At 36.7% G+C, this 144,179-nt stretch overlaps 2 protein-coding genes across 2 annotated transcripts in view; both read right to left on the bottom strand.

Annotated features, from left to right (window-relative positions):
• The window catches only part of PANX1 (pannexin 1), a 62,762-nt gene extending 47,287 nt beyond the window's left edge, over nucleotides 1-15,475 (bottom strand). Inside the window, exon 1 of the mRNA XM_044666225.1 lies at nucleotides 15,295-15,475. Coding sequence (XP_044522160.1) covers nucleotides 15,295-15,475 — 181 coding nt within the window. The remainder of the gene's footprint in view (nucleotides 1-15,294) is intronic.
• A 20,632-nt stretch (nucleotides 15,476-36,107) lies between these two features.
• On the bottom strand, nucleotides 36,108-124,884 carry HEPHL1 (hephaestin like 1). Its single transcript, XM_044666224.1, has 20 exons — nucleotides 124,715-124,884; nucleotides 104,943-105,187; nucleotides 92,844-93,056; nucleotides 91,689-91,868; nucleotides 83,208-83,462; nucleotides 80,055-80,223; nucleotides 77,860-77,999; nucleotides 77,579-77,710; nucleotides 74,691-74,902; nucleotides 69,745-69,895; nucleotides 62,203-62,415; nucleotides 58,755-58,968; nucleotides 56,661-56,800; nucleotides 51,312-51,452; nucleotides 47,783-47,889; nucleotides 43,304-43,526; nucleotides 41,209-41,348; nucleotides 39,114-39,276; nucleotides 37,459-37,533; nucleotides 36,108-36,307 (listed from the first exon to the last, which is right to left on the bottom strand). The coding sequence occupies exons 1-20, from the start codon at nucleotides 124,882-124,884 to the stop codon at nucleotides 36,108-36,110; spliced, it is 3,483 nt and encodes a 1,160-aa protein (XP_044522159.1).
• Between the last annotated feature and the right edge of the window lie 19,295 nt (nucleotides 124,885-144,179).

The raw sequence follows: 144,179 nt of genomic DNA, 5'->3' as shown, positions 1-144,179 counted from the left end.
ATGTGGGTTTATGAGTCTCTAGGCAGCAGGGAGAGGTAGTCCAGCTTCCCAGTCACAAAGGACTTGGTTTAAAAAAAAAACAAACAACACAATGATTTTTTTTCCTCTAGTTTCTGCAACTGAATGAAGTTTTCTCACAATTGAACAAGATCCATAAATGAATAGAAACTAAGCTAACTCCAGTATTGAGTCATAAGATAGTCAGTATTGTTCACTCAGTTCCCAAAATTAAACACTTTCTGTTCTAAATCCCATCAATTCATTCACATTTAGCAAGATTCTTAGCCTCTTTGGGCCTGAGTTTTCTGTGTGTGGTATTTAAAGCCCTTTACAATCTGGTTCAAACCCAACTTTTTAGCCTTATTATAGAATTATGCCCCTTCCTGAACTCTACAGTACAAACTGGCTTTCTTACTATTGCTCAAACATGATACCCCATTTCCCATCTTTAAGCTTTTGCGCTAGCTAGTCCCTGAAAGGGAAATGCTTCCCCTTTACATCCCAGCCACTTGGAAATCCTTGGCCTTCTTCAAGATTCAATTCCAGGCCTTTCCTAATTCTCCCAGCCACTAGCAGCAGTTTGGTGGATAGAGAGCTAGATGTGGGCCTGGAGTAAGGAAAACATGAGTACAAACCTGGTTTCAAACATTTACTAGGTGTGTGATCCCTATACACTTAGCTTAACCTGTTTGCTTTAGTTTCTTCAAATGAGGATAATAATAGCGCCTGTCTCAAAAGAATGTTGTAAAGATAAAATGAGATATTTGTAAACTGCTTAATAAACGCTCTTTTTTATTCTTACTTTTTTCTAGTACTCACCCTCTCCCAATCACCATGCAACTATTTCATATAAACCTATATGTACATAAATGAATGAAAAAAAATTTATTAAGTCATTAAGTCAACAAGCATCCCTTGAGTGCTAAATATGACTATATATGACGCAATGTGCTAAGTACTAGGGTTACAAAGAAAGAAAAAAAAAAACAAACCAAAAACCACCACAGACCCTGTTAAGAAGCTTATATTTTAATGTAACTTGTTACAGTCTAATGTTACTTGTACTTGAGTGAATGAATGAATAGGCATTTATTAAGTCACAGATTAACAAGCATTTTATTAAGCAAGGCTACAAATACAAAAGCAAAACATCCCCTGCTCTCCTAAGCTAATATTCTAACAGTAGGAAATAACTGTGAATTGGAGGGGAGAGCCCAATAGTCCTTGCTGTGCAACAGCAAAGCAAATGGTCATCTTTAATGTTTTTCCACTAGGAGGAAAATCATATCCATCTCTCGTGTTGAACCATTTGACAGTGCCAAGGATTTTGATGTGACAGAAACTCTTTTCTGGGCTTTGAGCAACTGTTGACTTCATACACACACCTCAACATAATCTGAGCTTTTTGAAGGCAGGGGCTGTTTCACTTTTATGTAGGTATCACCAATACCTAGCATGGCGCTGCTCAAATAATAGATGTTTTGTTTTTTTGTTTGTTTGTTTGTTTGTTTTTTTAAACCCTTAACTTCTGTGTATTGGCTCCTTGGTGGAAGAGTGGTAAGGGTGGGCAATGGGAGTCAAGTGGCTTGCCCAGGGTCACATAGCTGGAAAGTGTCTGAGGCCAGATTTGAACCTGGGACCTCCCATCTCTAGGCCTGACTCTCAATACACTGAGCTACCCAGCTGGCCCAATAAATAGGTGTTTAATGAATGCATGTTGACTGATTGATTACAAAAATGTGGGGACTGGAGTTGGAATAGATTGTCTTAAGATGCCTTCCAGTTCTAAACCTTATTCTAGGATTCTAGCAGGACTCCCTGCATTCAATTCGAGCAGCCCAAATCATTCTCTGGTCAAATGTCTTCAGAGACTCTCTATGTAACTACATGATTCCTTCTCCTGGAATTTTAAGACCTCTCCAATCTTGATTCAAGCTATCTTGTCAACTTTAATTTACATTAGTCCCCTTTAGAAATTCTAGTCAAGCAATCTAGTGTAAGCTATTCCTAAAGTCCAACTCTCATCTCCCCAAGACACTCTTGTTCTCTGTTTCTCTTCTGTCTGTCTCTGTCTCTGCTTTCTTTGTCTCTGTATCTCCCCATACAGATAGCATAACATCTTACTTTTCATATACATAGTACATGCATGAAGGGAACTAATATACATATAGAATTTATATATGTGTATATATGTGTTATATGCACATACATACACACAGGTATGCAATATATTCTGATATATTTTACACAATATTTACACATATGTATGTGTGTGTGCGTGTGTATAATATCCAACCTTGAATGGACATACCTAACTATGGGATCCTAATTTTAGACTGGGAAGGAACTTTATGGATCACAGAATCCTAGTTTGAGAATTGGAAGGGACTTTAACAGCTACCTGTCCAACTCTCTCACATCATTACTTTTCCCAGTAAGGACAAGTCAATCAATTGACCTATGATTCTAATGATAATTTTTTTTAATTTTTTTTTTATTTTAAACCCTTAACTTCTGTGTATTGACTTATAGGTGGAAGAGTGGTAAGGGTAGGCAATGGGGGTCAAGTGACTTGCTCAGGGTCACACAGCTGGGAAATGTCTGAGGCCGGATTTGAACCTAGGACCTCCCATCTCTAGGTCTGGCTCTCAATCCACTGAGCTACCCAGTTGCCCCTCTAATTATAATTTACACTTACTTTCCTCTTAATAACTCTCCTCTCTGGCTACCACACCTCATTATCTATCTGCTGTCTTCTTTGAATATAAGCTCTTAGAGGACAAAGACTGTGGTATATGTTTGTATTTGCATCCCTACTACTTAGCAAAGTACATGTACACATACTAAGTGTTTTTCCCTTTACCCATTGACTCATTCAATACATCAATATATACAGGTAAAAAAAATATTGATGAAGAATGCAGCTGGGTGGGTGGTCCATTTAATTAACTGTCCTGTATTGTTAAGAGAGTTTTCTTAATTTCTCCCTTTTTCTCTTTAGGAGGCAAGGGAGCAAAAAGATTTCTGAGTAAGAGAACCCCCTACTATGCAGCCTGTCACTTGGTGACAGTTAGGAGGGTATGGCTGAGAGTTGGTAGGTGAGTTGCTGGCAGTTTGAAAGGGGCTTTTGTCTCTGGGTCCCTTGAAGAGGAGAGGTGTCTGTCTGTGTCTCTGAGAAAAAAAACTGGCAGTTGGAAAAATAATTGACAGTGGGTAAAGAGAAATGGATTCAAGGAGGTGGAAGGTGATTAATGCTTATTGATTAACTTAGATAGTATAAGTGTTAAAATTAATGGTTTGGCTACATATATGAAAATTATAAATCTTTTATTTATAAAAAAAGGTGAAAGTAGAGAAATGCAAAAGGATAGAAAAAGACATTAACCTATCTAACTAAATATTGTTCCAGTACTTGGCTCAGCCAGGGATTGTTAACCTTCAATCAGAACCAAACTCTCTCCAGAAGACAGGAAGGGAAAACCAGCTATCCACTCACTCAAGACAATGACTGGAGCTGAAGGGACTCCTGAGGCCTACTTTCTTCATTGTGCCTTCTTCTTGAAGCCAATTTCCTTCTTGGAGTTTACTTTCTCTTTCTTGGAGTGACTCTCTTCTTGGAGTTCACTCTCTACTAGCCTCCTTCACTAGATTCCTTAACCAGCCTGCCTTCATGGCTTTTATGGTGGTTTCCTGTCCCTGCCCCTTTTCACAAGGGCCAATCACAGCTTCCAAATTGTCTGAGTTCTCACCTTTGGAATCACACCTTTCTGAGTGTGTGAACTCAAGTTTCTGGCTTGTTTTCACTGAGCATCAAGTAAGGTATGAACTCTCTAAGTGGTTTGTGAGCTCTTCCACCTAGTTCAAGCTTGTGTTGATTCAATCAAAAGGTAGACAAAAGAGAGCTAATCTTGTCCTCACAATCTCGTGAGGTACTAAGTAGGGATACTTAAGTTATTGTCAAAGTTTTAACTTCAACTTAGGAAAATAAAACAAAGGATTCCCTTCTCACAAGTGTGAACTCAAAGAGAACCAAGAATTCCCTTTCATAATAGGTAGTTAGATAGTGGGTATATTATTAGATAGACAGAGTAGGTAGATAGGCCAGTCCTGGCCTGGCAAAAGACACTGCCCTTGAAGGCAGATAGATTTAGGGTTTTTTAAAGAAAATTTTAGTTAGGATTGGGATCTTAGGTATAGGTATAAAAGTTCTTTCACTTCCCTCCTTTCTATTTCCTATCTGAACTTTCCTCAAAATAAACTAATTGTTTTGTGTTTTACCAAACTGCTCTCCTGACTTTTGTTCAAACTCCTACCCCAAAATTTAATCCTTCATAGCCTGGTGAGCCAGCTAGGAGTTTGATTAATCTATTAATCTTCTATTCCATATCAATAATTGGAACAAGTAGAGGTATAAGCATGGTGCTAGATATTATGGTACAGTGTGTGTATATATAAAGTATAGTAAAGGAGGTGGTGCTAAGTTACCTCAGGCAACTTCCAATTCCTAGGACCTTCATGGAGATTTTAAATCTCACAATTTCTTATTATTTCCTGTTTGTACCTCTTATGGGAGTATTTGTGCTGTCCACATTGTTTCAAGGGTACCTACTGTATCAAGTATTTTGTTTAATCCTTACTAAGAAAAGGAAACAACTAAAAGAGAGATTAATGGAGACTAGAGTTGTATATCTTGAGGACTGCATCTCTCAATTGACTAAAACTATTGCTCACTAAAATGAAACTCTCTAAAATTGAAGATGTATCTCTTAATTGACTAAAACTATTGGCCAACAAAATAAAACTATCTCTAAAGTTACTCAACTTGAAGATAGCATCTCTCAAATGGCTAAAACTATAACACAACAAAATGAAACTATCTCTTGTATGACCCGACCTGCCTCTCCTACTGTTTCTAATTCTTCCACCAAGGCAGCTAAAACTAAAAACCAAAAGAAGATACTAACCCTAGCCTACTCCCTTTAAGAGAAGTACCAACTTTTAATGCAAAGAAGAAAGAGTTAGTAACTATTAGGCACCACAGACCACTTACCCCTCAGGATATGGAGGGATTTAAGCGCAGCATTCCTTCTTTTGAGGAGGATCCCAAAGCTGTGATAAAAAAGCTAGAAACTATATGCTATCGATTTGATCCAAACTGGATTGATTTTGAATATTTTCTAAATCAGTTACTTAACTAAAAAGTAAAAGGATAAAGTTACCCAGATTACTAATGAGGAGTGGGGTGCTATTCACTGGCATGAGAATAACCTTCATTGGGACTTCAACAATGAAAGGAACTATGCAAGATTGTGCTAAGCTAGGGAGGCAGTTTTTAATGTAATGAGAGCTTCTTCAGATAGACCTGGTACTTGGACAAAATTTGAAAAGCTAAAACAAGAAATAGGAGAAAATCCCTCACAATTCATGGACAAACTTATAGAACTGGGAGGAAGATACATAGACATAGATTTGACCAGAGAAAGAGACATTAGACAATTGAGAAGGCAGTGAATATGGACCTTAATGAATTAAGGAGAGTAGTAGTTTATGTTTATAATGGGAATTAAATGAAAGATGCTGATGATAGTGATTTGATGGATGCATTAAGAAAAGAGATAAAAGTTTTAAAGGGAAAAATTAAAAGGCTTGAAAAGAAGATGCTAATTTTGGGTTAGCTGTGGCTCTGGTCCAAGAATATACAACCCAAAGAGAATATACAAACCAGAGACCAACTTGTTACTTCTGTGGAAAAAGGAGACATGATGATAAATTACAGATGCTGGAATAAAATATTCAGCAATTTTAGGAATAATAGTGGGAACTTTAGGAATAACTATTCTAGGAACAACAACTATTTTAGAATTAATAATAATAGAAACAATTTCCAAAATAAAAATTTTGAAAACTATGGGAATGATAGAAACAGTAACCAAAATGAGGCAAATGACTTGTTACAATATATCTGTAATGGGGCACATCCATGTCCTAGCCAAAATGTAAATCTTCCTCAACAAGAGGAATCTCAGTGGGGTGCACATGGACCTTTATGAAGGTTTGCCAGGAGAGAAAGGACTCTGGAATCAAATAGTGAAAACATTTGATTTTCCAGACACAGATATAATTTCACCAGTCATCCGAGTCCATTCTCCCCTAGATAGCAACAAACCACATGTGACATTGAAAGTAGAGAATACATTATATGATTGTCTTCTAGATATTGGGGTATCAAGCTCTGTGCTAATGAGTACACCTGATCCTAATTTAATTTCACTGGCTCTGTTAGTGTTATCAGAGTGTCCAGAACACCTTTAGAAGTCCAAAAGCTTTCACCACAAATGCTGTCTGTGGGAACTTTATCTGTGGAGTATTTGTTCCTTTTAATGCCTAACTCCTCTATGAATTTATTAGGGAGACATCTGTTGTACAAATTAAGAGCCATGATAATATGTACTCAAAATGGCAATATTACATTAGAACTACCTGAAGAATCTCTAAATTTGTTTCCAGTACTCTTTTTAGATAATCAGAAGGTGGATAAAACTCCAACTTTCAAAATACAAACAGATATACCCAAATCCCTCTGGGCTACATCTTCTACTGATGTAGGCCTGCTTAAATCAGTGGTTCCGGTTCAAATTAGAATAAGAGGTGGTCCACCTCCAACTATTTCACAATATCCATTATCAAAAGAAGCAATCAAGGGAATTACCCCAGTGATAAATTCTTTAATCAAATAGAAAATAATAATCTCCTGCAGACCTGACTACAATACACCTATTTTGCCTATTAAAAATTGAAATTAGATAAAAATGGGAAACTAGTGTACAGATTTGTTCAAGATTTAAGGGCTATTAATAATCACGTTATCAAAAGACATCCTGTTGTTCCAATTCCATCAACTATTATTTCCTCTATTCCTAGCACCTCTAAATATTTCACAGTAATAGATCTGTGCTCTGCCCTTTTTTCAATACTCATCCAAGAAGATTCCTGAAACATATCTGCATTCACATGGAAAGGGTGTCATTATCATAGTGCTGCATGCCTCAAGGTTACAGAGAAAGTCCAACTTTATTTTCCAAAATTTTGACATAAGATTTGGCAAATATTGAGTTTAAGGAGAGCTGTTTAATACATTTTGTGGATGATTTGCTCTTAGCCTTTCCAAATGATAAAGCATGCCAAGAAGATAGCAAATATCTCCTGTTGGAGTTATATAAAAGAGGACACAAAATCTCAAAATCAAAGGTTCAGTGGTGTCTCCCAAAAGTGGAGTATTTACAATTTGTTTTATCTGAAGGTTTGCATTTCATTTCTCCTAAACATATTGAAGATATCCAAAAATTATGTGCTCCATCCATTAAAAGACAATTGAGAGCAATTTTGGGAACTATGAGTTTTTGCAGACAATGGAGTCCTTGCTATGGAGAAATCACCAAAGCTCTTATAGTATTTGCAAAGGATGTTGTCACTGAGCCACTTAAGTTGGATGCAGAACACCTAGCTACTTATTAAATTAAAGTAGGCAATTTTATCTGCCTCTGCTCTAGACATCCCAGATTACAAAAAAAAACATTCAATCTGCATGTACATGAATGCATGTAGCCTCAGGTGTGTTAACACAAGGTTTAGGACTTTTTCAGCATCCTATTGCATGTTATTCAGCTCAATCAGACCCAATAGCTTCTGGAGCACCACCATGTCTCAGAGATGTTGCTGCAACAGCTCTACTAGTAATAAAATCTGCTGACTTGGTGTTGGGATGTCCATTAACAATAATGTGCCCACATGAAGTAGAAACATTAATGCTAAGATATATAACACAGGCATTCTCAGACCAAAGGCTTACAAGACATGAAATAACTTTGTTAGGCAATGAAAACATCACTTTAAAATGGTGCACAACACTCAACCCTGCTACATTGCTTCCAGATTTACCAATCACAGGTGAACCATTGCATACTTGTGAATCATTAGTGTCTATGGCAGAAAAACCTCATGAAAATCTCCTAAACACTCTGTTAGAAAATGCAGATCTAATTTTGTTTAGAAATGGTTCTTCCTTTATGAAAGATGGTATACATTACACTTGAGCAGCTGTAGTCACAGAATTTGCAATTCTGTGGTCAGCTTCACTTCCATCAAATCTAAGTGTACAAAGTGTAGGATTAATACTGTTAAAACATTGCTGTGTAATTGCAAGAAACAAAAAGGCAACAATATAAACTGATTCAAAATATGCCTTTAGAATATGTTATGCTGTGGGTACTCTGGTTTCAAAGAGGTTTATTAACATCAGCTGGCAAAAACCATCGCAAGTGCAAAAATTATAAATGAAGTTCTTGCAGCTCTACAGCTTCCTGAAACCCTGGCTATTGTACATTGCTCTGCCTACACAGGTGGAACTAACTTTGTTTTGAAAGGAAACCACCAAGCAGATGTTGCTGCAAAATTCACTGTTATAGAAGGCCCTGAATTGATTTTAAATTCAACAATCATTAATCAATCAGATTTATACCTGGAATATAATGAAAAAGAGGTTAAAAATGGAAATAAAACTTTAAGGCTAAACAAATTAATGGTGTATGGGTGGTATCAAAAGGAAAACCAATACTTCCTAGAACTTTTTTTCCCCTATAACTTTTTATCAACAAATTTGCCAATCTGTCCATAAAAATGGTCATTTTGGAACACAAGGCATTGTAGATTCAGTAAAGAAAGTATGGATAGAAACATCACCTCAAAAGTACGTGTAGCTTGTGCAACTTACCAAGCCTATAACCAACACAGCTTTCGAGGAAAAGCGTTTGGAGGACATCGTTTAGCCCACACACCATTTGAACATCTCCAAATTGACTTTACAGCAATGCCAAAAGCTGGACTTTACAAATTTTGATTAGTTATAATAGACCAGCTAACAAGATGGCTGGAATCATTTCCAACTGCAAGAACCACATCAGCATTTGTAGCCAAAATATTATTAAAAGAAATAATACCTTGATTTGGGTTTCCAGCGAGAATTGATTCAGACAGGGGAATACATTTTACATATTCAGTTTTAGCATAAATAAATTCATGCCTAGGTATAACACCAAAATTTCATGTGCCATATCACCCACAGAGTTCAGGACAAGTAGAGAGAAAGAACTGGGAATTAAAGACAATGATAGGCAAACTATGCATTGAGACTCATTTGAAATGGCCTGATGCTCTACCATTAGCATTATTCTATTTGCAAAGTAGACCAAGGGGAAAACTACATATCTCACCATTTGAGATGCTGTTTGATCATCCACCTATTCATGCAAAATCATTTAACCCTGTATACATGTCTTTGTTAGGAGGAGATACAACTATTGCTACATATATAAGAGATCTGCAAAACAAGATAAAAGAACTTCATGAATCAGGAGCTTTAGTGTAAGCTAGACTTACAGACTTTTCTTTTCATGATTTGAATCCCGGAGATACAATTTATATAAAGAACTTTCATCAAACAGGAGCAACTCAACTGGCATGGGAAGGTCTATATCAAGTACTTTTAACAACCCCTACTGCAATCAAGATAGGAGAAAGGACATCATGAATCCATTGTTCCCAAGTGAAAAGAGTACCTGCCATCGAAAAAGATTAACTACATGCATCAAGAAGACTACAAAGACATTATTTTCAAAGACTTGAAAAAGATTAACTGCATGCATCAAGAAAACTACAAAGTCAACTGAACATTATTTTCAAAGACATTGAACTCCTGAACTTATATCTTGCTATTCAATAAAATGGTTGACTTTCTTATATATTTTTTAAATTTTAAAATAGAATAGTAATATTCAATACGTAAGTGTATAATTTGTTATATTTTATGTTGTTATAGGATTTAGAATTTCTATGTAGAAATAATTATTATTAATATACTTTTATAGGATCATAGAAAAAGTTATAGATATTATAATATACTTTTATAGGAAAAGTTAAAATGAACTAAATGATACATAAATGGTAAAATGTTATAAAATGTTATAAGTGTTGATCATCACCCACCTCAGGGAATATATTATAGGCATATAATATATATATAATGTGTATATAAGGTCCTTGTATTTTTTGTACATAATAACTATAAGGTGAATTTGGATTAATATCTTTAGGTTTTTATTTCTGTGGAGTATAATGAGAATAGGTTTTTATTTCTATAGAGTACAAGAAGAATTGTGTGATTCTGTAACTATAAATATTTGTAATTGTGTATTATTTGAAATTTTCATCTTGCAAGATTTGCTTTGCTTTCTTTCTTTCTCTCTTCACTTCTTCTTGTTTCTAATATAGAATATAGGAGAGTTTTGTTTGAAAGATCCATTAAGGAGACTGGTCTCCCAACGGATCTCAGGTGGGGATATGTTAAGAGTTTTCTCAATCTCTCCCTTTTTCTCTAGGCAAGGGAGCAAAAAGATTTCTGAGTAAGAGCCCCTGTGCTGTGCAGGCGGTCAGTTGATGACAGTTAGGAGGGTGTGGCTAAGAGTTGGTAGGTAAGTTGCTGGCAGTTTTGAAAGGGGCTTTTGTCTCTGGGTCCCCTGAAGAGGAGAGGTGTCTGTCTGTGTCTCTGAGAAAAAACTGGCAGCTGGAAAAATAATTGACAGTGGGTAAAAAGAAATGGATTTAAGAGGTGGAAGGTGATTAATGCTTATTGCTTATTGATTAACTTAGATAGGTAGTTAGATAGTGAGTATATTATTAGATAGCCAAAGTAGGTAGGTAGACCCGGCCTGGCCTGGCAGAAGACACTGTCCTTGAAGGCAGATAGAGTTAGGGTTTTTTTAGAAATTTTTTTTAGGATTGGTATCTTAGGTATAGGTATAAGAGTTCTCTCACTTCCCTCCTTTCTATTTCCTATCTGAACTTTCCTCAAAATAAACTAATTGTTTTGTGTTTTACCAAACTGCTCTCTTGACTTTTGTTCAAACTCCTACCCCAAAATTTAACCCTTCACAGTATCTTAGATAAGCATTGTGTGCAGACAATGAATTAGATCTATATTAATCAGGAATAAAAAAGCAAACTAGATTACAAGTTAGAAATTATTTAATGCTTTCAATGATCCCAAGTTATTTATTGAAACAAAAACCTATTTTTAACATCAATATTTCCCTGGAGATGCTATATGGCTGCAAATTACATAACACAACAAATCTCCAAATAATCAAAATTGAAGAGACCCAAAAGACAAGAGAGAAATGGTAGGCACGAGTTGCTGTTATACAATCATGTCCTACTCTTTGGAACCTCATTTGGGGATTTCTTGGCAAAGATACTGGAGTGGTTTGCCATTTCCTTCTCTGTTTCATTTTATAGAGGAAAAAACTGAAGCAGATAAGATAAAGTGACTTGTCCGAGGTCACACAGCTGGGAAGTATCTGAGGCTACATTTGAATTCAGGAAGATGGGTCTTTTGTGACACCAGACTCATTTCTTTTTTATTATGCCACCTATCCCTTAGCTATCTTAGACATAAGCAGCTATAGCATATTTATGTGACAAAAGGTAGCATAAAAGATATTCAAGAAATATACAAATGCAAAAGAAGATAGACAGCAAAACTAAGTTCTGTATTCCTGCTAAATATCCTTTCTATGCTATTATTAAACTTCCTTTTGAAAAAAAAAAGGAAGGAAGGAAGGAAGGAAGGAAGGAAGGAAGGAAGAAAGAAAAGAAAGGAAAAGTGATGGGTGTAGCTCAGTAGCACAGTGCATGGAGCACCAGGTCTGGAGTTGAGAGGACCTGGGTTCAAATCTGACTTCTATTTGCCTAGCCCTGACTCTGCCTTGGAATTGTTGCTAGGACAGAAAGTATTTTTAAAAAAAAAGAAAAGAAAAGAAAAGTGGACTATTCATGCATGGAGAGTGAGGGAATCACAAAGGGTCAATTATGATAAACAACAGTACCCATTAAGTATTAAAAGACCTTCAGGAAGGGCTTAAACAATAATAGGTAGATCCTTTATGGAGGCCATGGATAAGAATCCTACTGGATGGGCAGACATGGATTGGATGTATCTGCATTACTGGAGTGAGTAGTGGACCAAGGATATTTTGGTAAAACTTTACCTTTTAGCCCTCCAAAACATGCAGGACATACTTAAAAGATTAATTTGCATAATAACCTTTTCTCCACCACTTTCTAAATCTAGACAATCAACAAAACAATAAATTAAGCCCTTATCTGTACTTCTGAGATGTAAATGCTTACATTGAAAATTTAATAATCAGGTCTCCATGAGAGCAGGTTCCAAGAATCACTTCCAGGAATGCCCATATAAGAGATCACAGATCTACTGGAGACCTGAAATGTGGTACTTTTTTTTTTTTAAATCCTCACCTTCTGTCTTAAAATTGATTACTAAACATCAATTCTAAGGCAAAAGAATGGTTAAAAACTAAGTACCTGGGATTAAGTGACTTGCCTCGGGTCACAGAGGTAGGAAGTATCTGAGGTCACAGATGAACTCAGGTTCTCCTAACTCCAGGCCTGGCTCTCTATACACTGGGTCACCTAGCTGCTCCTGACATATACTTGTACAATCTACTTCATGGGCTTCTTGTGGGGAAAGCATTTTTGTAAAGTTTAGAGTGCTATATATAACCTTGAGTGTTCATTACTGCATTCCTAAAACAAATAGATGGTAATCACAAAATTTGGTGCTCAAATACTTAAATTTCATACCGATCCATAACTACTTCATCTCTGTGCACAGTACACAGAACATAGCAAACACTTAATAAATGCTCTCTCTAGTCACCTGCCTCTGCCTTCAAGGAACTTCCAATTTATTTGGGGGAGAAAAAAACCAACTTCTACATTCTTTGTCCCTGCAACCCTCAATAAGTGTCCCTTTGTCCCACATACCTAACCGACAAACTTATCAGAAGGGCAAAGTGTGAGTAATTTAATCCATCCAAAAAGATATTTTTTGTTGCTTCACACATTTCAAAAAATCAATCTGACTAAGCAAAAAAATAAAAATAAAAATCCTTCCAGCCCCAACTTGAAAGCTAAAATAACTGTCAGTTAGCAGGTAACCCAAGGACATTTCTGTTCCTGATGCTTATTATTAACAGGGCTGGCCCTGCATCAGGGCAAGACCAAGCAAATGTTCTAGGCCCTGCCCTGACTATGGAATACAGCACAACTTGGCAAACTTTCCTTCACTGTACTAATGTGCACCTTTTTCTCACAGATTTCAAGTTCTTTGGGAGTGGGAGGGGGAAAAAAACACAACTATTCAAAAAGCCCATTTCTATAGGAAGAGAAGTGGGGCAGGACTTGGCTAAAATTTCTGTCAAGAGGTAAACCCTTTGCCCAAGTTCTCAAGGCTCATTTATCTCTTTTTTCATCCTCTCTTCCCCCTCTTTGCCCCCACCTACCCACCAGCACAATCAGTTCCTTCTCGCTGTATTCCTACTTCTACCTCTCCAAGTCTAGGGAGTTTTAGAAAGTTGCCTAGGGTTCTACAAGGTTAAAGTGATTTGTCCCAGGGTTACACAGCCAGTAAATATCTGAGGTGGAATTTGAACCCAAATCTTACTGACTTCGAGTTCAGAGTTCAATCCACTACTCAATCCTGGATCTGAATGGATCAGTGATATGAGGTTCAATTCACAGTCTGTCATGATGGAAAAGGCTTTCTTTTATTTTTCATATTTACAGTGGGAGCCTTAACAGCTCCTCACTTAAACACGTGATTAATTTGATAATTTAAATTTTAAATGAATACCTTGGAATCACAGATTTAGAGCTAGAAGGAATATCTGGGTCCATTGTGTCCACCAAGTCCAAACCTCAGTTTTTATTGTGGAAGCTAGATCTCATTCAGGTAATAAGCACCAGAAATTAAGTTCTCTGACTTCCACACCAATGCCCTTTGCATTGTAGCTACCTTCCCACCTCATACAGTTGTTGTCAGGATCAAATGAGATAAAGATGATTATCTTTTATCCAGTCTAGATGGTGTATAGCATAGTAAGCATAAAAGATTTTTCATTCAGGTATTCCCATTGAACCACATAACAAGGTGCCAAGAACATAGCAGACACTTTATAAACGCTTGCTGATTGAGAGTCACCACTGCCTTTTAAATAGTCTTTCAAGGGGTAGCTAGGTGGCTCAGGATATAGAGAGCCAGGCCTGGAAAAGGGAAGTCCTGGGTTCAGTCACTTCCTAGCTGTGTGACCCTGGGCAAGTCACTCAACCCCAAATGCCCGGCTCTTACTGCTCTGAGACTTAGTACTGATTCTAAAACAGAAGGTAAAGGTTAAAAAAAAAAAAAAAGTCAATTCCAAATCCTCTAATCCTCTAGTGTTCATGAATGAGAGCCTATTATTTTAAAAAAAAAAAGGTATTAGTATTGATTAACATTGCCCTATCAAAAATTATTTTCAAGGAATTTTATCAAATTCATTTTACATTACTCTACTGAATTCTGGAAAAACACTTTGGCCAATGCTGCAACTTGAATCCAAAATATTACAATTGTCCTAGAGCCACTGTGTAACCCTAAGAGTACTGTAACTTAAAGATCTAAGTTCAAATCCTGGCTCTACCGCTGTTCTTTGCTACTGAAAAAGCTCCTTAATTTTAATTGCTTTAGCTCTAAAACCGAGACGACATTTACACTTCTTCCCCTCACAGATTTTTCATGAGCGATGTACTATATATATATATAAGTGTGTGTTGTTAGGAAATGAAGAAGTATATAGCCCGCCCCCAGGGTTAGAAATATCCTGCAGCTGACTTTGCAATACAGGCTTCAGTCTAAGTCAGTGCCTCTCCAACACTTTATTTTATATATCTTTTATGTGTGTGTGTGTGTGTGTGAACATTATATCCTCTTGGTAGAATGTAAGCTCCCTGAGAGTAAGACTTGACTGGCTTTTATTTTTGTTTCGCTAGAGCCTTAGCATTGTTTTTGACACCGCAAGGTTTGTTAACGGTTCCCTTGTAAATTATTGTAAATTGCACTTAAGAAGCAATTTGGCAAAGTGAAGTATTTTTACAAAACGTGCATTAAATCTTTAAACCAACCAAAACACTCTCAAACCGCAACTACAAAGAATTGCCAAGAGCACTCACATCGACCTTAGGGCGTGGTAAAATAACTCATAAGGCCAAGAAAGACTTTAGACCTTAAAACCAGCCCAGATAAAGCCGAAGGAGCACTTCGGGCTCCTCCCTTTCTCGGCTCAACCCTGCCCATCCCCACCCTCACCCCCAGGCCCCACCCCTCTCCCCGGGCATCTTTACCGATGGAGATCTCCTGAGCGAAGGCCAGCGAGATGAGGAGCAGGGGGAGCCCCACAGCGATGCAAGTGACCATCTTATCCACAGCCAGCTCCAAGCGCAAACCCTTGAATTTGGGCTCAGAGGGCTCCTTGAGCAGGAAATCCGAGAACACGTACTCCGTAGCCAGGTGGGCTATGGCCATGGCTGCGGAGCTGGCCCCCACGAGGACGGCGGCCCCGGAAAGCTAGACTTGGAGACCCGGCGCAGAATTCTGCACTCCCGGGCTCATGACGCTCAGCCGAGTCTGGGGAACTGTCGGTCGGGCGCTCCGTTTCTCACCCAGCCACAGCCTGGAGGCGCCTATCCGGGCTTTCACTTTCCTTTTGCTAACTCCCCAGTCTCATCCCAACTTCTTTTGTTCCCAGTCGGTGTCTGAGCACGCGCTTCGGGCGGGAAGCCTGGGCTACTCTCGGTACTGCCGTTGTTGTGTTTGCAGCTGCCACTGCCTAGAAGCTCTTGGCGAGGTTCAGACTCGACTATTGGCTGGCTGGCGCCCGTGAGCTCCCGGAGCCAGATTATGGGCTGAGGGCAGACTAGCGCTCCGCCTAGCACCCGGGGCAGCTCCCACTCCACGCTGCGCGTAGAAGTGTCTTCTCTAACCTCGCGCGCTATACTTCCCCATAGACCTCTCCGCTCCCCGCAAACCCCAGAACTGCGTGCGCGCCTCCGGCCCAGTGCTCCGCGCTCACACTAGGATACGGAGTGATTTCGCCACCTGGCGCCCTGCTCATTGGTTTAGCCGAAAGTTCAGAGAACAAAGCTCGCTGGAGCCCCTCCCTAGGCACCTCCCCAAACTGCTCTGTAGGTGCCGCTGGCTTCGAGAGACAAAGCTCCAGCTTGACAGGTGGTCCCCGGGTTCCTGCTCCAGGCTCTTGCAGTGTTCTATTAGTTTTACACCCCGCTTTTCTCTCGCTATAATCATCTCCCGGGAAGACCACAACAAAGGAGGGTGTGATTACAATGAATGAGTGGAAGGAGAGCAGTATAGTATGTGGGTATGGAGGAGCATTTTTCACACTTAGCATCAATAATCTGAGAAATGCTTTGCAAACTTAACACCTAGGAAACTACGTTGCTAATAATGCTCCTCGCTCAGACCTGCCACAAGTGGCTTGTTTAAATTCTGTGCCTTTTAGAAAGGGCTTGCGAAATAAATATGTCTAGGAAAGAGATATCAGATGATTCCAAGAAAGTGGAGCTTTCTTGTTGATTCTACTTTCACATCTCTCACATTTCTCCCTTTCTCTCCATTCACACAGCCACCATCCTGTCACCTCTCAGACTACTGATTTCTCTGCCTCAAATCTCTCCGTTCCAGTCTATTCCCCATAAGGTACCAAAAGGATATATCTTAAAGTACAGGTCTGATGATGTCATTCCCTGGCTAAATAAGATCCAATAGTGTACTGTTTCCCCAAGGGTTAAATAAAAATCTCTCCTTCATATACTTTTCCCCCCCTAAACCCTCACTTTCTGTCTCAGTGTCAGTTCTAAGACAGAAGATCCTCAAGAGCTAAGTAGGAGGGTGGGGGTGGTTTAGTGACTTGTCCAGAGTCACACAGCTAAGAAGTGTCTGAGGACAGATTTGAACCTAGGTTTTAGTGACTCCAGGCCTGGTGCTCTATTCACTGTGCTACCTAGCTGCCCCTCTTCATACACTTTATGTTCTCACCAAATTGGCTAGCTTACTGTGTTTTTTTTAAATTATTGACTCATGTTTTATTTTTCCCTAGATTACATGAGAAAACAATTTTTTACTTTCATTTTTTAACTTTGAGCCAAATTCTCACCCTCTCCCTTCTGTCCCCACTCCCCGAAACAGCAAGCAATCTGATATAGATTTTACATGTGTCACAGTATAAAACATCTTTCTATATTAGTCATTTTATGAAAGAGAACCCAAACAAATGAAATAAAGTGAAAAATAATATGTCAGTCTGTGTTTAGGCTCCAGCAATTCTTTCTTCATAGGCTGATAACATTTTTTCATCATGAGTCCTTAAGGATTTTCTTGGATCACTGTATTGTGCTACATATAGCTAAGTAATTCATAAATGTTCATCATAGGGGCAGCTGGGTAGCTCAGTGCATTGAGAGCCAGGCCTAGAGATGGGAGGTCCTAGGTTCAAATCAGGCCTCAGACACTTCCCAGCTGTGTGACCCTGAGCAAGTCACTTGACCCCCAATACCCACCCTTACCACTCTTCCATCTATGAGCCAATACACAGAAGTTAAGGGTTTAAAAATGTAAAATAAATAAATAAATAAATAAATGAATAAATGTTCGTCATATAATATTGCTGACATTGCATACAATGTTCTCCCGATTCTGCTCACTTCACTTTACATCAGTTTATGTAAATCTTTCCAGGCTTTTCTTAAATCATCCTTCACATCATTTCATAGAGCACAATAGTATTCCATTACAATCATATATCACAGCTTTTTTAGCTATTCCCCAATGGAAAGACACTCCCTCAATTTCCAATTCTTTGCCACCATGAGAAGAGCTACTATAAATATTTTCGTACAAAAAGGGCCTTTCCCTCTTTCTTAAAAATATCTTTGGGATTCAGTCCTAGTAGTGATATTGCTGAATCATAGGGTATGCACAATTTTAGAATTATTTGTGCATAGTTCTGAATTGCTCTCTCCAGAATGGTTGGATCAGTTCAGAACTCCACTAATAGTGCATTAGTTTCCCAATTTTGCCACATTACCAATTTTGCCCCCTCCAATATTTATTATTTTCCATTTCTGTGATATTATCCAATCTGATAGGTATGAGATGATGCTTCAGGGTTGCTTTAATTTACATTTCTCTAATCAAGAGTGCTTTAGAGCATTTTTTCATGTGCTTACATATAGTCTTGATTTCTTTATCTGAAAATTGCTTATTCATATCTTTTGATCATTTATCAATTGGGGAATGATTTGTATTCTTATAAATTTAGCTCATGTATATTGTATATATTTGAGAAATATATATTGTACATAGTTGAGATACATACTGATGTATATATTTATATTTAACTTTATATTTATATATAACTATATATATAACTTTATATATAAATAAAATATATTGAACTCATGTATATTGTATATATTTGAGAAATGAGGTCTTTATCAGAGATATTTGCTGTGAAAAATTTTCCCCTATCTTTCTCCTTTTCTTCTAATCTTGGTTGCATTGGTTTTGTTTGTGCAAAATTTTTTAGTTTAATATAATCAAAGTTATCCTTTTTACATCTTATAATGCTTTCTAAGTCTTGTTTGTTCATAAAGTCTTCCGTTATCCATAGATTTGACAGAGAGACTATACTATGCTCCTCTAATTTACTAATGCTAGTACCCTTTGTGTCTAAATCATGTATCCATTTTAACCTTATCTTGGTGAAGGGTGTGAGACATTGGTCTACACTCAGTCTCTGCCATACCTTTTTCCAGTTTCCCCACCAGTTTTTAAAAATCAAATAGTGAATTCTTATTCCAAAAGCTGGGATCTTTGAGTTTATCAAACACTAAATAACTATGGTCATTTACTACTATGTATTGAGTAGCTAAGCCACTCTACTGATCTACTGCTCTATTTCTTAGCCTTTACCAGATTGTTTTGATGATTAAAGCTTTGTAATACAATTTGAGGTCTGGTTCTCCTAAGCTACCTTCTTTCACATTTTTTTTCATTGAATTCCTTGACATTCTTGAATCTTCGTCCTTCCATTAGAATTTTATTGTTATTTTTTTGAGTTCTATAAAATAATTCTTGAGCAATTTGATTGTTTTAGCACTGAATAAGTAGATTAATTTTGTTAAGATTGGCATTCATTTTTTTTATATTGACTGTATCAACCTAAGCAATTAACATTTTTCCAGTTGTTTAGATCTTACTTTATTTTTGTGAAAAGTGTTTTATAATTATGTTAATATAATTCTTGGCAGGTAGACAACCATGGCTTGTTTACTGTTAACCTCATATAACATCCTTCTCTGCTTATGGGTGTCTCTTATCCGTCACTTGGAAAGCTCTTCCTCCTCACCTCTGCTTCTAGGTAGCTATAGTTTCTTTCAAAACTCAGCTCAAGCTCTACCTCCCACCTGAAGTCCTTCCTAACTTCCCCACTCCTAGTGCCTCTCACACCTAATATCCTTTATACTTACTTTGTATTGTTTTGATTGAGCCTGTAATTTCACTGATGTAGGGACGTTCAGTGAGGAAACTCCCCCTACCCATCTAGATCTCCAACTTAGAATCTTAGAGAGTTGTCTCAAGCACAGAGAATTTAATTGACTTGTCCAGGGTCAGGAAATAAGTAAATGTCAGAAAAGGACATGACCAGGCCTTCCTGTCTCAGGCTGGCTCTCTTCCACTAAGCAATACTGTTTCAATTAATTTGGATATATTTTATATTTGCTTATGTATTTTTATAAAATCCAAGATTTAATTTTTTGTTGGAGAAAAAATTCTCAGGGAAAGAAGCTTGCTGACTCCTTAATCCAGAGAATGAACTGTTTGCAGAAAGATGCCTGAAGAATTTACATTTCCTCAAGAGATCCAGAATGAACTTTGGGGTACAATTGATTGAACTGACGGGGTTTGAACAGTTACTTTGAATATAAATTTTATGCCAATAGGGGACTGCCCCCAATTGTTTTTTTTTTTGTCAATGCGCCTAGCAAAACATTGGTTTTTCGTTCTCTCTCTTCCATTCCCCTCTTATCTCTAACTATTGTAGTTAGAAGACCTTTGTGGGTACAAGATGATTATGTTAAGTGATTACTTGGGGTGACTAGGCTCCCAAGAATCATCAGGGAGGTTATGTAAATGTAATTAGCTCATTCTCATTCATCGTTTAGACTCTAGCCATCAAAAAAATAATGTCACCCCACCCAATTAAGTGGGGAGGAAGAGGTCTGTTACCCACAGGTGACAATAAGTAACAAATCAAGAACAAGGCAGTCCAAAACAGTTTTGAGGCTGCCATTTGTCCACCTGAAATTGGAGGTGGATGCAGGAAGTGATGAAAGATGCTATCTTTCAAATATGATGGTAACTTCCTGTGGAGGCAGTTGGCGCTTTGAACTTGGTGTAGAAGGATCTCTGGCCAGACCTCAGGCAGCTTCCCTCTGAATTGTCACGTGGGTAAGTTAGACTGACTTCCTTTCTCCTTCCTTGGTGTTTCTGGAGGCTCTACCCTCAGGGAGGCCTCTCTTGCCTCTCTAATTGTAAAAGGCCTTGTGGCCAGAAGCCTTGTTTAATTAACCTCTGTGCCCTCTGGGGGGCCTCTAAATTCTTACCTGGTCCAGGCCTCTAGTCCTGGCCAGAGTTTCTCTCTCTCAATTTCCCTACCTTCAACCTTCCTAATTGTAAATAAACTTCCATAAAAATCATCCTGACTTGGGTCTATTTTAACTTGAAATCGCATAAATCCTGTTTCTGGCAACCATATCTTAAATATCTAGTTTTAACCTTACACTTATTATATTTACATATATATCCTTTATTTGCCACAGTCAGACAAGAAGCTGCTTGAAGGCAGGGACTATTCTATTTCTTTCTCCCTACAGTGCCTATTACAAAGGCATGGAGTAAAGGGTCCATGATAAATGCTTCTTGGTTGATTGATCTTGCCAGTACCCTAAAACCCAGGACATTTGTCCAAGATTTCATTATTGGTAAATGACAAACTTGGGGCCTAGGGTCTCTGATTCCAAAGGAATCCTACTGCTCTGAATGGTTTTTCAATTTTAATATTGCAGTATTTTCACATAGTAGAAAAAAGAGTAAAATGAATATTTAGGTCAGCTATGGTAGGGGGAAAAATAAGGAAAGGTCAGTCTAAGTGTGGGGAAGAAGATGTATGAGGGAGTAGGAGCAAATCTCATCTCCTTGATGGGAAGAGGAGGAAAATAATTGCTCATCTTCCCAACCACCCCTTGTAGAATTCTGCCCCTAAACTAATTATCATAAATAAAAAAGTAATGGAATTAAAAGCACTATGTGACAACCTTCGGAATAACAATGATAACTTAATTCAACTTGAAAATTACAGTAAGTAGAGACTGACCCTCTCTCAAGGTCATTGTAGAAAACATTCCTACATGGGATGAGAGGCTGGACTAAACGAGACAATGTAGTACGATAGAAACCATCTTGACTTTGAAGCTGGAGGAACTCTGTGTCCATCTCGTGCCTCAGATGGGCATGACATTGGAAAGTCACTTACTGTTCCTGAGGTGCCTCAGTGTACTCAATTATACAGTGAGGGAGTAGGAATTGATGGTCTCTGAGGTCCCTTCTATTCTCTAAATCTACAATCTGTCTACAAGTCTAAGGAACCTACTATTATAATGGGTACCAGTGTAATTTCCCCTTTGTTTTTTGGGCAGCAAAGAAAAATAGCAAATCCTCAAGGGATATATGTGGTGCAAAGTGGAGACAGTAACTGGTAGAAACTAAAGAAAGCAAAGAGTAAGAAGAGCCTGGGGGAGACAGTGACAACAATTAAGGGGCTATATTAAAGGACTGTGAAATGGTTATCTTGCACTGAGGAAATAGCACTAAAATATTGAGAAAATTTACATAATCTTTTCTCAGCTCCTGAGAATAATGATCTGTTCTGTAATTACATGAACTATTGAACTTGAAAGTGTAGAGCTGTCTTCAGTATACTTTAGGGTGCCATGCACATATCCTCATAAATTTTCTGGATAGGAACCATGAGCAAAGAAAGGGACAAAATCCATCCAAAGTATGCAGAACACTAATACTGTTGGTGGAGCTATGAATTGATACAACTATTCTGGAGAGCAATTTGGAATCATACTCAAAGGGCCATAAAACTGTCCAAATCTTTTGATCCAGCAATACCAGTACTAGGTCTATATCCCAAAGAGATCAAAGATAGGGGGAAAGGTTCTACTTGTACAAAAATATCTATAACAACTCTTTTTGTACTGGCAAAGAATTGGACATTAAAGTGATGTTCATCTTGGGGAATGGCTAAACAAGCTGTTGTATATGAATGTAATGGAATACTATTGTGCCATAAGAAATTATGAATACAGTGGTCACAAACAACCTGGAAAGATATATGAAATAATGCAAAGTGAAGTGAGCAGAATCAGGAGTATTTTATATGCAATAAAGCAATAAAGAACAACGATCAACTGTGAATGGATTGTGTAAGAAATAGAAATCTCTGAGCCATAATTCTGAGATGAAAACTGACTTTATTTGTGAGTAAAGAGAATTAGTGATCCCATCATTCTCAGTCTGTGATGAAAGACATCTTATGGATGTTCACAGTTGTTCTTATAGGCTTTTGAAAGTTGATAGAAATCATTAACTAACAAAACCCACATACTCAAAGTATGTTAGCTAATAGTTGATAATTTCTAGTACAAAATCCAAGTAATTTATTGATCTTATAACTAATACCCTCAGACAATAATTCTTAAGAAGAAACATAAAGGTAAAGAGTCATCTCTCTGATGGACCTTGTTATTGACATAAATTCCTAGAAAAGCAAATAGTATTCCTACTTTTACAACTGACTCTATGATTGCTTCTGTCATTTTTATTTAGAATCAGGAGATTAAAAAAGCTGTGTACTTAACATAAAAAGGTTTATAACAGGAGCTCTTAAGCTAATTCTTTCCTTATCTCTCACTGCTTATACACAATTAACAACTAGGACTAGCCCTTCTAGCCTTCTAGTTAAATACACTATTTAAAGGATGATATAAGATGAATTAGTTTTATACTAAATGATATAAGAAGAAATTAAATGAAATAAATACAAGTTCTTCAGTTGAAATCTGCCTCCCTCCAAGATTCATCCATTGTTCCTAGTTCTGTCCCTGGAATCAAACAGGAGATGGTTAGTATGTCACTTTTAAAGAAGTGAGTCCTTGTTGAGGAATTGTCATAGTCTATTTGTATTTATCATGAGTCTTTCCAGTGCCCTGTGGATTATTTCTAATTTTTATTCTTTCAAGATTGTGTATTCCACACAGCAGCTCTTCAAATATTTGAAGATAGCGAACCTTCCTCTTCCTTCTTTAAATCTTCTAATTTTCTAATTAAATATTCCTTAATTTTTAAAATAAATCTTAGTAGAGTACGATTTCCAGAACTTTCACCATGCTGGATGCTCTCCTGTGCCCGTAATCATCCTTCTTAAGGTTTAACACCCAGGACTGGACCCAGTATTACAGATGTTGCCTGAAGGATTACAGAGGACAGTAGAAGAACTAACTTCCTTGCCTGGAGGTTATGTTTCTATGGACATAGCATAAAATTGCACAGCTTGACCACATGTAGCTTTAAACTTTAAACTTCTAAAGCTTACTATTCTCTCTCTCTCTCAAATTAACTGTCTCTCTTCATTACTATACTGTTCTAATTACATCACCATTCTTCCAGGTTCAAAGTCTGAGTCATCTCTGACTTCTCCCTCCCTCACCTCCTATACTCTATCAGTTGCCAAATTATCTCAATTTTTCCTTTAGAAGTTCATATAGTTTTTATTTCTCCTCCAGCCTCCTTTGTTTAGGCCTTTACAACCTCTTTCCTGGACTATTGAATTAGCCTTCAAACTACAGTCTTCCCTTGCCATATTGTGGTTAAATTATCACAGTTTCACTGCATCATGGTTTTTTTTTAATATATATCTAATTCTTGATTACAGAGTTTTTGCTATATTGTGGGATTTTGCAGATGAATACCATACTGTACACAATGGAAATGCAGTACACTATCACCACTTGTGCAAGTTTGCCAACATGAGATTATAGAAGTACACTATTGGCTGATAAAATGAAAAGAGACCAGTCACAGTTCTGTGTTCTGTATCCTGGGCACTGATTAGCTCAGTGACTATACCATCGGTCCATTTGCTCTCCTGCACTGTGCTTGTGCTTACACATTCAGCAACTCTCCTTGTCCAATTCACATTGATGTCTGATCGCTGAGCATAGTCTTGCTTTGACGTGTTGTGTTTTTGTGAAGTTTTCATAAAAGTTTGAATTTATTTCAAGCCCTATACCACCCAAACATTCTGTACCTTCCAAGGCTTTTGACAGTGAACCCAAGCACCAGAGGAAGATGCTTACCATCAAAGAAAAATAAAATAAATATAACACCACTACTTCATGAATTTTCACCTATCATGAGGGTCTCTGGAACGTAACTTCCGTGATAGGTGAGAGATCACTGTATCTCCAAATCCTACCACCAATCCCTCTTCTTTCTCATTTATCCTCCATAAGGCTGCCTGATTAGTTTTCTTAAAGCAAGTCCTTCAATTCTGTCTTTCTTTTGCTTAAAAACTACAAATAGCTCTCCAATATCAACTTTAAAATGTACATATCTTTCCAAATTGGCACTTGGGATCCTTTCCAATTTGACATGCAGATACTTTTCCACTCTTATCACGCACTATTCTCCTATGTGCCAGTCAACTTGAATTATTTACCATGACTTCTCTTTTCCACCTTCATCCATTTATTCATGCAGTGTTCTCCTGAAATTCCCTCCTCCCATCCTCACCTCTGACTATAAAAATCATACCAAGCATTCCAAGACTAACTCAAGTGCTACCTCTTTTGTAAAACCTTTTCTGATCTCCTCAGCCAGAAGATTGATTCAATTTAATTTGAGATTTGAGTTTTCTAGGTGTTCAAATGATCCCTTCTTCCTCTGGACAGCTATATCATTTTGTATGCCTCTTTCTTATTGCACTTACAACATAGGGACTTATATTTTGTACTTAATTTTGAATTTACCTTATCATCCCAGGTACATCAAAATACTTTTTGTGGTAGTGAAGGACTGGAAGCCAAGTATATACTCATCAATTAGGCAATATGTGATACTGGAAATTTGGGAGTCCTTGAACTAATTTTGATGTCCCTGATCTAAACTTCCTGTGGACATTTAGATCTCTTTCAAACTACATTTCCCAAGATTCAGCTGGCCTCCTGTCTTACATGGTGATGTTAGCCAATGTAAACAGAAGGTTTAGGGAGATTGGGATTGGCACTTCCTCTTTTTCCTGCTGAAGCAACCAGGGGGCAGAGGTATGGTGAAACTTTTGAAGTGAGTCTTAATAGGCATGTGGCTTCATTTTTCTAAATGGCTTTCAATAAACCTTTTGAAACCATGATATTTTTAATTCTGCCCCTCTATATTAATTTTATTTGTATAAAATGACTAAATAAATCTTGGGACATGAATATAATGGAATATAAGAAATGAAGAATGTAAAGAATACAGAGAAGTCTAGAAAGATATATCTGTACTGATGCAGAGTGCAGTGAGCAGAACCAGGAAACAATATATACAAAAACTACAATGATGTAAATGGAAATAAAAAATGAAATTGAATGCTATATAATATAAATGATTGGGCTTAGTTTTGGAGAAGGAAAGAAAGAAACAAACAAACAAACAAAGAAAAGAAAGAAAGAAAATTAATCTTTCACCTCTTACTTCTTTGCATAAGGGGAGAACTATTGGCATGGAACATCATATGATTATCAGGCTCATTAATGTTTCTCTTAGTTTTACTAAATTGCTTTTTTTCTCCCTTTTTAAAATTAATTCTTTGAGCAGAGAAAGATAAAACCAAATGTATCATTTAAAAAAAAATGAATTTATCTCTCTACTAAATAAGATCCTTAAAAAGAGGGAATCTGCCCCAAACACCTTGAAAAATGGTCCCATGGCTTGACTAAGAAGGCAACTTTCTCTTAAAAGGTTTGGATCTTCTCATTCATAAATGATCTATCCAATTCACAAAAATAAATGTAAGATCTGGCCTAGAATTTGAAAAGCATAAGTAACAATTTTTGCTTCTGTCCTTCTGGGAGAGTTGTGTAGCAGGTACTAGAGACATTGGCAAGAAAATGTATTGAAGAATCATAGACAGATTTAGAAAGGAACTCAGAGATCATGTCACCTCTTCTTAATACCTCTCCATTTTACACATGAGGAAATTGAGGCCACAGAAGTGATTTGCCCAGGCTTTGTGCTCTCCCTGCTACACTATGCCCTAAAAAGCTAGAATTAGTAGAAAGGTCATGAAGAAAACATAGTCATAGAATGTTTACTCAATTTTTTTTTCTTTTCTCAAAGTGGCAGAAAAAGACTCATAGGAAGCACTTTCCTTCTGTCTCTGGATCCATACCCAAAATCTGGTGGGTTTTTTCTTTTTTTCTTTTTTTTTTACTTTTCAGAATCCTGGGTTTTTTTCCCTGTAAAACAGAGTAGCAGCTAGCACCAAGAGATGATCTCATCTAGTCTTAATTTGCAAAAAGTGCTTGTGTACACATGTGTTATTAGAGCTAATATTAAGAATTATATTCTGTAATTTGTAGAAACTATTTTAGATGAATTTGCATACTTGTACTGTGCTAGAAAATTTCCCCAAAGCCTAAGTGCTTACAAGTCTTCATTAAATACTATCCTTCTGTAGAGGTCCAGCTCATGCTTACAATTCTCACATGAGTTTGAATCACCTGTGGAGGGAGGCTGGAAGCTAGAAAGTATGGGTTAAGTTTACAGGCTTGAGAAAACAAGCCATTGAAGGATCAGAGAAATAAGAAACATAGAGACAAGACATAAGCGTGTTGTCATCAGGTCATCCTGTCAGCTTCTCAGATGGTCAGAGAGAGAGAAAGTGACTGAACTGAACTACCTTTATTTTTTTATTTTTTTTACTTAAACATTTTTATTTAATTAATTAATTTTTCCATGGCTACATGATTCATGTTCTTTCCTCCCCTCCTCTCAACCTCCTCCCATAGCCAACAAGCAATTCCACTGGGTTTTACATGTGTCATTGATCAAGACCTATTTCCATATTTTAAATATTTGCATTAGGGTGATCGCTTAGAGTCTACATCCCCAATCATATCCTCACGGAACCCTGTGTTCAAGCAGTTGTTTTTCTTCTGTGTTTCTACTCCCACAATTCTTTCTCTGGATGTGGATGGCATTATTTCTCATAAGTCCCTCAGAATTGTCCTGGATCATTGCATTGCTGCTAGTAGAGAAGTCCATTACATTCAATTGTGCCACAGCCTGTTCGTCTCTGTGTATAAGGCTGAACTGCCTTTATTAAGGAAAGTAGCAATGGGGGTTGCAGGATGCCAACCAAACAGGTGTCATGATAGAAATATTAGCATAATATTGGCAATCAATTACAAGACAAAGAAATGGATACCAAGACATGGTATAGCCAGTGCCCAGACAAGAAGCTCATTTGAAAGTCCTTCTTCCTCCAGAACACTGGCACCATCTCATTCAGATGTTGAGTGTAGGTCTTTTACATTACAAAGAAGCTATTGAAATTGCTCGACAGCCTTCTGGACTGCAGATCACAATAAAGGCTTGATTTCTAAGTTACACAAAACTTGAGACTCAACCAATGTAAGAATTCAGAAATCAGTCATGTGAAATATTAGAAATATATCCATAAGTCTGGTCCATGAGCACTTTGCTCATTAGAGTCAGCTTTTGAATACATATTTAATACTTTCATGATTTGAAACTGTACACCTTCCACATACATGTTGGATAATCTTTTTTCTTCTGTTGAGTAAGACCCAGCATACTAGAGTGTTCTACATGTTACTTGCTAAAATATCCCAATAGTATATTACTAGAAATATGCAAAAATAATACCACTCCCATCCCAGAGATGCTACTCTCCCATTTCTCCATCTTCTTCCTTTTCTTCAATATCTATGACATAAAAAATTATTGTACCTTATTAAAACTTCACCAAGATGTCTAGACAATGCCCCATCTATATATCCTTAAATCTCTTTCTTGAGCAATTTTGGTAATGTTCTGGCATTGAATGTGGACATAGAATTTTTTAAAATTGATGCATTAACATCATTTCTATCATGTTAAAGCCCTAACTTGCCAGTTTCATTATCTCAAATGAAGAATTGACTCAAATCCAGAATTTGCTAGTTTGGTGACATATTTTTGAACTTGCTTTTGGAGGCTTCTGGGAAAAGGAAGCTGAAACCAGAGCCATCACGTGCCACTTGTGAGAAAGCATAGTAGACAGGTTTGAGAGGTGTGTCCATTTTGGAAACCTGCTGCTTCTCTGTCTCCTCATTTCAAGGTGATTGTGAACTATTACTATGGAAGAGTGCATTTAGAGATGTAGAATGTCAAAAAAATCACTAAAAGCTGGTAGTGTTGATGGGTAGGAGTATGTACACTAAGTCCTAACAGTTGCTTTTCCCACTATCTGTATTCCAAGTGTAGAAATTGCCCTCATCAAACACCCAATTCATCTGAGTGTTGTCTTTCCTCCCTTCCAGTGAGGGGAAATTTTTTTAACTCTTTTAATAACTAATCTTGCTGCCAAAGAACAGATGATGGGAATTCCTTTCCCTACTCTCAATAGAGAATTGGGGGAATATGGGAACAGAATGTCATTTACATTGACAAATGTGATATTACATCTGTCACTTTTGTTTAACATTTTCACTTTTACTCTTGGAATATTCAGTGATGGATGGGGAAAGATATCGGGAAATGGCTGGAGTAAAAGATAAAACTTATCAAAAAACTTTTAAAATAAACAAATAGCAAAGGAATGGAGATAGATATATAGGAGATAGATATATAAGAATAACAAGACTAGATAAAGTACATGAACAGCTGTGTGACCCTGGGCAAGTCACTTGACCCCTATCGCCCACCCTTACCACTCCTGGGCTAAGGACAGTCCCTAGCCCGGATGAAAAAGGAGGAGGGTTGGGCGTGGGGCTAGCAACCCCACCCTGTAAAAACCACATCTGCTAAAGAAACTGCAACCTAAAGTAGGGGCAGCTGGGCTAGCTCAGTGGATTGAGAGCCAGGCCTAGAGACGAAAGGTCCTAAGTTCAAATCCGGGTTCAGACACTTCCCAGCTGGGTGACCCTGAGCGACCCATTGCCTAGTGGTTGTGGCCCTATGCTCCTAGAATGGAGTCCCAGGATTAAAAAAAAAAATACACAGTCCCCCATCTATGCATTCCTCACCTATGAAAAATACAAAGTGATTTTTGAGGATCACTACTAACATGTGAGGGAATCAAGAAAGACCTTTTAAAGAAGGTGACACTTGGATTGAGCCTTGAAGTAGTTCCAAGAGACAGAAGTGAGGAAGGAATACATTCCAAGCATTTAGAATCCTCTACAAAGACACAGAGATGGGAGATGGAGTATCAAGTATAAAAAACAGCAAACAGGACAGTCTGACTAAAATATAAAATGCATGAATGAGAAGAAAAGTGTAATCAGAGGATACTAATACATTGTTAGTGGAACTGTGAATTGAGTCAACCTTTTGGAGAGCAATTTGAAATTAAATTCAGAGATCTACAAAATTGTGTATATTCTTAGACTCACCTATACCGTTGCTAGGTTAATTTCCTAAAGGGTTCAGGAAAAAGGAAAAGAACCTATAATAGAAATATTTACAGCAACTCTCTTTGTGGCTGCAAAGAACTGGAAATTGAGAGGAAGTCCATCAATTAGGGAATGACAAAACAAATTGTAGTATACAGTTATGATGAAATACCACTGTTTGGTAAGAAATGACAAGCAGATTCATTTTATGATGTTTATTATTAATATTACTCTTTTTTCTTTTCTTTATTTATTTTATTCCAAATGTTTACAAGTCCAAACAAAACAAACATTTCCATATGTAAAGAAAAAGAAAGTATTACACAAATGAAATCACAGATTTCCTATATGTTTAACTTTTCTTCATACCTACATGATAGATCCCATCCACAAGGGTCTTAAACCCTCCCCATGCTCCCCACATCACATAGGATATCATTTTGGAGAGTAACATATTCATATAAATTACATTTTTCTTATTTTATCCTCTGTTCACTTTCTGGAGGTAACTTTTCATTTTATTCTTCTAGTATTAGTTCTGTGGCTATATATAATGTTCTCCTGGTTCTACTCATTTCACTGTTCACTATTTCATATAGTTCTTTTCAGGTTTTTAAAAAAATCAGTTTGTTCATTATTTCTTATGGCACAGTAGTATTCGATCACAATTATATACCACAGTTTGTTTAGTCATTTCCTAATTGATGGGCATCCTTTCCGTTTGCCACCACAAAGAGAACTGCTATAAATATTTTGGAACATATGAATTCTTTTCCTCTTTCCCTATCTCCTTGGGAAACAGACCCAGCAATAATATTGTTGAGTCTAAGGATATACACAGTTTTATAACTCTCTGGGTATAATTTCAAATTGCTGTCCAATCCAAAATGATTGGATCAGCTCACAGTTATCAACAGTACACTAATGTCTCCATTTTTCCACATCCCCTCCAATATTTGTCACTTTGCTTCTGTAATTTTAACCAGTCTGAAGGATGTGATATGATATCTCAGAATTATTTTGGTTTGCATTTCTCTCATCAGTAGTGATTTGGTGCATTTTTTCATATGCCTATATATGGCTTTGATTTCTTCATCTGAAAATTTTCTGTTCATATCTTTTGCCCATTTGCAAATTAGGAGATGGCTTTTATTATTATACTTTGCCAAAATTCACTATATATTTTAGATATAAGACCTCTGTCTGAGGGGCTTGTCTATAATTTTTTCCTCAATGTTTTACTTTCCTTCTAATTTTGGAAGTGTTTATTTTATTTGTACAAAACCTTTTCAATTTAATGTATTTTAAAGTATACATTTTATATTTTACAATGTTCTCTGTCTCTTGTTGACACATAAATCTGATAGATAGTATGTTTCCTGTTCTTCTAATTTACTTGTGGCATCTCCTTTTATGTCTACATATTAAATCATTTTGATCTTATCTTAGCAAATGATGTAAGATATTGGTCTATACCTAATTTCTGCCAAACTAGTTCCCAGTTATCCTAGAGATTTTTTTTCTATCTCCAAATCCTAGATTTATGGTTTTGTCAAATACCAGATCACTATTATCTTTTGCTGCTATTTGTTATATGTCCATTCTGTTCCACTGATCTACCTTTCTATTTCTTTGACAGTACCAGATAGTTTTGATAATTACTGCTTTATAATACAATTTAAAATCGTACTGCTAGACCTCCTTTTACATATTTTTTCGTTAACTCTTTTAATAGTCTTCTAAATGAATTTTTTTTTACCAATTTTTGGTCATTTATTTGGGATGGTATTGGATAAGTAGATTAGTTTAGATAAGATTGTCATTTTAATTATATGGGCTCTGCCCATTCATGAACAATAAATATTTCTCAATTTATTTAAATCTGACTTTCTGTGGTTATTTTAAATGGAGTATCTCTTCCTATCTCTTCTCATAGGACTTTGTCAGTAATATACAAAAATACTGATGATTCACGTGGATTTATTTTATATCCTGCTACTTTGCTAGATTTATCTATAGTTTCAACTAACATTTTTAGTTAATTTTCTGGGATTTTCTACATTTACCATCATGTCATCAACAAACAGATAGTTTTATTACCTCTTTGAAGATTCTAATTCCTTTGATTTCTTTTTTGCTCTTATTGCTATTTCTAGCATTTCTAATACCATGTTCTATAATATTTGTGATAATAGGCATCCTTGTTTCACTCATGATCTTACTGGGAAGGCTTCTAGCTTCTCCCCAAGCAGATTCATTTTTGAAAAAAAACTTGGGGAGAACTACATGAAATAATGGACAGCAAAATTAATAAAACCAAAAGAACATTATGTACAGCTACAGATCAAATATATGAAGAATAACTTGTGAATGTTAACCTCCACAAAATGAATTGAAGTAAAAACATGAAAGACACAATCTATATATTTTGCCTGATGGGGCCTTCTGTGGTGTAGGTGGGGAAGGAAGAATTGAATAAAATAAAATAAATAAATAAATGAATGGAAAAAGTGTTATCAAACTAGAAAATAGATAGAATCTAGATTGTAAAGGACTTTACATATCAGAGGAATTTTAATTTTGTCATAGAGGTAATGACAGTCTGAATGGAGAGAGGGAATGATGGGATGGTGGAGTGACATGGTTAAACATGTGCTTTAGGAATAGCATTTTGGAAGCTTTGAGGGGGAATGAGTTGAAAAGGAAAATGACTGGATTCAGGAAAATCATTAGAAGATTCCTGCAATAATCCAGATAAGAAAATGAGGACCTGAACTAGAGTAGTTGTGTTTCAAGTGGAGAGAAGACAGTTTCAAGAGAAATTAAGAAGATAGAATTGAAAAGATTTGGTCACTATTAGGGAAAAGGGAGAGTGGGGGAGCCCAGTTATATGCTTCCATTTTTAATCCTTCCAATAGAGTTCACATATGCTCAACTGTGCCCTCTTGAGATTTGGAAGTGACAATGTAACTTCTACATTCCAAGCTTTTTAACAAATTCAAAAGCTAATGAAATGTTTCTCTTTTTTTTCCAAGGAAAGATAAGGCATTGAACCTATAGGATCCTGACCTATTCATAATAGAAAGCACTTCTGTTTGTGATCCATTGAAGACCACTCTTTTCCTGAGATTTATTTCCCGGGCTGGAGTGAAGTCTGGGGATGGTTATTCTTTAATGCCCCACCACTTAAAAAATATCTATAAGGGGGCAGCTGGGTAGCTCAGTGGAGTGAGAGTCAGGCCTAGAGACAGGAGGTCCTAGGTTCAAATCTGGCCTCAGCCACTTCCCAGCTGTGTGACCCTGGGCAAGTCACTTGACCCCCATTGCCCACCCTTACCAATCTTCCACCTATGAGACAATACACCGAAGTATAAGGGTTTAAAAAAAATATCTATAAGGTATTTTGGTATTAGTTATTTATAATTATATTGCTAAAGGTGATGTGCAGGAAAACTTTTAAGAAATGCCCTGTGCTTATAAGTTCATGATTCTATAACATCATTGCTACTGCATTATGGATAAATACACACTTCTAAGATTTTTGCTGCTATCTTTAAAAATAATAATATAGTCTACTCTTCATAATATGTGAAGTATATTTACAATAGTAACACGACCATTTCAGAAGAATTAAAATTACATTCTCAAAGGCAATGGAAAGACACATGGTTTACATACAACATGTTAGTAGCATGAAACCAATGTCATGGATTAGATGGAAGAAATGGCATACTAGATATTATTTAGGATACATCTGTCTGGAAAAGTAGATAAGCTATTAAAATTGTGATAAAAAGGGTTCAAATAAACAACTAGAATGAGATAGAACTATCCCCAAGATACTAAAACAAGAAAAGAAATGCTTCAAATGCTTGGGTATATTCTCTGTAGATAACTTGTTGAGAAAACATAGATAAGAACCCCATAAGAGGAGAAGGCATTATGAGTGTATCCCCTTGATAAAACTATGAAGCTTTCAAGAATCAAAGCAAATATTAACAATCACTCACATTTAAAGACTACTTTGTAGTTATGAATGGATTTACAAATATTAAAGTATTATTATCCCCATTTTGCAAGTGAGAAAACTGAACCTCAGAGAGAATAAGTGACTTGGCCATGTAAATGATACTGACGATACTTAAATACTTATCTTCTGATCAACCTCAAGTCCAGTATTCTTGCTACTATTTCACCATGCCTATTTTTTTATGTTGGTTTTTATCTTTTCCTAGAAGGATCTCAGTCACATACATAACACAATTCTGCTTTTACTGATAGGAACACTAGTTTTGGGTCTAGTTGATTAAAGTAAAAGAAACTATGCACATTACATCTATTAATATATAATACTTTATTAAATAGAGTATTAGATATAATTAAACTAATCTTTTGTACTTATAGTTCCATCGAAATTAAACTAAATGAAAAGGAAGAATAAATCAAAGTAAGCTTCTTATTATGATAGATGAAAATATATGAAGGGTATTACATAAAAAAGACATTTGTATTGACATTACTTTAAATTCTATTGTTCAGTAATTTCATAGCATTCATAGTTTGCTTGTGAACCTTATGCTATCACATTATTTATTAGAATATTATATCTTTATTTCTGCTCTTAATTAAGTGGTACTGAGATGAGAATAAAAGAGGTTCCCTGATTGACATTACACATTCATTTAGTCAAGAACAGAGCTAATAGTTGTTCAGTTATTATTCAGATTTTCAGTGTTATCATAGCTATCTTAAATTACCCTTCTCCCTGCTTCTAACCCTAACCCCTAGATGCAAAAGAATATTCATAAAAGATCCCTCCACCAAGATTTATCCTTAAGTATTTGTCAGTCACCCCCAGGACTACCTGATCCACTCTTAACTTAGACACTGCCAAGACATTTAACTGCTTTGCAGTGAGTTTCTTGCCCTCAGTCAGTAAAGATTCTTTAGGTTAATAGGAATAAGTGTTGCTTTTATCTGTCTTACCCAGTAATAAGGAATAAGGGGAAGGAAGAGTTTAGTTAGGAAGTTCTTTTGGTCTATAGGATTTCAATGCTAATCTACAAAGCTATTTAAATAAAAGTTTTTAAAAAGTAAAAAGAGATTTCCTTTCAAAAGAGCCTTCTTTCTAGTCACCCCCTTCTCCCAGATGCTCCCCTTTCTTTTCTTCTGTTTGCCCTCACCCACCCCAGCCAAAAAAAAAAAAAGCTCTAGGTCTTAAAAAAGTATGAAATCTACAGTTTTGTGAGAGGTCAATCACATAGCTGAATTGCCTTATAGTGTTTCTCATACTATTTTGATTGCAATAGAAGATGGAGCTTTGGAATGAATCCCTAAGCTGAATAGAAAATCAAACTCAAATATTCAGTGCTAAACTCCTCTGCTGGGCAACAACCCTGCATTTCCTGAAATTCCCACTACAGTTCGACTGAAGCCCCCTACATTTTGATGTACATGGAGGCCAGATTCAACAGTGGGAGGACCTGGCCTGTTATTTCACAGATTCTAGAATTCCTAGTTTCCTAAATATAAATATGAAGTTGATTTAAAAAAAATACAAACCTTGCTACAGAAATATATTGTCAAAACATCTAGTATTAAGTAAGTTTGTAAACATTCAAGTATCACTAGAAGTTTGCCTAGAGTGAGCAGCAATGTTAAAAAAAAAAAAAAAAGCAGACAAACCAACCTGATAACCTTACTTTTGGTGACAGACACATGGCCTGTTTGGTGTAATAGAAGAAAAAAAATTTGGAGCTTTGGTTTATTGAACCTTTGGAAGATTCAGTAGATCATATTCTGTCAGCAGATGCTTTTTAAAGTCCTACAGATTCAGCCGGTACTGACTTTCCTCAAATACCTTAGGGAACAGTCTGATTGGACGTGGAAAAAATCAGAGCCATCTCACTGGATTGCTACGGTACTCCTTGGTACTTTGTATGGGAGATTAAAACTAGGAACTAAGTTTAATGGCCAACTAGGAAAGCTTGATCTCTAAAGTAGGAAAAATTGAAAATGGAGACATCTTTCCAAGTAGCCTTTTTCAGGCATCTTCAAACAAAGGACATCTTTATAGTACACTCGTGTGTGTGTGTGTGTGTGTGTGTGTGTGTGTGTGTGTGTGTGTGTGTGTGAATATTTATCCCTGAAAATTAGTTATGGTCCATTTCAAAAGATAAAAGCAAACTGCTTTGAGTTATATTTTGAGGAAGTTGGAAGTCTGGTCTAGGACACAGTATCTATTTCATTACTGGAAACGTTGTCTTATATAGTTTGTTGCACTGGCTTTTCCCTCCTCTAGAGGTAAAACTTTACCCCTTTTCCTGCATGCTGGTTGAGGAAGGGCAGGTTTACAAAGCATCAGTGGGGAGTGCACAAGTCTGAATGGCTCGGTAAGCCATGCGATTTCTCACTGATCGGAGAATGAGGAAGAGAGCTATAACCCCCACGAGAAGGAAGAGACCAAGGATAAAAAGGATGACTAAAGCTGCTTTTGCTTCTCTGGGAACCAGATCTTTGCCGAAGAAATTTATGTTTTCCTTATTGACTCCTGTGAAAACAAAAAGTACTATCAGCAACTTCTGCATTTCTCAATGAAATTTTTTACATATATATGTAGATAGATAGATAGATAGATAGATAGATAGATAGATAGATAGATAGATAGATAGATAGATAGATGGAAGGATGGAAGGCTGGCTGGATGGATGGATAGGTAGGTAGGTAGGTGGGTAGGTAGGTAGACAGACAGACAGACAGACAGATAGATAGATAGGTAGTGTAGTACAGAGAGAGGGAGTCATGTTAGTTTTTTCAAGCTTTGGCTGGGTTCTGAAATCAGTTAGGGGTTTGGAATCTTGAGGGAGAAAAGTCAGTTGGTTTAGGTCTCTCGTGGAGGGAGGGTTTAGATCAGCTGAGGGGCTTCCTTACCTATCTGTAGAATTGAAATTTAGCCTGGCTTTGAAATATTTATTTAAGAACTGTTATTTTAGATAAACCCTTTGTATCTTCCTTCCCTATTTTATTTCCTACCTTCCCTCCCTTACCTTACATGTCTGTGGAGTTAATAAGGAGAGTAATTAGAGAGGAGTTCAAATCTGTGAAGGGTTAATTATTATTTGACAGTATTAGATATAAAGAAACTAGCCAGTCATCATTTATTCCCTTTAGATATCAAGAGCATTTTGTAAGCTGAGTTAAAGGCAGGTCCTTACTCAGACTCCATCTCTGCCTCCCTTCCCCCACCTGAGGTTCCTGAGACAACAGTTAGGGCTTCCTTTAATCCACTTTCCTGACAAATCATCCTTGAAGATAATAAATCCTTTCGAGTTCAACAGCTGTTAGTTAATTGTCAGTTAGTTATTCAAAGAGGGAAGAAGAGGAAAGAACCAACATACTCTGGGCTTGAAGGGAAGCCGGGTATCCATCTTGAAGGAAGGTGTAACTTCAAAACAAGTCCCTTCCTGTGAAATTAACTAAAGCCAGTAGTTAATTTCAGTTTAGTCTATTTCCCTTCAGTGCTGTACTCCGTCTTCAGCTATATTATATCCTGAATCTCCCTGTTCCAGCCTACCTGTAACCTAGATTACCTACCTAGCAAGTCCTTGACAACCTCCTGTAAAAATCCCCTTTTTCCACACACCTTTCCTCAAATTATCCCCATTACAATAGATAGACAGAAAGAATGAGAGAAGCAATAGCTACCATCACTTGGCACAGTGGGAGGGACCGTGTCTTCTTTAGAAGAGGTCTTAGTAGAATAAGGAATCCTGTTGTCTGGAAAAATTAGATAAAAAAGAATTTCTTATCACCAAGAGAACTCTAAGGAGAAATCTATCCCACTTTTCACAGTACTGTTTCTTCAGTGATTCATCTCCACTCATTGGGAGTAAAACCTAATTTAAAAAAACCTCCATATCATTCCTTAGTAGCACAGTAGGACTCGCTTTATTTTTTTATCATTTAGACATTTCAAGAAGTCTTCTCTCTCACATGTATTGTTCACATCACATAAGTGATGTATAATCATAACCTTTCAGCCTTATCTTATATCGCTCCCCTTCATAGGTTGTATGTCCCAGCCAAGTTCCAGTTCTGTCCCCAACTGTGTGCTCATACCACTGGGATCATGAAGTTCACTGTACCTGAAATATTCTTACTCCTCAATCTCTTTCTTTAAAAAAATCCTTCTTTTAATCTTATTTGTATTCTGAATTTGACAAACCAGATTTCCAGCTAATCCTGGCCATGTTGTATGATTGCATAATTGATGGAGAGAAAACTGACTTAATGTTACATGTTTTCTGGTTAGATAGAGGAGTTTAGTGTTTGTGTTGGTCCTCTCTATTTAGTAGGAAGGGGCTAAGATGGTATTTATAAGGACTGGATACTCTCCTTTAATTTATAATGATCATGGAAGCATTTTTTTTCATTTGAAACTAATCATGTCCTCTACCAACAAATTTAGAGAATCAAATGGGAAGTTTAGAGTATGCTGAAGAGTTGACTTCCCTCTTATTCCCAATAGAGTCTAGTACCATATATATCTTTCTTTTCAAGAAATGAAAAAATAAGGCTACCTTTTCTATACATTAAGTGTCACATCAGCATTCTCTTATGCAAAAAGCTCTAGGCTTGACTGGAAACCCAGGCTGCACTAGAAAATGAGCTTTTCCACAAACAAAAAGAACAGAAAAATAATATTACATGCTTACCTTGAATCTCCATTAAAAATAGCTTTCATTATTCCTTCTTTAATCATTTATTAAAAATTCAGGTTATTAGTTCTGAATTTATTTCCCTCTATACCTTCTCTTTACAACACTAACTCTATCCTCCCTCCCCACCAAATTAAAAATTTTAAAGCCCTTCCTTTGTTACCAATAAGCATGGTTAAGCAAAACAATTCCACACACTGGCCATGTCCAGAAACAAATATGTCTCATTCTGAACCTGTAATTCATCACTTCTCATGAGGTGGGCAACATGTTTCATTATCAGCTCTCTGGGGTTATGATTGAGCTCTCTACCCCCTTTTAGGTATTGAATTACCTCCTGCTTTATAAAATCTAATTCTAATACTACTTTCTTCAGGAAACCTTACCTAATAGCTCCAGGAATGACTTTTCTCTTCAGATGTCACAGAACCCTTGACTTTTGAATCATATAGCATTACCTATTTCAGTTACTTGTATTTGTCTTATCCCCCTTTTAGACTAGAAATTCCATGAGAACAAGGACTATGTCTCATCAAAATCTTGTCTCTCCTTTAGCACAAGTACAATAAGTTCTATGCAGATAGTGCACATAAGTATTGATTGCACTAATATTGAATTCCAAAGATCCAGAATCAGCACCTAAGTTCCTGAAGACAGTATAAGTTGTTTCCATGCCTGCATGGATATGATCGGTTACGTGACAATGCAAAAGCCATGTTCCTGGATGATCAGCAATCAGTTCAATGGTCTGAAAGGTCCCAGGAAAGAGATCATACACATCTTCACGGTAAGGTTTATCCATCTGTAAAGACAAAACAACTCCCTGAGTTTCTCCTTGCCTGGCTAAACAGTCAGACTAACCAGGGCACAGAGAACTTTAGAGGGTAAAGAATCTACAAATCTATACACTCTCCCTACCCACAAAACATCTTCTGATTCTTTTTACTCATTTATGGACAGAGGGTGGATGCACAGCTGATGGCCATGGTAACATCAACCCTGACCGTTTCCACTAAAAGTTATCATTTGGGGGCAGTGAGGTGGCTCAGGAGATTGAAATCCAGGTTCAGAGACAGGAAGTCTTGGGTTCAAATTTGACCTCAGACACTTCCTAGCTCTGTGACCCTGGGCAAGTCACTTAACTCCCATTGCCTAACTCTTACTGCTTTTCTTAGAATCACAGTATTGATTCTAAGACAAAAGTCTTACACAGTATTGTGTAAATACTGTGTGATTACACAGTATTGATTCTAAGACAAAAGGTAAGAATTTTGGTGGTTTTTTTTTTAAGTTATCATTTATCCCCAGCTTTCATTTGCCTGGATTCCAAGCTCAAGAAAAATTTCCCATGTGAAATAACAATATTTTAAGGGATTTCTATTTAAATGGTGACATTAAATGATTCAAAGTGTTAATATATTATGTAAGTCTGAGTCATTACAAGATATAGTCCTACTCAAAAGAAATGGGAATGTCTCTTCAAAGTCATAGATTCTTGAGCATTTAGAGCTGGGAGCTGATCTTAAAGACCAACCTATTCAATATCCTCATCATGATGGATACCTAGAGGTGAAATAACTTATATGAGGTCACATAATTAATTGTTTGAAATTTTAGGTACAGACACTTTGTTTAGTCATGTCCAATTCTTTATGGGGTTTTCTTGATAAAGATACTGGGGTAATTTGCCATTTCTTTCTACAAAGTATTAAGGCAAGAGAAGTTAAGTGACTTGCCCAGGACTATAAAGCCAGTAAGAGTCTGAGACCAGATGTGAACTCAGCTCTCTATCATTGAGCCATCCAACTGCCTCAAGAAAAGATCATAGGTTTCCTTAGTTTATAGGACAGCATTCTTTCTATTGTGCTATGTGATCTCTGATCTTCCCAATTTTATGCAAATATTTTGGGGTTGAGACTAGATATGGTGAACAGTAAGCTACCACCCTCTCTATAATCCTGATCAACTCTTCTTAATTCTTTCTCCAGATCCTCCTCATTTTGAATGGGTTCATTAATATTTTCCTGAGAATCAGGGATTTTCCACTGAGACATTTGGGAAAAGACCTAGAACAAGAAGTCTGTGGGTTCAAATCCCAATTCTGTCTCACTAGCTCTTGGGACCTTGATTAAATTATTTCATTTCCGTGGGCTCCGGTTTCACCATTTTGAAGAATAGAATGATAATATCTTCCCTTGTCTTCCTTCACAGAGTTATTATGAGGATCGAATTGAATAACATATATGAAATAATTTCTAACCTATAATACACTACATGCATAAAAATAATGTTCTTTTTAAAAAAACTAGGATATATTACAGAAGCTAATTAGGAAATAGTTTTATAAACACTGTGAAGGTATAAAATATAGATGGGTTACAAAACGCATTATTCAGAAAACATCATATTTATATGATTATATTCTGTCATCTATATGATTTGAAAGAGGTAGGCAAAATGAAAAAAAAAAGTGGAATTTAAAGTGGATTCAAATCTCCACTTTGCCACTTATTAGTTATCTACCTTTGAACAAGTACTTTTCCCTCTCTAGGACCTAGTTTCTGTCTTTGTAAAATGAGACAGCTGAACTTACTTCTAAAGCCCCTAGATCTTATAAATACATCACAAACAGTATGAAATAACCTCTGTTTCATCATGAAAGTCAATTAGTTCTATGTTGTGGAGTTTCCACAGAAGCATTTAAGTATTTGAAACTCACTTGGCTTTTACTTACCTTGAAAAGAAAACTTTCTGCATGGAAATGGACAGTATGTATGTCAACTTCATTTCCTATTCCTATCAAGTACCAGTTTGTCATTGTATCTTCATTCATTATTAAACCATGGAGGTTTCCAAAGATCTTTCCATTAATTGCTGAGGAGATGAATAACTATTCATTAGTCTAAGGATATTCACTATTTAATCCAACTTTGAATTGAGCAACAGCTTTGGCCCAGAAACATTTTCATTGGCCTTCTAGATGTGAAATAATCATTCCTACATTTAAAAATATTTCCACTTATCAACTCAGAGCTACCCCATAAATGTCACTAGTCTGAAAAAACCATAAGCATCAGCTACAACCGCACATTCTGATGTTAATTTCTAATAATGAATGAACAACAAAGCTTTAAGTGCTTAGTTATAGTGTTCTACATGCTGGGGATGCAAATATAAAAGTAAGGGCAGATTTAGCCCTTAAATTTATATTCTAAAGAGGATGGTGGCCAAGGAAGCATATGTTGCTTGCTAAGTTATAGAGATAGTGAATAGACTTAAAAAAGGAAACCATTGGAAAGGCACAAATTCAAACTTTCTAACCTCAAAGGCTAAATTTCAAACTATCATACTTCCAATAGGTCCTCAAAGGCACTGGGTAAATTCTTCCTTCATCTCCAGTTTACTACCAATTAAATACCCCACAGTAAGAGTACTAAACATTAAACCAAATATTGAACCATACCGAAGCTACTAATCCCACTCCTCCCACTTCTAAAGGTCTGTCATAAAGGAAAATGCTTACTTTTCTTGACTTCAGATTAGGCTTATTTTGTTTGACCCTAGAAGGTAAAAGTGGTAATAATAGGTAGGAGTTACCAGAAAGCAAATGTAATTTAAAAAGAGGAAAACCTTTCAGAACCATGAAAGCTGTCCAACAATGGAAAGAACTGTTCTGCACTCTCAGGCTTTTCTCAGAATTTGTGGGTACTTATCAGAAATGGTGAAAAGGGAATTCAAACTTCAGGGAGAACTGGACATTAGGTCCAACTCTCGATTTGTGATTCTAAGTGTTGTGATAATTTCCCATGCCCTAGAGAAAAAGAAAATATACATCCAAGGGAGGCCAGACAGGACCTGTTGCCTAAGCTTAGACTGAAAAGATACAGGCCTTTAATCATTTTAATTTTTAAAAATATTACACAGTCTTTATCACATATTAAGGATATATTTACATTCAAAATAGAATGCCGTAATGCAATAATCCAGGACAACACTGAGGGACTTATGAAAAAGAACACTGTTCATATCCAGAGAAAGAACTGTGGGAGCAGAAACACAGAAGAAAAACAACTGCTTGATCAGATGGGTCAATGGGGATATGACTGGGGATGTAGACTTGAGGTGATCACCCTAATGCAAATATTAATAATATGGAAATGGGTCTTGATCAATGACACATGTAAAACTCAGTGGAATTGCTCATTGGCTATGGGAAGGGGGTGGGAGGAGAGGGAAAGAACATGAATCATGTAACCACGGAAAAATATTTTTAATTAATTAATTAAATAAAATTTTTAAATAAAAACAAAGAAATAGAATGCTATGAATTAGATCAGTGCCTCAGTGATTTGACTCTGCCATCTCACCAAAGACTAAAATATTATGTTCAAAGAAGAATAGAAAACTTTAGTTATCCTTTTGGAAAGGGAGAGGGCAAGATAAGGAAGACAGGTATAGAATCTCAGAGTAGGATCAGTAGAAGAGGTCATCTAATCCAATCTATTAGCTGAACAGGAAATCCCCTCTACAATGTAATCAAAAAGTAGTCATATATCTTTCTACATGAAGACATTGTATAAGGAGGAAAATATTGCCTCTTAAAATAGCCCATTCCACTTAATGGTTGGCTCTAAACATGAGGAACTTTTTCTTTGCTTCTTCTATACTTAGCTCTAATAAGTCTAAACTTTTTTATCTTCTTTTTCCATCTGATGTCTCTTGGAAGCAAACAAAAGTGAGACCATGGACTTTCAGTAGGTAAAGGGATTCCACTGACTATAATTTTTTGGTGCAAAATTTTTCATGCCCTCCACCCAAACCTTACATACCATGCATTCTGTTGCTTTCTATAAAATCTTCTGTGTGCTTAAAATTTCTTGGATCTTTATTGAGATACTTTTTGATATTTTCGTCCAGATACCAGGATTCATTTTCGTTAAACACCAAAAACAGAAGGGCAAATTCATAGTCAATATCACTTCTTAATCCCTTTTCATTCAGCACTCCTTCTCTACAAGTTATCAAAGGACCCATCAAACCACTGTATGTGTCCTGGAAGGAAAAGAGGTAATAGTATATTTAAAAGTATCATTCAGCTCCTCAATAATTTGAGTAAAAGCCTGGAAAATACATTAATAAAGATTTTGATTATTTGAAACAGTCATGTTAATAAACCACATCTCATAAATCCAGAGCCTGAAATGGAATTAGCACAGAGATTACATCTTAAAATTGATTTTGTATCCCTGACTAAATCAATGCAAGTTAATTATCTGTTGAATGAACTTGCCTCAGATCTCAGAAGACAGAGCTACATAATTTAAATTTTATCACTTGCATAAGATCTGTCTTATATATCTGAGATATTTGTAAAGCTCTTTGCAAACTCTAAAGTATCATCTAAATAATGGCTATTATTATTGTTACTAGAATCTTTTCTTCATTCACCTCCTCAGTAGCTTTGCTTCTGCACAGGGTCCTTTCCTAGGATCCCCACACCCGACCACTTCCACTCTCTTTTTATGTTTTAGCTTCCCCTATTAGCATGTAAGCTCTTTGAGAACAGAACATCTTGTTTTCCTTCATTTATACCCTCAGTGTTTGTCAGTGCTTATCAGTACAGTTTAATGAATGCTTTGACTATCTAAATCTAAATCTAAACCTAAATCCATAATTAAATCTATCTTTGTCCATCATTCAAATTGGGATTATACTTACCTTTGTTGTGAGGCTCAAATTAGACAATATATAGTCATATATATATATATTTATATCCAGCTAGACATTATATAAATGTATATAATATGAAATACTATATAAATGTTAGATATTATTATTACTTCTAACTGAAACCAATTCCTTTTACTTTGAAAATAGTCCATGCAGTTGAAGTGCTGTGTCTTTTCTTTTCTCAAAGTAATAATTCATACAAGGTTATATATCCAAAGGGATAGAAGAAAACATTTTCACTTCTAAAGAATATTTGATTATTACTAATTCAAATAGTCTAAAGGTCCCCCTTCCAGCTGTTTTTTGTAAGAAATTAACATAGGATTTTCCAGAATGACATTGAGAAATTGACTTTTGTGTTCTGCCATCTTTGTAACTGAGCCTAACATGGGACAGCAGAAAAGGGAGAGATTGTGAGATAGCAAAGTAAATTCTTGCCACTTGAAGACATGTACAGTTCTCAGAGAGGGAGGCTTCCAGTTCACTTTCATGTTCTCAAAGAAGTCAAAGAGAAAGCTGACTAAGGAAAAATTGGAAACTCTTATGAAGGTAATTCCATTGTCACAAAACAATTTAGATGAGAAGAGAAAATGGGAATTGTTTGAAGAGATTGATGTGATTTTATAGAGAACTTACCAGTTAGATTAGATATTTTTTAAAGAGATCTTTAGAAAAGATGGCAGCAAAGATTGGCAATAGAGGATTAATGCAAAAGTGTGACATGGTCCTATTAAAGTTATAACAAGAGTGCTAATATCTAGAATATGTAAAAGCTGGCAAGGAAAGCTAGGAACAACAAAGTAGATTTGGAGTTCTTTTATGTGTTCATTTGTTTTCAGTCGTATTAGGGGAAAAGGAAAATCAGAAAGAAGATTGAACTTTCTTAGGAAAGATAGAACAATAATAATTAAAAAGCAGAGTGATGAGAACCCTTTTTTTCTTTTGTTTTCTCTGACAAGTTGATTTTATATAGATATAGATATATGTGTGTATATGTTATATATGATATTCTTTATTAGCATAGGTTACTTCATTTTTGTCTTCATATCCCCCATACCTAAACAGTGCCTGGCACATGGGAGATACTTAATAAATGTTTGTAACTTGATTGATTAATGGAACATAATTGTTGACTGATCCCATGCCAGTCCAAAAAGCTAATCACTTTTTGGGCTGAATTGAGAGGCATTTCTTCTTGGAATATGGAAGTGACAGTCTCACTGGATTCTGCCCTCTTCAGACCATATCTAAAATATTATTAAATACAATTCTGGGCACCACCATTAATAATTTGGGAAAGAACAGCCATGATGATGAAGTATCTTGAGTCCAATTTATATGAGGACTAAAGAAACTAGGGGTATTTTACTTATATGAGATAAGACTCAAAGATAGCATGATAGTCATCTTCAAGTAGTTGAAAGAATATTATATGGAGAAGATATTAACATGTTCTGTAGGTACCCAAGGGACAGAACCAGAAACAGTGGATAAAATTTAGACTTGTTGTCAGGAAAAATTTCCTAATAATTGGTGCAGTCCAGAAGTAGAATGGCCTTCTTTGATGGGTTAGTGATGGCTTCTCCCTTCTTGAAGGACTTCAAGCAAAGGTTAAATGACTACTTGACAGATATGTTCTTCAGGACTTCCTTAGTGTATGGGATAGACAAAGTGTTTGTTGAGAAACTTTCCAGCTCTTAAATTCTGTGATATTAGAGTGACCATGGGCATATTTTCTATCCTTAAAACATCTGATCTTTAGAGGCAACTAAGTGGCAAAGTGGATAGAAAGCTGAACCTTGAATCAAGAAGACTTGTGTTCTAAAACTATTTCAGATACTCACCAGTCCCTGAACAAGTCATTTAACCTCTCAGTCACCATTTCTTCATCTGTAAAATGGGGTTTATAATAATACCCAAACGGTTGTCAGGAGGATTAAATGAGAAATTAAGTATAGTGCTTTTCAAACTATAAGGTCAAATATAAATGTTAACTATTTATTTCTGAAAACTGAGGGAGTTGGACTTTGGTGACCCTTTGTTGGAAGGTGCCTTCTAACTCTTATATCTGTGATTCTATAGCCTGACAAAGCTTATTTTCCATGGGAATAGCCTTTGAAAATGTAGGGTCATCTCCATTCCAGAATGAGGTATCCTAGGTAGGGCTTTATAAAAAGAAAAGAGGATTAACAATTATTTGTTAGCAAAAAAAAAAAACTCTTGCCACTACTGGAAAAATAATTCAGAGAATGTGTACTATTGACAGTGATTCAATAGGGTCATTTCTGTAGAGGAAGAGCAGTATATCTTCTAAGCATGAATATATTTTTAAAAATAGTTTAACAAAAGAAACATTATTAAGATAACATCTTAAAATAAGAATTATAAGGTACTAACAATTATATGACAGATTGGTTTAAGTTTCTAATATTAGGAGAAATGGAAATCATATCATCCATGAAGTTTCATCTCATAGCCAGCAAACTGGCAAAACTGATAAAATATGACAAACAGTCAATGCTGGATGGGTTGCAGAAAGATAGGCACACTAATACATTGTTGGTGGAGTTGTAAATTGATCCAAACATTCTGAAAAGCCATTTAAAGCTATCTTTAAAAAGTATTAAAATGTTCATACCCTTTGAGATCCTACTTCAAAGCATATATCCTAAGGAAGTCAATGACAGAAAGAAAGGTCTCACATATACCCAAATGTTTATAACAGCATGTTTTGTAGCACCAAAAAGGAGGAAATAAAGTATTAGAGAATGGTTAGACAAAGTGCAATAAATAAATGTATCGGGATGTTACTCTGGAATGGAATGGAATAAGGAACTATGAAGATGAAGAAGACAGAGAAGCATGAGAAGACATAGGAACTGATGAAAAGGTAAGTAACCAGAATTGAGGAAAGAATATACTCAATAATTATGACAACATAAATGGAAAGAATAGTTGCAAAAAAATTCAGAACTATGAATGGTAATGACCATTTGGCCCCAAAGAAGAGATACTAGCTAATATTTTTTCTTTTCTTCACAGAGTTGGGGAGGATGAGGTGTCAGTGAGAGAAACCACATATACTTGGCACTAGTGCCAATTAGTTTTACTGAAGTTTTTCCCCCTTCATTTAAAATGTTTTATTATAAAGGATGACTTTCTGGAAGAGGGAGGGGAAGGAACATACAGGTAAATGAAATAAAAATCTAAATAAAAATTAAAATGGCAATGAATGGCATATAAATGACTGCTTTCTGAGGAAAATTTCTCTAAGTTGAACAATGACTGACCACTCAGAATCTGACCAGCAACACTTACTAATCATTTCAGTTCACAAAATTGCAGCAATAACTTTATTTTAATTTCCCTCTCTATTATTTTTGATACTTACTTGAAGAAGTCCCAAACTTGAGAGCTAAAACATTAGCTTTTTTCCTTTTCTTCTTCAATTTTTTACGCTATGAAATGCCATATACCTTCATCTTGTACCTATTATCGCTATTTGAAGGATCAAGTTAAAGATACTTTTTTTACTTTACTTCTATGGATGTAGTATCATAGTTGCTTCTTTATGTTACCTTGACAAAATTTGCTGTTGAATAGTAGGCCCAAGGGATACAATTTGGGTCAGAGGGGCCTGGCCCTGACCTTTTAGGGATATTCCAGTGATATGTTTTTACTTCTCCTGAAAAATAAAAATAAATAGAAAGACTTTATTAATATTAACCTTGGGTTGAGGCTACTTATCCGCTGATATATCCAAACATGTAATTGTACAGATTAGTTTCCCAAAGGATCGTACCTTTTAATTACAGATATAGCTGACAGGTCTCAATAGATCATATTTTAATTTTCTACTTTTTAGAGTCTTTATGGCAAATTTTCAAATCTGTCAGACTTTCCCCATCACAATTAATCACATCTATGGGACATATTCTCTCTTTGCCCCTCCAAAACATCTTTTTGTTGAGAGAGGTCATTGACTTTCAAGTCATATATGCTCAGAGAATTCAACTCATTTGATTAATTATGATATATTCCATATTATTAGGAAGGTAAATATATTATAAAATACATTTTGATGCCAAATGATAATTATTTTGAAGTATCTTGTTTCATATTATTGATATGCCTCTGCTTCATTAGTAGAAATTATCTAGAATTAGATATATTTGTGAAATATATTTCTAAAAAAATAAGTAATTTTTTTCATAGTGCTACAGGTATTCTGAAAAGAACTGCTAGACCATTTTCAGAAGACCTAGGTTGATGTCCAAATTCTATCAGTAGTAGCTGAGTGACCCTGGATAAGTCACTTAACCTCTTTGAATCTCAGTTTTCTAATTTGTAGAATGGGGTTAATAATCAAATCTGCCTCAAAAGGTTGAGATGAGGATCAAATACACTGTAGGTAATATTCACATAAAGTGTTAACCCAAGATCTCTTTGTATATATATCCACCTTTCTTAGCTATAGCATAGATAAATATTTTAAACTTGAACTTGAAACTGCAGAATGAATTCTCTGAACCTTTTGTCTACTTTTTTTCTTTTTACTGACATGATTTCTTGGGTGAAACAAGTTTCTGGTGAGGAAACTTTCTCTACCCATCTAGGTCAGCAATTATACTACTGATAATTATACTAATTATACTATGATCTTAGAGATTTGCCTGAGTCAAAATGCAAGATTCAAGAGGTTGAATGGCTTTCCCAGGATCACAAAGCCAATATACATTAGGGGCAGGATTTGAACCTGGGATTTTATGACTTTGAGACTGGTTCTCCATTGACACCATGGTGACTTTTTGTTAACTGCAAAATAATGAGTTCTTCTGTTTACCTTAAAAACATTACCTTAAAAAAATATTTAGGTAGAGAGCAGGGAGAAAAGTTGTAATGTATAGGAACTAATCCCTCACCTCTGAATTTAGTCTCGTATCCATTGTTTTCAGCATTCTTTCCCACTCCAGCCCTCCCTACCTTGTTCCACAAGTCCACTTCCCCATTCTTGCAGTTTCTAGGTCAGTCTGTTGGATCCCCTTCCATCTCTGGACTCCCAAGCTTTACAGTTTATCTTTGAGCCATAGCTTCTTTAATGAGCCCAATGAGGAAAAAATGGCTCTCCAGATTCTCATATACCTCTCCAGCATCACCGTAAGAGAGAAATTAACCACACAAAATGGTGCACTAGAGAAACCTATGAGCATGGGGACAAGAGAACATGTGCACATTCCACCGTTGTACTATGACTTGTTCCAACTAGTCCAGAACCCTACCTTGGACAGTTCTACAAGTTCTTGGACAGTTCGCTTAGGAGGAGTTGGGCTTAATTAAACCAGAGGTGTCAAACATGTGGCTTACCAGAGCATGTGGCCACAACATTCTACATGTGCCCAAAACAGGTTAAAATGTAATTGAGAAATATTTAGCAAAATAAATAAAAATATGATACAACACAGACAAGTTATTTTGAGGTTTTCTAAGTCAACATGGCCCACAGAGATCCTTATGTATCATTTAGAGGTCCCTGTTTCCATTTTAATTGAATCCTATTGCTCTAAAGCAACAAACTCAGGGTTATGAGTGAAATAAGACTTGTAGTACACTCTTCCAATCACTCTCCTGATACCCTTGTGAAAGAAAGACTGTTCTTTGCTTTGTCCAGCTTGGTTGCTGCTATTCAGCCACTTTGGTTGTATATGACTCTTCATGACCCATCTTGGGGTTTTCTTGGCAAAGATACTGGAGTGGTTTGCCATTTCCTTTTCTAGTTCATTTTCCAGATGAAGAAACTAAGGCAAAAAGGGTTAAGAGACTTGTTCAGGGTCATATAGCTCAGGCTAGATTGGAATTCAGATCTTCCTAACTCCAGGCCTGGTGCTCTATCCACTGCACCACCTTGCTGCCTTATTTTGTCCAGTACTACATTGCAATTCTCTATGCTCTCTTTATTTCCTAAATAAATGCTACCCATCCTTTGAGGATCCTTTCAAGACCTTCCTCTTCCATGGAGTGGTGATAAGATGGTGACAGGAAAAACTCTAGAAGCAAAGCAAGAGACCTCCTCATTCTGCACTTATTAGAGCTGTATGATCTTGGTTAAATCATTTAACCTATGTGGTCTTCAGGTTCTTCATATCTGAAATGTGAGGACTGGTCTCGATGGCCTCTGAGGTTCTTTCTATCTCTAAATCTATGTTTCTTTGGCTTTATAATTCTTACTCTGCTTCTTACTATCTGTGTGACCTTAGCCAATTAACTAGCCAATTAACTCTGGGTCTCAGTTTCCTCATCCATAAAATAGGGAAAGAGTGTTGATTTGGTGATCTCTGCAGATCTCTAGACCTATAGACCCTAGCCCTCACTGATCTTCCTCTTCTAACTCCTATATCACTTCAATATTCCTTCAATAACAGAGAATTTGGTATATGATTATGCTGCCTTGAATGGTTATTTGAATGTTTCCTGGATGTTATCTGTGATTCTTTAACCAAATTGGAGGCTTCTTGAACCAAAATGAGCACAAAAGAGGAACTCAGCATATACTTGCTGATTGATTGATTCATTGGCTATCTTATTTTGAGAGCAAGTGATTCTGTCTGAGTTTTCTTGACAAATAACCAGAAGTCTTGGGAAAATCTTCCTTTCCCAGAGACTGTATAAACATAAAAATTTCTTTCTTCTTCTCACTTGCCATCCTGTCCTCTTTCTCTCCCCACAAGGCATTGTGTATATCTTCCTCTCCTACTGGAGCATTGCCTGCTTCATAGGATTTGTGGAGATGGAATTGTGGGTTCCCACACAGGTATAGGAGGGGAGCCAAGGTGGAGGGTCAGATTTGTAGGGACAACAGTGGCATAAACTAGAGTGGAGAGGGCATTCAAAAGGGATCTGGACCTGATTTGGTTAAGAGAAGGAGAGGCATTGGGTTAGAAAACTGGATATTTGGTGCTAAATGAGCTCCTGGTCTTTACCTTATTCTGAATTTGTAACTGTATAGCCAGCCAGGCCCCTTTCTCTTCTGGTTGTTTTGTATCAGTTGAATTAATAAAAAGAAAAGAAAAAATTATTTAGGCTGTCATTAGAACTTGAGATATACCTTACCTGGCATTGTGATTGGCACTGAAAATTTTTCCCCACTATTCATGTCTTCTACTCCATGGGCTGATATGGAGTAGGGTCTGGTGGCTTTATTCTTAAATACGATGATGACAGTGTCTCCGACCTCTGCACGAATCAGAGGACCTAAGGTAAAACAATAGGACTGCGAAGATTACCATTGCTCTTCTCAGTATTCACATACTTGACATTTAGGAAAGGTTTAACAAATCAACATTGGAAACAAAGCCCTAGAACCTCCAACTTTAGATTCTCTCTGGAACTTAAGTGCCAATTCTTACAAATGAATTTCAACAGCACTACCCAGTACAGTAGAACACTATTCCCTACCCTGCACTAATGCAATGATGCCTAGTGCAGATTGTTTAATTTCTCCATGCCTCAGTTTCCAGTTCTAAAAGGCATCTACTCTTCTTAGCTCATAAAGATATTGTAAAGTAATAAGTTCTAAGATAATTTGTGTGAAATTCTTTGAAAATAAAATAAAAGTATGATTCAAATGAGAAACAATGTGATGAAAAAAAAATAGAAAACTTGATAGATTTAGAGTATGAAGACCTTTGTTCAAATTCCAATTCTGCTATTTCCTATCGATGAGATCTAAGTAAAGGCACTTACTTCTCTGGGCCTCTGGTTCCTCAGGTGTAAAATGAAGAGATTTGATTAGATGACCTCTGAGGCACCTCTGTTTTGAGGAAGATTAGTTAGTAATTAATTAAGTATTAAGGATGAACTTAGCAGGAAGGACGGGAGCATTCCAAGATGGAATGAAGGAGCAGGAAGTAGTGGCTTGTGCCCTGAGAGAGATTCTAAGTCTATACTCTTAGTTGTTCAGTTGGTCTGTGGTCAATCTAAAAAAAAAAAAAAAAAAAAAAGTTTCCTCCAATAATGTAAAACTCAACCAGGGCACATCTGTCCATCCTGAGACTCTCATCCATGTTCTCCCAAAAGTTCACCCAATATATTGGAGACTTTCTTTGATTTCTCCCATTATCTTGAGAGCACTCTGGTCAACTGCTTGTCATCCCTTGTTCTTTCCATGTGATCAGCCCATCTTCTCTCCCCATCATGTTAGTTGTGTGGTCTCTATTTGTCTCAGTTTCATCAACTATAAAATGGGACTAATAATAGCAATGATAGAATCATTGGAAAGTGTTTAGCCCAGTGGTGGTACATAGTAAATACTATATAAATGTTAGCTGCCATGTTGTCATTATGATTATTCTTTGATAATATCCTTTATACTTTGGAGTTCTTTATTGTTCATATATAGCTCTATATAGCATATATAGTTATAGCTCTGCTCATGCCTTCTATATTTGACTCCATAGCCTTCTGTATGATAGTTATCTTGAGTTCTTCAGCAGCAGGGTTTTTCCAGGTCTTGTTTGACATGTAGTTGCCCTAGTAAAATGTTTCCATTGAAAAGTTTGGTCATTCTTGTCATTGGAAGGCTTGATTTTAGTAAAAAGGCTTTGCAGTTTCCTGAAAGTACTATCTTTCTCTTCCTTTTCAATTCTGGCCCAGTTCATTGTGTGCCTTTACTGACTTTCTCACATACTTATATGTAGATTATATATATATATATTTCTCCATTTGTTTTTCAGTTGTGCCCTACTTTTTGTGACCCAATTTGGGATTTTCTTTCTTTTTTTTTTTTATTATATCCTTATCTTCTGTCTTAGAACTGATACTGAGTATAGGTTGCAGGGCAGAAGAACAGTAAGGGCTAGATAAATGCAACTCGTTCAGGATAACAGAGCTAGGAAATGTCTAAGGTCACATTTGAACCCAGGACCTCACATCTCTAGACCTGGCCCTCTATACACTGAGTCACCCAGCTGCCCCTCCATTTGGGGTTTTCTTGGCAAAGTTACTAGAGTGGTTTGTCATTCACTCCTCCAGCTCATTTTACAGATGAGGAAACTGAGGCAAACAAGATTAAATGACTTGCCCAGGGACACCCAGCTAGTAAGGGTGAAGGACAAATTTATCTACTGTGCCACCTAATTTCTGAGCAAAGGATAGATACCTGAGTGAGTGAGTGGGGGATAGGAGGGGGAAGAGGGGAAACCTCATGTACACAGATATCAAACACTAAAACTTATTCTATTTGGAACTTTGAGATGATTAAAATAATATGTCCTCCATCAATGAAGTATGTGATAGCAATCCACCTCCTGTTGTGCTGGCTTCCCTGTCAGTCATTTAGTTTTATATTTCAATTCCAAGCAGTAGATGCAGACTACCTCTTCCAGAACTCTCCTCCCCATGCTAATTCATTCCCTGGCCAGTGCCAAACTGGGTGGCTGATGTCCTAGATAATATCACTGCATTCTTTGGGACATCTAATCTATTCTCATTAAACTCCTGTATATCCTCAAACTTTGTGACTCAAATTTCATTCCTTTTTGCTTTAGCAGCAACCTGGCTCCACCTTGAGGATAAAGCATCTCTAGCAGTCATATCTGTTGGCAGCCACCCTCCATCTGCAAGACCACGTGGTTGATTCTCTCCATTCTGAAAGATTTGGTTTAAGAATTTCAGTGCCCTTCCTCCTCCCCTCCTCTCCAGATGGTTGGGTCCAGGAACTCTTTCATTTCTTGGCTTATTCTTCAGGAACTCCTTGACTTCTCCGACCTTTCCTTTACATTCTGTAAAGACCAAGAGATGCTACCACTGGTTCTTTATCACCCTCATCTCCAGAACAGTGTTTCCCAGGGAAGTGAACCAAGTCTGCCCCCTGAGAAGAGTTCCCCCAATTGGTTCTCTGACCGGAAAGCTGTGCTCAGTTCTCTCTTTTTTTTTTAAATCCTTAACTTCTGTGCATTGACTCCTTGGTGGAAGAGTGGTAAGGGTGGGCAATGGGGATCAAGTGACAGCTGGGAAGTGTCTGAGGCCAGATTTGAACCTAGGACCTCCCGTCTCTAAGCCTGACTCTCAAACCACTGGACTACCCAGCTTCCCCCCTCAGTTCTCTTTTATAGGGCAAGTCCAAGGATATAGATCAGACCTACAGCAGCCATTACTGAACTAATTGTTCCCAACTTGTAAGGCTCAGTTATCCTCAAAAAGATAGTGAGCATCCAGGGCAAGGGCACTTGTCACATTCCATCACAGTTGTTGAGTCATTTTGGTTTTATCTGATTCTGGGTCTTCTTGGCAGAGACACTAGAGTGATTTGCCATTTCCTTCTCCAGCTCATTTAAGGCCATATTTGAACTCAGGAAAATGAGTCTTTCTGACTTTAGGTCCTGTGCCCCTAATTGCCCATATCCCATCAAGAAGTAGTAATCAAAATCCTAGATGACTTGTCAGTGGGATGTCTACATTTTCCAGTTAGAGATGTGTTCAAACTGAACTAGGAAAACATTCTCTAACCTTAGTCAGGTTGTTCCAGGTCATGCCTTGTGACATAACGAGCCTGTCCTTTGATTCTTTTGAGGGAATGAGTGCCCAAGTGGAGGTCAGGTGAATTGGAAGCACAACATCCTCAGGCCTAAAGTAAGATGGCACCATGGAGAGAGTTGTAGATCTGGAGTCAGGAAGAGTCGAGTCCAAAAAGTAACTGAATTTTGAGTCCAGAAAGTAACAGAATGACCAAGATATTCTAAGTAATGTGATCATTTGAGTCAACTACAAAGAACTTATGGAGGAAAATGCTACCCATCTCCAAAGAAAGAACTGAGATATGGAAGTATATACTGCATGGTTCCACATATATGTATATATCAAATATTGGCCTTCTCTAATGGAGTGTTGGGAGGGAAAGAGGGAGACAACTTAGAATTAAAAATGTAATCAATCAATAAAAAAAGACTTAAGACTTAATATGTTAGTGAAATATGTTATTACTATTATTTTTGTTATTATAAATAATAATAAAAGTTTGTTGTATGACTGCATGCTTATAAGGTTGCTTCTTTGAACCATTATAGAATCTGTTCTGTAATACTACATGTTATTATTAGTAGTTAATTATATTAATAATTATTATTCATATTAATTATATTAATAGTACTAAAGGACTATAAATATTAACTGATATATACTTCCAAAACTTAATTCCCCTCAGGAAAGTCAAACAGAGAATCCTAGATCTTCCAGAGGTCATCTAATTCAGTCCCCTTTCTCCAGGCTCTCTGTTTATCAACCAGTTCCATTGATTTTAGCTTAAATAAATTTAGGGTGGGGAATTGGAAAACAATTATCCGAGCAGCAACTTGGGTATTTCCAGGAGCCTTTTGAGTCCAGAATACCACCTAACCAGACCCTTGGTACTTCACCCTTGTCTCCCTGGACATCCGTCTTTCTTCCTGTTTATCTATTTAAAAAACCAAACCTTACTTTCTGCCTTGTAACCCAGAGGAGTGGTAAGGGCTAGGCAAAGGGGGTTAAATGACTCGTCCAGTGTCATCCAGCTTCCAATTTACTTCTGCAAAAGTTACTATTACAGTTATTAGATGAGGTCCTTCTAGCCACCTTAGAGCTATTCTGTAAGACTGCTTTTCCTCTCCTGTAATTATTGTTGTTGTTACAAAGAAAAAATCATTCTTCTCTTGTTCATCTTCATTTTGTTCATTCTTCGTCTTGCTCAATAAATAGAAATGATGATCTGGGAACAAGTTGCTCTTCTGATCTGAAGTACTCACATTTAATAGCTGCATAGGTGAATGAATAAAGCTGCTTTTTCTATTATGTTACTGTTGTTGATGATAATGATACAATATCAGCTCACATTTATACAGCATTTTGAGATTTACAAGGTGCTTTCCTCAAAATCCCCTCTGTGAGGGATGTAATGCAAGGCGATTATGCCCATTTTTAAGATGAGAAACAGTGGTAACTTAAGGGGGGTTGGTAATGTAGTGGGATCAGATTTGTAGAGGGGCGGTATAATTTTGGGAAGTAAGCTTTATGGCTTAGGATTACTGTGTAGATAAATTTTTATGTGTCTGTCTGCGCTACATCTGGGACTAATTTTCCAAAAACAAGTAACTCCTTTTATCTAGGTTTTTTTTTCTCATATAAACTCGGTACTGATCTACCCTTTAATTAAAAGAATAGCAGAATATTAGAGTTGGAAGAGAGCTTCCAGAGGTCATCTAATTCAACCTGCGTTTCTCTAGGAACTTTCTCAGTGGGAAGATACTAAGACACTCCAGTATCAAAGAAAATTTTCTATACAGTAAAAGAATCAGATAACTACATTTTGGAAAAATTCAGATTAAGTTTTCTTCCTTTCCCTTCAACACCACAATATTAGAAGAAAACATACATGGGTGAATGGAGGGAACAGAGAGTAAGCTGTTGCAGAGGATGCTTTCCACTTACCCAGGATTTCCAAATGTTCTTCCCTGGGGGAACGGGCTTTGATCTCCACAAATTCTGAATTGGTATACTCCCTATAAACCACCTTCTTGTACTGAGAGCCAATCCAGTTTTCAGTTCGGTTCATAAAAATGTCCCCGTGTCTACAAAAGAGGAACACAAAAATTAAAGATGTCCCCAGTTATAAAAGCCTAGCTGCTACTGAGTTACTTTCAAGTAAAAACAAGCATGAAAGCAATTGAGGAAAGTTTCTAGCTACAAAGATGTGAACAATCTTTCGTTTTCTCTTGGCTCTCAAGTATTTGCTTTCTTTATGCGGGTGGAGAGGCTATGCTATGTACACAGACAAATATTTACATGAAACATTCATATCTATTCCCTAATAAGTCTTTGAAAAGATTGATTCTAAATTCTGCCAGCCATTAAATCTACTGACTATATCTTTGTCTCTGCTTATGTATTATGAATTATTTTCTAATTGTTTTCTATGTGTAAATATTATTTACCATGCTAGCTTGTAAACTCTCAAAGGAAGGAGATTTCTCTTTTTATCTCTCAGTGTATGGAACACAGTGTTGGGCATTCTGGAGGATAAAATGCTTATTGGATGGATGAATGTTGAATTCATCATATTTTAAAACTGTTGTCAAAAGGATTTCTATTTTGAGGTAAGTCCTTCCAACTCTGAGATTCTATGATTGTTTGAAATATTTGCAGAATGAAACCAAGTGTGAGGATGACTTGTCTCAAAAGCTAGATCGTCCTAATGAAAAATAGTTTTGATCTTAAGGGGGGGAAAGGATGAAATTTCTTAAGAAATGAAAGAATTTTCATGCAAATCAATTTTTAACTTAGTTTAGAAAAACCAGAAACATAACTAGTTGAGTTATCCTCTTGCATTTTGCATCTATATGTTAAAGTTATGAACTGGTACCACCATTCTCAAAGGAAAGATTTCTTAGCAAACAAATGAGTTAATGAGTTCATTTATTTTTCTTTTTAAACCCCTCTTCTAAGTTTTAAGCTCTCCCAGTTTTAAGGGCTGGATCCCATGTTTGTCCAGGAGGTGGCATTGTTGCACTTGCCCTCCTCAGTAAATTTGCAGTCCACAAGTCTCAAAACAAGATTACAGAATCTTAATCTCAGAGCTTGAAGGGCAGTTGCAGTTGGAGCAACAACACTTTTTTTTTTTTTATCATATCATCCAGCCCCATATCCAAAGAGAAGGCAAAAGCTGGAGAGGACTGAACATTATTTCAAGAACACAAGAATATTTGATATAAATCAATTTTACGTACTGAGAACTGTGCCTTTGTGGGAACTGGATATGTATAAGACTTATATAGGAAAGTGTGCTTAAGTGAATGTGTGTCAATCCACAAACATTTATGAAGTGGTTATGATGTGCCAGGCACTATTCTAGATACAAGAGACCACAAAGACAAAAATGAAACAGTCCCTGCCCTCAAAGAGCTTTCATTCCATTGCAAAGACTACATGTTGACAGATGTGAATATGTCAAATATATGAAAGATAAACTATATATGCCAATGTAAGCACTAGCCCCCATCTCCTTTCTAATTCTATTCTCCTCAGGGCAGTGCCAGCCCTCAAAATTCACTTGCAGCCTCCTGTTTACTTCAGCCAACTTCAGTCCAACTTGCTCTCCCCTTGAATCTATATCCAAAGGGTCTAAGAGTTCAGTCCTTTTTTTTTTTTAACTTTCTTTCTATTTTCAAGGCATTTTGTTCCACAATCTCATGACATTTATCCACTGTGAGGTCTGCTTTTCTTATCCCAGTCTTTCATCTTTCCATACTAACTCAACTTTCACACAGAGACTCTCTCGGCAATTTGAAAGTGCTCTTACTAGCCATAGCCACATGGAAAAATGTGCTGAAATGAGGGCTTTCTAGCTCTCCTTCATGATAAAAATGGGAGTTCTCATTTACAGTGAAGACAAATAAAAGTTCCTCTCCAAATACACACTCAGAAGCCAATAAAATCTATTCATCTTTGAGTTTGTATTTTTTTAGCAAATCTCTAGCAAACAGATCCATCAATCACATAACCACTCAGTGGACTGGCCTTTGGTACCTTTCTCCTCCTGCATCCAAATGCTGTTTCTCAGATTCCCAATTTTTGTTTGGTGCATAATCCCATTCTAGCTCTTCTGCAGCAATGTAGAAGGTCCTTTTCATTCCATAGGGCTTCTCCAAAACTGCCATGTTGCCACAGCCACTGACTTCGTACATTTGCTTCATACCTCTTGTAAAATGATCCATTGTGGAACAAAATACCTTAAAAATTCCTGAAAAGGAAATTGTTTAGTATTTGTACAAGTGGTTGCTTGATTTTGTTATCAAGAAATCTAAATATTTGTCTCCAAATCAAACTTAACCAATATGAAATCATCTAATTTTCCTCCCCCAAATTTCCTGTTTGGAATTAATTTGTGAGGAAGAAAAATAATTTGCTGCCCTGAAGCAACTTTTCTGTGTCTTTTCTATTGTCAATATTTGATTAATATGTACATTATTTTATGCCATCAATAGAATATCACTATTTTGGATCATCCTAGTGTAGTACCTCACTTTTAAGCCTGAAATCATGTGTTTCTCCCTAAAGGCAAATATATCATTTTGCACAGCCTCCAGCCAAAGGAAAGTTTTCATCACTGAGGCCATGAACACATGATGCCAGAATTGGAAGAATTATAAAGGTTAAAAGGAAGATGGAGCAACAGTTGTGTTATCTTTCCTTAACAAAAACCTGAAGTGGTTTTTTAAGCTTAATTGTGTTCTTATTACTATCATTAATCATTGCCATTACTGTTGTGCTAAATTAGCTAGATATTTTGACAATTTATAAACACGTGCTAATTAAATCCATCATCAGATTATGTAAAACCCAATTAAAATCTCTAGAGAGATCCAAACAGGAATTCAGGAAAATACCTCTAAGGAGCTCACAGTCTAATGGGGGAGACAACACACAAATAATTATGAACAAAACATAAATACAAGATAAATTGGAGATAATCTTCAAGGTAAGACATTTATATTAAGGAGGATTGGGACATGCTTCTTGCAGAAAGTGAGGATTGTAGCTAAAAACTGGAGGAACTCAAGGAAGCCAGGAGGGGGACACAAGGAGGAAAAGCAGTCCAGACATGGAGCACAGCCAGCAAACATGTTCATGGTCCAGAGATGAAGTGTGAACAGAACAACAAGGAAGCCACCACAGGGCAGACTATATGGAAGGGATTAAGGGGTAAGAAGACTGGAAAGATTAAAAGGGACAGTCTAGGAAGGGCTGGAAAAGTCAAATGAGGGATTTTGTATTTGACCCTCTACCTACAAGTAAGAGGAGTTGTTTGGATTTATTGAATATGGGTGTTGATATAGTCCAATCTGCACTTTAGGAATATCTATTTGATACCTGAGTGGAGGATGGATTGGAGTGGGAGGAAAGACTGGATATCAGTTTGATCAGGTTGATCACCAGGGAAGAAGCAGTGTCAGAGGGAAATGGCGGGTATAAGAAAAATTACAAATGTAGAAAGGACATCAAATGAGAGGAAAAACAATAGAAGACAATAGCTTAAGGAGTTGGTTGATGTGTCAAGAGGTTTCTTTAAAGATGGACAAAGGAAAAAAAAATAAAGATGGACAAAGGGTCAGTTAGGGGGCACAGTGTATAGAGCACCAGACTTTGAGTTCAAATCAGGCCTTGGACACTTCTTAGCTGTGTGACTCTGGTCAAGTCACTTGACCCTATTCGCATAGCCCTTACCCTTCTGTTGTTACTAAGACAGAAAGTAAAGGTTTAAAAAAGTATATATATACATGCAGGGAGTTGTCCCCATGGCAACCAAAGTACAGGAAGGCTAGATAAAGTAGTGGATAGAGTGCTAAGTCTAAGTTGGAGGATCTGGGTTCCAATTTAACCTCAGATGCGTCCTAGCTGTGTGACCCTGGTCAAGTCACTTACCCTGTTTGCCTAGCCCTTGCCCTTCTGTCTTAGAGTTGTTACTAAGTCAGAAAGTAAAGGTTTAAAATTATAAATTTATATTTATATATATATGCATATATATATCTACACACACACACACATATATATAAAGATACTAAGTCAGAAAGTAAAGGTTTAAAAATTACAAATATATATTAAGATACTAAGACAATATATATTAAGATTATTAAAGATAGAAAGTAAAGGTTTTAAAATAATAAATATATTAAGATACTAAGACAATATATATTAAGATTATTAAAGATGGAAAGCAAAAGTTTAAAAATAATAAATATATTAAGATACTAAGACAATATATATTAAGATTATTAGAGATGGAAAGTAAAAGTTTAAAAATAATAAATATATATTAAGATAATAAGACAGTATATATTAAGATTATTAGAGATGGAAAGTAAAAGTTTAAAAATAATAAATATATATTAAGATACTAAGACAATATATATTAAGATTATTAGAGATGGAAAGTAAAGGTTTAAAAATAATAAATATATATATATATATATATATATAGGTAGGTAGATAGATAGGTACTGATAGAAAGTAAAGGTTTTTGTTTTTTTTAAAAAAGATGGAGATCCAAGCATATTTGTAGGCAGCAGGGGCTAAGCCAGAAGGAAAGGAGAGATTACATATTAGAGGGATGATTATAGGGGCAAACTCCAAGAGGAATCAGGAGGAGATGGATCAAAAGCATAAGAAGAGGGATTGGCTTAACAAGGAGAAGGGTCACCTTTTTGTCAAGGGTTAGAGTGAAGGAGGAAAGAACGTGGGAGGACGTTAAGGGGCTCTGTCCTCACATTCCTTTCTTCGCCACATCTTGATGAAGTGTGGGATAGGAGAGAAGAAACCCACAATTCTTCATATCTGCGAGAACTTTCTTTAAAAGGAGCCACAAGGTCTTTGAAGTCAGGCACTGGCTCCCCTCTGCCTCTTGGTTAGATGATACCTCGTGGAAGAGCATATCATGGACTCCTTTGCCATAAGGAGCCTGGGAGCAAAGCAACCTGCTCTTATCGGACCATTGGGCCACTGGACGATTAAATTATTAGAAGGCGGGATTCCCTGAATGACCTACCAAGTAGGTGCTGCTGGTCAGGAAAAACCAAATTAGGCCAGTAACCTGGTTGTCTTTGTCTCCTGGATGCATCATGGCAGGTCTGATGATAGAATTTCAGTGGAGGAGAATAAGGAAAATGGGCTCTTCTTTAGGTCTAAAGTACTCAGCTACCTGAGATGTGTCTTTTCTGGGAATTGGGCCACCTCATTTTCTGGGCTCTGTTTCATGGCTGGTTATGGTTCCTGAGGATCTTCATTTCCTTACCAATATGAAATCTAAATTAAAGTTCTAATACTTTGCCCAGAGGAATCTCTAACTAAAGTCATAATGGGCATCGCTAGCCTCTGGTTGCTACTAATGTACAAGGGAGTCATCATTATGCAGAGGACTCCATGGAGACATAGAAAATCACAACAATTTGACCAAATAAGATCAAATACACACATTTACCTGCACGGTCTGGCTGCATAAATGCTGTTGTGGCCATGTGTGGAAATAAAGCCAGAGTATCCCTGTGAGTCCCTCTCAGATGAACGGTATTCCCTGGAAAATAAACTCCGTGCATATCGGTGTCGGTGCCCATCCCGATCATATGCCAGGAAACTTTATCCCCTTGGCACATATCCAGGCCTGGCTGATTGCCAAACATGTAACCATTTACGGCTGAAAAAAAGAGAAAGGAAATAAGCAGTTATGAGTCTGTGCTACAACTGCAGAGGCTGATAATGCACTGGGGCATCATCCATGAAAGACAGCAACTTAAGCTGAGCAGAAGGATTTGCCTCAAATATAACAGAGAAAAGTATAATATAGAAATTATTAAGGAATCTATAAAATATATAAAACTGTTCACCAACAGAAAAGAGGTCTAGGGTTTTAAAGAGTTTTATTTTATTTTATTCCATTCCATTCCATTCCATTCCATTCCATTCCATTCTATTCTATTCTATTCTATTCTATTCTATTCTATTCTATTCTATTCTATTCTATTCTTTTCAGTTTTATTTTATTTGTTTTATTTTATTTTATTTTAGTTTATTTTATTTTATTTTAGTTTAGTTTAGTTTAGTTTAGTTTAGTTTAGTTTAGTTTAGTTTAGTTTAAAACCCTTACCTTCTGTCTTGGAACCAATACACAGTATTGATTCCAAGGCAGAAGAGTGGAAGGACTATACAATGGGAGTCAAGTGACTTGCCCAGGGTCACACGGCTGGGAAGTGTCTGAGGCCAGATTTGAACCTAGGACTGCCCATTTCTAGGCCTGGCTCTCAATCCACTGAGCTACCCAGCTGCCCCCTTAAAGAGTTTTAAAAAGAAGAATTGCAAGTTCTATACAACCGTGTGAAAACATGCTCTGAGTCTCTAATAATGAGAGAATTATTCGTTAAAGCAATTCTGAAGTTCCACCTCACACTTTACAAATAGACAGATATGACAAAAAGTGGGAACAATTTTGGTGGGGCTTTGGGAAGATCATCAATCACTGAGGCAGCTAGGTGACCCAGGAGTTGAAGTGCTGGACTTGGGAGTCAGGGATACCTGAGTTCAGATCCTACCTCAGATACTTCCTTGTTGTGTAAGTCTTGCCAAGTCAATTAATCTCTACATGCCTCAATTTCCTCATCTGTAAAATGGGGATAATAGTACTTACCTCCCCTGTTTGATAAAATGAGATATTTGTTAAGTGATTCACAACCATTAAGGTGTTAGGTAAATGCTAGCTATTATTAGTATAAATAGTAGTAATAATAATGATGATAGTATTTTGTTGTTACTGTTTGGTTTTTCAGTCCTGCCTGACTCTTCATCTCTCCATTTGGGGATTTCTTGGCAAAGGTACTGGAGTGGCTTGCTATTTCCTTCTCCAGCTCATTGGACAGATAAGGAAACTGAGGCAAACAGGGTGAAGTGACTTGCTCAGAGTCACACAGCTATTAAGTGTCTGAGGCCAGATTTGAACTTAGGAAGATATTTTGACTTTCTGACTTTTGACTTTCTGACTCCAGGCCTCGTGTTTTATCCACTGTACCACCTTGCTGCCCAAAGATAATGGTAAATAATGACAATAATAATAAATTAATTATAGCAGCAATGATGATAGTAATATCCATAATAATGTTTGGTAGAGCTATGAATTGATCCAACCATCCTGGAAAGCAATTGGGAATTATATAATAAAATTGACTTAACTGTCCATAACTCATCATTTTAAAATAACTATGCATATATGCCAAGAAAGCTCTAACATATATATGTATGTATATGCACACATGTATATGTATGTGTGAATACATATGCACATTCTATATCTATATTTATATATATTATACATATCAACATTTTCATATCAGCATTCTTTTTTTGTAGTGAAAGACTGGATGAAATTGAGTCCCATCAGTTGAGGAATAGTTGAGCAAGCTGTGGCATGTAAATTTTTTGGTAAAGATATTTTGTTTTACCAATTACATATAATAATAATTTTCCATGTAAGTTTTCAGAAGTTATATGATCTAAATTATCATCTTCCTTCCCTTCTTTCTCTTCCCAGAGGTGGCAAATCCAATTTCATCTGTTGTTATACATATATTTTCATACAAAATATATTTCCATATTATTCACTTTTGTAATAGAATAATCATATAAAACTAAAATGTCAAAATAAAAACCAAAATAAACTAAAGTGGAAAACAGTATTCTTTGATCTACATTCCAACTCCAACAGTTTTTTTTTTTTTTCTGGAGGTGGATAGCATTCCTTGTCATAAGTCTTACAGACTTGTCCTGGATCGTTGTATTGCCAATAATAGCTAAGTCTTTCACATTTGATCATTCCATGGTATTGCTGTTACTGTGTACAGTGTTCTCCTGGTTCTGCTTATTTCACTCTGCATCAGTTTATTTAGGTCTTTCCAGCTCTTTCTGAAATCATCCTGTTCATCATTCCTTATAGCACAATAGTATTCCATCACTATCACATACCACACACTTTGTTCAGTCATTCCTCAATTGCTGGATATCTCTTTAATTTCCAATTCTTTACCACCACAAGAAGAGCAGCTATAAATATTTTTGTACAAGTAGGTCCTTTCCCCAATTTTTTTACATTTCTTTGGGATATAGATCTAGTAGTGATATTACTGGATCAAAGAGTAAGCACAGTTTTATAGTGTGACATGCAAATTTAATAGAATTTTTTGTGTAGTAAGAAATTTTAAGCATGAGGAAGCAGGGCAGCAGAGCAAGATTTACATGAGATGATGTAGAGTGGGATAAGCAGAAACAAGAGGTATTTGCATGATAATGGGAACATTGTAAATGAAAATGATCAGTAAAGGAAGCCCAAACTTGAGAATTAAAAAGCCAGTGATGGCTCCAGAGAATAGTTAATGAAATATACCTTTCTTCTCACAGAAGAGAGGTGGGGGATGCAGATTCACTGTTATCAGATGCTTTTGCTTAAATGGTTTTCTTTGTTATAGGGTTTGGTAAATGTGGAGTGATAGGAAACATTTTCCCCTCTCCCCTCTTTGACATAGCTGTGACATGAAGACTGATGATGTCAACAAAAATGTAGCAAAAGAAAAATATCAGTTTCTACACATCTACATGAATATTCTGTCTCACAGTTTAACAGTGCTAATGTCAACAATAGCAAAGAGGGAAAAATGCATTTAAGTTAGAACATATATTTCCTAGGCATCTAGGAAACTCAGTAGATAGAAAGCCAGGTCTACAGATGAGAGGTCCTATGCTCAAATTTGGCCTCAGATAAGTCCTAGCTGTGTGACCTTGGGCAAGTCACTTAACCCCAATTGCCTCGCCTTTATCACTCTTCTTCCTTGGAACTGATATTTAGTATAGATTCCAACAAAGTAATGGTTTAAAAAAATTGTTTTTTTCAAGAATGTATATTTCTATTGTAAAGAGCAATAATCTATTAGAGCAATTGAAAAGGATCATAGGATTTAAAACTGGAAGGGACCTTAGACATCATCTAATTCTACAGATAAGAAAACTGAGGCTCAATTAGAGGGAAATGACTTGAAATTTCACACTGGTCATAATCAGAGTTGGAATTAGCTTACAAATCTACAATATTTTCTATTACACCATGTACTGGTATTTAAAAATTACTGTGAAAATTCATAAATAATAATAATAATAATAAACATTTTATCAGTCCTCCTTGGATGCCTCAACACAATATAGAAGAGACTGTGGATTCATACCAGCTGTAAGGAACTTTAGAAGCTATCTAGTACAACCCACTCATTTTACAGATGACATAACCAAGTCCCATGGGAATTAAGTGACTTGTCTAAGGTCACACAACTAGCAAGTGATAGAGGTAGGATTCTTGAAGGTTAAATCAATGAAGCACAAATTCAAGCAAGAGCTTTTTGCTAGACTTTATATTATCATTAAAATACTCAAATTAGAGTCCAAACAAGGAGGACAGATTCTTGCCAGCTTCCCTCTAGTATGGCACAAAGAACATTGGATTTAGAGCTAAAGGACTTGGATTCAAAACCTGGCTCTTGTACTTGCTACCCTTGTCACCTTGAGAAATTCACTTCTTGTTGCTGCTCCTCAATTTTCTCTCCTATAAATAGAATGTGTTGGACTAGATATCAGGTAAGGTACCTTCTAATTCTGAGTCACTGCAGAGTTTATTGTTGTTGTTTAGTCATCTCAATCACATCCAGCTCTCCATGACCCCATTTGGAGTTTTCTTGGCAAAGATATTAGAATGGTTTGCCATTTCATTTCACTTGCTATTTGACAGACGAGGAAACTGAGGCAAACAGGGTCACAGAGCTAGTGTCTGCGGTTATATTTGAACTCAGGTCTTTTTGACTCTAGGACTGGTACTTTATCCATTCTGCCATCTAGATGAAGAGATCACTCAAACATAAACACAACTGTAAATGGAGAATATCTGTACACATTAATGTGTCTGCATTTTTATTTTTTCATTTTTTAAAAATCCCTTACCTTCTGTCTCAGAATCAACACTATCAGTTCCAAGGCAGAAGAGTGGTAAGGGCTAGACAACTGGGGTTAAGTGACTTGTCCAGGGTGGCACAGCTAGGAAATATTTGAAACCACATTTGGACCTAGAACATCCCCCCCTCCAAGCCTGGCTTTCTATCTACTGAACCACCTAGTTGCCCCTGAATTTTTTAATTAAAGTTTTATTTTTTAATGAATAGAACTCTGTTTCTCTCTCTCTCTTACCCTCCAACCATTTGGGGGAAAAAAGAAAAGAAAAACAAATTCCTTGTAACTAATATGTATAGTCAAGCAAAACAAATTCCCTTAATGGTCATCTTCAAAAATATATTTTGTTCTGCACCCTAAATCTATCACTTGTCTATCATGAGATGGATAAACATACATCATCTCCAGACCTTTGGAGTCATGGATGGCCATTGGGTTTATCATAGTTCTTACAGTTTTCAAAGTTATTTGTCTTCTATAGTGTTGTTGTTACTATGTAAATTATTATTCTGACTCTGCTCATTTCAAACTTCATTAATATATAGAGTCCTCAAAATTGATCATTTTTATAATGTTGATGCTATATCATAAATTGTTTTAGTTCTACTCACTGGGAAGGGAGTCTTCATTAGTTCACTTAAGTTTTTCCGCATCTCTTTGAAATCATCCATTTCCTCATTTCTAACAGCACAATAATATTATATTACATTCATAAAACCAGAGTTTATTCAGCCATTCCTCAACTGATGGGAATCCCTTGGGTTCAAATCTGGCCTCAGACACTTCCTAACTATGTGACCCTGGGCAAGTCATTTAACCCCATTGCCTAGCCCTTAGCACTCTTCTGTCTTAGAATTCAATATATAGTATTGATTCTAAGGCAGAAGGTAAGGGTATTAAAGAAAATTATGGGCATCTCCTTAGTTTCCAGTTTTTTGCTCTAAATATTTTAAACCTGCTCTAAATATTTTAAACAAATAATTAATAATATTATTAATCATTTATTTTATAATTAATTACTTATATAATATATAATATATTATTATAATTAATATAAATAATAATAAATAATAAATACAGGATGTCTTATGCAGTGGGTTTAGGTAGACCAATGGCTCACTGTTTAATAATTTTTTCTGCATATGTAATTCTAAACTGTGTCTATTCACAAATTCACCAACAGTGCATCAGTGTGCCTGTTTTTTCACATCCCCTCCAACATTTATCATTTTTTACTCTTTTGCCTAGCACACAGAAGGTGCTAAGTAAATGCTAATTGACTAACTGGCTGTTATCTTTGCTAGTCTAATGGGTGTGAGGCAGAACTTCTTAATTACTTTAATTTGTATTTCTCTTTTCATATCATCATTAGTACCGAACGTGCTTGTGCTCATCTCTACACAAGTCTTTCACAACCTTTTATCTGAGCTGAGAGTTTGGCAATTGCAGAAAATATAAAATAAATAAATTCTGCCTTGCCCATGCCTCTATGGGCAGCCTCATAGCTAGAAGTAATGATTGTAGACTGTCTCATGCATCCCACAGTTGTTACATAACCATTGAAGGTTGTGTAACCATTTGGTGCCATCCAACTTTCCAGACATCTTACAGAGCTCCATTCCACACACACTACAGCTAGCCAAGTAGGATGGCACAGGGTACACCCCAGGCTTTCATGACTAGAATACCTGATCCCCTCCTCTTCAATTCCTACCTATCCTCAAGCTCGAGTGACTGTGTGCCTCCAGCTAGCTCTCCAATTAAGTTCCTTTCTTCTTCCCCAAATCCAAGCCAGTTTCACAAATGAACAAATGTTTTCCAGCTGAATATTTTGGGCAATCACGATTTCTTAGAGTCATAACTTTTTTGTCCAGACCCTTTTGTCAGTCTAGTCAAGCCTGTCCTCTTTAGGGAAGACTCTTTCTTAGAATAAGGTTTTTGTAATGGACTTCTGTACTGGCAGCAATGTAATGACCCAGGACAATTCTGAGGGATTTATGGAAAAGAACGCTACCACATTCAGAGGAAGAACTACAGGAGTAGAAATAAAGAAGAAAAACAATTGCTTGAATACATGGGTTGATAAGGACATGATTTGGGGATGTAAACTCTAAAAGACCACACCAATGCAACTATCAATAATATGTAAATAAGTCTTGTTGATCACACGTGTTAAAACCAGAGGAAATGCGCATTGGATATGGGGGGGTTAAGGAGGGGATGAAGGGGAAAATAAAAACATGAATCATGTAAAAAAATAAAAAATAAAAGTCTATGAAAAAAAGAATAAAGTTTTTATCAACATAAAATAAAACATATAGGACCACAAAGGAAATATAGTTAAAATATGTTTAAAAAAACAAGTTCATCCAGAAAAGGAATTGTTGGAGTTGTCTTTCACATCAGGGTATCTTTGGTTGTATTTGGGGGTTTTGGTCATGTATGACTGCTCTTATAACAATAACAACATTAAAGTGTTGAATGCATGACAATAAAAAATAGAAGAAAAAAGAAAATAAAAAAATAATAATAATTAAAAAAGCAAGTTCACAGACCCTCGGTTAAGAACTCCTATACTACTTATACAATAGAATGATATATGAATCTGTGTTGGGTATTTCTAATTACCCCAACACTTCATTTGACATCTTGTAAACCTAGTAAAAGATATTTTTATTTTCTGTATATATATGAGGGGAGGTTATACTTGATAATTCAATACTTTTGAAGAAGTTGGGTTGTGCTATCTGAAGTTTCTAAAGTATTAGTTAAGTTTCACAACATTCCTGGAGGATTGATAAATGACAACATAATCATTTAAAGGTTAGGAATTGAGAGACTGAAATAACTTGCTAGTGGATAAGCACATCAAAAAGAATTGAAGGAATCGGAATTACAACAACTGCAAAATATAGGTTTGAAATCCTCAGAATATTATATACTTCAAAGCAAATGGTTTTTCATTCATGGAGGTCATAATAATTTTTGGTACCATGCATTCGGTTGGATTTCACAAACTCCTTATCTTCTTTGTCAACACCAAAAGGACGCCAGGTAAACTTTCGAATGTTTTCATCCAGGTACTGGCTGAGATTCTCATCAAAGACTGTGAAGAGTAGGTAGAATTCTTTGTCTATTCCTTTCTATAATGAAAAAAGAAATGAGTGTATGAAAAAGATGCATGACAAACAAAAACGAAAAGGAACAGTTCTTAGCTTTTTCCCCTTTAAAGTTGAATGCTCAGTGCATCCTAACCGACATAAAGTTGCAGATGCAGCATCTTATTTTCCAAATAAAGGGTTCTGATGAATGTCAGCAGGGCATCATGAATTGTCCTCTATGCAGAGGACTTTTTTTGACGACAACTGAAGTCCCTCCTTTCTCTCCCTTCCGAGCAAAGACACACAGGAAAGAAACTGTAAAAATACATTGATATATAGAGTGTACAAGTGCCCATAGGTGGATCAGAAGGAAGAGAAATACTGAAAAATGAGAAGGATTTTATTTATATTTTTTAAAAAAACAATCTTACATTCTGTCTTAGAATCAATACTAAGTATCCCTTCCAAGGTAAAAAGAGCAGTATGGACTAGATAATTGGGGTTAAGTCACACAGCAAGGAAGTTCCTGAGGCTAGATTTGAGCTCAGGTTCTCCCAATTCCAGGTCTGGCTCTTTATCCACTGAGCCACCTAGCTTCCCCAAAAGAATTCTTATAAAGTGATGCAATCTTCTTCACTGAGGCAATACTGGTTAAAGATCAATAATAGTTATAGCCTAGAGACTTGTCTCAACCAATTCAAGGAAAATTATGATAGAGGGAAGTGACTAATTATTTCTTAATTGCAAAGTGCTTTTTTTGGCCTTTACTTATTGCTTTCAATTCTGTAATTGGTAGTAATTTTGATTTAATGGTTATCCACTCTAACTCAATATTACCATTCCTGTAAAAGTCATATCAATCAATTGCCATGTGGCTCCACTCATTCTGATGACTTAGCAGTCCAAAACATCCCTTCCAGGACACCATTTCTGATCACTATTTGACAACATAATATAACAATAATGTGACTGTTGTTATCATCATAACCATAGATTAGTTAAAGGAAAAAACTAGCTCCTTAAAAAAATTGTATCTTTAGCACTTATGAGTTCTTAATTGATGCCTTTTATTCATTTGTTCATTCTTTTGCATATATATTTCTCAATGCAGCAAACTCAGAGCTGCAAACAGACCTTTTAATGTCTCTATTTTCTCCAGAACTGTAAGTGATGGCGTTATCCTTACCCTTCTAGAAATGATCTTGTTTTAACTTTAATTATAGTGTTTTGTTGTTAGTAGGTCATTTCAATTGTGTCTGACCTTTTGTGACTTCATTTGAAATTTCTTGGCAAAACTACTGGAATAATTTGCCATTTCCTTCTCCAGATCATTTTTACAGATGAGGAAACTTGAGATAAACAGGGTTAAGTGTCTTGCCCAGGGTCATACAGCTGGTAAATGTCTGAGGCTGGATTTGAAGTCATGAAGATGAGTTTTCCTAACTCCAGGGCTGGCACTCTATGGCACTGTGCCCACCTTACTGCTCCATCGTTTATATTTACTTACTCTTCTCTCTCTCTCTCTCTCTCTCTCTCTCTCTCTCTCTCTATATATATATATATATATATATATATATATGTATATATATATATATGTATTTTTTTTCAGTTTCTGCCAAGTAGAATGCAAGCTCTTTGTATGCTGGGGATGTTTCATTCTCATTTATGTACCTCCAAGACCTATTACTGTGCCTGGCACTCATGATAAATGTTTGGTGAATTGAAATTCCTTTACTTTGTCAGGGCTCTTCATTAGGAGCATTCACAGAACTCTTTCCTCAAAGTGGTGGTGACCCTTGCCCTTTCACCCATCCATCCTCCATACAATAACTGCCACAGTGATTTCCCAAAAAGCATACTTCTGACCATGTCACTCCCTTAATCAAAACCAATTACTTTTTTTTAAGCTAGAATTGAAACTAACTATTGTTCCAAGGTAGAAGAGAGGGAAAAGCTAGGCAACTGGGGTGAAGTGACTTGCCCAGGATCAGATACCTAGGAAGTATCTGAGGTCACATTTGAACCCAAGAACCCCAGTCCCCCAGTCTAGCTCTCTAGCCACTGAGACACCAATGCCAGTGACTTCTTGTTGCCTCTGGCATTGAGTACAAAATTCCACTATTTTAGCTTTTCCAACCCTTTACAATCTGGCCACAAGTGACCTTTTCAAATCAATCACACATTACTCCTTTTCATGTACTCTACTAAAGTCTGACAAAACTGGTTTTCTTACTGCTCCCTCCACACAGTTCTCTCTCTCTCTCTCTCTCTCTTTTATTTGTACTTTTGCACTGGCCTCCATACCAGTGGAATGCTCTCCCTGGCTGAATCAGAAGTGCCTTAAGGGTGAAGCACTTCTATTTTGTAACCCCAGTGCTGAGCACGTAGCTGGCACTTAATCAATACTTGTTGATTGATTAATGGATGGACTTGTGCAGGCTAGTGTGTCTCCCTTGTAATATGTCCATTTGGGCTCAAGTCTAAGAAGCAATGTTTTTCTCAAGAGAGAGCGTTTCCTTAGTGGGATACCTAGTTGTTTAGCATCTTGTTGTGAATAATAGGGGAAACTAGGAAGCTCCAATTCATCACTCAAGGAGGGAAGTTGATGTTGGCAGGGTTGGTTGGGCTCTTACCTAAGTGTGTAGCTGAGGACCTCCCTGCCAGGACATTACCTGGGAAAGAACTATCCTTACTGCAAGACTCAAACAAATTTTTTTCTTTCCTTGAGCATCATTCTCCCCAAAAGAGGTTTCATTTTCTTTAAGTAGAGATATTTGCAGGAAGAAGAAAATAGGGACTGAAATTCAAATTTTCAAATCCACAAATGAAGAAATGAATGCTTTTCCCCTTATGAATAGCAAATTTATTCATTTATTAATATTTAAGTCCTTAACTTCTGTCTTACAATTGATACCAAATATCAATTCCAAAAGTACCAAGGAGTTAGGCAATTGAGATTGAGTAACCTGCCCAGGGTTATCCAATTAGAAAGTGTCTGAGGCCAGATTTGTACCTGGGACTTGCCACATCTAGGCCTTATTCTCTATCCACTGTACCATCTAGCTACTCCCAAAAACATATATATTTAACAATAAAGAAGCCTTTTTAAACCAATAAGCTAATATAATTTAGGACCATTTTCTAGCCAGAAATTTTATTTTTAGAGCTCATAAAAATAAAATTTCTGGCTAGAAAATGGCCCTAAATTTTATTACATGTAGTTGGGGAAAATAAAATATCTTTTTTTAAAAAAAGGAACTCTTAGATTATACACATTCCTTTATCACTGGGAGGAAATCTGTCTATAATGCTTAGTGTTGCATTCAAAACTTAGGACTCCCAGGAAATATAGAGAAGAAACTTCTACTAGACCATATAGTCACTGATGAGGACAGAATTGTTTCTTTCTGCATCCTTTCTGAGATTTAGGTCATCGTGATATTTGAGAGAGGCAGCCTCCTATTGGGTGGTAGGACAGAATTGGTTCTTTCTCTCTGATATTTAGGTTAATTTGATTTCATCCCTTTGAGGTAGGTTAAATAAGGTACCAGGGCAATGAGGTGGAGCAGTGAATAGAGAGCTGGCCCTAGAGTCAGGAAGATTTATCTTCCTGAGTTCAAATCTGGCTTCAGATACTTCCTAGCTATGTGGCCCTGGGCAAGTTGCTTAACTTTACTTGCCTTAGTTTCCTCATCTGTTAAATGAGCTGGAAAAGGAAATGGCAAACCACTCTAGTATCTTTGCCAAGAAAACTCCAAATGGGGTTATGAAGAGTCAGATATGTCTGAAAATGACTGAATGTTTAATTTTAATTAAATATTATAGGCTGATACTATAATATAAAACACTATAGGCTGAAGATTTTTGAGCTTTTAATAACTCTAAACTTCAGTTTCCTTATTAGTGAAATAGAATAATATCTGTTATGTGTGCTTCATAACAGTGTTTTGAGAATTGTATGAGAAAAAGTATGAGAAAGTGGGCTATATGGTAAAAATACTATTAGGTTTTTAAAAATTATTATTATGATATAAATAATTAAAATAACTATTCAGAAGGCAATGGAAATAGTCTAGCTAAGTGTCATTGTCAGAACTGGGAGTACAGATTGGTAGAAAACTGAGACAAACCTCAAAATACTTCCTATATTTTGGAAGTAATATTTCACATATTATCTGTATGAGATTATGACTGAGACAAATAACAAACATAAAAATCATCTGTTTGATTCCAACTATGCAAATAATAATTAATAAAATTTTTCCTTTCCTTCACAGCTGTTGGAAACTATGTTTGTATAATCTATAACTTTTTTTGAAAATATCTACCCACCCCCAAAAAAGAAGAGGACGACCCCTTAAATGTCTCTTAGGCCATATTTGAAGCATTCTCTGTGGAATTTCTTTCCTTTGAAGACCAGCACATAAAGGATTAGGCTTCAATTTGAGATAGCACATAGTCCAGAGAAAAGAGCCTGAATTAGTATTTTGTCCACATTTTTCAATGTTTCAAAGTGAAAATAAGGGAAAAAATACCCCTTACCTCACCACCACCACCAAATCCTGGCTCCAATAAGCTTCAATTAAAGCATATAGCAGCCCAGTCATTATAGTTAAATTAAAATTTTAATTAAATGTTATAAGTATATATAAAATAAATTAAAATTAAAATTAAACTCTTAAATTTACCAAACTGCTTTTTTTTACCAGTTTGATATTTGAAGGAAAAGCTATTTTTATGCAAGTATATAACAAATTCTTTTAATTCCATCCTAATTGCCCACCCCAGGATCTTTTACTTTCTTTCATGTAGTCCTGATAAGAAACTATTTATGTACCTGTGTTCCATCATTTTTTAGAGTGTTTCTTTTACAGACCAACAATGGCCCCACTAGACCAGAGCTAGTGTCTTTGATTGCATCCACTGCTGAAAAGTACATGTATGTCAAACAGGGGGGATCATCAGCTGTTGGGCTTACACTTTCAGGCACCATCCACCTGTATTTGAATTTGTCACCTGGTTTTACATGGGCCCCCATCTTCTGAAATCCTTAGAGAAACAAAATAAAATGATAAATTATACAAAGGAGGACATAAGAACAGAGAAATATAAACATCTCTCAGACCTATGTTCAATCTAGGCTGGGATTTTTTCCCAGATAGTGGTACCAAGGAAAACTTGCTGAACAGGAGTATTGTTCTTGTACTGCCTAATGCCAAAGCCAAGTACAGTATGGCTATAACTTTTCAGAAATTTAAGGCAAGAGACAAACTTCTTTTTAATCCTCAATCTTATATATTTGAAAGACAGAGAGAAGGACTTTAAAGATAGGGGTGCAAAGGAGAGTAAAAATGACGTTATTATTTTTTCCCTTTCTTCCTTGTCCCTGAAATAATCCTTTTACGTTTTCCTAAGGACATTTTATATTGACAGCAACAAAAAAACAGACAATGGTGACATATATTCGATTCAGTAGGACAAACATTTAAGCACCTACTGTGTGCAAAAGCACTATGTTAGCCATAATTCCACGCCCTCAAGGATGGCAATATGTTATAATATGGTAACTTAGGAGAGGTCAACTAGCCATACAAACTTTAGTCTGAAGAAAAATTGTGATGTTCAATGGAATGTTAGATTCTAATCTTCCTAATGTAATGTTCGTTTTGCTTTAACACATTGATTGTGACAAAGCTTTGAACTTTTCACCCTAAAATTCTGATTTATGCTTCAAGGATAGATCAGAGATAGAACAACATGCTAGTTGTCTTTCTTGGCATTAATCGCCAAAGTTGGATTCCTTCAATATCCTTTAAACCTCAACTTGTTATTGATTCATGAATTAATCAAAACCATTCATTTCTATATTTACACGTAGAAATAACTTCATTAAGTAATTGGTTGCTCAGAAAATGGTCACAGAAGAGAGGGAGGAATGAATTTCTAAGAAAAATATCCTACAACATACAGGTCTTAAAAGAGTCAGATAAGAACTTTCATAGTTACAAAATTATGGTGCTTTTCCTGGGTAAGTCAGTTGTAATGAATCTAAGAAATTTAAAAATATTTTTCCTTAAAGTAAAAACCCTGAAAACAAAGCTTCCTGGATGTTTTTCCCAAAAATAGAGATTTAAAAATATATACGCAATATATAAAAGCTGAGATTGTGCAAAATTGAAGAGAAAAAACAAAAATCCCAGAAAGAATAGTATGTGTAGGCAGCTTCCAGGTCCTAAATTGTCCATCTAGGAACTCCAAAGAACTTTCCCTTCCCTTCCTCTGCTTCATGACTTTATAATTACTCAACACATCATGTCTGAAATAAAGGTGCTACTGACATCCAAGTAGCACAACACATAGATTCTTTGATCAAGAATAAAACTTTTTAAACGAGTAGATGAAAATGCAAGATGGAACATTTTTTTCAGCTAATTCCAGGGTCCAGGCTATTTTTCAAAAAAAATCTACCAGTACAAATGCAGCCTTACATTCCTCAACTGAAATCCTACCCAAATACCTGATAGTAGAGTGGAGGTGACCAAATTCTCCAAGGCTATGACAATGGACCATAAGATCTTTGAGATCTTAAAGTGGAAACTCTTCAGAAGTGAGCCTAACGATGGGTCATATGTTGGGAAACTGAGACCATGCTAGCTAAACTGAGAGATTCATCTCCCCATTGACCAAAGGATGATATATATTTTCATCCATAATAATTTTCAATGTAATAAAGAGGTTGCAATCTACCTGGGTAAAATAAAAGTGGCTACTGATGAAATTCCATATTCTTTAAGTTTTAAAGTATATTTTCAACTTTTAAGTCTCTTGGACATTTGCATTTGAACCTCACTACATCTCTGGGATATAGCTGCTATTATTTTCCCCACTTTATAGATGAAGAAACTGAGACAAACAGACGTCAAGCATCTAAAGTAGGACATAACTCGTTTGACATCAGTGCAAAGTCATATTGGACCCCACCAGTACTCTATCCTCCTCTGTATGAAAGCTCTCTTTCCTCAGATTTGTCACTATTCTGCCCCTCAATATTTCCTTTGCATTTTCTCACTCTCTCTTCTATCCCAGTTATTTATGATCCAGTCTTTTTTCTAATTAGATGGGCAACTCTCTGTGAGCAGGGCCTATCTTATGTATCTTTATATTTTTCCCCAGGCCCTTCTGTTCTGGAAGAGCATAATTGACTCCATTCTATTCTATATTAACCATTTTTCCCAACATGATCCTTCATGGACACCAGTTGCCATAGTTTTTGTCATGTCATTCTCTCTCTCCTTTTCTCCTCTTATTGGTACAAAAAGGCTATAAAGTTGCTGTCCAGAGTCCTAGGAATGTCTTCCTCCCTTTTCTGGTATAAGGGGCAGTTTTCCTTGATTTAATGAAACTAACTATACTAAGAAGATAATTCCATTATCTATCTACTATAGCAAATAATATCATTTTCTATTAACAAGCATACTATAATTTGTATAGTCCCTTGCATTTTAATGAATAGCAGCATCCTTTTTCTTTGTTTTATATAATGTAAAAATATCATTTGCCTATTGTGAATGATGTATTCCCCATCAGTGGAGAATGTTTGGAGAGCACCATACTTTGAGTGTCATAAAACCTATGTATAATATATAATAAAACCTGTACCTGAATGGAGTCCATGAAACTGCGTACACTCACTAGCTGCATTTGTACAAACAGACCAACACTTACCATCAAGGTTTGGTGCTGCATCAGATGCCTTGTTGTAGAGTACCCCATGGGGCAAAATGCTGTAGACCCTATCTGCTTTGTTGGCAAACGTCACTATTATTGTGTCACCCACCTCAGCTTTGATGACTGGGCCTGTGAGAAATTGAGAATGGGGAGGAGAAAATAAAAGGAGGAGAGAAAGCAAAGAAAAGGCAAGGAAAGAAGAATTTATTTAGCATCATCAGTTCTCACAACTGAAATCTGTCCCCCTGGGTTGAAATATTTGGAATGATTTACTGTACCAAGTATTCCAAGGTGGATTTCTGCCCCAGATCGGCTTTTTCTTCTGGTAAAAGTTGCATCAGTATACTCCACATACTGAACTTTCCAGTATTTTCCTCCTATCCTAGTTTCCCCTTGTGTGAAGAAGGGCTCAGATTCACTGTGAAAGGATGCGGGAACCTGATTGAGAACGTTTCCACATGCACATCAAATGCCTCACTTAATGAGTGTAAGCTCTTCATCTCTCCAACCCACCGGAAGAAACTCTGGATGGATTCTTCAACAGTCCCCGAGAACATTTAACCAACTGAAAGTGAAAAGGCTAGAAGAAGAAGCTCAGGAGCATTTATAACCTATTCATATCCTAGCGTCTCAATCCACTTCAATAAATATTTATTACATGACTACACATCCAAAGCAATGAAAGTACAAAAAAAAAAAGGATAGCAATATTTGCTCTAAGGGACTGACATTCTATTAAAGGAATATAACACTTAAGCAGATAAATAAATTTAATGTAATTTGAGAAAGTTGAGAAAGCGCTAATAATTAGGACAACCAGTGAAGGTTTCTGTGGTTATCTGGTTGAGCCTTCAAGAAAGCTAAATATTCTTAGGCTGGAGTTCTTAATATCTCTTTTGTTTCATGGATCCCTTCAGAAGTCTAGTGAAGTCTATGGACCCTTTTCAGAATTATGGCTTTAAATGCATAAAATGAAATATTTATGATTACGAAGGAAACCAATTATGTTAAAATACAGTTTATATCTAGCTAACTAGTGCTCTCTCTCTCTCTCTCTCTCTCTCTCTCTCTCTCTCTCTCTCTTTCTCTCTCTTTTTCTTTCTGTCTATCCACCTTCCTGTCTATCTATGTACCTTTTAAAAACCAAGTTCTTTTAACTCACATTAAAGACTCCTATTCAAAGGGATGTGTAAGGAGGGGATTCATTACAGGCAATCAAGACATCGAATGTGAAATCATGGAGGTGGGACATAGTATGCCAAATTCTGGGAACAGTAAGTAGGCCAATTTGGCTGGAACTGAAAATGCCCAAATGTAGCAATGTGAAAGAAGTCTAGAAAAGCAGATTGGTGTCAGACTATAAAGGGCTTTATGTGACAATAAGTGTGGTAGACATAGATTAGCAAGAAAAAAAAATTGACTTGTTCCACCACTATTTTTCACAGAGCTCTAGCAAAAAAGAGTTAACTCTTTCATTATTAGTAAGGACTGAATCCAACAAAGACTAGATTTTATATCATGATAATTTGCATATATGACTATAGAATATAAATTCTATGAGGGAAGGATCTAACTGATCTTTGTCTTGAACAGTGTTTTTCATATAATAGATGTTTTATACATTTTTTAAAAAATTATTCAACAAACATTTATTAAGGTTTTCTACAAAGGAATAGATAACTTTTCTCAACTGATAATTGCAATATATAATAAATTTTTAATTATCTGAAATCTCATTCCTATCCTCAAAATCCTCTACTGCTTCCTGAACAAGACATAAGATTTAACTGATAATCATATATTCTGATGAAAAATTATTTTATAGGATATGCATGAATTCTTTAAAGAAGAATACAATATCTATTTCATTCTAAAACTAAAATGAATATCAACATATCTGGAGTTAAGCACAGACCTTTGCACATGGTGGATACTCAATAAATATTTATTTTTATTGAATGACTGATTTAATTCTAGATGAGCCACCATATATTCTGATGAAATACTAGCAATCCCAAGAACAAATTTAAATATAAAATCTTAGCAGTTTTGATCTGAGCCAAAGTATCCATTGTCATTTTGTCCATCTACTCAATGAGATTCTATTATATCCTTTTCTTTGTCATACTTTTAGACAAGGCGTTCTTAACCCTTTTTGTGTGCTATAGTTCTCTTTGGTCAGTCTGATGAAGCCTATGGACCCCTTTTTATGACAGTGTTTTTAAATCCATAAAATGAAAATAGGATAACCAAAAAAACCCAATTATATTGAAATATAGTTATAAAACAAATTTTTTTCTTAAAGTTCATGGACCCCAGATTTAGAACCCCTACACTACCACTATATGTAGAAAGCAAGAAACTTGGCAGGAAAGTATTTAGTTCTCCATTAGGACACAACAGATTTTTCTTATGAGAATCTTTAAAAGTGTCTATACTAGCAATAATGACCTAGAAAAGGGCAGTGACTTACCTGCCAGTGGCATTTAAGGGCAGGCCACTGTACTTATTGTAACCCTGAGGACCATAGTCCCAAAGAATTTTTTCTGCAGCAATATAGTAGCTTCTTTCCCGGCCTTGCAACTTGGGTTGATAAATATTATTTGTGCATGTCTTGACATTATACTGTCCCAGCATACCCGCTATGTAAGAGAAGGAAACCATAAGTCAGGTTAAAATATTGCTGATGACTACCTATTTTTAAAGAGTTTTTTTAATATTGCCAGTGGTTTTCAGGGTATATTATTATCACATTTCAGGAAAAACCTAAATGCCACTCATAATCAGCATTTGCTAAATAATCTGTAATGTATAGAAAATGGTTAGCCATTTTTGTAGGTGCAAAAGAGCAGTTTGCCCCTTTAGAACACAGAATGTGGCAAGGCAGCCCTGGACATGTGCCAATCTGGCAGTTGGGAAAGGAGTATAAATTGAGGAGCAAAACCCCTCAGGGACCACTTCTTCTTTGGGTTGGGAGGCAGGAGGTTGTCTAGTGTCTGGGCCCTGGGAGGAAGGTAGATTGGCATAGGTAGGCAGGCAGGGTTCAGACTACATGCTAGCAATATCAATCACCTTAATATTGATAAGGCCACTGAGCCTTAATTATCAAACAAGATTATTTCATCAAAATATCTAGAATCAACAACAGCTTCTGAGTCAGGGGAGACTCTCAAAGTCCCCTGGACTCAGCACCTAAGAGAATCTATAACAGCTTCTGAGCCAAGAGAGACTCTCAAAGTCCCCTGGACTCAGCACCTAGGCCAACTTTCTATTTAGACATTAACATTATTTATTGTACTTATTATTATTAGGTTAAAACTTAATAGGGTTTGCCTACTTCCTTTCTCCCACCTCCCAGTTTACCTTTCCTTCAATCAATCCAATAAACCCAGTTAATCTATAAGCCTCTGACAGCCTTTACTTATGAGCTGATAGCCTACCTTATGGAGGACAAAGTCATCTTCATTTAATATCATAGTCAGGTCGTGGAAACTAGCTTAGCTGATCTAATTACATCAAGATCAAGCTTGTGCTTGGATTATAAATATTGTTAAGACCAACTTCCTAGTTACATCTAAGCCAACTGATTCCCTGGGAACTGTTACTTAGGGCATCAAGTCTGTCACAGAATTCCTTCACTTCAGTGAAGCTTTATCAGGCAGTTGTAGGAAGTAAATCTCTGTCTCTCACAACTTGGTTAAACATCAGTGCTTCTTAGCATTGACCTGACAGATCTTGTTAAAAGGTGATGGTTTAATGATAAAAATGTCACAGGGTGCTGCTTATTTTCCCAGATTATATATGAATATTAAAATTAGCTAGAAAATGTTGAACTCAATCATATTTCAGCTTTCACAGGAAACTATCCAGAATGGATGAGCAATGGGAATATCCATTACCCTGGACACATCCTTCTTTCCTTCCATTTCCTCCTTTCCAGGAAGCTAAGTGGCACTGTGGATAGAGATGAGTTCAAATTAGACCTCAGATGCTTACTAGCTGCGTGATCCTGGACATATCACTTAATCTCCATTTTTCTCAACTTTCTCATCTGTAAAATAGGGATAATAATGCACCTACTTTATAGGGTTATTGGAAGGATCAAATGAGATTATGCCTGTAAAGCATTTGGCAAAATGCTACTGTTGATTTTTATTGCTATAATTATTATTATTACTCTATCCCAGACCCCCAAATTGCCTAAGAACCTATCCTAGTGGCAAGAAGACCTGCTGCTATTTGCCATTGGGGGTGCATTGACTATTACTTTCCCAATTTGCCTCTGCCCCAAGTTAGAGTCTCTCAGAGCCCTTCTGGGATGCTTGACTACTTATGTGTCTTGGCTGAGGTGGAAATCACCAACTCTGTTTTTTCCTGATAAAAATGGAGGACCACTAATGTGTAATTGGAATCTTGTGCCTTTGAACTACATTACCCAGGAGCCCACTGACTTCCTGTCTTTACGTGCTGATGTAGACAGGAGATAAATTCGGTGAATTTCCATGTCTGGTGCTCTTCTCTTGGAATGAGGGTAGCTATGAATGCAAGACTTTTTGAACAGATAAATTAGCTTGGGCACATGGTTTTATTTTGTTATCTTATTAATCCTTTACTTCTAGTGACTATTAATAAATCTTATAAAATGTAATATTTGAAATTACTGTAAAGTCATTTTGATTTTTACACTAGGCTTTATGAGATGTTCTAGGACTTCCCATGCGCTCTTTCCCTGTACTTATAAACTCTAGACATCACCATCTTTCCTCCAAGTGAACTTTAAAAAAATATTTTGTCTTTCCCATTAAAGGAATGGGCTCCTTGAGAGCAGAAACTCTTGTTTTTGCATTTGAATTCCTAGTGCTTAACATTGTGCTTAGCTTGTTGACTAATTAGTTTATCTCCTATTATATAGGTTACAATCAGCATAAGGGGAGAGTCTCCACCATATATCTCCTTGTACACCAAAGGAAATTGTCTCCTTCAGTGCCAAGAAGACAAACTTGTACCAAGTAGTCATTTAATAAATCCTTGTTGTACATTTGTACATTGTACATAATAAAGAAATGTTTTACATACACATATTAATGTAAGTCTGTGCCATCTTCATTTGTGGAAAGTTTTAATAAGAAAATCATCTAACAAAAACAATAAAAATTAAGAACTTGCTATATATACAATATCATGTGAGTTATTGAGGATGCAAAGATGAAAGATGCAAGTTCCCAAATGTAGGCACTTTCAACCTAATGGGAAGGGATAGGACATATCTGAGGGAGATGATGCTCATATATAACGTGCTTTGTATACAGTGGCTGATTAATGAACACTAATGTCTGATGGGAGGACAAATTATATAATAGAAAGAGTGCTGGCTCTGGTCTTGGAGAATTTGGTCCAAATTCTTCCTCTGTCACTTAGTACCTGTGTAACATTAAGCTAGTCATTTTTACCTCTTTGTGACTTAGTTTCCTCATCTGTGAAGTGAAAGTGTTGTACTAGACGAGTTCTAAAGTGTCCCTTCCAGCTCTAAATGCTTATGATTCAATGATCAGTCATCCCATGATTTGTCAGAATGAGTGGATTGTGACTTTCTATGCTTCCTTATCATCAGGCTCTATCTCTTTACCTTGCAGATGGTCACTGACTTGGCAGGTGATCATCCACTTCCCAGCATTCTCAGCCCTCATTTCTGTGGTAAGAAAAGTGGCGGGGAACAGGTTGACAACATCGGTCCGATGTCCTCTGCTGATGAAGGTGTTGCCATAAAAGTAGATTGAGTGGATGTCGATCTCATTCCCCATTCCAAATAAGTGCCAGGACACAGTGTCTCCCACACAGATCTCTGGCTCAGGGAAGTTCCCAAAAAGAAAACCATTAAGAGCTAGACAAGAAAAGAAAAAAGAAAAATCAAAGGAAACAGAGACTTTCACAAAGGAAATAGACTCTTTTGCTGGCATATAAAGTGGGAATATGTATTTCAATATTTTGAAAGATTAGGTATTTCAGAGCCATATCCAACATGTTGGAGTAAAAAGGATCGAAAGGAGTCAAATTCTTCATATAACATTCCAAAAACAAATAGGGAGGAAATGCTAAAACACATACACATACTAAAAACTAACAAAAAAAATTTTAATTAGCAAAATAGTGCCAGTATACTAACAAATATCATAGAACAACTGAATCAACTGAATGGAAATTAAACAAAAAAAACCATATAAGCCCTCCTAAGAGGTATTCTTAAATGAATAGGAAAGAAGGGAACAAGTGCTATATTAAGCACCTACTATGTTCCAGGTATGGTGCTAAGTGCTTTTCAAATACAATTTAATTTGATACTCACAACAACCCTGCAAAGTACTATTATTATCTCGATTAACCCTATTTGGTAGTTGAAGAAACTGAGGCAAATAGTTAAATGCCCAGGATCACACTAAAGATAGCAAGTATCTGAGGTTAAATTTGAACTCACATCTTCTTGACTCCAGGCATAGTGCTCCACTTACTGTGCTACCTAGCTGTGGACACATTTCAAAGAACTTGAGCAAGGTTAGGAAAAGGATAAGAACATTTGGAAGATTAAATTTTTTTAAAGTCTTGGTAAATAATGACATGAGGAAATCAAGTGAGAACTAAGATTCCAAAATAGAGCAAGAAGAAATAATTCTTTTAAAACAGTGTGGAGAATATGGGAGAAAACTTCCCAAATTCCATATACCCCATCGCAGTAATAGAAAACAGAATTTGCACATGATGCAGAATAGCCGGTAATAGAGATCTAAGATATCACTGAACTGTCTAAACTGTAGGACAAACATGTGGACCCAACTGATGGACTTGGACAACAGATCCCACTCAGAAATCTCAGGATTGTTGGCATCACAGAGTACTAAGAAAAATAAAAGAATATGAATATGATATTTGAGGAAATAAAATTAAAAATTCCCAAATTTGCCAAAGCAAAAATTAAGTCAGCATGGTATACAAACACTATTTTACATATCTTTGTCATTAAACTCCAGCACTACATTGCTAAGGAAAAATGTATAACAAACACCTAGAAGTGAATAAATCAGTCACGGGAATAATAATGATGGAGAAAATGTAACTTTGAAGGAGATAAAGGTAGGATTGCAGAAAAAGGAATGCAATGTTTTTACAAAATTAAGAAATGAGAACCATGAAACAAGAATTATTGCCCCAGAAAAACTCAGCATACTCTATTTACTCTGTAGATATATTGTATGTAAATAGTTTATATGTGTGTGTGTGTTTTGTTTTCTTCCTTGTTAGAATGAAGAATATTTTGAGAATAGGGACTATGTTTTTGATCTTCTTCGTATTCCCAGAATTTGGAATACTGCTTGATACATCGTAAGTATTTAATAAATAAGGTGGATTAAGATGAAGAATAACAACAATAAAAATACAGAGACACTTTAGCTTCTCTTTCCCAAAGCAAAACAAAGCAGAATCCCAACTAAACTACAAAAGATATTATTTAGAACGCTACCCACATTCAGAGGAAGAACTGTAGGAGAGGAAACACAGAAGAAAATCAACTGCTTGAATACATGGGTTGATGAGGATATGATTGGGGATCGAAAGTACCACATCAATGCAACTATCAACAATTTGGAAATAGGTCTTGATTAATGACACATGTTAAAACTAATGGAAATGCATATCGGCCAGGGGAGGGGGAGAGGTCGGGGGGTAAAGGGGAAAGTAAAAGCATAATCATGTAACCATGTTAACTTTTCTAAAATATAAATATTAATAAATGTTTAAAAAAGATATTATTTTACTGAACTAGAAAAAAATAACAAAATTCACTTGGAAAAACAAAAGGTCAAGAATTCCAAAGGAACTAATGAAAAAAAAATGTAAAGGAAGGTGGTTTAGCAGAACCAGATTTTAAACTATATAATAAAGTAGTAATTATCAAACTATCTGCTACTGGCTAAGAAGCAGAAAAGGAGATCAATAGAACAAAATAGATATACAAAAAAAGTTGTAAAAAAATTAGAGTAAGCTTGCATTTTACAAAAGTAAAGATCCAAGGTTTGAGGATAAGAATTAATTATTTGGTAAAAAATATTTTGGGAAAACTGGAAAGCAGTCTAACAAAAACTAGATATAGAGCAATACATTATACCATTTACCAACATAAAATCAAAATGGATACATGATCTAGACATAAAGGGAGATACCATAAACAAATTGGAACAGAAAATATATTATTTATCAGATTTATAGATAGGAGAAGAATTTATGAATAATCAAGAGACAGAAAGCATTATAATATGTAAAGTGGATAACTTGAATACATTAAATTAATAAGGGTTGGTACAAATGAAACCAATGTGGCCAAATTAGAAGGAAAGAAGTAAGTTGCGGGGTAGGGATTTGTAGACAGTTTCTTAGATAGAGGTCTCATATTTGAAATATATGGAGAATTTTGTCAAATTTATAAGGATATGAGCCATTCCTCAATTGATAAATGGTCAAAAGATATGAATAGACTTTTTGAGTGAAAAAATCAAAGCTATATATAACTATATGGAAAATGTTCTACATCATTATAGGTTAGTGAAATGTCTCATCTCACACCTATCAAATTTGCCAAAATGATAAAAGGGCAAAATATCAAATGTTGGAGGGGATATGAAAAAATGGGGACATTAATACACTGTTGATGGAACTGTGAACTAATCCAAATATTTTGGAGAATAATTTAGAATTATACCCAGAGAGTTATGAAACTGCATATAACTTTTGACCCAGCAATACCACTGTTAGGTTTGTTTCCTAAGATGAGCAGGAAAGGAACTTATGAAGATGAAAAAAGGGGGAAAAACTTATCTGTTCCAAAATATTTATATCAGCTCTTTTTGTGGTAGCATAGAACTAGAAGGGATGTCCATCAATTGCGGAATGGCTAAATAAGTTGTGGCATATGATTTTAATGGAATACTACTGCACCATAAGAAACGAAGAATGGGCTAATTAAAAAAAACAACATGGAAAGGTTTTCATGAAGTTATAAAGAGTGAAATAAGCAGAACCAAGAGAACATTATATACAGCCATAGAAATATTGTTTGAAAAATGACTTATGTATGTCCATCTCCAAAGGAAGAATTGACAAATAGAAATAAGCAAGACATAGTTTTATATATACATGTCTTTTTGTCAAATGATGTCTTCTTTAATGAAAAAAAGGGAGGAATAAAGGAAGTTACCCAATTATTTTAATGTAACAAATAAAAAAAACTTTTTAAAAAACAGCAGACAAAATCTTGATCAGGAAATTCAAAGAAAAGTCATAGCAAGTCATTTTTTCAGACTGAGAGAGCAGAGAGAGCTCCACAGAGACTGGAAACAGGATGTGACTAGAAGCATGTTATATAGCACTGTTGTTGAGAGAGAGGGCATACAAAAATGCAAGAGGAAGTCCCAGATCCAGAAGAGAGGTACCTAAACTTGTATAAGATGCAGGTGTCAACTGGTTGTTTAGTTGTTCACTATCTAGTTCCAGGGGATAGATCCAAGGTGTTTCTAGCATCTGGAATAGTTGCTGGATCTTGGTTGTATGCTGAGCAAGAAGTAAGTTCAAAATAAGTAGTAGGTTGGTGACTTTGACCCCCAGGAGAAGAGTAAGTTCTCAGTTCCACCTTCTAGTCAACTCTGAAGCCTACAGAGAAACAACCAGGAAAGAATCACAGACCAAAGGGAAGTCTATGATTTTACCACTGAACCAAAAGGGCTTTCCAACTCTCTGACAATGGCTGATTTCAACATCAGTCTAATAAAATTCCTACCAGAGCAAGCATACGGGTCTGTACCTCTGACCCAAATCCAGGTCAAGAACTCACAGAGCACATAATAAAGGAGATAGCAATCAGACTTTTCCTTTGATCCATCCACCTTGAGAATACTGAAGGCAAGAAGTTTCCCAACCTGAATTGTCCCTGAAAGTCTGGAATATTATAACACTATCCCAAGAAAGTAGCAGTGGGAATGGCTTAGATAATCTCTAATCTTTCCCTAGCATAAAATCCCAAATCAGGAAGAAGCCTGGAGTAAGGTCAAAGAAAAAAAAGATCCCACCATAAAACTATTATGGTGACAGACACACTCAAGACACAAAAGAAGAAAAGAAAGATACTAAAACATCTAAATCATAGTCTTAAAGAAAAAGCATAGTTTGAATACAATTTCAAGTAGAATTTTGGAAGAGATTAAGCAAGAGGATTTTTTGAAAGTTAAAAATGTTTTTTAATATATATGAAATAAGGACACCAGGGGGAAAATGGAAAAGAAATCAATTGTGGAAGTAAGAATTGAAAAGGAATTAACTGCTTGACATAAAAGGTACAAAACTATGTTCAAACATCAAACTTTCTGAAAATTAGAATGGACCAAATAGGAACTAATGACATTATGAGACAACAAAAGATATTAAAACAACATCAAAAGGCTGGGAGAAAAATAGAAGAAAATTCAAGGTTTCTCATAGCAAAGCAGCTGACCTAGAAAACAAATTGAGGAGAGAAAATTTAAGAATCATAGGACTACCTAAAAGCCATGATCAAAAAAAAAAAGTCCAAACATCATATTTTAAGAAGTCACAGAGGGAAGCTAGGTAGCTCAGTGGATTGAAATCCAGGCCTAGAGATGAGAGGTCCTGGGTTCAAAATCTGGCCTCAGACATTTCCTTGCTGTCTGCCAAGTGCCAAGTCACTTAACTCCCACTGCATAGCCCTTAACATTCTTCTGCCCTGGAACCCATAAGCAGTATTGATTCTAAAATAGAAGGTAAATGTTTTTTTAAAGAAATCATAAAAGAAAATATCTCAGATCTCTTAGAATCAGAGGCAAACTAGATATAGAAAAAATCCATCAGTCACCTCATGAAAAAAACTTCAAAATGAAAACTACTAGAATATATTAGCCAAAATCCAGAGTTTCTAGGTCAGAGAAAAATGCAACAAACAGACAAAAAAAAAGAATTCAAGTATAAAGGAATCATAGTCAGGACCACACATGATTTAGTAGCTACTACCATAGAGGAGTGGAAAGCTTGGAATATCATAGTATGGAAAACAAAAGCTATATATGTTTACAACTAAGAATAACTTACCTAGATAAACTGAATATAATCCTATGAAGAGAAAATTAATTTTTGCTGAAATTGAGGACACTAAAACATAAGTTTCTTGTTTTATTTAATAGCTTTTGAAACTTATGAATGATCCATTCATTGAATGATGTGTTGAAACAAAATTTGCCGATAAAAATAAAATGACAAATGTAGACAGTCAGATTCTATGTATTACATTTATGGACAATTGCACAATAAAATCAGTAGTAAAAAAATCATATGATGAATTTCAGATAATAGTACTCCTGGAAACTAAAACTTTAGCAACTCAATTATTCCTGGGCAAAAGAAGAAATTGGAGGCAGATAGGTGACTCAATGGAAAGAGTAATGGGCCTGGAGTCAGGAAGACCTGAGTTCAAATCTGACTTCAGACATTTAAATAGCTATGTAACATTGGACAAATCATTTAACTTCTGTTTATCTTCATCCACCAGAGAAGGAAATGACAAATCATTCCAGTCTCTTTGCCAAGAAAATTCTATGGACAACATTGGTGTGCTATGGTCCACAGGGTCACAGAGAGTCAGAAGCAACTGAACTAGTGCACAACAAGAAGAAAAAAGAAAACATTACAAAGCAACAATAGATTTTTTCAATAATAATGATATAGATACATAATATAAAAATTCAGTGAAAACAGCACTCGGGAAATTTCAGTACACTAAAAACTTTTATTAATCAGCATTATAAGCAGAGAGAAAAAATAAATGGAATTTAAACTTAAAGAGAAGAAAAAATAAACAACAATTGAAATGAGAAATCCAAGGCTATTTTTAAAAATAACTAATGATTAGTTTTAAATGCCAAAATTTAAAAAAAGAGAGATTCCAATTAGGAAAAAATTGTGAACATTATTAAAGATTGATATATATACAGATTTATGTGAATAAATATGAGAAACTAAAAGAAATGGATGATTTTCTACAGAAGTGCAAAATGCACAAGCTAAACGAAATGTGGATAACCCAAACAGATCAGTCTTAGTAGGATAAATATATTACCAAGATTCCCTTCAGAAGGCACGACCCAGAAGTATTCACAAGTGAATGCTATCAAACTTTTGAAAAGGAAATAATACTTGTAACATAAAGACTATTTCAAAACAGAAAATGATGAAAGCTTTCCATGTCATTTATACACCAATATGATTTTGATTCTTAAACCTAACAAATACAAACCTAAGAAAAGAAACCATGTATCATTAGTGAATATTAAAATTAAGATATTAAGTAAAGTCTTTAAGCATAACATAGTGATAGTACCTAAAACATTATAAAGCACTTATAAATATAAGGATGGTAGGTATAAAGTTTATAAAACAATAAAGTAAAATAATCAACAAGAAAAATGTACTATACAATCATGTCATTGGCTATAGAGAAAAATTCTTGATCATTCATCTATATTAAAACATTTTAAAACTCCAGAAATAGAAGGATCTTTCCATAACATGATTTTATAGATATATTTATATGAATATATTTACACATATAAATATTCATATATTTAAGATCACAAGATAGGACTATATACAACGGAGCTTTTCCATGCGATCTAAGCTTTTCTGTTTTCAGAGGACCTTGCTAGATCTTAGGCTGCTGTCAGAGAGACTGGGAGAACCCAGAGTCACCTCTATGCCAGGATGAAGCATCAGAGGAGACTTTTACTAAAGGAAGTAGCATTAAGCATTCTTTACTGGCGAATGCCATCTTGTCCTCTAGAAAATTTATCTCACATCATATCCCATTGTCAGTAAATGTACTCAGGTTATTTAATCTAGAGAAGACTGGGGCTAAAGTTGAGGAATCATACTTTATCTCCAAATATTTAGAAGACTGTGAAATGAGTATTCAACTTGCTCTGTTTGACTCTAGCAGATAGAATTAGGAGCAGTCATTAGAAATTACAGAGAACCAAGTTTCCGCTTAAAGCAAGGAAAAATTTCCTAACAAAGAGAATTATCCAAAAGTGCAAAGAACTGGTTTGAATGGTAGAATAGGTTCCACCTCATGGAAGGACTTCAAGCAGAGGTTGGATGATGACTTGTCAGCAATATTGTAGACAGAATTCTCTCCCAGGTATAGGTTGGACTAAGTAGACATCCAGTTCTCTACTCCAAAATGGTGTCATTCTGTAATTCTTCCTTTGTTCTCTAAGTGTTTTATTGGTTAGAAGAAAGAGTATTGGACTTGGGAGTCAGGAAAAAAAGTTGAACCTTGGCTTTGCCGTTTGCCATGTATCCTGGGGTAGTCATTTATTTATTTGAAATTTTATTTTCTTATTCTGTGAAGGGAGAAGGTTGAACTAAATGATTTCTAAGGTTTCTTCCAGGTCTAACAGACACAATAATTCTGAATTCCTGCATTAGTACCTTCTAGCTTCATAACATTAGGCTAGTCACAATCTCTCTAATCTCTGATCAGTTTTTTCATGTGTGAAATGGGAACAAGAATATTAGCATCATCTGCTATCAAGAGGTTATTGTGAGAAAGTGTTTTACAAAGTTCAAGATGCAATATAAGCAAACTACCATTAATATGTTAAATATCACAGAATCTTCCAGCTGGAAGCGACCATAGATGTCATCTTGTCCAACCACTTCATTTTACAATTGAAGAAACTAAAGCAAAAAAAAACTCTTCTTTCAATCTTTTCTCAATAAGACAGCAGGTAGGGACAGCTAGATAGCATAATAGAGCACCAGGTCTGGTGTCAGGAGAACTTGGGTTCAAATTTGACCTTAGATGCTTTCTAGCAATGTGATACTTAACCCTTGATTGCCTAGCCCTTGCTGCTCTTCTAAGTTGGAATTGATACTAAGACAAAAGATAAGGGTTATGGGGGGAAATGACATCAAGTGCCTCAAGAACAAGAATCTTCCATAAAGCTAGGTACACAATAGGTACATAATAAATTTTTTTGTTGTTGAGAACACTCACCATGCATTTTGTTGCTCCTTTGAAAAACGGCATCATTCTTGTCAACTGTGCCAGGAGCACTGCAGAAATTCCTGATGTTTTCATCCAGGTACCAGCTTTGATTTTCATCAACCAGTGTGAACATCACTACAATTTCTTTATTGACATCAGTTCTGATTACTGGATTATTAGTCAGAATTCCTGCAGGACATGTATTTTAATTGTCAAGTCACAGTAGATGCTAACTAAATTAGGAAGTAATTTTTAGCACTAAATTCCCTCGATGGGGCTATTTGGTAAGCACTGAACTGTTTCAAGAAGCCATGGGCATTTCAACATAGAAATGATAATTTTAATAACAGCTTATATTTCTGTAGTCCATCATGGTTTACAACATACATCCAGGAATTCTGAAGGCACAAAGGGAAGACATTCCTTTGAGGATGACCTGTGTTGTATATTGTAGAGGGATTCCTCATTCAGGGGTAGATTTTATTACAGGGTTTCTGGAGTCCCTTACAATTCTGAAATTCTAAGATTCTGCAATCTAGAGACTGTTTTCCTTGACCTATTTCATGAAAGTGGGTATAGCTTAGGGAACAAGCCAAAAACTGAGACAAACTGAGAAATCATCTCCTGAAATGAAGTACTATTAATAGTCTTTGTCTGGAAATCACCACAATTTTAGGACTAAAAATCTTCTACCTGTTCCTAACCTTTGCGCTCAGAAAAAAAATAATTTAAAAAATCCACTAATCTGATCATTTTTTGTCCTACCAATGCCAAACACACTATTTATTTTGCTTAGTTGAATTTTTTTTTTTACTTTTGGGCCCTTTATGCATATAGATGTGGTCCAGACATATCCATTAAGGCAAAATTTCTCTGAAATAATTAGCCTAATAATAGGTCTTAAAAGATTGTAAATATTAGTCACCATCAACCTAATTTACTGCTCTCTTCCTCTTATATTCACATCATTATCCCTCTGAGGAATTTCCTTATCCTTGAAGGTTGCAGTATGAAAATAGGGAGCACATTTTACAGGTGACAAGGGACAGAAAGCACCAGAACCATGACTGTTACCCATACAAATTAGCGAAGTTTCCAAGAAGAGAGCCTCACCATGGGTCTCTTCTTTCAAGAAGAAACTCCCACGAAATCTTTAGTTCATACCTTTTTTACAAACCAGAAGCGGCCCTATCAACCCAGAGCATATGTCCTTTGGTGCATCAATGTGAGAATGGTAAACCCATGTCAGACAATTGGCATCCGCAAATGTAGGGGCATATTCTTCCCTTGCTGGCCAAACATAGGTATAATTTTTACCAGGAGCAACCATGTCATCATCTTTATTTTTCCCAGATGTTCCATCAGGATATAGAGCTCCTAGGAAGAAAAAGAAAAGTCAGCAATCACAGACTTAAAGCATGGAGGTAGTTTTCTATTTCTAAATTCTCTGTACTAGTCATGCAAATTAAACTCAATTCAAATATAAAGGCATTAATGACCCAGGACAATCCAGAGGAACTTAGGAGAAAAAAGGCTATCTACATCCAGAGAAAGTACTGTGGAACCAGAAATGCATTAGAAAAATATATGATTGATCATATAGTGTGATAGGGATGTGATTAGGGTTTTGATGTTAAAGGATCACTCTACTGTGAATATGAATAACGTGGAAATAGGTTTTGAACATGTATAACCCAGTGGAACTGCTTGTAAGCTTTGGGATTGGGGAGGAAAGAGTGGGAGGAGGGGATCATGAATCATGTAACCATGGGAAAATATTCTAAATTTAAAAAGGGAAAAAATAAAATAAAATAAAAACATCAAAATAACAAAATTAAAAAACTAAAATTAAACAAATAATAAATAAATAAAACAAATATAAAGGCATTGTATTGAATGTCTATTAAGCATAGGAGGCAGTGAGGTATCACAGTGGATAGAGTATCAGCCTGAGGTTAGGAAGACTCATCTTCCTGAGTTCAAATATGGCTTCAAACAGTTGTTTGACTCTGGACAAGTCACTTAACCCCATTTGCCTCAGTTTCCTCATCTATAAAATGAGTTGGTGAAGGAAATGACAAACTACTCCAGTATCTTTGCCAAGAAAACCCCAAATAGGGTAATGAAGACTCATATACAACTGGAATGACTGAACAAGAGCAACATGAAGATTAGGGACTAGACATAATTTCAATGGGACAGAGAACTCCCAGGTGAAGAAACTTACTTTAATAATGTTGGTCAGCATCTTCTCTGCAATTTATGGTCTTAGGGAGGTATGTAACCAAGTGCTTGAGTTTTGCCTGGGGTCACACTGTCAGGATACCTCAGGGGCAGAAGTTGAACTTTGATCTTCCTGATTTCTAGGCAAGTTCTCTACCCAATCACTACACCATTGTGCCTCTCCTTTTCCTATCTAGCATTATACAATCAGTATGGGAGTATATCAAAGAAATTATATGCACAGTCTATCATCCAGTTTTTCCAAGAGATAAGATTTATTTGAATAAGATAGTTAGAGAACAATTTAATTCAAGAATATTTATTAAGTCCTTACTACAGGCCGAGCACTCAAGCTACTGGGAGAGATACAAAGATAAGTCAAGCCATAGCTGTCTGCATGGAGCTTTAACATCCTGTAGTTTAGTGTACTAGGAAGCACATAATCAAATGCTAAATTAAAATGATCAAATGTCAAAATGTATAGAAGAAATGAGACCTTATAAAGTAGTCAAGAGAAGAAGAGTTCAAGGTGGGCTGATTCCATCTGAAGGCTTCATTGACTTTGAATCCTGGGTAGGGTGTGGAGAGGTGAAAAGGTAGACAGGCTGGGAAAAAAGCATCAGCATGGAATAGAATCAAGGATTCATGGCATTCAATCCCCAATGCCTTTGGAGATTGTTTCTGTGTTATTATTCCTCCTTCCTCTCTCTCTTAGGATTGATCTTTAGTTTCATTTAAGGCCCAGCCCAGAGTGCTCCTCTGACATGTTGGGGGCTTCCCTTTAGGTTTCTTGGCACTGTATGGTTGGTTGTTGCCCTTCAAACTCAAAGAGTACCAGTGACATTACTTGTGATGTCTTTTGACTTGGGCATAAATTGGATTTAAGTGAGGCAGAGTTGTACAAAATCATCATCAGCCTCACTCTGTCTTCCAGAGTCATGAACGTACAGTAGAAAGATGAAAGTTAATATGACTGGTGATGGGTCAGGATGCAGTGGATGACCTTGGCTTCTTCAATGTCTAACCAAGCTCTAAACAATCCACTATCTTGCTTTAGCTGCCTTCATGGCCATTGGAACAACTTGTTCTCATCTGCCCTTTCCACTAGGGGAAGTCTTCACATATCTGGGGTAGACACCTCCTTAATTTACTGATGGGTTTCAAGTCTTTGGTTTCCTTCCATGTGGTTTAGCCCTCCTACCCAGGTGGTTTACCAGGTCATGGCCACTGTACATGTTATAGCTTCTCAGAGTCATAATCAAGATATGGATATATCTTGGATAGCAGTGGACACCAAGGAGGGCTCAGCATCCCTTCACACTAGAGATTCTAGTCTTCTCTGAACATCACACACACACATACACACACACACAAAATGGAATTGTCAGATGTCTATGGTTTATCCCCTGTTCATCACATGACCAGTCCACCTTTTTCAGCCACACATGTCTCTAATGACATTTTTTACAGTTTTCTTACATAATACTTCACTAGAAATATATACTGCAATAAATCAAACTCAGTCAATAAGGATCTTAGGTTTTTATTCAAAGATATTTCATTTTCCCAATTATATGTGATAATAACTTACAAACTACATTTTCTGAAATCATAAGATACAAATTATCTATCTCCCTTCTTCCCTTCCCTCCTCTTAGAAAGAGTAATTGGATCTAAGTTATATAGGTATTATCATGCAAAATATCCTTCCCTATTGGTTGTTGATGTTAGAGAATATTCATATAAAACCAAAACCCCAAAATAAAACCATAAATAAATTTGTGAAAGATAGTATGCTTTGATCTGCATCTGACTCCAACAATTCTTTCTCTGGAGGTGGATAGCTTTCTTTGTCATTAGTCCTTTAGAATATTCCTGAACATTGTATTGCTAAGAGTAACTAAGTCTCTCACAAATGATCATCATACAGTCTTGCTGTGACTGTGTACAAGGTTATCCCAATTCTGCTTATTTTGCTCTGCATCAGTTCATGTAGGTCTTTTCCAGTTCTTTCTGAAATCATCCTGTTCATCATTTCTTACAACACAATCATATCACCAACATATGCCACAATTTGTTCAGCCATTCCTTAATCAATGGATATACCCTCAGTTTCCAGTTTTTGCCACAAAAAAAGAGCTGCTATAAATATTTTTGTACAAGTAGATCATTTCTCATTTTTATTTTTTATTTTATTTTTTCATTTTCCATGGTTACATGATTCTTCTTGTCTCTCTCCCCTCTTCCTTCTCTGATCCCAGAGTTGACAAGCAATTCCACTGGGTTTTATATATATATAAAATCACTCAAATCCTATTTCTATATTATTCATTTTTGTAATAGAGTAATCCTTTAAAACCAAAACCCCAAATCATATACCCAAATATACGAGGGATAAATTATATATTTTCTCCTGGATTTCTACTCCCATAGTTCTTTCTCTAGATGTGGATAGCATTCTTTCTCATAAATCCCTCAGAACTGTCCTTGATCATTACATTGCTTCTTTCTCATTTTTGAAGATCTCTTTGCTCTTCAAACTCCATAGTGATATTATAGGATCAAAGGGTATACACAATTTTATAGCTCATTGCAATTTGCATCTTATTAAACATTTATTATAGACCAGGAACAATACCAAGCTCTGGAGAATATAAACAATGGCAAAAAAAATGGTCCCTATCCTCAAGGAACTCACATTCTGGTGGAAGAAACAAATTCCAAAAAACTGTACATGCAAGACCTATTCATGGCCACCATGCAATTCTCTATTGCCCTCTGGGTGCCCGTCCACCTTAATTCAATGAATACTCTGCCTCACAGTCATCCCAGAAGATGATGTTTTAAACGATGACCTTTTGTTAAGGGCAGCGAGGTAGCATGGTAGATAGAGTCCCAGGCCTGGAATTGGAAGGACTTGGGTTCAAATCTGGTCTCAGACACTTCCTAGCTGTGTGACCCTGGGAAAGTCTCTTAACTTGGGTTTGCCTAGTCCTTGTCCTTCTATCTTAGAGTTGTTACTGAGACAGAAAGTAAGCATTTAAAAAAAAGAGAAAAATGACCTTTTGTCACAAAGAGAATTTTGGGCTTATTAAAAGTGTCATTTTTTTTAAATGGCTACCCAAGGTAACCATTATAAATATAGGATCTGCTCTTCTATGAAGTAGAAGCTGCTATTAGTTGCTAACCAGAATACTGGAAAATGAAATCATATTCCTTAACATTTTAATAGAATTACACTTATAGAATTTTGAGGATGGGTCCAGGCTAACCTAGTCAACCTTCACTCTTTTTCCTACTGTTTCTGACTCTCCTAATTTCACCACTATGACACTGCTGCCTTTTTACTCTATAACTTTCTTTAGTGTCCGAATCCCTGTCACCTTGAAATTGCAGTAATTTGCCATTTCCTTCTCCAGCTCATTTTTTAAAAGAGAAACTGAGGCAAACAGAAATAAGTGACTGGTCCAAGGTCACACAGATAGTAAGTGTCTGAGTCCAAATTTGAACTCAGGTAGTTGAGTCTTCCTGACTGCAAGCTTGGTGCTCTGTCTTCTACACTACTTAACTGGTACATAGTACGTGCTTATTAAATGCATATTGCTTAACTACCTTAGAGCTGCCGAATTTTGCCAATATCCAATCCTCATTAATCAAATGAATATTGAGCCTCTCCTCAGCAAGTTAAGTGTAAGCAGACCTGCAACATGACTATATCTTAATGCAGAAATTACTCCGTACCAAGCAGCATCTAAAAATCAAAGTGCTGCCTTCCATTATGGTTAAACCATATAAAACTCTAAGTTGCCCCAAGCCATCTATGGACACATAACAGAAACCTTGAACAATTCTCTTTTCTTGGAGATGCTCACATTTAGTAGGTCAAGCCCAAGGTGTGACTATAAAGTAACAAAACTGTTTCTGTAATAAATAAACATACCAGACCATACCAGACAGTCAGGTCAGCAGGTGGTATGTATAATCTAACACTGATAGGACTGCTGGAGATTATTTTGGAACACATTCCAAGAAGGTGCCTTCAGATCCAGACTCCTTTGAAAATCCTCCAAGGCAAAGGAATTTAATCCTTTGAGGGTTAAATGAATTTTAGAAAAGCCTGAGTCTCACTCAGAGTTAATTCTGATGAATTGTGGGGTCAGAGGGAAGGAACCCATATAAATCACATAATTTCTGGCCGGAAAGAGGTGTAACCATAAAGTATTTATAGCCATTTTCTTGAATGGCTCATAAAGTAATTCTAAAGGCAATTTTTTTTAAATTTCCCCAACTATTGATAGGTAAAGAGAGACTGACTACAACCCGAATGGGAAGTGGGGGCAACTATATGTTCAGACAAAATTAATAAATAATAATGACAATAAACAATAATGACAAAAAACATGACTCACATTCATATACCACTTTAAGAATTATAAAACACATTATTCTTTTCTGTGAAGTAAATGGGTCAAGAATTATCATTCTTATTTTGAAGAAAGGAAACTGAAGCACAAGGCAGAACTAGAAAATGGCACATTACTGGGGTTGGGGGGACTGGGTGGCACACCAGGGTTGGAGTTGTCAGGAAGGTCTGGGTTCAGATCTGACCTCAAACACTTCCCAGCTGTGTGACCCTACCCCAGTGATGGTGAACCTCTTAGAGATGGAGTGCCAGGCCCCACTCCAGACCAAGTGCTGTGTTGGCCCCCCTCCAGAGACCACATGCAGAGCCCCCCACCCCTTACCCCACACAGGGGAGGAAGGAAGTGCTCCCATTGGGCTGCTGAGAGGAGGGACTGGTGAAGAGAGGAATGTTCTCAGTGAATGTAGAGAGAAAGGAGTGACTGCAGCCCTCTGCCTCCCTCCAACTCTGCTGGCCCATTTCTCCACCCCACCCACCACCGTGTGCCCCCACTGGGCTGCTGGGCAGAGGAATGGGGGATGTGAAAAAAATGTTGTCAGGCATGATGGAGAGGGGGAGGGGAGCAGCTCTTCCTGAGTCCCTCTGCCTTTCTAGTGATGAATTAGGGTGGGGGAGGGTAGCCAAGCACCCACAAAGAGCACTCTGCAAGCCATGTTTGGCACCCATGCCATAGGTTCACCATCACTGCCCTAGTCATTATCACTCTTCTGCTTTAAAACCAGTACTTAAAGGGGGCAGCTGGGTAGCTCAGTGGATTGAGAGCCAGGCCTAGAGATGGAAGGTCCTAGTTTCAAAATCCGGCCTCAGACACTTCCCAGCTGTGTGACCCTGGGCAAGTCACTTGACCCCCATTGCCTAGCCCTTACCACTCTTCTGCCTTGGAGCCAATACACAGTATTGACTTCAAGACAGAAGGTAAGAGTTTTAAAAAAATAGTACTTAATATTTCTTCTAAGACAGAGGTAAGGTTTTTTTTTTAATCTATTACATTGAAGGTACTATGAAAATATATAGAATGAAACATTCCTTGCTTTTAAGGAATATATTTTTACTAAGAAAATATAATATTTAAATATGTATATATATATTTATATATGTATGCATATATAAATATATATATATATAAATGTATCTAAATTCCTCTCCTTTCATTTATTCCTCAACCCTTTGCAATATGGCTTCCAGTCTCATCACTCAATCAAACCTGGCTTCTCAAAGTTACCAATAATCTCTTAATTGCCAAATCTGGTGTTTTTTTTCCTCAGTCCTAATCCATCTACCCCTATCTGCTGTGTTGGACATTATTGACTGCCCTCCCCTCCTGTATAGTCTTTCCCCTCTGGGTTTTCATGGCACTGTTCTCTCCCTGGTTCACCTCCTACCTGTCTGACCACTATTCTCAGCCGCCTTTGTCAACTCATTATCTACATCGCTTGTCCAGAGTGAGGATGTGTTCCCCAGGGTTCTGTCCTAATCCCTCTTCTCTTCTCCCCTTCTACTCTATATTGGTAACTTCTATGGCTTCCATAGGTTTAACTGTCATCTTTATACAGACTTCCAGATCCTTAATTCCTAAATCGACATATCCAGTCCCAGGCTATCCTCTCTGGCTTCAGTCATGTGTCAGCAGTTGCTTATTAGACATTTCAAACTGAATGTCTCAAAGACATCCCAAGTGCTGTACACCTAAAACTGAACTCACTATCTTTCCTCTTAAACCTGTTCTTCTTCCAAACTTAACTATTTCAGCTGACACCTTGTCCTTTCAATTTTTCACATTCATAATCACAATTTTTCCCTTTCCCTCCCACCATATAACCAATCTTGTTGTTTCTGCCTTCAGAAAATCTTCTTATATCTTACCCCTTTTCTCCATTCACACAACTGTCACTCGGTTCAGGTTCTAATCACTTCTCATCTGGATTACTGCAGTAGTCTCCTAACTGGTCTCTCTACTGTGATATACAGAAATGAGTAGCCATTTTTTCTGGGGGTGCAAGTTAGCAGTTGCCACTTTGGAATACAGAACCTGGCAGAGCACCCAGGGCGTGTACCAGGGTGACAGTTAAGGACAGGGTATAAAAGGGGGTCCACAAACCCCAGGGAGCTTCACTTCTCTCTCTCATCTGGAGGGTTAGGGAGGAAGGTGGCTTGGGCCCAGGGTCAACCAGCTAGAAAGTGTCTGAGGCCAGACTTGAACCTAGGACCTCCCGTCTCTAGGCCTGGCTCTCAGTTCACTGAGCCACCCGGCTGCCCCTCTTTCATAGAATTTCAAAGTTGGAATTAATCAATCAATCCAAAGCATTTATAAAGGGCCTATTCTGTGCATAAAATATTGGTAGGAACTTGGGATGCAGAGAAGCACATGTGAGATACACATGAAATAGTTCTGCATATCAAAGACTTTATTTACAATATATCAAGGAATATTAAATAAATATATGTATCTATCAAATATATACAAAAGAAATCTAAGGTATTTGTATGAGGGGGATCCTTAGAAGTGACTTCTATTTCCCTTTCCATTACATCTCCAAATACTATCAGTTGCAAAGTCTTGTAGATTCCATCTTCACCAAAGTTCCTACCAATATTTTATGCACAGAATAGGCCCTTTATAAATGCTTTTGATTGATTGATTAATTCCAACTTTGAAATTCTATGAAAGAGGGGCAGCCGGGTGGCTCAGTGGACTGAGAGCCAGGCCTAGAGACGGGAGGTCCTAGGTTCAAGTCTGGCCTCAGACACTTTCTAGCTGGTTGACCCTGGGCAAGTCCCTTAACCCCCATTGCTTAGCCCTTACATCTCTTCTGTCTTGGAGCCATATTGGCTCTAAGACAGAAGGTAAAGATTAAAAAAAAGTGTAAAAAAATTTTTTTAATTAAAAAAAAATCTATGAAGGATGACTCTGAACTTATGAATGTGTGTGAGTGGAAGGATGCTGGTACCCTCCACAGAAATAGATAAGTTTGGAGGAAGGGCATATTAAAGAGGAAAGAGAAGTTCCATTTTGGAGTCACTGACATTGAGATGGAGTATCTAGTTTGAGATGTCTCATAATGAAATGATGATGCAAAACCAGAGCTGAAGAGAGAGATTAGAGTTGGATGTATGGCATAAATCTGGGAGTCTTCTGCACAGAGTTAATTAAGCCCATATGAACTGGTGAGACTATTAAGAGAGAGGGTACAAAAAGAGAAGATGAAAGCCCAGGCAAAACCTTGGAGGACACCAGTGGTAAGGGTGAAGACATGTATAACGATTCATTCAACAAAGGGAACTGAAGAGCAATCCAACAGGTAGAAGAATCATAAAACAGTAGTATCATGAAAACACAAGGAAGAGAGAGCATTCTGGAAAAGAACCATCATTAATACATTCAAATACTTCCAAGAAATCAAGTAATAGGAGGACTAAGAAAAGGCAACAGATTTAACAACTAAAAAATCCTTGGTAACAATGGAGAGAGCAGTTTCAGTTAGATATTGAGGTCAAAGCCAGACTGAAATAAGTTGAGAAGTAAATAAAAAAATACTTACAATAAGTCTAGATTGTTTCTTTTAGAAGTTTGGTTATGGAAGGGAAGGAAGATAGACTGACAGGACCATAAATTAAGAAGATGGTAGGGTCAAATGAAGATTATTAAAGATGTGGGTGATTTGGGCATGTTTTCAGGCAATATGGAAGGAGCCAATGACTAAGGAGAAATTAAAAATTAGAATGAAGATTCAGAAGGCTGTCAGAGGAGATAAAGATAAAGTCAGTTAGGGAAGAAATAAAAGATTATTTGGTAAACAGGTAAGAGATTAAATAATACAAAAATGTAATGGAGTCAGGCCACTATATTGTATAACTTTGCTCAACAGCATTCAACAGTACACATTTAAACTCAGAGCTAGCTAGAAGTAGGCCAGGTTTGGTTTTGACAAAGCATGAATAGCTACGGGACAAGAGAGAAAAGCTTTCGAGAACATAGGTCAGTGTATAATTGAACCGGTTAACTCTTGAGTCAAAATTTTAAAGGGAGGAAATTGAGGCCAAGCCAGGGTGATAAACCAGCAGAGCAAGGAAGAGAAGATTTGATCAGGCTTCTAAATCTATAAAAGCCTAGTGACAACCTTCCCAAGGACCTGGCATTCACATTTAATGCCAGGCCTTTGCCTCATCCCAATGTTGGGTGATGTTGGGTGATGATGCACACACCCAGGATATTCCCTATATACCAATAACAACAATAATAACTTTAAAGAGCACTTTTAGATTTACAAAGTACTTTGTGAATATTATATTATTTTGTCCTCCCTAAAACCCTAGGAAGTAAGTGCTTTTATTTTACAAATAGAGAAAAGTATTTGCCCAGGGTTTTACAACTAATAAGCTTCCAAGGTTGTTAGAACTCAGGTCTTTCTGACCCCTGGGTCCAGCATTCTACCCACAACACCACCTAACTGCCTCAGACACACAAAATGTCCTAATGGTTGGGGCAGCTGGGTAGCTCAGTGGATTGAAAGCCAGGCCTAGAGACAGGAGGTCCTAGGTTCAAATCCGGCCTTAGACACTTCCCAGCTGTGTGACCCTGGGCAAGTCACTTGACCCCCATTGCCTACCCTTACCACTCTTCCACCTATAAGTCAATACACAGAAGTTAAGGGTTTAAAATTAAAAAAAAATGTCCTAATGGCAAGAGGATTGGTAATCTAGGTTTTAGTCCTTGACTGCACTATGGAGAGGAGAAGCTGAGTGGCTGAGGCCAAGGTCCTCAGGGGGAGCCTACAGATAAGAAACTGTGCATCTGATGCTGTAGTCTTTGGTGGAGGTCTGGCGATGAGTCTTAATCCCTAAGCCTCACAGTAAGATCTAACAATGAAACATTATCCCCGATTCATGGTAAAGGAGAGCTACTGTGCTGCTAAAGGGAGTTGGGGCAGACTACCAGTAGACTTCAGGGTTGTAGGAGTCATCTAAGCAAGGAAAATAATGTTATCATCTAGCCAAGGAAAATAATGGCATGGCCTGCTGCATTATTGTATTAGCATCTTGGGATGTGTTTCCCATTGCCAGAAAGTAATACAGATTGTATAATGTGCCTGGAATTATTTGTTCTCTTCTTCCAGGTCATAATGCAAAGGCGAAACCTGGGGCCAAAAAGCTGATGTTGCAATATTCCTTTGGCATTTAAAACTTTAATCTAAAAGCATTCCCTAATGGATGTTTTCACAAATGGTTTCAGATCCTGGGATGGATGGTTTCAGAAAACCTGGGAAGACTTCTATGAACTGATATTAAGTGAAGTCAGCAGAGCTAGGAGAATAATCCATAGTAACCACAATATTGTAAGGAAAATCAACTGTGAAAGATCTAGTTACAGATCAATAAAATGATCCACTATAAATCCAAAAGACACATAATATAAAATGCTATCTACATCGAGTTTGAGAACTGAAAGACTCAGAGTACAGATTAAATTATATTTTTTCCTATCATATTTTATCAGGGGGCAGTTGGAACCTGATTAATGTAGATATATGTTTTGCATGACTGTATATGTATAATGGGTCTTCTATTTCTTGCCTTCTCAATGGATAAAAGAAAGCAGAGGGGAAGAGAGAATGGGGAGCTAAAATTTAAAGTCAATTTAAATTTTAGAAAGAAAAGCAATTAAAAATAAAAACAGCCCTGAAGAATATAATTTAAATTCTTTTAGGAATGGAATTATTGCTGGACACTAACAGCTATGTTTCTGAAACTTAGGCACACACACACATATATATGCCCATGGGTTGCTTTGCCAATGTGTGGAAAGTAACAATAGACTGGCATGAAGCCTGAAGCAGAAAGGCTAGATATGAGCTTGTACCAGAAACCCAACATGGTTGGGGATTTCCAATAGTAATGTGGTCAACCAGTTATCTAGATAGCATATTGTCCAATATTATATTGATGGCACCACGGATAGAGTTCTGGACCTGAATCAGAAAGTTCTAAGTTCAAATTCAGCCTCACTTTCTAGCTCTCTAACTCTGGATAAATCACTTGATCTCTATCTCCTTCCAATTTTTTTCCTATAAAACAAGAATAATAATAGCACCTACTCCCAAGGGTTATTGCAATGATAGAACCAAATAAAATCTGAAAAGTCTTTTGAAAACATTAAAACACTATATAAATGTTGCCTACTGCTGCTGCTGCTGCTGCTGCTGCTGCTGCTGCTGCTGCTGCTGCTACTACTACTACTACTACTACTACTACTACTACTACTACTACTACTACTACTACTACTACACTAGTATCACCACCATTATTAGAAACCTTCATCAAGAAAGTTGTTGTGACTGTAAAACATTGATAACTTATGAGCCAGTGTGGCATCAAACTCCATCCCCAAAGGAAGAACTAGAATATATAGAGGATGGAGGGGAGGAAGGAAAGAAGGTAGGAGTGAAAGAGAAAAGGTAACAGAGTAAGGAAGAAGGGCAAGGAAGGAGCAGGGTGGAGAAGAATTAAGGGAAAGTCACAAATGAATTTTAATCATTTTACTATCAATCATGGTTACACGATTTAAAATGCATCAAACTGAAGAACACACAATTAGGTAATACGAAGGGACCAATCTTTACCTTCTGAATCTTTTTTGTAGAAAACTCCATGTGGATGTAGGGAATAAGGTCGAGAAGCAAAGTTCCTCAAATGAATGACAATCACATCATCTACTTCGGCCCTCAAAATGGGACCTAGGAAACCAAGCCAAGGAGGCTTGGGGATCTCTGTGGAATAGGTTCCATCTGTGTACTGTTTGTAAATAGCCTTTTTGTAAACATTTCCAATCCTGTTGGGTCCTCTTTCAAGAAACAAAGTTGCAAGCCTAAAATGAGAGGAAGAATATTTTAAGATTAACTTTTAAAAGCTCTGCCAAAAACAACAAACAATTATAATGTCAAGCTCAAAATCCTCTAAGGTCACTATGCCAGTTCTGCTCTTTGCATCCAAGAAGGCATCATAATATATCCTCCCACACCTTCCCTTACATCCAGCCATTTATTCCACTAATTGTTATTGCAAGGGCATGTTGGGAATACAGGAGAAATTTAAGACATGTCACTTGCCCTAAAAGAGCTTACAATCTAGAGGTAGGCACAGGTATCAAGTCAGAAATCAAGATGAGTTGGATGAATAAAGACCTCATGGAGAAGGTGATACTTGGGCTAAATCTTGAGAATCAGGTAGAATTTGAACAAGTAGAGAGGAGACATTCTAAGCAAAGAGCTCCAAATGAGCAAAAGGATGGAGGTAGAAGTAAACATGGAATGTACAAGGAACAGAGAATGGAGAAAAAGGTTGCTAGTAGGCAGTGGAGAAGTAAAGTCAAATAGTGAGAGAGAAATTTAGGTAAGTAAATTAGGGATAGATTATAGAGGAGTTTTTGTCAGGCTAACAAGTTTAAACTTTATCCTATAGGAAATGGGGAATCATTGAAAGTTTTGAGCAGGAAAATGATACTATCAGTTATATTTTAGAGAAATTAATTAGGAAAAGAGATTCATGGTGGATACAAAAGGATGACACTGAAGGTATAGAAACTAATTAGGAGTAATATTAGTATGAGATAACAAGGCCCATCTGATGGGCGCTGCTTGGTTGGCTATGATGGAAAATAAAAGGAGGAGCTAGATCATAGGATCCTAGATTTTAAACCTAAAAGGGACCCGAGAAGTCATCTCACACAAATGCCTCATTTCTGAGTCCTAGAGAGCGGAAGTGAATCGTTCAGTGTCACATAGGTAGCTGACCCAGGATTCTAGCCTAGATCTGCCTCTGAATCCTACAGTCTTTCCACCATACTGGGTCTGAGACATATTATTACGGAAGAGTTGACTGTATTTCATGACTTAATTTTCTGTTTTCAACCCTAGGTCTATGTTAATCACCATTCCTCTTGCTGTTGAAATCAGAAATTTCGGGGTTCTTTTTCCTTCTTCTTATATCTAATTAGTTGCCACATTCTGCTTGCTCCATTCGTTTTTATTTCCACTGTCACTGACTTCAGAAAAACCCTCATTACCAATTTTTATTGTTGTTATTTAGTCATTTTCAGTCATGTCCTACTCTTTGTGACCCCAATTAGGGTTTTCTTGGCAAGGATACTGGAGTGGATTGTAATTTCCTTTTCCAGCTCATTTTACAAGTGAGGAAACTGAAGCAAACAGGGTTAAGTGGTTTGTCCAGGATCACGCAGCAATTAAGTGTCTAAGACTAAATTCAAACACAGGTCTTCCTGACTCCAGGACCAATGCTCAATTCACTATGTCCGTTTAGCTGTCTGGAATATTTTGATTGTCTAATAGAAGTTTCTATCCCACTCTGCTCCCAGATCACACCAATACATCTTTCATATTTCTACCAAAATGATCTTCTATCTGCACAGGTTTATTCATGTTCATGGCTCCCTAATATCCATAAAGTTCTGCACCCTCCACGATCTTTCCTAGTCTTATTTTATACTTTTATCCTCCACTGACTTAATATTCCAGTCAAATTAGATTACTGCCCATAATAGAGAGTACCCCCTTTTTTTTGTTTGGATTGTCTGTTATAGGCTGATGTTCTCCCTCTCCCTACTCACCTATTGAATTTCTACCTAGTCTTTAATTACCAGTTCAAACTGCCTTTCCTCCACAAAGTCTTCCATAAACTTTCAAGTTAATTATGATCTTATTTCTCAAAAATAACATAGTTTTGGGGGCAGCTGGGTAGCTCAGTGGATTGAGAGTCAGGCCTAGAGTCGGGAGTTCCTAGATTCAAATCTGGCCTCAGACACTTCCCAGCTGTGTGACCCTGGGCAAGTCACTTAACCCCCATTGCCTAACCCTTACCAGTCTTTTGCCTTGGAGCCAATATACAGTATTGACTCCAAGATGAAAGGTAATGGTTTTTAGAAAAAAAATAATAACATAGTTTTTTACTTCTTTAAGGCATCTATTAGATAATATTTGTATATTTCAGCTCTCTGTATTTTGGAATTATCCCCCTACTGAACTGTAAACTCCATCAAGGAAGAGATGAATTTTTATCTAAACTCTGTGTGTATAAACACAGAGTATTCTGCTTCTAGTAGGTGCTTAATAAATTCTTGTTCAATAGAAAAACAAAGGAATGAATGAATTTGGGTATTTTTAAATGATCTTGGATAAGATAATTTTTATTCCTTTTCTACTCAGTGAAGGATGACTATAATATACTGAGACCAGTTCTTCATCACCTAATCACACATTGCTGCTGTTAAAAGGGAAGTTACTTCCTAGCTGTTGGGAGCCTGCACTGCCACCAGCAATGATAAACTTCCTAAGAAATAGTATAACTGCTCTTTTGAGGAAAAAAGGCAATTAATATTTATTTAAATTAAATTTTATTATATTTTTTTAAATACTCACCTTCTGTCTTAGAATCAGTACTAGGTACTGGTTCCAAGGCAAAAGAGCAGAAAGAGCCATGGAACTGGGCTTAAATGACTTGCTCAGGGTCACACAGGTAGGAAGTATCTGAGGCCAGATTTGAACCCAGGATCTTCTGTCTTTAGGCCTGACTCTCTATCCTCTGAGCCACCTAGCTTCCCTTCTCCTTTTTTGTAAATTTTCAATGAATAAAAAATGATTTTTGCTCCCTCCTATCCCCCACCATTGAAAAATATCTCATTTCTCCATCAACTTGTACAAGGTTTCTCTGAAACCATTCCCTTCATTAGTTCTTACAGCATAATAGTATTGCATTAAATTCATATACCACAATTTATTCAGCCACTCTCCAGTGGATGGGAACCTCCTTAGTTTCCGGTTCTTTGTCACCACAAAAAAGCTGCTATTAATATTATTGTACATATGGGTCCTTTTTTCTGTCTTTGATCTTTCATATAATAGCTTTTAAAATGTTTGAAGACAGCTCCTATGGTCTCCGCCTAAGTATTCTTTTCTTTAGATTAAACATCCTCAAGTATTCATGTGTCATAATATGGAGACCCCTCACCATTCTGGTCAATCACTTCTCAAAAAAATCCTGCAAGGTAGGTGCTATTATTATCACCATTTTATAGATGAGGAATCTGATGCCAAGGAATAGTAAGTAACTTGTCCAGATTACAAAGCAAAACACTTCCTGAAATAAGACTCAAATTCTTTCCTTCCTAACTTGAAGACCAGCCCTCTATCCACTCTGATATGCTGCTTTTCATGAATTCGAGTCACCAGGTCCAGATGAACTAATTCCTGAAATTTGAAAGAGGCAAAGATTGCCCTTATTTAGCCACTATCAGTATCTGGAAGACTGTGGGGAATGTGGAAAGTCCTTGAAAGACTAAGGAAAGGCAAATTTTGTCCCAATTTTCAAAAGAGAGAGAGAGAGAGAGAGAGAGAGAGAGAGAGAGAGAGAGAGAGAGAGAGAGAGAGAGAGAGAGAGAGAGAATGACATTTTTTTGAGCATGCCAGTGAGTTTGACCCCAATGCCTGTCAAAATTCTTGAACGTATTATTAAAGCTATGGCTAATGAATGCCTAAAAAAAAGAAACAAGGCTGACAAAAGAGCTAAGATGACTTCCTTAAAAAGTCACACTACTGACTTTATTTCCTCCTTTGTCAGGATTACTGGGAATAACATAGATAGAGTTTGCCTAGATTTTTAAAAGAAGTATTTGGAATAAATAGTTCATGCCATACTTCTATAAGGGATAAAGAGAGACTTAAGTCAATAAGATAGATGGATTTGGGACCTGGCTGAATGATTGGACAAAGAAAATAGTCATTCGTGGTTTAGTATTAATTGAAAACAAACCTGCATTGTTGAACACTTCAGTAAGCTAGTATTTATTAGGTTTAGCAGTGACTTAGATAAGGGCACAAATGGCTTGGGTTATCAAAATATGCAGGTGATCATAAATGGTAGAGATACCTACTGGAGAACTGAAGCAGGATCCTGAGAAGATCTTAACAGGCTAGAATTCTGGATTGAATCTAAAACTATAACATTTACCAAAAATGAATATAAAGTCTTAAATTTGGCCTCCAAATTTCACATCTATAATGTACAGTTAACATAATTAGAAATCACCCAGAAAAGATGTGCAAGTTTTAACAGATTCCCAGATTCAGTAAAACTCATAAAAATGATGACACTGTCAAGAAGCTAATGCAATCTTGGACTACATTAAAAGAGGAAGAGCTTCCAGGAATAAAAAGGTTTGATGGGATGATCAAATGAGTTAGCATAGGTACACTCTGCAAACATTAAAATGCCATATAAATGCTAGCTATTATTTTTCCAGCTCTGAAATCCTGTATTTTCATGATACTATGATTCTATAGTATATAATTTACAGTTTTAAGTCTTACGATATTCCTGTGAGGTAAAGAGAAGGTACTTATTATTCCTCCCATGTTTCTGAAGGGGACATAGACCATAAGGCATTTAAATGAAACAGCTACAAGGTGCAATGGATAGATTTCTGGATATGGAATCCCAAAGAACTCAGTTCAAATATGGCCTTAGACACTTATTTAGCCATATGACCCTGAGCAAATCATATAACAAATCTCAGCTTCCTCATTTGCAAAATGGGAATAATAACACTTACTTCCCAGGGTTGTTCTGGAGATCAAATGAGATAGCATATGTGAAGAAAGCACTTTGTAAACCTTAAAGCGCTATATGTATGTTAATTATTATTATTATTATTATTATTATTAGTAGTAGTAGTAGTAGTAGTAGTAGTAGTAGTAGTAGTAGTAGTAGTAGTAGTAGTAGTAGTAGTAGTAGTAGTATCATCCTCATTATCCCCCATGAGATCATACAGAAATTCAGCAGTGGCACCAGGAGTCAAGCTCAGGTCCCTTAACTCCCAGTTTATCACATAATATTCTGAATCTGATAAGACTATTGATGTTCAATTATTTATCTAAAAAATTATTTTTGAGCAACGAAATGATCTAGGACAATTCTGAGGGACCCATGAGAAAGAATGCTATCCATGGCTAGAGAAAGAACTGTGGCAGTAAAAATCCAGAAGAAACCGTGTGATTTGTTATTTGTTATACGGGTACATGATTTAAGGTTTTGGTTTTAAAGGATTGCTCTTTTACAAAAATGAATAATATGGAAATAGGTTCAAGTGATAATATATGTATATATGTATAATCCAGTGGAATTGCTTGTCAACTCCAGGATGGGGGAGGAATTAGGAGGGAGAAAACATGAATTATGTAACCGTGGGAAAATTTTAAAAATAAAAAATCTTTTTTGAGTAACTGTGATATAGTGATATGTAGAACTGATATGTAGAAGTGATAGAGTGATATAATTCTATATAGATTTACCCCAAAAGATCCAATCCCTGTTCTTAAAGACTTTGGTTTCTATGGAAGAAAAGATAGACTCAGAACAAGGAATGGATGTTGCCAAATGTTCAAATTACTTTTTCCCCTCTTTCTGTTTCATTAATATAGTGTTAGGGAAGCAATGATTTAAAAAAAAGTGAGAGAAGAAAAGTGGAGTGATAAGAATCATAGAATCTCAGAACAGATTAACAGTTTTGGCCCCTGTTGGAATACATGAGCAGAATCAAGCTCAGTTTATCTGTAGAGGATAGGTCAAAATCTACATTTTTTTGTAGAAATTCAGATCAATCTATCTACTAAATTATCTTTTATCTGGTAATATATAGGAACTTCCCAGTGGTGTGTATTCATATTTTATAATTAAGAAAAGGAGAGGGACAGAGTTTTCTAAGAATAGAAAAAGAAAAAAGAGAGTCAGAGAAAAAAGATTAAGAGGGAAAAGGAAAGGTGAAAAGAAACAGGGAGGGAGAGAGATAGAAATGGATGGCAGAACAGAAGGTAGAGACCACATAGGGATAGATTCTAATGATTGATGTGACAACAACTATTTTTTAAATTTTTATTTATTTATAGGCAAATGGAGTTTGTTACGGATCTACAACAATCACCTCAATTTTATTTAAACACGACATTGAGTTTTTGGGGTTTTTTTAATCCTTACCTTCTGTCTTAGTATCAATTCTAAGACAGAAGAGCAGCAAGGACTAGGCAGAGTTAATTGACTTGCCCAAGGTTACACAGGTAGGAAGTGTCTGAGGTCAAATTTGAACCCTGATCCTCCTGATTCCAGACCTCATCTACTGTATTCTTTCTCTCTTCCTTCCGTATCTCTTTTTCCTCTTCTTCTTCTCTCTCTCTCCCTCCCCAACTTGGTACTTTATTCTTTTTTTCCCCATACCCATTTCTAGCCCTACTTTCTCTGTTGGACTGCTCCTACCAATGCTGGACAGCTCTTGGGAATGTTGTAGAGATATGTTCAGTAGCATTCCAGTTGGACTGGAGGTATTCTAAAGTACCTTCCATTTCAGAGATTCTGTGATTTCACCTTCTCCTCTTTCAATTAATTCTCTGTCTTCCTTTTCTGCTTCTACTAATTTGTCCCTGGCCTTTTTAATGTCTCACCTTTCTTTTGTTTCTATTTTATTTTCCTAATATTTTCCAGCAGTAGTGTGACATTGTCATGCCCAGAAAAGAAGTATCTGCTTGTGATAATCTATGTTGTTCCCTTGAATTCAGATTTACAATAGTTGATCTGGCTATTCCCAGGATGTACTGAAAGGTTTGATCTAGAAAAGCTGTGAGAGGTAAGATGTGATACAGAGTCCCTAAGAGTAACATTTCACTGACCAGTCTCTCATTTTTACCCCCTTCCATTCTGGGGCACAATGATGTGAGTGGCCCCCATTATTCTTAATACAGTAGTTCCCCCATCCTATCCATGGTATTGCTTTCCAAAGTTTCAGTTACCCACAGTCAATTTCTAATTCCAGGGGAAGAAAAAAGGCAGGAAGGAGGCTGCTATCAGATGAGGTAAGGGGACGGCAAATGGTTTAAGAATACATGGAGAGCAAAGACAGACACCAGACCCGAGGTACACATGGAAGACAGACACTTGACCTGAGACTGGGTGGGTGGAGAGGAGCAAAGGTTTCTTTGCACTAGAGGACCTCCTGTAGAGGCAATCTGCCCAAAGCAGCAGACTCTCCATGAGTCTGTTCTTCTGCTTTCACTTAGAAGGTTCTTTTTTGGGGGAGAAGAGGATATTTTGCTGGGGGTTGGGAGATTGAATGAAGTAGAGGGGCAGGAATAGGGAACAAGAATATATATATATATATATATATACATATATATATATAGTCATCAGATATTCACTTATATCCCATGATTTCAACCATCCATGGCAGCTCTTGGAAAGTATCCCCCATTCTTGTTTGCTTCTATGTTCCTTACTTTTTTAGACTCTCTCTACAGTCTTTATATGATTGTTCACCATCTTCTCTTAATGTCCTTTCCTTCCTAAAAGGAAACCTACGTTAAATCTAAGCAGAGCAGGTACAAGCTGAATACTCCTAGATCTAGATAGCTAGCTCTCGTTTTTTTCTCTTTAGCTTCAATCCCACATCGCCATTTGCCTTTTAGACATTTCCAACTTGATGTCAGACTTACCAGATCCAAAACAAGACTCATCTTTTCCCCAAACCTACCCCTCTTCCAAACTCCCAAACTGTTTCCACTAAAGCCATTTTTCTAATCTCCCAGGCTCATACATAACCTTGGGGATATCTGACTTTGCCTTATCATTTTCCCCATATCACTTTCCCTGCTGCAGTAGCTTTCTCATTTATATATTGTCTTCCCTCTTGAGAAAGTAAGTTCCCAGAGGGCGGAGAAAGTCTTTTTTCTTTTATTTATATCCTCAGCCCATAGTGTAGTGCCTAGCCCATAGTAAGTACTTAATAAATGCTTAATGTTGATTTGACTTTGTTTGTCTATTCTCACTATATATTTGGAGTAAATAATCATTTATGAAAACTATTCAATGTTGGGACAACTAACTTCCAGGATAGAGCTCCAAGGCTGGAGTTGGGAGGTCCTGGGTTCATATCTGGCCTCAGACACTTCCTTAGCCATGCAGCCTTGGGCAAGTCACTTAACACTGCCTAGTCCTTGCCACTCTTCTGTCTTAGAATTGATACAAAGACAGAAGGTAAGGGTTAAAAATTTTTTTCCATGTTGTGGTTAAATAGAATTGAGGTGATTGTTATAGGTCCCTAGCAATTTATTTGAAGTAACCAGTAATGGACTAAATTGACCAATCTTAGGCAAAGGAGAAAAAGAAAAAAAGAATCAAGAGACCAGCCTAGATAATATGTGAGTAAGCTAAGCATAAAACATATAACCTATGTCTAACATCGGAAGAATAGTGCCTAGCTCCTGTTCTTCTCGGAACACAAATCATGTATATCCCTTGGAGTAAGGAGGGTGTAACTTCAAGAGAACTCACCAAAGAAATTATTCTCAGATGAAATATTTATTCGAATGCCAGCGAAGGGTGAGTTTATTGTTTCTAGCATAGCCCCAGGAGGACACCATTGGTAGCAACTGCAAAAGAGCTCCTCCCCACTACTCCCACCCCCAAGACATTCCACCACTGACTGCTGTCAGGGAAGCTTAAGAGGAACCCATTTCCTAGTGCTGAAGAATCCAGTTGGGTTAGGCTTCCTTGCCTTACTTGCTGCTGTGACATAGGACAAAGATTTAAAACATGATGAAGCTATTCAGATCGTGCCAAGGCCCCAGGGGCTGTGATGTCAGCATAGACACCTTTTAAACTGGAAAGAGAAATCATTTGCCAAATGAGTCTTGTTATGGTGGTTGTCTTTTTTTTTTTCCTCCACTAATTCCATGGAAACTGCTTGAGGAAAATTAGCTGCAAATCCTTGGAAATTAGTTTTGTGACTGTTTTTTTTTTAAATACAGTTGCATGCCAGGGTCAAAACCCAGATGGTTTTTTTTTTTTTTTAAACCCTTACCTTCCGTCTTGGAGTCAATACTGTGTATTGGCTCCAAGGCAGAAGAGTGGTAAGGGTAGGCAATGGGGGTCAAGTGACTTGCCCAGGGTCACACAGCTGGGAAGTGTCTGAGGCCAGATTTGAACCTAGGACCTCCCGTCTCTAGGCCTGGTTCTCAATCCACTGAGCTACCCAGCTGCCCCCAACCCAGATGGTTTTTAATGAAGCCGTGCCTAGAAAATTGGGTCTTTGAGGCAGATACACTTCTGAAATCCATCACCATTATCACTACCACCGTATTGAACATTTATTTCATGCTTGCCATGTACTGGGCATGAAGGATACAGAGGTCTAAGACTCATTTGCCTGCCCTCCAGGAGCTTCTAATCTAGTCGAGATGATTGAACATGTAAACAAAGGATTCAAGAGCAATACAAGGTAGCATGGGACAAATGCCTATTAAAAAGTAGTGGGGCGCTTTGTAAAGAACCCTGAATTTGGAAGTCAGAGGGCTTGAGTTCGTATCCCAGCTTGACTACTTGTTCCTTTTATGACCTCAGATAACTCATTCAACTTCTCTAAGCCTCAGTTTTCTAATAAGTAAAATGAGATGACTTCTGAGATCCTTTCTAACTAAATCTATGATTACATGGTCTCTTGATTCCACTATGTGAGGGAATAAAAAACACTGGAGGAGTTCAGAGAAGAAGAATATCAGTCTGGGCTGGAACAATTTGGGAAAACTTCCCAGAGTGGTTCAGGACATGAACTGGGGCCCTGAAAGAAGGGAAGGATTGATTTAAGCAGAGAAGATGAGGAAATAAATTCCAGATAGAGAGGGGGGAAATTTGTGAATAGTTAGGAGCTATTTAGGGAATAAGCATTTATTAAACACCTACTATTTGTCAGTCATGAGGCTAAATACTTTAATTTAGAGTTGTCTGAAATTTTTAAAAAGTGGGGTGGTGGGAGATTGGGGGTGGGAGGAAGCATACAGCAAGGTGACACGGTGGATAGAGAGAATGCCAAGTTAGGAGTCAGGAGGACCTAGATTCAGATCTGGCTTCAGACACTTCCCAGCTATGTGACACTGAGCAATTCATTTAACCCTGGTTTGCCTAGCCCTTGCCCTTCGGTCTTAAAATTGTTACTAAGATAGAAAGCAAGGATTTAAAAACAAAAAAAAGAAATGTTTCTGAAGCTGAGGAACATTATTATTTCCCCAATAGGAAGGAAAGAAGACTAGGACAACTTTAAATCTAATTTTTAAAAAAAGGGGAGGTGGAGATTTGGATTACACACTATATAGAGCCTACACACCCTCCCTAATTAAATTAATCATTTTACAGTCTCTGAGTGATGTGCTTCCCCTTGCACTCCATTATCCTGAGACTCCTTCATTTCCGTCAGAGTCTTCTCTAAAACAGAAAAGGGTCATTGCAAAATGAATCACTAACTGTACTTGGATATAGGAGCAAAGCGTGAAGACAGAGGCAAAGCTTTCCCCAGAGTGGGTACTCTGGTCCTGGGGCTTTAGGGAGGGGCCTTAGAGGAAGGAGGATTATGGCTCAGGAATCTAGTGTGGAAACTAACCTGGGATAATGCTGTCCAAACCATTGCTCTACCATAAGGCCAGCCTGGGGTTGGAGACGGTGGATCGGTCAACATAGGCATGCTGGTAAAAGCTGAATCACTGACTCTCCAGGAAGAAAGAAAATGAGCATCTGACACTCTTTTTTAGGTTTAATCTGCATTATTGACATTTTCTCCATCACTTTCTTAAGTCTAAATAATCAATAAAATATTAAATCAAGTCCCAATTTGTAGCATTTGCCAATTGCAAAATTGTAAGATTTAAATTTTAAAAATGGGAAATTTAAATTAAAAATGGAAAATTTAACAATGAACTTTCTTGAGCCAGTGGAAGCTGACTCTAGCACATCTTTAACATGCACTGGTTCTCTGGGAAGCATTGGCAGCAGAACAGCCTATCAGAAAAAGCAGGGGGTGGGCAATAAGGAGACATGAGTTTGAGACTATTTCTGGCACCGAGTAGATATAGGATTCTGGTTAAAGTCATGAAACCTCTTTGAATTTCAATTCTCTATCACATCTATAAAATGGGGACAGTGACACGTACTAATTATTGATATAAGGTTGTTTTGCTTTTTTTTTGGTTTTGTTTTGTTTTGGTTTTTGTTTTAAACTCTTATTTTCAGTCTTAGAATGGATATGAAGAATTGGTTCTAAGGTAGAAGGGTTAGCAAGGGCTAGGCAATTAGAGTTAAGTGACTTGCCTAGGGTCACACAACTAAGAAGTGTCTAAGGACCAGGACCCCTGTCTCTAGGGCTGGGGCTCTACCCACTGAGCAGCTTCCTAGCTGCCCTTCCATAAGGTTATTGTAAGGAAAGTGCTTTATAAATTTCTGGGTAAATCTCTTGACTTCTCTGGGCTTTCTTCATCTGTATGATGACAGGATTAGGCAAGATGGTCTCCTTCCAGCTAAATCTATGATGTCATGACCCAAAATTATAGAACACTGAAACAATGGGAGCTATTTTTCCCCTTCCTTTATCTGTTTTGATTCTCTTCACTTCTTCCCTACCCCAAGGACCGACAGGGTGGGCTTCTCCCTGTTACCAGCCCAAAGACCTCCTTTTCTGCTCTCCAAAACTAGCCAAGAGGGAGAAGGAAGAGGAAGGGCTACAAAGAGAGGAGGGGGAAAAGAGGCAAAATAGGGACAAAAGAAATGATAGTGTATTCTAGAAAGGGAAGGAATGTAGTAGTATGGAAACAAAGAGTAAAATAAATAGATAAAGGGAAAAAGAGGGGGAGGAATCCACAGCACATAACATCATCTTCACCTGAGAACTGAATAATAAATGCTTTTTGATAATGATGGTGAAGGTAAGAAAGTAATTAAGTTGTGAATGATACCCTTTTTCTAAGACTTGGTCCTAATAAAGTGGCATCTTCCTCTTGCCTTGAAAACTTGGACAAGTAGCTCTGTCCCTTTCTTGTCTTGAACTGGTCCTCCTTGCAGACATACAGGTTTCTCCCTAGTATCAGGTTTTGTATCCAGTGGTTCTGGTTGACTCTCTGAAGCAATAATGTGGTTAGCACAGTTCCCTTTTTAGCAAGTCCTAAAACCATGGGATGATGCCAATTGTCGCCATATGGTTACCACCACAATCAAGGTCCAGGAGCCATTTTGCCTACATTATTTTCTTTATTAGTTTGGCATTGACCAGAAATTAATCTTCCTCCATTGCACCAGCATGATATTCAGGCCTAGGGTGAGGATTGTGGCTTGGATACTCCACAGAGGAGTATCCAAGACTCAGAAGCTTTAATTAAATACTTTATTGGCCCAACAGGATTAGCTTAAATAGATCAAAATGTTGGCACAGTTGCTGAGTGAATCAAAAGAGTTCATTTATTCAAATTACAAGCAGTTAAAGAGGTGCAGAATGTGAGACTGGCATGAATTTTTCTCAATAGACTCTAACTCCTAAATACACACTTTCCTAAAAACATTGTCACTAGCCTTAATTTAAACCTTTTCCGTACCTATGTCTTGTTTGTAAGGCAGAAAAGCAGTAAGGGCCAGGTGATGGTGAGGTAAGAGACTTGCCCAAGGTTACACAGTAGGAAGTGTCTGAGGCCATATTTGAACCCAGGACCTCCCCTCCCCAAGCCTGGCTCTCTATTCACTGAGTTTTTCACACATTCACTAGAGTGAAAACTAGTTTTCACATCACTAGCCACATTATTTACATCTACGGGGAGTCTTAATAAATTGTATCTCCTTATTTTTGTAAATTTTTGGCTTTTAAGCCCCTTTGCAATCTGATGCCAACCTTTTCTCCAGTCTTCTCTCACATGACTTCCCCTTCAAGTAAAATTAGCCAGCCAAAATGGACTATTCTGTTTCCATGCTTCCACATCAAATACATATCCCATGTTCCCCTCTCTGTGCCTTTTGGTACATCCCCTGAGCCTGTGCTCTCTCTGTATCTGTTGAATTATTAGCCAGTTCTTGAAGTCTGATTCAGATGACATTGCCTCTCAGGAACTCTTTGGTCAGTTAATATCAAGGTTACTATCTGGATCTTATATACTACTTTATCATGTAACATGGCATATTATAAAGCTATTTGCATTGGTGTTTTATCCTACTAGACCATCAGCTTCTTGAAGACAAATGCTTTCAAGCGCTCTTTCTTTCTTTCTTTCAGTTCAGGAGGCTTAATTTTAGAAGGGGAAATGACAAGCTTGGAATGTTTGAAGAAGAGAATTACTAAGATGGTGACAGGCATTGAGAGAAGGAGGGAGGGAGGGAGGAAGAGAAGGAGGGAGGGATGAAGAAAGGAAGGAAGGAAGTAGGGAAGTAGGGAAGTAGGGAAGAAGGAAGTAGATAGTGCTTTTGTCACTGATATGATGACTCTGACAATTTATTTTCCATCTCATGCTTGAAACCAAGGAATCAGTAGATATACATGACTAGCCAGTTTGAGTCCGCAAACTTTTTTCTACTTCTAATTCCATCTGATGTGCTTCTCTTAACTTCCTAGTTTATACTCTCTTTGATGTCAAGGACAAGAACATAATTAGCAAATCTTGTTCCTGTGGCAAGTAGCATGACAGATGCCCTCAAGTCTTTTGAATTTTTCCCTTCAAATCTTTAAAAAGACAAATTCATTTTAGCCCATAGAAAGGTGGAGAAAGTCTTCTGAGGTCATGACATAAGATTCCAGGGACTTAAAGATCCTCAGACTCTGAGAAGAAGCTGGTGAGGAGGCTGCTATGAAGAATTCCCCTGAAGTTAAACCATAGGATTAAGAAAGAGGGAAGTAAACCATTTGGCAACTTGCTATTTTAACTAATTATTATTACTTCAGTATTGAGCTCATTTGAGTCTACTTGGCAAACAATAGAAATGCTAGTAGCAACCTTTAAATTTCAACATCCTAGAGTGAAGTCTAGTTGCCCTCAACTTAATTATGATGGTGGTCGTGAAAGCCTTCACTTTTCAATTCTATCCCTATATTTTAATGACTATTAAGCACCCAGTAGTGATTATGAAGATTTTGAGGGAGATGTAAAATTAGTCTTTACTCCAAAAGATCTTTTAGTTTAGTCAAGAAAACAAAACCAACATACTTGAAAAGACTAGGAAAAATCTGATTATAATCAAACACCAAAATGTGCAATATGGTTCATAAATTCTAGGAAGGAGAGTGATTAGCACAGGTCAGGATTATTTGGAAAGTCTAGAAAAGCCTAGACTTGAACTGGGCCTTAAAGGCAGAAATTGGATAGATGGAGAAAAATATGAAACCTTTCATACTTTGTCAGATTCATTTCTTTTTGTCTTCTGCTCTGGTCCATATAACTTTCAAGTTAATTATGATCTTATTTCTCAAAAATAACATAGTTTTGGGGGTAGCTGGGTAGCTCAGTGGATTGAGAGCCAAGCCTAGAGACGGGAGGTCCTAGGTTCAAATCCGGCCTCAGACACTTCCCAGCTATGTGACCCTGGGCAAGTCACTTGACCCCCATTGTCTACCCTTACCACTCTTCCACCTATAAGTCAATACACAGAAGTTAAGGATTTAAAATAAATTTAAAAAAAAAAGAATCTCAAAGATAATCTAATCCAATAACCTTGTTTTTAAAATGAGGTCAATATTAGTTACCAAGTGGGCAATATGGGCAATGAATTTCAAGGACTGTAATTTACCCATGGTCACATATCATATTAATGACCAAATTAGAAATAAAACCCAGTTCTTATGGCTCACCAGTCCTTTCTCCAATACCCTACATTGCCTACAAGTATGGACTGTATGTTTCTCTATTACACATGGTTCAGTTTTTCATTCCTTAATTTATACCTGTTCCAATCATGATTCATTCATTCATGCAACAAACATTAAAATTTTGCACTGCTTGTGTGTAAAGCTTGTGCCATGGAAGATCCAAGAAAATATTGCCATACCTTAATCTGTGACCAAATTAGAAGGAAGGAAAGGGAGAGGACCTCCCTTTTTTCCATTTTCTTTTTTTTTTTTTTCACAGAAAGCTAGAACTAACCACTGAGAACAACGAATTTGTCAGCAGTTTTCATATTTTTTATAAGAATCACCGACTCTCAAAGCAAGAAGAAGCATACTACAATACACTGGACAAGCCTTTATCCAGGCTCCCCTAAAAGATCTCTTCTGAAGGAGAACTCTCTATCACTAGACGTAACGCATTCCATATTTGGATAGCTTTGCCATCATAGGACTTAGAACTGGAAAGGTTCTTGTTTGTTCTTCAATCATTAAAGTCATGTCTGACTCAACATGACCCCATTTTGTCTTGACTATTAACTAACTGTATCATTTCGGGCAAGTCACTTCTTTTCTCTGGATCTCAGTTTTCTCAATTATAAAATTAGACAGTTGGAATAGATGATGTCTATTAACATTTCCTAGAGAAGGAAATGGCAACACACTCCCTTAATTGATGAGGAAACTAAGGCCCAAAGAAGTTAGATGATTAGCCCACAATCATAAAAGCAAATATTGCAGCCAGGATTCAAACCCAAGGTCTCTGATTCTAAAACCAATTCCATAGTTGCCTGTCTTTAGGTATAGATCATACCCTTATTTTCTGTCCAGCATCTCACAAACTCATTCTGTTGCTCATGAAGAAAAAAAATGTAGGTGGATATTGCTCAGGGGAAACCATCTAAACTATACATCCTATATATAAGATGGAAAGCATATCACATGTGGTGCATGTCTTATTGCTTTCAAAATAGAGATCAGAACTCCCAAAATGGTGCAGACCCTACCCGGCACTTTACAGCTGCCAGCTACTCACCCAGAGAATCAGTCAGCAGTGAGCACCAACTCTCCACTCAACCTCCCTCTCTCTGTCCTAAAAGTTAGGATCTAGAGCAGAGCTGGCAAATGTCCTCTTCCTCTGGAGGAGTTCATGAACAAGGTTCAGTCTCATTCAGTCACTAATTCTGATCCAGCCCAATTTTATGGGCCCCCTTTCTCTCTTGACTAATACCCACAGCTGTTTCTTTTCCTTATTTTGATGACATTTTCTCCATAGCACTTTGTTTCTGATTGAGAAAATTGTTGTGAGTTAGGGCTCTTTGGAGCTTACTTTTGAGCAGTAGCAGCCCAGACTTTAGATAAATGGCACCAAATTTCTCGTTTGACCAGCTGACCATCAATGTTACTTCTCAATTTCTCCCTGGAAGGAAGATTTCTAAGGTTATTTGGACCCTTCCAAATATTTTCAGGGAAATTTAGGCCTTCCTTGTAATTAGCCCACTTCTCTGTAATGAGAGTCAGGGGTCAGAATAGCTTCTTCTTGAAGCCATGGGAATGGGCAAAAGGCTAAGGATTCTCTCCTCCAAATGATGAGGGATGGAGAGGGAAGCGGGCACTGAATGTCAGTTGGCCTCAGAAATCATCTTGTTCAAACTGTGTGGCCAAATTTCTGCCCAGTCATCCTCCAGCCTCCATTTAAAGACCTCCAGCGAAGGGTAACTCATTCACACTAAAGGTAGTTCATTCCACTTTAAAAGGTACTAATTTTTCGTAAGTTTTCCCTGATTTCTACCAGGAATCATTTTTACCAGGAATCTGGCTCTCAGCAATGTCTCTTCAAGTCCTCTGATGCTGATGAAGAAATCCTTCTTAGCAACTTCAATAGCAGATTCACAGTCCATGCTTAGCAAGCAAAATTTTATTGTACCCTCTTTGTGTTTGGGTTGAAGACAAAGGGTGTTTTCTTTTTCTTTATATCCCCAGTGCTCAAGATGGTACTTGGTACATAGGACTCACTTAATAAATATTTGTTCACTGGTTAGAGAAGTAAATAGTTCTTTGGACTTGAAATCAAGATCTAACTTGCATTCTATCTTGCTCCAGACTCTTACTAGCTGTGTGACCTTGAAAAAGTCACTTTACCAATTTATTCTATGGTTTCCTCATCTCTGAAATTAGGGGGTTGGATATGATAGTCTTTAGGGTCCCTTCTGGCTCTAAATCCATGCCCCTTTGATTGATTTTTAAGGGACCTTAAGAACATAATACAATAAACCAACTGGATCTTTTCTTTTTTCCCCCCTATTCCTATCATCATCACCACCATCTCCAGTGCTACTGTGCCTTCAGATTTTGTTAGCTTTCCGTCAGCTCCTTCAGAGACCAAAAAAACCCCAAAACTTTTCCCCAAAAATTATCAGGTTCATTCAAACCCCTAGAAGAATTAGACTTTCACTGTTCTATATTCCCAATAGCATTTATCAATTGACCTTCTTAGAAATGGAACTTAGGTGCCAGAGGGAAGAGCACTGCTTGTTTAAAGCACAAACCTCTGGACTTCCACCATCAACAATCAAACATCTGAAAGGATGTTCAAAAATCACAAAATTGAAAAAGGAAATACTAAAGCTTCTGGAGCCAAAGAGAAATGCATATGGTAGATAGGAAGGGAAAAGAGGAATTCTAGGTGTTGAATCTGTGGGATATCGGGTGGCAGAAGGAGAATGGTGAGAGAAGAAAGGAGCCTCAGGAGAAATGTTTTCAGTGTATTATACATCCATTGCCACACACCCCCTCCTCTCCACAAAGTAAATTAAGAAATAAAAGTCCTTAAAACCATAGCAACAACTCACAAGTACATAACTCTTCATAGTTTGCAAAATCCTTTCTTCACAAAAACACCATAAGATCATAAACCTAGAACTAGAAGGAACTAATCCAGTCTTCTCATTTAACAGATGGAAAGACTGAAGCCCAGACAGGTTGTCAGTAGTATCAAACTCAAATAGAAATAGAATCATTAAACTGAACATAGGAAATCTTGTTGCTGCATGGTGACTTAGAACATTACATGTGAACATTAATTATGTTCTCTTGTATTTTTATGTTGTTAAATATTTCTCAACTACTTTTTAATCTAGTTAAAGGCAGCGTGTGTGTTTGATACAACTGGGTTAAGTGACTTACCCAATGTCACACAAGTAGTGAGAGGGAACAGCTGGAGTAGGTAGCTCAAGCTGTATTACACCTCTTTTATAAATGAGGAGATTATGGCTCATGGTGGTGAGGTGATTTGCCCCTGGTTGCACAAGTATTAAATGCAATGACTTTACACAAATCTAGATCTTCTGATTCAAAATCAAGTTCTCTTTCCACCACCCCACATTGACTCACTTAAAAAAACCTGAAAATTTAGTATCATCCCATAAGCTTGTGCTGTGGGCTCTAGCCTTGCTCCAGGAAGGAGTAAGACGAGGAATAATCTTCCTATCATTGACAAAATAGAAAAAGAAAATGACATATCTAATTCAATCATTGGTCGAATCTTTGAGATGTCCAAGATATTCTACAGGTTCTAAAAAACCCAGTGAACTCTGAGGTTGATCTAAAAATTAAGACAAATTAATCTTCCATTCTCTTATTTTTCTTTTAAAAGTTTTTGAAAGTGATTACTGCCTAGGGCATACTGATGGTAAGTAAGTTCCTTTTCCTATTACAAGAAAAAAACCCAAAGCCTCTGAAAAGAAGTAAATAAATATACAAAACAAATGATGTGTTTCAAGTTGGAGGAAATATATGCAATTCCTTGCTTTTGGGAAGTTCTAAGTGGCTTAGTATATTGAAAGCCAGGCCTAGGGATGGGAAGTCCTGGGTTCAAATCTGGCCTCAGATACTTTCTAGCTGTGTGACCCTGGGCAAGTCACTTAACCCCAATTGCTTAGCTCTTACTACTCTTCTGCCTTGGAACCAATATACAGTATTGACTCTAAAACAGAAAACAAAGGTCTGAAAGAGAGACAGACAGACAGATAGAGAGACAGAGACAGGGAAAGAAAGAGAGAAGAGACAGAAAAAGAGAGAGAAAAAAGGAAAGAGAAAGAGAGAAAGGAGAGAGAGGAAAGAGGGAGAGAGGGAGAAGGAGAGAGAGAGAGAGAGAGAGAGAGAGAGAGAGAGAGAGAGAGAAAGGAAGGAAGGAGGGAGGGAGAAAGGGAGGGAGAGAAAGAGGAAAGGAAATCCCTAACTTTTAATTCTAGGACATATATACCATTTCCTTACAAAACAAACTCGGACTATTATAAACATAAACAGGGTAGGTAAGGACATAGTAAAGTTTGTTGTTATTCTTTTTTTTAAAACCTCGTCCAGGATGTGAATTAATTTTAAGAAAGACACCTGATTTCTCACCTGCCTCTTCATAAATTGAAATCTATGGGCTCTTTTCCCACTGGGAACTTTAAACTCACACTATTCTTCTCAAATGATCAACAAATGCCTTTTTTTACCATTCAACAAAATCAAATTGCCCTTTCCATTTTAGCTAAATTGATACATACCGTAATCAATCACTTTAATAGCTCAGAAATGTCAAACCTACCAAGCAGAAAATTTAAAAATAAAAAATATAACCCTAGTTATCTATGTTAGAGACCCAGATTTACTTACTTGTCTTCTGAGAAACTTTTTCCTGTAATAACATTCTTCCCTTGGGGTACATAGTCCCAGAGTTCTTCCACAATCCCAATATAGTATGTCCTGGTAACTGCTTCAACCAGCCCAGACAGAAAAAGGTATGTGAGGAAAAGGATGCAGCCAGTGAGCTGCTCTGGAGGCATTGGTGAATGTAACTTGGGCAGCAGTGTGCTCCGCAGAGAGCCTTGCCCTGTCCCTCCCCCTCACGCAGAGCTAGTTATAAGTAAGGAATGGATGAAGCATGGCTCCTCCTATTTTCAGTTTGGGGTTGGGACAGAATCTGGAAAGCTTATTGAAATAGAGCAAGTCTATTGAAGGAGTCACAATGGTGACAAGACATTTTCTAGCCTTCCAGAAAATGTATAAGTGCCTATTTGCTACCTAAGTATATTTTTTAAGTTTGGGTACCCATTAGTCACATTTATTTTTGTCTTTTTTTTTTTACCAAGAATGACATGGGACAATTTGACCCTTTGGGTGCTTAAAGGTTGTTTTTGTTTGTTTCCTTCTTCCTCTTTTTTTCCTTCACACCTATTTCAGTCACAAATCTGAAAGCCAAGCTAACCTGAATAGAGTATAAGGAAACATCCTGAACTCACAGTAGCTATTTTACATCGATGGAGATACAGAAAAGGATGATGCAACAAATCTCTGCCATCTCCAACCTGTTTTATAGGGAAACATGAAAAGATCACTCATATCATAAAATATGCAATCTGGCTCTACAACCTCACTAATTCTCTCTTTAATCACTGCCCAAATCTCCTAAATTCTCTCTGTGAAATCCCACCACCAGCAAATATAAGTCTGGCTCCTCGGCTCAGCCCAAGATTGGAAGTTGGCTTTTTTCTCCAAAGGTGACCCCATGTTATCCCAACTAAAATGAATGATATTTCTCAAGATTAATGAAAAGGTTATTCAATGGGACGGCAAGGTGGCTCAATAGATAGTGAGCCAGGCCTGGAGACAGAAGGTCCTGGGTTCAAATTGGACCTCAGACACTTCCTAACTTTGTGACCTGGAGCAAATTGCTTACCTCTAATTACCAAGTGCCTTTACCACTCTTTTGCCTTGGAACTGATATTGATTCTTAGAGAGAAGGTAAGAGTTTAAAAAAATAAAAATTATACATTAGAAGAGAACATTTTAGACATTATGAATTTAGTAATCAGCACTAGGTCTTTGAATCTTGAATACAATTTTTTTTTAAGTCCATGTCTACTAAGAGTCTACTGTTACTATGGAGAATAATGAGCACTGTAGAGGTGGGAGCTGTCCAGCTGCTTCGATCTGAAGGCAGTTCTAGGAGGGTGGGGTTGGCTGCACTGGGCTAAACATAAAAACATCCACACCCTACAGAATGCTGAGTGTAACAAATTGAGTAAATGAGTTGTCAGACTTGTACCCCTGTTACTGATTTTGGTTTCTAGCCCCTAGAATTTGACCCTACAGTGTGTCTTCTTGCATATCCTTAGACTGTTCTTTATTCCAAGTCTATCCTTGCTTTTCTTCTAAATATCACTTTCTACCTCTATCCTATCCTTCTTCATAACTCATATCTTAGGTCCTGACTCTGCCTTATTGAGTAACACTTCCAGTCCTTAACTGTATAGGAGTTTCATAGCAGTAACATTCCGTCATCCTACAGACAGGCTGGCTTCATTGACTGACACACAGAATTAAGTCCATTTTAGCTCATGACAGGTTCCATTCTCATCCCATATAATCCACCTACTTTTCCCATAGGTCTCTAGCCTAATTTGATGGAGAGTGTGACATTACAGAAAGAGCACAGCATTTGGCATTTCTTACTACTTATGGGGTCTTGGGCAAATCATTCAATCTCTGTAGGATTCAGTTTCACCTGAGATGAAGAGTGGAGGATGAAGGAGCAGATTGGCACACTATTCTTGATAGTGGTGAAATATGGGTTGAGTTATGGCCCTAGAACTAGAAAGGGAAAGAGAAGAGCCTACAAAGAGTTATATGGATACAGAAGGTGGAAGAACAGAGAAGTGAAATATGGCCAGGTACCCTTACTAGTATCATGGGCCACACATGAAGCATCATTAATTAGGACCTCAGCACCTAAGTGCCTCAAGAAGGATATTTTGGAAATTAAAGGGTTAAGCTCTCCAGGACACTGTCTTTGGTCCTGGTGGCAAGGTAGGTGATAAGAGAAGATAATGAGAGAGTAGAGATGCCAAGAACAGTGGAAAAATTGGGCAAGGCAGTCTCCAAGAAAGCTTCCAGATTTAGCATTGTGTGTTTCTGTGACATCGATGTGCCAGGCACAATAACACAGCACCCAGGTCATCACACTGATTGTTAACTGAATCTGGAAAGTTTACATGGTGTGGCCCTGCATAGCAGCTTCTGCAGAAGAGAAAAAAGACTTAGTGGACCCACTGATCTCTTTTAGGATCTCTTTCTCCGCCCTACCCCCCCCCCCCCGCCTCAGTCTTAGATTTATTTAGAATATTTTCCCATGGTTACATGAATCATAATTTCTCCCACCCTTCTTCCTTCCCCACTCCCAGAGCTGATAAGCAATTCTGCTGGGTTATACATATATCATTATTCAAAACCTATTTTCATGTTATAGGATTTCTTTCAAAAAAAGTTAATGAGGAAATTCCTCTATCAAAAAAATCTAGGTAGATTCTAAATAATACAATTTTCAGCTTATTTTCTAGAGAACTAAGTGATGTTTAACTCAATATTTATGATATGCACTATTCAAACACCACCTTCCACCTCATTCCAAGTCAAATTTGAGGATCGAAGAAATTAAGTGACTCCTTTGGTCACACAGCCTAATAAATGTCAAAGCCAAGATTAATGGACTGGTATATAGAGAGACTTGGGACCTGGAGACCAATTAGGCTGTTGAAATAATTTAAGCAAGAAGTGTTGTGGGTCTGAATAAAGTTGGTAGCTTTGTGGGTGAAAAAAAGTGACAGATGTGAAGATATTTTGGAGTTAGAAATAAGATTTGCCAGTTGATGGGATGTATGGGATGTGACTGAGGAGTCTGTGATAGTGCGAAATGACGAACCTGGGAAGCTGGGAGAGTGATGGTACCTTTGACAGAGATGGTGAAGTTTGGAAGAGGGAAGAGTTTCAGAGGAAAAGCATGATTTCTGTTTGGATGTGTTGAACTGATGCAGATTGCCACCTATCTATGCTCATCCATCCTGTATACTCTTATTCATGTCTATCTATAAGTTCACCACAGGGGATCCACTCAACATGCTTGGGGCCTCCTTGACATTATCTTTTCATCCCAAAAATAGAAATAGCTCATGGAGGCAGTTAATTTAGTCCTGACTTTTGCCGTGGGACAGGTCCATTTTTTCCTGCTCATATATATTTTGAAGCCTAAACTTTATGATGACCTTCAGATGTTTGAAGGAAGCTCTCACCATATTTTCTGTTTTCTGGGCTGATCATTCTCAATTTCTTCAAACATTCTTCATATGGCATAGTCTCTACACCTCTCATCATCCATATCTCTTTCTTCCTTTTCATCTAGTTTGTCAATATACCTCTTAATAATGAAATCTCAGAGTTGGAAGAAACTCGGAAGTCTTAAAATTTGACTGAGATCGAAACCAGAATTTTCTTTAAAACATCCTCTCAACAGTCTCCGATGAACTCTACTAAAGAGGAACTCACCACTTCACCACTCCATCTTCACCACTCAGGGAAGAGTCTAAATGTTATGGTGTTATTCCTTACTTTTGGTTTGTGGCTTTTGGATTAAGAGTTTGATTTCATTGGTGTGAGGAATTCCTGGTGAAGAAACGCCATCTACCAAGGCTGATTGGCACCTTCTTTGTGATTTAGAATCTCCCATATTTATCTGAGGATTTAAGTGACTTGTCCAGTGTCACAATGACCAGCACATGTCAGAGGCAGCGCCTACATATTTTTTTTTTGGAGATTAGTGGAGATTGGCCTCAGATTCCAGAAGATCTTGGACTTTGCTCATTTTAACCCCAAAGGTACTTCTTTACAAATTCCAATCATTACACCTATTTCTACCCTTTGTGGCCAAGTAGAATACATTTATTCCCTCTCCTACAACATAGTCCTAGAAACACTTGCATATGGTTATGATGCCTGCTTAAGCCTTCTCTTCTCTGGGCAAAATATTCTCAGTTCCTTCAATCAGTCTTCACATTCTTGGTTTCATGGCCTTTTGCCATCTCAGTTTCCTACCTCTGGATACTCTCCACCTTATTAATGACCTTCCTAAGATGTAATGTTCAGAATATGTGTCAGATGTGGTCTGGCTGGAATAGAAAATAATGAGACTATCACTTCCTTAATCCTGGACATTGTATTTCAATTTATGGAGTTGAAGATTCCATTGGATTTTCTGGCTACTTTGGCATAGTGAGGATTTATATTGAACTTGCAACCTGTTAAAACCTCAAGATTTTTTTAAATGAATTGTTTTGCTAGCTATGCCATGCCCATCTTGTACTTGGAAAATGAGACTTTTTGTGCCCATGTGAAATATGTTCTAGTCCTATAAAATTTTAGTTCACAGGAGCAGCTAGTTAGCAAAGTAGATAGAATGCCAGACTTGAAGTCAAGAGGAATTGGGTTCAAATATGGCCTCAGATATTTTCTAGCTGTGTGGCCCTGGGCAAGTCACTTAACCCCAATTGACTAGCCTTTGCCACTCTTCTCTCTTAGGATTCATACTAAGGGTATAGTTGAGTAAGTCAGTGTATAGAGAGCCAGGTCTGGGGATAGGAAGTCCTGGTTTCAAATCTTGTCTCAGATTCTTCTTAGCTCTGTGATCCTAAATAAGTCACTTAACTCCAGTTGTCTAGCCCTTACCCCTCTTCTGCCTTAGATCCAATATTTAGTATCAATTCTAAGACAGAAGGCAATGGTTGTTTTTTTTTTAAGAATTCATACTAAGACAGAAGGGTTTAATTTTTTTTAATTCACTAGAGTTGGCTCAGTGTTCCAGATTGTCAAGATCTTTATGGTTCCTGACTCTACCACATCTAATGTGTTAGCTTTTACTCCAAGCTTTGTGTCATCTACAAACTTGATAATCAGGTTATCCATGCCTTTATCTAAGCCACTGATTTTCAAATAAAAAATATTCAGCAACATGGTGCTGGAGGCAATCTGCTAGAAATTACCTTCCAATTAGGCAATGATGCATTAGTGACTGGTTGTTCCTTCTGGTAATCCACAACTCATTCCAGATGGCTAGGTAGGGCAGAGTGTGGCATCTGGAATCAGAAAGACCTAAGTTTAAATTAAACCCCAGACACTTACTAGCTGTATGTATAACCCTGAGCAAATCACTTAGCTCCTCTCTGTCTCAATTTCTCATCTGTAAAATGGGCATAGTAATATCATCTACCTTCTAGTTTTGTTGTGAGGATAAAATGTGATAATATATGTAAAAATTATTATCAGAGTTTATAAAGTCTTATAGAAATGTCTATTAATAATATTATTTTCGGAATACATTTAACTGTAACCTCATCTAGCTTATACTTCTACATGTTTTTCTACAAGAACAGTACAAGGGACTTTGTCAAATGCTTTGCTGTAATCCAAGTGAACTATATCTATAGTATCCCCTTTATTTACCAGACTGATCATCCTATCAGAAAGGATGGTTAGTCTGGAATAGCCTATTCTGTCTTAAAGCATGCTGATTCTTTACAAACACCACATTCCTTATTTTAATGTTTACTAGCCATGTCTTTGGTTACATTTTCTAGAATTTGCCAGTTACAAAAGCCAAGTTCATCAGCCGATATGTAGTTGGTAAGCTTTGCCTTCTTCCCTTTCTTTTGAAAATCAGAGCAATATTTGATTTTCTTCAATCCTACGGTGTCTCTCAAATTTTCTATGATCTTTCAAGGATCACAGGCAGTGACTTAATCATTTTGTCTACTAGTTCTTTCATTATGATTATCACTTATTATTTATTATTATTCTTTCATTTCATATAGTTCACCTAGGCCAGGTGGCTTGAGCCTATAAGGCCAGTTAAATGACCTTTTCTCATTTCTTTACCAATACTGTATTGGTAATTACCTCCCTATTAGGTTTTGGGAATTTTTGCTTCTGTCTTTCCCAGTCCAAAAATCAGTTTCCATGGCTAAGAAAACAGAAGGAAGGTGAAATGTATTTGCAAAATCGGGTTGACTTACAAACTATTTTAAAGTTTGTGATTTATTTTGTTTTATTTTAACCAAACTTTATAGCAACCCTGTGAATCTGATATACTAGAAAAATGACAGGAATAGGGTTCCCATGCTGTTCATCCCCCACACTCTGTAACAGAATTTGGTTTGTTTCTAAAAGGCAACAAAGCTATTGGTCACTTAAGGGCTTTAAAAATTCCCACCCATAAATTGGATACGTGAGGACCATGAAAGTCAGAGCACTCTGCCATGATGAAGAGATAAATTTCTATGTAGAAATGAGGGGGCAGAGAGTTGAAGAGAGGCACCATGTTTGGAGGATTACATCTGTAGAAATAAAGTGCCAGTACATTTTTCTTCCATATACTTGCTATGATAGAGCTAACTAAATTTCTTCTTGTTAACTGCTTAATGACTCAGAGTGCCTAATTTGTCCCAAAAGCTAACCTTAACTAATAGTGTCTTGGTGTCAGCATCTCCCTAACCCAAAAGCATTATCATATTTATTTTACAGATGAAGAAACAAGCATAAAAATATTGATTGACTTGTCTAGAGTCACATATCTTAGTATAGTGGAATCTAAACTCAGATCTTCCTGATTTTTGGTCAGTGAGTCAATAAATTCAGATTAGGAACCTGTTGATCTCAGACCAGGAGGGAAGTGATCATACTTTGATATGGTTCAAATCATTGTGGAAGAACTAAAAACTTACAGATCCCCAGCCAGAGATGCCCATAAGATCTTGGAACTACACAGTACTCAACTCACAAAGAAAACAGAAGAACATTAGAAGACAAATGCTCAGCCCAGACATTCCCTCCTCAGAAATAAATAGAATATGATTCTAACATAAAGTCCAAAGTTAAGAAATAGGTTAGAAGGAATTAGGGGGAGGGGAAGGAATCCTAGCATAAAGAGTTATTAGGGTGATAGGGATGCTGAAGAAACAAAGAGAATGACTCCAAAATATCTAGAGGCAAAGCTTCAAAGGAAAAATGCACAAATCCAAAGAAAGTTCCTAGAAGAGATGAAGCAAGAGGTTTTTAAAAGAGCTTTAAAAGATTTTAAAAACCAAATGAGAGCACCAAAGGAAAAATGGTAAAAGAAGTGTTACAAAAGAAATATTTGGATAGAGAAATAACAGCTTGGCACAAGAGACATAAAACTTGTCAAGTAACAAAACCCCTGAACATTAGAATCAAATAAATGTAAACCTCAATAAGACAATAAGAAAAAATTAAATGAAACCAAAAGACTTAAAAAAATAGAAGAAAAATAGCAAAAACAACTGATCTCAAAAACAGGTCAAGAAAGAAGAAAATTAAGAATCCCTAGACCATGTAAAAGTCACAACCTTAGAAAAATCCTAGATGTCCTATTTTAAGAAATCATAAAAGAAACCTTCTCAAATATCTTGAAATCATAAAAAGTGGAAATATGCATACATATATACCTGTATATGTACATATCACATTTATATAGCATTACTATATGTCAGAAACCACACTAAATATTTACAACTATTATCTCATTTGATCCTCACAACAACCCTGGGAGGTAGATATTATTACTATTGTCACTTTATAGATGAGGAAACTGAAGCATATAGACATTAAGTGATGTGACCCGGATTACACATTCAATAAATGTCTGAAGCCAGATTTGAACTTGTATTCCTAACCCTAATCAATAGAAATAAATAAAATTCATTAGCCACCTCCTAAAAGAAACTCCAAAATGAAAAGGGAGAAGCAGGATGGGGAAAACTGTCTTATATAATTGGAGTGCACAGGTAGAAGACTATACAAACATGGAGAAAGAGGTGGGAGGAGCAGGCAACACCTGAACCTCATTTTCATGCAAACTGATTGAAGAAGTGAAGCATACACATGAACACACACACACACACACACACACACACACAGAGTATAGTATAGAAATAAATTTAATTTTTCAACAGGAAAACTGAAGAGCAAAGTAAGAAGAGAAAGGAGGGAATAAAGGAAGAAAAGGTAAAGAAGATAGTCTTAAGCAAAAAAAAAAACTTGAAGGGTGGAAAACAAAAAAAGAAGAAGTAGAAGAGAATGGTTATAGACAGAAATACATAATTAACAATATTGTGAATGTGAATGGGACAGATGCATCAATAAAACAGAAGAGAATAGCAAAACAGGTTGGAAACAAAAATCTAGCAATATGTTGTTTACAAGAAACACACTTAAAAAAAGAGTTAAGCAAACTTAAAACAAATGAGAGAGCAATGTCTTTTATGTCTCAGATGAAGTGAAAAGGCAGCAGATACAGCAACAACAAAAACAGAACTAGTTAAAAGAAATAGAGACTATATTTTGCTGAAAGGACCAATAAATAATGAATTAATAACAGTACTAACATTATGTGCACCAAATATCATAGCATCTAAATTCTTAAAGAAAAGTTAAATGAGTTACAAGAAGGAATTAAAAGTAGAACTGCACTAGAGGGGAAACCTCAATTTCCCCTCTCAGTTAGATAAATATAAGCAAAAAGAAAGGAAAAAGAAATGAAGAAACTGAATATGGTATGATATACCTCTGGAATTACTGAATGAGAATAGAAAATGACACATAGAACCTAAAATGATCACACATCAAAGGAGAAATGTCAAATGCAAATTTTACAGAATATAATGTAATAAAAATTAAATTGAAAAAGGGCTTTAGAGGCAAACAATTTAAATGAAGTGACAACTAAATAATTTAATGCTAAAAAGGCATGTGTCAGAACAAATTGTAGAAACAATCAAGAATTTCATTAAAGAACATGACAAAATGAAATAGCATGCCAAAATTTTGGGGATAAAACCAAAGAATTACTTAAGGGAAAAAACACTTTCATCAGAAAAAGAACAAATGGATCAAGAAATTTGTAATACAGCTAAAAACAAACAAAAACAAAACCTAGATAACCAAAACAATGAACTCCTCCCAAATTAAACATTAAAATAAAAATCCTGAAAGTCAAAGATAAGCTTAGTAAAATTAAAAGAAAAATACATTGAATTAAAACTACAAAACTAGCCTTAAAAAGTAAAGTAGGTAAACAATTACCTACCTTAATTTTTAAAAGAAGAAAATTAAATTATCAAACCAAAACTGAAAAAAAAGTAAATTTACAATCAATAAGGAAGAAAGAAAATAAACCATTAGGAACAATTTTATCCAACCTTATTAAAACAAAACTGGCAATCTAAATGAAATTTAAAATATTTACAAAAAGATGAAATGCTCAGATTAATAGAATAAAAACAGGGGACTTGAGTAACACGGTCTTTTAAAAAAAAGAAAATTAACAAGCCACAAATGAATTGCTAAAGGGAAAAAAAAAACCCTGGGATTTAAAAATGAACTCTATCATACATTTTAAAACTAATTCCAATACTAGATAAACTGTTTTCAAAACAGGAAAATAAAGGATCCTACCAAACTCTTTGACAAAAATATTTTAGTATCTAAATCTATGACACAGTATCTACAACACAGTAGAGAAAGAAAACCATTGACCAATATCTCTACTGAATATTGATACAAACATTTTAATTAAAATATTAGCTAGGAGACTGTAACAATAAATCACTATGATTGGACTGTGTTTACATCAGAAATGCAAGGCTGATTCCATATTAGCATTGAATTAAAGCATAATTGACCATATAAATAGCAAGAACAATAAAAATTGTATGATTATATCAGTAGATGCAGGGAAAAAAGCTTTTGACAAGTTATAACATCCATTACTCTTAAAACACTAGAAAGCATAGGAATACTTGCATCTTTCATTAATATGATAAGTGGTACCCATTTAAAATGAAAAACTGGAAAAATTTGCATGGAAATAAACTAGGGACTTTTTCAGCAAAAGCAGGGGAAAAGCAAAGCTGTTCATTATTACAATTTCAATATAGTTTTAGAAAGGTTGGTTATTGCAGTGGGAAAAAATCTTTGAAGAAATAAGCATAGGTAAAGAAGAAACAAAATTATAATTTTCTATATATAATATGAGATAACTAAAAAACAAATTGAAAATAAGTTCAACAAAATTGCAAAATACAGAGTAAACCCTATAAAACATTAGCATTTTTTTTTCATATTACCAGTCAAAAGCAGGAGGACATAAAAAGAGAAATTCCATTTCTATATTATATAAAGTATAAAACACTTGAGAGTCAAGCTGCTAAGACACACATAGGAACTACACAAATACAATTACAAAATACTCTTTATATAATAAGGATATAACTAAATGATTGGAGAAATATTAGTTGTTCATGGGTAATCTGAGTCAATGTAGTACAAATAACATTGTTACCTAAATTACTTTGCTTATTCAGGGCCATACAAATCAAACTACCCTGATTAATGTATAAAGTTAGAAAAAATAACAAAATTAATTTAGAGGAACAAAAGATCAAGAATATCAAAGGAATTCGTGGATTAAAAATTGGAGAAGAAAGAAGAAAAGTAGTAATAGTTCTCAAACTATAGTACAAATCAGTAATCATCAAAACAATATGTCACTGTGTAAGAAATAAAGAGGTTGATAGTGGAACAAATTAGATGTACACATTCCTTCTCCTTCTTCTACTCTTCCTTTTTCTCCTCCTCTTCCTCCTCCTCCAAAGTATAGGCATAAAGAATCCTTTTCTTTAACATCATAAAAATATCATCTAAAACAAAAAAGCATCATATGCAATGGGAATACAGTAGAATCTTCCAATAAATATGAAAATTAAGTAGGATGAATGTCTACAGTCACTAATATTATTTTATATAGTTCTGGAAATGCTAGCAATAACAACAAGACAATAGAAAGTAATTAAAGGTGTAAAGATAGATAAAAAAAACAAATAAAACTATTCCTATTTGCTGATTATATCATGGAAAATCCTAGGGAATCAGCAAAAATACTAATTAAGAGCAAAGTCACAGGCTATGAAATAAACCCTGAAAAAATCAGTCCCATTTCTGTACTATAATAATTTAGGACAATAATAGAAAGAGAAATGCCTATCTGTGAGAAGCCAATAAGAGACTAGATAAAAATCTAAGATTCCTCTTCTGACCTCTTTTGTGATCCTTGTGATTTCTTGTTGAAAAGTATTATGGCCTTATTGAAAAGCTTTAAGTTTCTAACAAACCTACATTTAAGAGGTTAACACTCTTCCCCTTTGGCCAGGAATGCAGCCTGGTATAGCCAAGGTCAAAACCTTAGCAGGAGCAATTCAACCCTGAGAAAATATTCCCCAACTTGGCTTTCTGATAAGAATCCAGTCAAAATTCAACCTTGGCCTTTTTCTATTCTGAAGCCAATGAGATTTTTTGTGTTTTAATATGACATAATTTGTAACTTCTGCACATCTGCAAAGTTTCAGGGGGGTTCTTTGTGTGAAATGAGTCTTGAAGTATATATAATAAACTCCATGCTCCTGGAGACAGAGCTGGAAGCATGAGCTAAAAGACAACTTCCGTGTCCTGTTATTTCCTTATCAACTAAGCAGTCCTTATCAGATTATCAGAGATGATAAATAGATTTCAAGACCTATCCAAGTAACTACAATTTACATGGAGTATATCGGGATCTATCTAGCTATGTGCACTGAAGGCTTGAATAGGTTCAATTACAAAGTGCTCCTTAAAGAAATAGACAACTTAAGTATCTGGGGCTAGTTAGAGCTCATGACTGGACCATGCCAATATAATAAAAATGGCAACATCTATGTGCATGTGTTTGTGTATGCATAAAACTAATAATCATTGCCCGATAGATAAATGGTCAAAGAATATGAACAAAATAGATCTCAAAAGAAAGATTGAAAAGTATTCACAACCACATGAAGGAACACCCTATCACTAATAAGAGAAATCAGTTGGTTTTGTTTATAAGCCAATCCATTTTATAATATGCATTTAAAAACATTATTCTGGGAAGGGATCTAGACTTCACTAGGTTGCCAAAAAAGGGTTGTGATACAGCAGGAAGTTAATAAATCCTAGTCTTAAATAACTTCCAAAGTTAAGAAATCTGTGATTCAGTATTGTAAAAGGGACTCGATCTTGTCACACTGCCTTTTTCAAAGGGTTATTGTTCCTTTCTTAAATCTTCATGGCCTTCTCTACTCATTCTCTCAGCAAGAACTTAGCCTCATGCTTTTACAGGGGGAAAAAGTCAAATCATTTGCTGAGAACACTTTCTTTCTTCTTCCTCCCCATTTCATATCCCTCAGGTGTTTTCTGTCATGATCTCCTTCATCTCTGTCTCACAAGAGGTGAAACTTCTCACCAAGATAAAACCTTCTACCTGTGCAAATGATCCAGTTTCATCCATCTTCTTCAGCAGATTCCCCCCTCTATCATCTCCACTCTGACTTATCATCTATCTCACTTTATTCAAGTTCATGAAAACAAAATTGACATACATAGAAATCTTAAATTCAACACATCCAAAGCTAAACTGCTATCTTTCCCCTTAAATTCTTTACCTCCTTCTAAATTTCCCTGTCCCTATTGAGGATACCATCATTCTGTCAATCATCCATCCTCACAATCTAGGTATCATCTTCTACTCCTTGCTAACTTTCATCTCCATATCCAACTTATTGTCAGGCCTGTCAAATTCGTCTTTGTACTATCTCTCAGTTATGCCCCCTCTCTTCTCTGATATTGGCTCAAGTTCAGGCTTTCATCTGTTCATATTTGGATTAGTTTAATAACCTGCCCATTCGTCTGCCTGCCACAATTCTCTCCCTACTCCTGCCCATTCTTTAATCATTTGTCAAAGTGATTTTCCTAAAGCAAAACCATATTGTCTCTTCATTGTTCCCCACTCAATAAACTCCAGTGACTTTCTATTACCTCCAGGTTCAAATATAAAAGATTTTTTTTGATATTCAAAGCCCTTAATAGCTAAGGGATTCCCACACACAGGCACAGTCTTATAATACCTTAAATACCCCCACATACAGTCCAGTAATACTAACCTCATTATTCCTCAAATAAGATACAGTCAGCCCTCACTATATTACAGTTCACTTATCGCAGTTTTGCTGTATTACAGGGTTTTTTTAAAAAATATTTATATAATTCTATATTGCAGAATTTTCACTATATTGCAGGATTTTGCAGATGAATACCATACTATACACAATGGAAACTCGACACTACCGCTTGTATGAATTTGCCAATGTGAGATTGTACTCAGCTGAGTGCAAATCTGGTGTGTTTGTATTAGCTGATGGAATGAAAGGCAACCAACCATAGTGCTGTGTTCTGTATCCTCAGCGCTAATGGGCTAAAGAGCAGTGATTCCCAAAGTGGGTGCTACCACCCCCGGTGGGTGCTGCAGCGATCCAGGGGGGCAGTGATGGCCACAGGTGCATTTATCTTTCCTATTAATTGCTATTAAAATTTTTAAAAATTAATTTCCAGGGTCTCTAAGTAATATTTTTTCTGGAAAGGGGGCAGTAGGCCAAAAACATTTGGGAACCACTGGCTAAGAGTGTGGGAGAGGTAAATAAGAGTGTGGAAAAGGTTTATAGGAGGGTGAGAAGGGTTTATAAAGGCTTAAAATATGTATAAATAATAAAATAAATATACCACTGCTATTTCAAGAATTTTCACCTATCGCAGGGGTCTCTGGAATGGAACTCCCACATAAAGTGAGGGATCACTGTACTCCATCTCCCAAGTCTAGATAGTTTTTCACCAACTGTCCCCCATGACTAGAATGCTCTCTCTCCTCATCCCTGCCCCTTGACTTCCCTGGCTTTCTTCAAATCTAAGCTAAAATCTCATCTTCTAGGGGAAATTTTCCAATCCATCTTAATTAGGTGCCTTACCTCTACAAATTATTTTCTATTTATCCAATACATACTTATTTGTACATAATTATTACATGTCTCCTCTACTAGATTGGGAACTCTTTGAGAACAGGGATTGTCTTTTGCCTTTCTTTATATCTCCAGGGCTTAGCAAAGCACCTAGCACCTAGTTAGCACTTAATAAATGTTTATTAATTAAGCGCTTGATTAAAGTAGAATGAGAATATTTGAGAAGTCCTTTAGAAAACAATATATGATACAAATACAAGGTTCCTGGTCTGAGTTCTCTTCTAACTACTTTGGGACTCCTCTTAGTAAAACTGCAAAGAAACTTGATAGAGCTAAGTGAAAGGATTTCTTTCATCATCCCTTCTCCTTCCCTCCCCTTTGGTTGTCATAAAGATCAACTTGGGAGCCATGCCTGAAAAAGTTCAGATGGAACTGGTAGAGTTGGTGACCTTTGCTTTGTTGTCCATTGTCTGCCAAAATCTCCTTGTTTCCACAGTTATTAGTTATTCCCTTTACCCTCTCCCATCTTGTAGATTGACAAGTCAAGGAATGGGTCCTATTATTGAATTTGTAATACTTGGCTTTTCAGTTGTCTCTCTTTATGAGCCATTAATTTGATAGTCTGAAGAGTCATTTGGAGCACTACTGTGGTTATTTTATTCCATCCACTGATGCAGATAGCAAAACCTCTATTCCTTCTCATCCTTTTCAATTCTTACTCATGTCTCTGAGTAAACTCTTCACCAAAGATCTACTCAATATACAGGGGACCTTTTCTTGGATCTTTTAATGTTTCATAGAATCCATTGTAGTAGTCAAAGGACTTGGCCATCATGCTTTGCTGTTTATGACCAGCCTGGCACCTTTTCTGGTTCTATATGTGTGATTCCATTGAATTTGATAAACATTTGTTATTAAACACATACTATATACAAAGTACCATGCTAGTGTCTTTCTGGCCATACATAGCTTAAAAGATTGTCTTTGTCCTCAAAGAACTGGAGGGATACACCATGCAGACCAATTTCATTATCTCCTTATGCAAAGTGCCATGTTATATGTGAAGATGCAAGGACAGACAAATAAAATTATGTAGGAAGAGATAAGGGTGAAGGAGAGATCCAGACAAAGTCACGTAGGAATATTTAAGTGGGTGAGAAATACTTCTGACTGGAGCTTCATGGAAGCCAACATAGAAAAGGAGGCAGCTAAGGTAAGCCTTGAAGGAAAAGAAGAATTCACAGAGGTAGAGAAGAGATGTTATAGAGCAGTGATGGTCAACTTTTTAGACTTTAGAGCCCAAACTGCAGCTCTCATGCCACATGTAAGACCCCCCACCTTACCCTAGATGGGGAAGGAGGAAGCACTTCCATTGGACTGCTTGAAAGAGTGGTGGGTCCTGTGAGAAAAGTCCTCAGGTGCAAATAGAGATGGTGAAGGGAGCATCCCCCTCCAGCCTGCTCTGGTACATGTGCCATAGGTTTGCCAACACAGTTCTAGAGAGTGTTCTTTAGTGGTCCTCAAATCACAAGATAATATAGTTAAAGATATTTTATTTTAGGACTGGGTTAACACAATAGCAAAAAAGCTGATTCAGATGAAAAAAATTCATTCCAAAACTTTTAAAAAGCAACACATCATCCAAATGGACTTGGGCAAGACTTTACCTCTCTTGCCCTCAATTTCCTCCTTTATAAAATGAGGGGATTTAACTAAAGGTTGAAGCCTGAGATTCTTTCCAGTTCCCAAGCTATGATTCTGCAAGCCCATTAGTAATTTCTTTAATTCTACCCTGTAAAACATAGCCCAAGGCTATTTTTGAAAGAGCCCTATAGCTTATTAATTTGCAACACTGGTTTTCTTGAATCTGTCTGCCTGGGTCTTTCCACAATATATGCTCAGTCTTAAAAGCCCTGCAGATTTTTCATCTCACTCTATTTCCCCACATCAGAGATATATTTCTAGCAAAAATTCTCCCAGGCTGGCAAGTACAGAAAGCCAATATTTTCCCTGAGTTAGAGAGTTAGGCAACAGAGGAGTCTGGGTCTTAAACAAAAATTAAAATCCTAATTGAATGTATGTTCTCTTCTGGTTTGTAATTAGTGCCATCAAAAGGACGCAGATAGCCACATTCATATCTAAGAAGGGAAGAGTGAGCACCATGGTCATATTGGTTGAAGTGGTCCTGGAATATGGGAAATGCTAAAAGCAAATCCACCAACTGGAAGGCAAGGGATGGAAGACAGAAGAGGATGTTTCAGAGGCCACAAAAAAAGAAAGGTAATAGCTTTGTAAAGAAGGCTATAATCTTTCTATGGTTTCTGTTAAAGAGCCACCTCTACTCTGGAAACAGACAATAGAAATTCATATTTCTCAAAAACAAAACAAAACAAAACAAAACAAAACAAAACAAAACCTCTTTCCAGGAAACCCTTCAATGAAAATCAAAAGCATAGTTTTGATCATTTCAGGCTATTCCTTTATCTGATTACAATCTGTTGTCATTCCACTTCTTTCTCTGCTTTGCCAACCCAATTCCTGTTCCTCACTTTCCTCTTCATTTGAATACCTTGCCCCCCTTATCCTTAATCTTTATCCCTTAATCTTTATCCTTATCCCTTAATCTCTCTCTCTTTTGCCCAGCCAAGCGCCAGCCTTGGATTGTTCTCATGACCTGCCTTCTCTCCTATTCAAGAGTTGCTAAACAAAGATGGACAAAATAATGAAACTTTGCCAACTGTGTACACTACAAATTTGTTATAAAACCTCAGTTAGGCCCTTCTATGACAAAGATCTCTGTTTACATCTCTCTAAACAACTTACCTTCCCATTCACCTTTTGAATTTTCCTAAGTTTTTTCATCCTTCCTCAAAGCTCCCATAGTTCCCCTTCTCTCCAATCTCAGATGATAGCCTTACTTCATATTTCACTGAAAAAAATTAGGACAATTGCAGAGATTTCCTCCTCATCTACTATCACTCAAAAGCCTTCTGCCATTCTTTACTCCTTCATCTATATCACATGAGGAAGTGGTCCTACTTGGCAAGGCAAAACTGTCTACCTGCACAAGTGAACTCATTCCATCTCATTTTGTCCAAGGGATTGTTACCTCTATCATCTACACTCTCATTTATCTTTAGTTTCTCTCTCTCTACTGGTTGCTTCACTACCTATGTTTCCCCTATCCTCAAAAATCCCACCATCTCTATGAGCCTTCATTCTATATTTCTCCCCCATTGATGGCTAAACTTGAGAAGGCTTTCTGCAAATATATATCTTTGCTTCTTTTTATAACCATAAGATTAAAAGGATGACTGTGCAGAATGGATGGGAAAACCAGAAAGACTATTTGGAGGCAACAATAAATAGGTCAAACATGAGTCAATGAAGGGATCCTATTGGAATGGTGACAATGAGAATGAAAAGGAAGAGAGATGCTGGGAGAAAAAATAACAGCAATAATAATGATGCTGATGAATTTAAAGGCTTTTAGATGTTAATGAATTCCATATTAATAGAACAATGTACACAGTAATAGCAATATTATGAAGTGATTCACTATGAAAGACCTAACTCTGATCAATGCAATGATCCAAGACTATTCCAAAGGACTCATATGACCTCCATATAGAAAACAGATGAACTCTCAGTGCAGATTAAAATATACCTTTTTTCACTTTCTTTGTTTCTTGTGTGTTATTTTGTAACATGGCTAATATGGAATCTGTTTGCATGACTTCATGTGTATAATTGATATGCCACTTGTCTGATCAGTGGGTGAAGGAAGAGGGAAAGAGAATTTGGAACCCCATTTTTTAAAATGAATATTAAAAATAAATAATTTTTACAACCATGTTAAAAAGGCAGTATTTAAATCATAATTAACTAATTCTTCTTCAGTAAATAGGCAGCATAGTACATTGGAAAAAGTTCTGGATTTGTAGTCAGAGGACCTGGGTTAAAATCTCACCTCTGTCACATGCTTCCTGAGTGACCCTGGCTAAATTAGTTAACTTCTCTGGGTATGTCTCCTTAACTATTGATCTTTCTTAACTATAAAAGGAGAGACTTAGACTAAATGACCTCCCAAGATCACTTCCAAGTTGAGTTCTTTGAGACCATGATCTTAGTAGAGTTTGGTAGGAGCTGAACCAGAAGTCAACTAGAAGGGGCAGAATGGCTAGCTTCCACATCTGCCAATAGGGTTGAGGAGATATTGGCAGGGATGATGAAAGAATGCCAAAGAAAAACTGTTAGATCTTACCTAGGGTTAGTAAGTAAAGTAGTAAGAAAAGTTATTCTATTTGCTCTTTCCCAGGAGGAATGCCAGGTCTTCTCTAGGGCAGCTTCAGCAATCTGTCCACTATGGCCAGGTAGCTGTTCCTAATTGGAAATGAGTATCTCTGTGGGTGTGGGTGTGGGGGTGTGGGGGGGTGGGTGTGAGAGAGAAAGAGAGAGAGAGAGAGAGAGAGAGAGAGAGAGAGAGAGAGACAGAGACAGAGAGAAAGAGAGACAGAGAGAGACAGAGACAGCGACAGAGAAAAAGAGGAAGAGAAGAGAAGAGAAGAGAAGAGAAGAGAAGAGAAGAGAAGAGAAGAGAAGAGAAGAGAAGAGAAGAGAAGAGAAGAGAAGAGAAGAGAAGAGAAGAGAAGAGAAGAGAAGAGAAGAGAAGAGAAGAGAAGAGAAGAGAAGAGAAGAGAAGAGAAGAGAAGAGAAGAGAAGAGAAGAGAGAAGAGAGAGACCCAATCCCATCTTCCTATGGTTATTTCATGTCATATAGGAACTGCTTGAATGATACTCAGTCCCTTATATCAAGTGTATCAAAAGTCAGGAAATTTTTCTCTTGGAAAATTTTCAGAAATGAAATATTGCCCTTAATTCTGATCAGTTCCCCTTCTGGTTATTGTGAGATTAGTGTAGCTGCCTAGCCTAGAAAGCAAATTCATTATCAACTTTGGCACTGACCCAGATTTTTCCTCTGTTTTGTGGCAGCACTCTGGACCTAGGGAATGAGCCTGGCAGCCTCTTCAGTTCTGCTTTGCATTCCCCTAAGCTAGCACCAACCTATTGCTTCACTCACAGGCTTGATACAGTCAACAATTATCACTGAGATGGGCACACCACCAACCACACCATTAAAATTATATCCCGCATAGCACTCTATGAAAGCACACAGGCTGATTCAGGCCAAGTGAGTCATCAAGATTAAAGAAGAGCCATTTCTAAAAACCCAGTATTTCTTGGGAAAGTCCCTTGGGCTGCTAAGCAGCCAGATTAAATTGCTGTTCTTGTCGGCGGGACTCTTTGTAGCTCAGGAAGCCTGGAAATTCAGCCTCCACATCTCCTGGAGCCTCTGTCAGTGAGTGGAGTGAGCTGGGGAG

This window comes from Gracilinanus agilis, chromosome 3 (genome assembly GCF_016433145.1).
Source record: "Gracilinanus agilis isolate LMUSP501 chromosome 3, AgileGrace, whole genome shotgun sequence".
Lineage (NCBI taxonomy): Eukaryota > Metazoa > Chordata > Mammalia > Didelphimorphia > Didelphidae > Gracilinanus > Gracilinanus agilis.
Note: the sequence above shows the minus strand (reverse complement) of the source record. Positions and strands in the feature narration are given on the sequence as shown.

Bases quoted from the DNA above. Each gene is read 5' to 3' on its own strand.
- HEPHL1 (XM_044666224.1), bottom strand. From the start codon at position 124,884: ATGCCTCCAGAGCAGCTCACTGGCTGCATCCTTTTCCTCACATACCTT. The intron at 43,527-47,782 runs GTAACATAAAGA...TTTTCCTTCCAG, and splicing joins CAACAGCAAATTTTGTCAAG to GACACATACAGTGGTTTGAT. The intron at 41,349-43,303 runs GTATGTAAGGTT...TCATCTCCTCAG, and splicing joins AGAAAGCAACAGAATGCATG to CAATTAATGGAAAGATCTTT.